This window comes from Melopsittacus undulatus, chromosome 9 (assembly GCF_012275295.1).
Source record: "Melopsittacus undulatus isolate bMelUnd1 chromosome 9, bMelUnd1.mat.Z, whole genome shotgun sequence".
Classification (NCBI taxonomy): domain Eukaryota; kingdom Metazoa; phylum Chordata; class Aves; order Psittaciformes; family Psittaculidae; genus Melopsittacus; species Melopsittacus undulatus.
The window spans coordinates 14,680,920-14,824,583 of NC_047535.1; the positions used below are offsets into that span (position 1 = coordinate 14,680,920).

The following is a 143,664-nucleotide window of genomic DNA, read 5'->3' on the forward strand; positions in this document are numbered from 1 at the left end:
GCACCACAGCAGTTCTGGGATTTTCCATATGACCATATATGCACCAGGAACTATTTCTTGCTATCAGCACCCTGCAGTATATAGAGGCATCTTGTGAAGAAAAATCATTTTACTGCCAAAAATACAGTGATCCTTCTAACATAACTGTCTGGTGCCAAATTTGCTTATCACAGATAAGCTTCATATCACACTACAGTCTGAGTAAGACCTGCACATCTGGCCCTGCAGCATTAAATTCCACACACAGTTTGAAAATACCATGTTTGATTTATCCATAGCATTTACTTTTAGTAGACAGTAGAGCTTTTCTTAGCAGCTTACAGATTATTGCAGAAAACACAGTGGTAGTAAATGGTATGAAAACTTTGAGTGCCTGTTTGTCTTAGCACAGGCTGCTTCCTCTTTACTGTCTTTACTCTGGGGATAGTTAGGTTTTATTTCACTGAAATGTTATATGCTTTACAATTGTTGGCACATGTAGTGTTCAGTTGCTTGCTGGAGGATTTCACTACCTGACATTCCAAATGTTCCAGTAGAAAGGTACAAATAGTCAAAAACCTGAAAATAAAACCTCACTGACTTTAAGTTCAGTTTGATACAGCAGAATAAAGTGATTAAGATTAAAAGGGGCAATTGTACTGAATCTAGAAAAAATACTGTAAATATTAAAAACTTATCACTGGGCCTTTATCAAGGGATGTAACACACTCTGCCATTGCACCAGAACTGGGCAACAATTGCAGTGATTTGGCAGGCAAGGAAGCACAGTTTAGGTAATTAAAGAAATAGAGCTTCCTCCTCCTGGAATTTTACATTTAGAGCTTTTACTTCAAAAAGTAAGAGTTCACAAAAAGCTTACACTACATATAGGAGCACACTGATACTGGTGAGGATGTGTTCTTAAATGTGCATATATTTAGCCCCTTTTTATAAATTTCATACAAAATGCAACACTGCAAGAATGGCTATGGCTTCATTGGCAATGTTTTCAAAGAATAGATGGCTGATTGCCAGTCATATATGGGGCAGTGAACAGGTTGTCCTGCAACAAATCTCAAAGTATACAAGAGGAAATGAAAAAGACTGATAAAAATAAAAAGATCAGTTCCAAAATAGCAAACCCCCACCAGATGCTGCTTCTGCATCTCCCTAGACTCATTACACTTGTGCACTTCAGTGGATAAAGATGTTGGTGGTAATCAGTGAGTGTTAGGGGCTTTAAAGTTGTTGCCTCTATAAACATAACACACCTGCTAGCTCACAAAGCATATGGTAACAGCTTTCAAAAATTAATCAGAAAAGGAAAGCATTGTTTTGCTAAGAATGACTTTGGCTGCCATCAGATGTATTCCAGACCAGAAAGGTGGCTTGTCCTTGATCCATAGTCATTCATATTTTGACAATGAAACATGGAATCACGTCTATTACTGTGTCATTTGCATGCAATTCATGGCAATTCTCTGGAACATTTTGTGGGTTTGGAGCAGATTCTAATGTGATGACATATCAGGCACCAACAAATAGTATCATGGTTTGAAGCCTTAAAGGAGTGTTATTTACCTGATCATTTGGTAGGATTCACAGCTCTGTTTCTCACTGTTGTTTGCAAAAGTATGACCATAATATACCTTGCCTGAAGACTTATTAAAAATACCTGTACATACTGTTTAGAACCCATTTGACAAGGCAAATGTAATTACAGGGGTGGTGTATGAAATGGACTTTATGACATAGTTACCCACACAGACAAGGTCTATCACTGTAGAGTAAGCCTGTGATGAAAACTAGTTATCCGGTATAAAGCATCTACTAATCCAAAAAAAGCTTACTGAATTCCAAAGCTTAACACTACAACAGACCAAATATTCCATATATTCTTGCCCTTCCCACTGATTTCTGCCTATGGTTTTTTTGTATGAGCAGCTAGCTAGGCTCATCCAGTCAACAGTTACTGGAACTACAGTGCCACAGTTTTGTTTTGCCTTGACCACTTTATATGGGGACACACCACAGTACTGTTAAATGAAGCTGCAGCAGTACAACTTAACCCAGAAACATCAGCGCCAGCATGGCTGAGGTATCACCCAACTCTGACGGGACTCTAAGTGCATTTATAAAGTTGCAGAATGTTAGCTCCAGGACAGCTGTTCTAATAAGCTCATCCTAACAGCAGTTAGTAGGGAAAACGATGATTTTACCTTCGGGGGGCATGATGGATATTTGCAGAGGTTACTTGTAAGAAGTTCCGTTTTCCACCCAATTGGAGAGCAAAGTGTGCCTTGCTGCTGCTGAGATGAGCCAGGACCTTGGCAGATATCATTACAGTTCACTCAGATTTGAGGTCCTAGAAAAAGAAAATTTGCCAGTACTTGTCATTTTTTCTAGCAGTTTTCCACCAGAAGGTGACAATTGTTCTGCTGTGTTCTGTATTTAACAAGCTGAGTTGAAGTCCCTCATCAATTCAGTTTAGCCATGAGCTCAGCCCTGAACTTCATTTCACTGTCACAACTACCAAAAGCTAATTGTGGCATTTATTTGGCAGCAATCTCCCTACATAGTGAAGGTACCTGTCTCATTAAGGAGGCCAGCTGCATCCCAGATTGCTTCCACTTCAGAAGCTCCAGCATTTCTGACTGGCTCTTTCAAGGAGCAGCTTGAAACCACCATGATAAAAACACAAAAGTGTACTGCCAGTTTTCCAGGGCACTTGGACATCTTAAAAAGCCTGAATACCCTAAGGCATGCAAAGCATTACAGTATCAGGAACAAACCCCCAGCCAGTTCAGTGGATGGCTGTCTGCCATGCTATTTCCATGCTTGCACATGTGTATTAAGATGTAAATTCAGAATATCACATATGCTAATGGATACTAAAGACACTTTTATTTCAGGATCTCAGCTTAAGGAGCAAATGGAATTATGCAGCATCACCAGAGAGAACAATTGCATAGCACAGGGGATCAAGGAAGACCTTCAGTGGTCTGTCAGAATGCATGCACACAAGTGAATTACAAAGGAAGAAAACCAGATGTGGTAATTCTCCTTGTCCACCTCAGCTTCAGCAGCAATAGCACAATCAGTGAACGACCTGTGACTCTTTAGCTCTGGTGAAGCATTCCAAATCTATTTTGTTATACCTTGAGCTGCTACTCAACTCTCAAGCATCAAGCAGCGTAGATGGTACAAATGCAGTGACTCCAGGGTCCATACATACGTTATTCCTGTAACTGCTGCAAAAGCATAGAGGCTGGGTTGGCAGATGGAAGGTTTGCCTTTGAGGAGAAATAGGTCAGATGATAGCTGAAAGTAAAAACAAAGAAAGAAATGCAGCTTTACTTAACCAGCAGGCTGGTACTTTGCTCAGACATACTGAAGGCACAGCTCCTTGAGAGCAATTCCCTCTACATTAGCAAAGAACATTGCCCAGCAGGCTCAAGAGTGTGGTAAAGTCTCTGACCATACAAGCTTCTGACAAGGTAGAAGCTAAGCATACTATAGTGAGAAGCAAAGAGTGGAGGGCTCAGAGTAAATCCTTTGCTTGGGACACATCTCCTAGGATTTGTGACTATTACAGGAGGGTAATTTTCTATGTGAATGCTCCCTTTCTACATGCTTTTAGTAAAGTGCTGGAGGAAAGCAGAAATACTGTTTTCATGCAGTAAGTCCATTCACAGGTACTCACTAGGATTACACTGGCTTTTTTTATCCAAGTAGATGTCCCCACAATGACCATTCTCCTGTTTGTCTCACTGAAACCATTCACCTCCTCCTCAGCTCCCACACTATTCAGAGGGAAGAATTCCAACTCCCATACAGTCATAGAATGGTTTGGAAGGGACATACAAAGCTCATATGGTTTAATTCCCCTGCAATGAGAAGGGACATCTTTAATTAGATAAGGCTGCTCAGACCCCAGTCTAACCTGATATCTGGGTCTGATATCATGCCTGACCTGACTAAGTTAAGCAACAAGCCCAGCACATTTTTCTTGGTATGACTAATAATAAGGCAACAGTGTGCTGTAAACATTTTCTTAGTATACAGAAACCATTAACCATCAATTCTTTGATGGTCCAGAAAGCTTCTTATCATCTGAGATTTTTGTATAGCATTAAGATGCACTAAATACATCTTTAAACAGAGATCACATGTATATATGAAAGTTTAGTAGTTATAGAAGATCAGAGTTTTATCTTTTTTAAAGTTAAAGACACTATAAAACCTGAAAGATTGCAGCTGTGGGTGTTTATATTAAAGGTATATTAAAGGAAATTGAGATTGTGGGTGGAGAAGGATGAGAATGTATAAGCCATCTTCCTCATGCTAGAAAGCTGTGCTTTTTAAACAGCTACTGGGAATCCTCAGTGGAAGATATGGTATAGTTGACATACCTTGAGTTTTCAGAGTAAGATAAGGCAACAGCACAAACCACTTCATCAAAATTGACTTGTGAAAGCTTGTTTTCCAAGTGCAAGTCCTTGCAGTGAGTGCTTTTCCATTTGTCTCACTGAATCCATCCTCCTACCCTAAAGAAATGAGGCAAAAATAACAGATTGTTTCTAGGAGTTATGTAGATTGCAGATAGTACAATTAGGAAATCTTAGTAGAGTTCATGTATTGGGCTGCCTCTGATGGCAGCTGCTTTAAAGACAACAAGTTATAACACATGGGCCTATTTAGTGAAAAAAGAAGGTGGCTAAAATGTTTCAGGGAGAAGGCAGTGAATCATTCCAGGCTACACTGACAGCATGCCTAAAAGGAGCAGCAGGTGACTTCCCCAAATAACCCCAGTCAGGTAGCAGCTGTGCTAGATGCACAAGTCTGGTATGTTATGCTGATAAATCAGGAATGCCTCCACCCCAGCCAATTATGTTGGACTGCTGGGAGATGAGACAAGACCAGAACTGCATCCCAGCCCAGCTGAAGCAGAGTGAACATCAATATGGAGAAAAAGCAGTATTTAGAAGATTAGCACCCTTTTTATTTCTTTCTGGGGACTTCAGCCTGTCCTACAGTGCTTGCAAATGGCACATGTAAGATCTCCTTTCCCTTTCCTTTTACATAAATCTTCCCATGGCAAGTCCCAAAACACATAATACTCTATACTCTGCTGAACCCTTCAGCTGTAAAAGATCACTTCTATTAAATTTCTCCAGTGCTCCTCTGGAGTGTCTTTATAGCTTCTTGCTATTTCTCAACAAGCTGCTTTAGCTTTCTTTTAATAATCCTGTCAAATGTTGATGATGACAAACTCTGTTCCTCTCCTGCTGCTCCCAAAAAGCCTTTTGGAGCTCTAGTTTAGAGAGCTCACATGTGTGGGCCCTGGAGTGGAAAAGGGCTGGCAATAGGCAACACACTTTCTCTTGACACAGAGAATTACCCTCTGCTAGGGCTGTAATTTATTGAGATGTATTTCACTACCAGGTTTTATGGCACAAAGTTACATCCTGCTCTTCCCACACAGCTATTCCCTCACATTGCACTTGTGAACCAGAAAGCCTTCTAAATGTTACCTAGTAGCAATAATTAAGCAGTGGTGTTTGGCAGATCCTATTGCTTAGCTTACTCTTTCATTTCCTCTTACTCAACATTATCACATTATGTTCCCTCTTCTTATGTGCTTTTCCTCTTCACAAAGCTCTTTAAACAGCTGCAAAGGGGGAGGGACCACTATGCTCACGAAAACTCCACTTTGCAGAATGCTTCTGCCAGGTCCTACTGTCGGTCTCCTTCCAGGCATTTCATACCTCCAAGATTCAGATTTGATTCTACATCTCTTTCTTTTGCATCCCCGACAACAGAGCTTGTTGCCAGCTCAAGAACAGTAATCCACCTCTTCCTGTTACTGCCATGAGGAATACGTACACCCTCTTTCTCTTTGTGGTGGGCTCCTTTTATTTTAATGGTAAGTGATCTTTTCTTTTGGATACACTTTGCAGAACAGCAATAGCTTGCGGGGCTTGGAGGTAGGACTGTGCTATAACCTCTCAGACAATTTGTAACAATCATCTCTGTAGGCTGCAGACCTTCAGAGGATGCATGAAATGGATTATTTTAGTCTTGTTTCTGGCTTGCTCAGTAACAGTAAATCCACCATGAGGGATATGGACAGACAGTAAGTTGGAGATAAAATGACAGCACAGTAAGAGATGACAATGATAATCACTAAATAATAACCCTTTAGATGCTCCCAGGATCATCTGTGATGAGAAAAGCAGGCATTGTGCTGAGAGTGAAAAAATACAGAATGAACCATAACCTGAACCATAAATAAGACAGAACTCATCCCTCTCCACTTACTGGCTTAAGTTCATATATTTTGCAAAGTTCGTACTTCCTAATGGCTTGATTAGTATGTAAATAGCATAAATTAAATATGTAACTAGATGCTAAAAAAAAAAAGAGCAAACATACATTAAGAACATTTTCTTTAGTCCACCAGGATTTCTTGCATATGTTAAAACATATGCTACAGCCAACATGAACAGCCCGACAGCAACACGAAATAGTGCTTTTACCATGGGAGCTTCTTTTCACGGAGACTCCACTGAAGTGTTCAGAGTGAAACTGGCTGAAACTGAACCAAGACAAAAATGACATCTTTCCCATACTTACCTATTCATCCCACAGTTGTTTCGGTTTTTCAGTCACTGAAAGGCAGCTTTAGAAAACATCTGCTTTGTAACAAATGAAGAGTGAAGGCCTACTTCAGATTCTTAGATTACATGTTTTTAAACTCATCAGTATTTCCTTTTTGTTTGCATTAATTGCAGCATAGAAATTAAAACAGTCTTTCAAATACAGTAAATTTACTACTACTTCCATTGGAACAATCAGTTCAATAACCACAAGAGGTTAAATGAATCTTTTTACTCAAGAGTGTGCTGAGAAGTAACAGTATCACTAAGTAATTTCAGAGAAGATAATGAGATTGTCTTATCACTGCTTCTCGCTTACTCCATACTAATTACAGATGGGAATGTGGTGTGTCACCACTATCCACAAAAGTTACTTGGGAGAAAGGGAGGAACAAGAATGACAACATATTCTACAATTTATTATTTTTAAGCAAAAGCTATTTCAACATTTATTAAAAGAACTGAAGTCAGGGAAACAGAGGAAACATGCCCCGTGTGATATGTTACAATTTAGACATGGTAACAGTGCACTTGCCTGCATTTGTCAACGTTGGTCCTTATTCTGTTCTGTGCAAATCACTCCAACATTTTGTCTTTGCACTGAAAATAAACCACACAGGATGACTAGTTATTTCATTTTATACATTTAAATTAGACCACGTAAAAGAGAAAGCTTGCAGAGGGGAGTGAATGAAGTCTGTGGTTTTGTTTGTTCTACTGTGAAATTGGGTCTTTTTAATGGTCATACTCCTGCAGAGAAAACAAACTTACTGCAGAATGAGTTCTGCAAGTTACATGGCAATTTGCTCTCCTTGTCAAGGAGCAGATGTGTAGCATGTTCAGTGAAGGTAAAACAATTTCGTTAGCTCAGGATCCATCCCAATGCATTTTCTCTATTACTGCTTTCAGTACACAAAAAATACTCCACCCCCAAAATGAGGACCACTTCATCATTCTTGTTAAAATCCTTTGTCTAAAAGCATCAGTCTCCCCTCTGCAACATTCTGGGGAAAAATACTGTTTGCAAGGGAAACTGCACTTCCGTTTCTTCTAACTCAGAGGAAGAAGAGGAATTCCAAATGCATGGCTGCTGACATCATGACGTGTGTAAAGATAAACGTGAATGCCTGGCAATTTTGTTCTCATTAGGTGCCATCGGGGAAATACGTAGATTGGTATTGGAAAGTAAAAATTACACAGGAATGACTAATTTTCACAAGTTATTTACAGAGAGATTTGCTCTAGCAACCTTTAAAGCAGTGCCCTGATGACATCTAGTGGTGTTTGATACAGGCATGAGTGAGATGAGAGATTAGCTGCTTCCATGTGTATTTCTGATGACTGTTATTTAAAGGTTGGGATGGGATAGCAATTTTATAAGGAATTATTCAGTACAGGGACCCCTTCCCTAGGATCAGATCATGTTTCTTAAAAGGATTCATTAACAAATGATTTGTTATAATTAAGTCGAGGCCTGCATAACGTTATTGAGGGACGCAGTACTTTGAGATCTGAACTGTTCTTATCAGACATACAGACCCCACAGCAGGGTCTGATTCGCAGACCAGACAACTGTGATTACTAAAACCAGGTTTTGGATAATAGGATTATTACAAATTCAGAATGATTTTTGTACAAATATTCTGCAGTCTCCTTCCTGATTTGCAAATCCCTCCATATGCTGAGATAGTTACAGAAAATACAGCATCACAGTGAAAACACATTCAACAATTCAAACAGCGTCCAGTAACCACTATATGCAACAAACCAAATGACAGTGTATTTATATTTGAATGAAAGCCATCTGCTTACGTCACTTCCACACACAACAATGCGAAAGTTTGTTAAAAATGAAACCAAACCAACACAATAAAATAACCAAGATTCTCTGTTTACCTGTCACAAGGCTTCTCACCTATCCTTTTAAACACAGAACAACTCATTCCCAGAGGGCAGCCTCATTTTCTTCACAATATCAAATGTAGCTCTACCTTGATGGCAATACACAAGAAAAAACAGAATCTGGAGCTTAGCAAGGCTCAGTGTAGTTCTAGCTTGTTAAGCCTTTGATTAGGCAGGCTTACACTTAGAATAAACATGATATAGAGTATCTCATGGTATTATGGCTTTAATAATAGCTTGCAGTGAGGTACAAATCAAGCACAAATCAAAAATCAAACCTGACAAACACATAGGACTATTTGTCCAAATTTGTTTCCCCAAATGACTTGGGAAATATTTGAGAAGCCCTTTCTGAAGAACAATGTTAGAGTTAAGTATACGGCACTAAAATTGTGGTACCAATGCCATGGCATATGCTGGTCTTAAAAGAATGACAACGAGCCTGGTGTTAATCTCAACCTTTCCCCAAAGCTGTTCTTAGATACGAAAAATCTTTTTGATGTTTTCTTCTTTGTCTCCCCACTTTCTTGCTGGATTAGAAACAAGAAGTCTGAATAGTATTTTTTTAACTTGAGTGGAATTCAGAAGTAACAAACTGCCCTTTAAGGAATGTACATCCCTGTTCACATGGAAACCAGGCACCTAGAAGTGCACACAAACTTTGTGATCCTGACCTTTTGTTGTCTGCTTTTCTCTGGATCTCTTGGATATGCTACAGCACAATAAAAACCCAGAACAAATTAATGTAGCAAAAATTCTAAACATTTTACTGTGTGAAACTGCTCCAGGGCATCATGGAACAAATATGCTGGAGGGACACTACTCTCATTTCTGCAGTGTCTACTTTTGAGTTAGGTGCTCTTTCCTATGGTAGAATCATCCTATCAATTGGATTAGAATCTGTTTTCATTAACACCTACATCCATCACTGTCAGCTGAATGACACAATACAGAATTACATACAGCAGAATCTCTCTGGGTCAGTCTCTCTGGTCAATCAATTCTTTTGGCAGGATGTTACCAGGACCTTAGTCATCCATGTTATTATGTGGTCAACAGTGGTTTAAGAAGTCCACTAGAATGGCCTTTAAAAGCACAAGCAAGAAGATGATGGACAGACTCAATTAGTTACCTCTGAAGCTGTGCTACAAGCTGTTCTGCTCCATGGAGAAGGTGCAGGCTTTTTTGTATCCTGGTGACACTGTATTTTGCAGTCACTGAACTCCAACTTCGGCCACCTAAGATCTAGTGTTTGTTCTAGTCCGTTAATCAGGGTTTGTTTCCACATAAAATAAGGCTTACATATTGCCTTAGGTTTTAAAATAAAATAATATCATCACTACTTACCAAAGAGCTCCCTATCATTAAAAATTCTTACAGCCCCTGGTGCTGATCCTCTGGTTTTCCCTACATACACCAGTCTTTCAGCTTGTACATGTGCCTGCAACTCTGTCTCCTAAGACATTAAAGAGAGAAGTCACAGCTGGACTCCCCACATTCAGATCATTGAAACATTCTTCTTCTTTTATTAAAAGGGTGGTCTGCTCCTGGTGTCTATTTCTGAACATACTCCCAAAAATATCTATCAATTTGAGCTTCACATTTTACTGTGAAAAACACCCAAAGCATTCTGATTTATCTGCTTTGATCTATGCTCTGCGAAAGACAGCCAACTTCAGCAGAACAGATACTGGTGCAAGCACCCTCTCCTTCTGTTCACACAAGCCTAGAGTCTTTAGACACATCAAAAGCCTGTCTTCATGAAATAATGAGATCTGATGCACAGAAATTCTGTTATCCTTACGTCATGTCCCTTGCTCTCCCTTCTGTAACCCTGTTATGTGCTGTTTGACAGGAAGCACCGCAGCAGATGCTGAAGAAAAGCTAATGAACCACCTACTGAGTCCTGACAGGTACAATAAGTTAATTCGACCAGCTGTCAACTCATCCCAGTTGGTATCTATAGAACTGCAAGTTTCCCTGGCACAGCTCATCAGCGTGGTAAGTTCAAATTAGGCCATGCCTTTTAATTCATCACTACCTTCACAGCTTTCTAAGTGAAAGTCACACTGGTATTACTATGTCCCTGTTACTTTCTATTTTATGTAGTACCACACAGTAGGCAGAGCCATACATGCAATGTACTGGTGTTCATTACTTCAGGATGCAGCTACAACAGGATCAATCCAAGCAATAAAAGACAGTGACTGGATCGTCCTCCAATAAAATTCCATCAGTCAAAAAATCAACATCATTCCACTGATGTCAGTGCAGCTTCAATAAAGTTACACCAGGTTAGGATCTGCCCTGGATATTGTATGCAATGCTAAACTGACTTCTGCTGCCTTCATCGGAGAAATGTGGTTGAATGGCCTGAAAAAAAGCTACAGAGACAGCTCAAAATCTCATGGCAGATCAGGCATATCAGCAAAAAGTGAAATGTAAAGAAAAAGACATATTAGTCCTGCCTGGAATAGCTTAACATGGTTAAAAAAATCCTCATGTAAGCAACTCCTCAAATTCAATGAAAATTACTTCAATGGGCCTGAAAGACATTTTCACTCACAAGGTTAGCATGTGTTTAACAGTTCTTCCAAGGTACAAATACACACCTCAATGCCAAGAGAGGTTTAGAATTAACTGCAGTGGGAACAAGATCCAGCACATAAGTGGGAATAGAATAATTTCCTGAATCAAGGCTTTCAACTCTTCTGCTCGTTCCCTGGATGAAAAAGAAGATATAGATGACTGCCTCCCTGTCAGAATTTGTGTATGGGCCAGTGATTGGACTACTGCAAACATTAAGAGACCTCTATAATTTATATTCTGAAATTCAAGAGGAAAAGAGAGCGGCACTGATGGAATATAAGGGAACCTGTACAAACAGATGAGGTAGCCTACACACGTGCGAGCTGATTTATCCAGGATATAGTGTCATGTATATCAGGTGACTCTGGGACAAGTGCTCCTTCTCTCCTGCAGAATTCCACCTGGACATATCCTGGAAATATCCTCAAAAAACCACTAAATAAATGTTATTACTGCAATAAAGTGAAACATTTTCGAGAACAACTTTTCTCTCTCTTTTTCCCTGCAGAATGAACGGGAGCAGATCATGACTACAAATGTCTGGCTGAACCAGGTAACCAAGCCCACAGATCTTGCAAACCACAAATGCGACTGCTTTCACTCCATCACAGTGATTGCTTTGTTAGTGCTGGTGTGGATACTCCCATCACTACTGTACAATTCTTCTCTTAGGAGTGGACTGATTATCGTTTGGCTTGGAAGCCCTCTGACTATGAAGGAATAAATAGGCTGAGAATACCTGCAAAACACATCTGGTTGCCAGACATTGTGCTTTACAATAAGTAAGTAAAACTTCTGTTGTTTATGCAGGCAGTGAGCAAAACTTTAAGCATGTAATAAAAAACAAGGCTCAGAACCAATGAAGTAGGTCTGATAAAATTCTAAACCTGAATTTTGTAGCTTGTAAACCATATCAAGTGTATCTGACTGAGGTACTGGCCTCAAAGGTAATTTTAGTAATATCAGGGCTCTGGTTAAAGAAATTCCAGCAGACCTGGAGCGTATCTGCAGTGTGAGCTCTTACACCACCGCAGGGTCTGTGACAGGGCTCACAACTGAGACACAGATCAGCACCAAAATAGACTATATGGAAAGCATGAATTATAAGTACAAGCACAGCCATACACTGGTCATGTTTGCAAGAAGCCAAGACACCTGGAATTCTATCGGACAACAGGTTCTGAGCTAAATGTCCCTCTCCTTTCCCCACCTTCCACTGCAGACTCGAGGATAAATCTGTTACAAAGTTCACATGTATCAGAACAAAATAAGTTCATATTCATTTATAAAACCAAATTATGTTCTGTTTTCATAAGGCATTAAAAAAGTTAGTTATAAGAATACATTATAAATCTGTCAACATTTGACCCTGTTGCCTTATAAGTACTGAGAAAAAGAGAAGCTTGTTGCTAGGCACACACTTCAGCTCTTCTTTCAGACAGACAGCTAATTGCCAACTCTGTTTTGCTTCAAGTCTCTATCAAAGCCTTGCAGTGGATGATATCAAGTCTTGGGGGGGGGGGGGGGGGAAAGTCATAACTTTTAATATACTTTCATGATACTTTGAAAACCATTGAATTCAGGAACATACAACAGTTTATGAATATATACAGATGGGAAAACCTAGGAAGTTTATATATAACTGAGTTAAGTCCTTGGAATCCTACTACTGGAAATCAGATTTGAGAAATACTTAAAACTATTGTATTAGTCACAAAATAATTCAGACAGTGGATTAGGATGTACTCTGCCAGGTCAGATTTTATTCTGGTCCATTGTGCCCCCACCCTCAGCTTCTTTCTTACTCCCCAAAGAATACCATCTAACAGATTGTAAGAATGGAAAGAAACAGTTTTAAAAGGCTTAAATGTCTGGGAACAAGGTTTTAGCCTCACTGTATTAGATTTTTACACTGGTACAAAACTTCAAATTGAAACTGTAGATAAAGGACAATCACCTCTAGCTTTCTGCTGCTGAAGCACGTGTTTCATAGGCATCAGTCAGTTCAAGAAGGTGAAAATAAAAGAAGGTGCAAAGGAAAACACAGAGAGCATCCCCATGCACCACAGCTCTGTTTTTATGTAGCCTGTGCATAGCACTGCAGAGGGCACTGAGACAGCATCAGCAGCCTAGCCCCTATCCCACAGCGAGCAAGGGGCAGCCAGCAGAACCTACACATTCTCAGCCCAGGAGTCTATGCAGTACGTTGTAGGGCGTAGTGGTAAATCTAACACATGGAGATAAAACCATGTGAGAAATAAACTATTTCATTACTAAAACCCAGCAGTTTTACTGGCAATGAACTAATGCCCCTTGTATGCTGTAGCCACTCACTTCTGCATCTGGTTGTTTTGCTGCCTAAATAAATTAGCTACAGGGGTCTCAGCTCAATGCCAGGGACCAGGGTTTGCAACATGAGGCTTTTCCAGAGCCAAATATAACTGATCTGGAGAACAGCCTGTACCAAGCCTTGTATCTTTGTAGAACTTCCCTGCTTAGAAAGAAATCAACCTTAGAACTAAAATAGCTCTATTTTCCAGGATGCCTTGTCAACAAACGTGATTCATTAGTCTTTTCAACAGCTCTCAAGGAGCACATTTCCACCCAAATAAAAGGCTGCTACTTAGCCATAGACACCTGAACTTCATTCGTTTACATTTGCCATGAGTTTGGCCTTATATTTTTGCAGGTAATATACTGTCTTTATGTTATGTGCATTTCTTTACATCTATATTTGTTTATCAAAAGGAGGCATGTGAGATGTGTCCAGTCCAGACTCTTCTTTGCAGTCTAACAAAGAGGCTAACCCATTTTTTTATAAAAGCAACTGATCAACACAGGATCAAGCCTTTGAGTTTCCTCATCTGCCAAGGCAGATAGTCACTAACCTTTGTTCCTTCCTACTGTTGCACTTTCCTTTGGCAGCCCAACTAGCTGAGCTTGAAAGATCCTACATAGCTCACTCAAGCAGATACACTGAAACACTAGATCTCAGAAACATTTATCAGCAGCTGACCACATTTCTACTCCAGGATACACCATAGATTAAACAGCACTAAATTGTTTGCCCAGAAACATTGGACAGGAGAAGATACAGACTAACTTATAATGATCTCCCTGAACTAAAAGGCCCAGCACAGAAGACTCTCCTGGTGGAGAGTTCTGCAGTTGGAGAAAATACAAAGCCAAGAACACTGTAGCTTACCTGTTCTGGTGTTGTAATAAGTAAACATTAACTGAAATGGCACAATAAATTATAAACCGTATAAGTACATTTCCTCTGCCTACACTCTCCCTGCATTTCTGACTAACACTGCTCATCCTTATTTCCTTACCCAAGCTATTCAGGAGTGTTGCTGTGTCCCAGATCAAAGGTACCTTCCATTTTAATGCTGGATGATCTCATTTTTACTCAGTCTTCACAGATGTAGCAAGCCTTAATTACGTTAACAAACATTTACAAAACACTTTGAATTTTTTAGATGGAAGAGAGATACAGGTTTATTATTTAATAATAATTTTCTAGAATAGCTTTGTAAGTATTGGACTAAATATAAATTCTGATTGGGAGAAATGCAACCTCCATCCCCATATTAAGTTACAGCTCCCTACAACATAGATTTCCAAATCAAAATATTACTAGACTTTGATTCCAAAAAAACCTGAGGCCCATGAGAATGTGTGGTTTGAACTATGTTATTCTTCTTAATGTTTTCCTATCTCCTCTCCTTTTCCTTTCCTCTTGTTTCATTAGTGCGGATGGCACTTATGAGGTTTCACTCTACACAAATGCGCTTGTAATGAATAATGGAAGCATTCGATGGTTGCCACCAGCTATTTACAAGAGTGCCTGCAAGATTGAAGTTAAGCATTTCCCATTTGATCAACAGAACTGCACCCTGAAGTTCCGGTCTTGGACATATGATCATACAGAAATTGATATGGTCCTTAAAACTTCCATGGCAAGCATGGATGACTTTACACCAAGTGGAGAGTGGGACATTGTAGCACTCCCAGGAAGAAGAACTGTCAATCCTTTGGATCCCAATTATGTTGATGTGACATATGACTTCATTATTAAAAGGAAACCTCTTTTTTATACCATTAATCTTATCATCCCCTGTGTGCTAATTACATCCTTAGCCATCCTGGTGTTCTACTTGCCTTCAGACTGTGGTGAAAAAATGACCTTATGCATATCTGTGTTGCTTGCCTTGACTGTGTTCTTGCTGCTGATCTCCAAAATTGTCCCTCCAACATCTCTAGATGTTCCACTGATTGGGAAATATCTTATGTTTACAATGGTTCTGGTGACCTTCTCAATAGTTACCAGTGTCTGTGTACTCAATGTCCACCACAGATCTCCAAGTACTCACACAATGCCCCCTTGGGTAAAGCTGGTGTTCCTTGAAAGACTCCCAGCCTATCTGTTCATGAAGCGTCCAGAAAACAACTCTGCACGGCAAAAGCTGTGCAACTGCAAAAAGACAAAAGGAGAGAAGCCAGCCGACTTCTACAAGAACTCTACCTATTTTCTGAACACAGCCTATGCCAAAAAATACGACACAAAAATCACAGAGACTCCTGACAATGTCAGCACTCATCCAGAGTTTAGGTTAAGAACAGGCACCAAATTTTCCCCTGAAGTCCAAGAAGCAATTGATGGAGTCAGTTTTATAGCAGAGCATATGAAAAGTGATGACAACGACCAGAGTGTAAGTAAAAAAGAGAGATCATCCCAGTCTTTCCAAACGTCATCTCCTGCCCTCCTCTGTAACACACTGTTCTTCAGAAAGCGTACTTGAACTCCCTAGCTATTCTCAAGTTTTAAGAGAGACTGTAGCTATAGCTTATAAGAGGAAATAATTTTTGCCATTACAAGAACTTAATGAATAGCAATTTGGTAAACCCCAATACTCTCCTGGAAAGTAACATGGCTGTTTCTACCAGGAGAGAATGGTGACTGCCCACTAAGTCATTAAATACCCTTGAAAAAGCTGTGCTGCCACACTCAAGTAGTGTTTGGCAAGAAATAAAATAATATTCAGTTCCAGGTCATAAAAAGAGTATTTTTCCCCTTTGTATTCAGTACTACCATGACTCGACCCATGGCCAGGGCCTGTTAACCAGAAACACACTACCTGCAGCTCAAGCATTTATTTACCCAACTGTGCATAGAAGGAGGATTTAGTAAAGTTGGCAAAATGCCTTTGCAAACACCCTCTCTGGGTTAGGATATCTCTCCAAATGTGGCAAAACAATGGGTAGGATCGAAATCTTAATGCCAGCTGACCTGTTACTTCTTTCATTTGAGTAAATCACTCATTACTGGCTATGAGAAGTACTTTATCCAGGATGTGTTTAAGCATTGCTGCTGCCACCCTGTTCACTTGCTCTGCTCATGTGCCAATAGCTAGCACACTAAAGCTGATACAAATACACTGTAAATAATGCTTGGGAAAACTCAGATGGTTTTGATCAGTTCTGTTTAGACAAGCTTACTTACTTTCCCAATACTTAGGAAAAATCATCCTCATACCTACTAGTGTCATCTCTCTGACCAAGATCCCAGTGAGAATCCAGGTTCCCTACTCTTGTTGTGCTCTCCCTCCCTCAGCCAAGCAGATTAAATGAAGTCTGGTTTCTGATCTTGCAGAAGTCCCTTGAGGAGCATGCTGCTGAGTAGTTAATGTTTTCTATTAACTGAAATTACTGTCAATATAAATAAAGAGGATCAGCTATTAACATTAGACATGAGCTTGTAAACATTGAAACTGAGTGAACAGAAGCAGACACCTTATGGCAGAGAAAAAGGCTTCTAATAGCTCAGAAATTCTAGCAAGAATGTGTAGCACACTAAGCTACAAAGCTTCCACCTCGTACTAAGATAATTTTCAAGGATATTTTATACATTAAAAATTAATTGAATGTTTTTCACAGGGCTCTTTGATATAACATATAAATTTCCTTGATGCTTAATTTTAATCTCTACTTTCTTCCTTAATTATCACAGTCTGGTAACAACTGTTCATGCACATTTACTGTGGTCTGATTTCAGCAGCACACAATTCCCATTACCATCAGTGGAAATCTAATATAAGACATGGGATAATTGTCAAGTATGGTAAAGTCACTGAGGTGACAATGTCCTGTGTGGAACTAGAACCAGAGAGAGAGGAAAAAATAATAATCTCTGAGATGCAATTGAAGATGGATGTATTCGTCCTTTACAATAATAGCCTGATAGTCACTTCAGTTTGAGAACAGAATCTAAGGCCATGACTTTCACAGTCAACATATGCAAGGCAAAAAGGGATTTTAATAAAAGCAACAGTATTAATATGTATTAAGACCCTTGATTAAGATGACTGCTGCTAAGAGCAGAACTCTGAAGCTAACCTTGTCTAACAGCAGTAAACACCATCTATTTTTGTCCACTGAGATTAATAGCATATGCAAACTAAAATTGAAGAAAAAAATTCCTTAACTGGATTATACTGTGGGTCCTTCAGGACTGGCTCCCACCAGGCAGCCATGCTCAGCACCTGCTGTATCTAAGACACCTAAGAAGTATTTGCAGTATTTTCATCCACTGCCTGGAATGGTGGTAGGAGAAAAATCCCTTCCTAAGCCTAAAATCACTTTATCCTCTGAACCTCGAGATTTGTTTCCATTCATTTTCAGAAATTAAAACTTGGCATTAGCAAGAGGAAGAGCAAAAGAATATGACCAATTGCTAATACCTTTAACTGGCTTTTTCTTTCAGGTCATTGAAGATTGGAAGTATGTTGCCATGGTAGTGGACAGGCTGTTCCTCTGGATATTTGTCCTTGTTTGTGTTCTGGGGACTGTTGGATTATTTCTGCAGCCACTTTTTCAAAACCACACTACTGCCATGAACCCTTAGTTGTCATTTAAAATTGTCAGTACTTACACAGATGTTTGGTCTCATTCCGCTCTCAATTCCCCTCCGTTAAACCCACAGAGATGCCAAGTGATGTGCTTTTACATCAGATTTAGAGTAGGGAAATGGAAAGCAGAAGTTGACTTACTGGGATAGGAAAAAAGAGTAAAATGAACAGAAAACTATTATTTTTTCCAATGAGTTCAGTACTTCTCATGATCTCTTGGCCTTTTTTTGTTTTGTTATTTGAAGTCTGAACATTACAGAGAAAGGCTTCTACTGTACAATATGCCATCCTGGATCACAAGCGTTTTTAGTAAGTAAGTATTTCCTATACATTGCCTCAGGAAGGACATTTTCTTTCCTCAGAATACTGCAATTTTCCTGTTACAGAGAAGATGTCGCTACGATGTTTATTTCCTTCAAATACATCAAAGCTACTTGTGTCTGATTTATAATGAGCTTTACAAATGGAACCACTGTTTAGCTGCTGGAGTATGAATTTGAAAATGGAACTGAGAAACCTACTTCTGAGGTAACCACTGTTAGGTTTCTCACATTGCCATCTCTGATCACTGACTGATAAACAGAGGCCAAATCAATTTATGATAAACAAACATGTATATACTTTGTTCAGTGATGAAATTGAAATAAAATGTAAACTTTTCATTTATAGATATTTAGTCCTCAAGTGTTACTGCAACTTTAACAGCTCATGTAACTGGAGTTCATACACACTTTTATGAAGCTAGGGCTAACAGCACAGGAAATCATCTGGAGAAGACAACTGTGGAATAAGCAGAATGAGCATAAGACCCCTGAGAACAAACAGACCTGCATGTTTTGCTAGGATTTTGTTGAGGATTTAAGTATATTCCTCAACAAATTAGCTACGACACAACACATAACACAAGTACAGTCTTTGGCAGAGGGCAGATCAAGGCCTAGACTCCCATCACAGGACAATTCCACCACACTTTGTCCTGCAGAAAGAGAAGAGGGCTCCTGGCATTTTTCAAGCTAAACCAATCTCAGCTGTTCCTCGGGTATTGTCAGAGCACAACAATTTTACTGCCAAAGATAGGTACAGCTAATGTTCAGTGAACAAACTGCTAAACCCCACTACTGCTTGTGAAGGGGATTTGAGGCTCTCCTGTTCCAGGAGAGGAATAGCTGACACCTAAACCTGTGTTCTTCCACAAGTCAGGGGGTTGGAACTAGATGAGCTTAAGGTCCTCTCCAGCCCCAACTATTCTACGATTCTATGACTCTGTAAATCACAGATGAAGACAGCTCCAACTCTATTTGCCCTTGTCAAAACCAAGCCTACATCTCTACCTAGACCGCCATCTCCAGACAGCTACAGATAACTACATAGATTTTGACATGCCAAAACAGGTACAGCAACACTTTTCCAGTTGTTGAGAGCAGCTCCAGGACCTTTGTGGATTCCTGTGTTCAGCAAAGGTCCTGGTCCTGCCCATGCACTGAACTCCCAAACATTAACTGTTCTGGACATTTCCCAAGGTGACTGGAGTGCAGCATAAAGCTTAAATGGGCTAAATCTGCTTTCCCCACCTCAAATGTCTTTTTCTCCCTCTCAAACATATGGAGCAGAGCTATTTCTCTTCAGACAACGGAAACACCAGTTGTAAGATGAGATGGGGCACAATCAGCCCCCCAAGAGCAGAGGGGTGCCTTCACTCACACAGGAAGATGCTCCCCTATATTAGGTTATATGCCAGGAGCTGATGTGGCACAGAGCATCACCAGCACACATTCACACACTGCTCCGGCTGCTTTCTCCACTCACGTGGAAGCCAGAGAAGCTGCCAGGACTGTGCAGACAACATAAAGGCGAAGCCCCTTTAAATCCCACAATAAACCTGAACAATGAATCTGAAAGAGGCAGCACAGACTTTAAATGCTTCTGCGAGCTACTACACACCTCTGCAGGGCAGCAGGGAGAGGGACTCACTCAGCCAAGCAACCAGGACCAAATTAGCCACGGACCCTACATCTACTTGACACTGGACCCATGCAGAGCAGAAATGCCTCTCTCTGCATTTTTCAGCTAGCACCAATTTTTGCTCCATCCCACTCTCGCCCTCCTACCAATCATCACTTCTCTCCCCAGTCCTTTATTCTTCTTACCCTCTCCCTTACTACCTGAATGCAACTGAAATGAGGCCTCCAATACTCCCATCTCACAGTTGGCCTTATCTTTATGAGCAGTAATGACTGATGGCGCTTGGCTCCATAACTGCAGCCTACAGCTGAATTATCCCCTGCACAGACAAAAGTTTCGGGAAGGATTTGGCAGCTCAGCTAACAGCTAACACAGAGCATGCTCAGATGGAGGCCTCAGACCTAACAAACCCAGAAAAAGCTTTCAGAAAGCACTTCATTGTCCCCCAGGAGATCCCTGCAGAATAGAGCTCCTCATCCAGGGCTCTGGTGCTTTCCATCCACTGTGCCCACTTACTCCTTTTTCCACCATAAGTAAAGCAATATGCTCTTCTCTAGTTACGTTCTTGGAAACCACCACTGTACTTTTTTTCGAGTTTCCAGAAATAATTCCATCTATAGAAAACTTCAGAATGGAAAATTTCACCCAAAGTCCTCAAATTTGGAAAGCTCTGACCTCCTAAAACTGTGCTTTCAAAACAGGAAATGCTTTTTCTGCCTAACCCTCAGCAGCTCCATTTATGTAATACCCAGCAGTGTTCCCACTTCAACTGGGCAATGAATTGCAGGGCTTTCTGATAGGGGTTTTTGGCAAAATCTCAAAAATGAAATATTTCTGAAGAAAATGAAACATTAAAAAGGTTATTTGGTGGCTAAAATGAATGAGAGAATGTCCTAATGCATCAAACAAAATAAATTCCAATATTTCCAATTTTCAGGTGGTTTACAAGAATGCTTTCCATTAAAATAAAAAAAAAGAAGAACAAAAGCGGTCATGCAAAAAGTATTTTTTCACTAGAACTGTTTTTCAGTGGCAGTGTGGAACCAGGCTTTGCTTTTCTACTTGAAGAAAAGCCTCCGTTGGCTTCCTCCCCATTCCCTACCATTACAAACCTCTTTGAGTCTGACCAAAGCTGTCTTCCATTAGAACACACAGAACTGTCACCACCACCACACACAGGTACCATCCGTGTCCAGGTGAGTTAATATGGGACTGCTTCTGCACCCTTGCAGCCACTAGAGAGAAAAGCAGTATTGGATTTTTATAAAGGGAGCATCAACACCCCAGACAAAGGTGGCAAAATACTCTTTTCCTCACCACCAGAGTGGATTAAGATTTGATCTTAACAAAGCAAAACACCTCTAAAAGTGGTGTGTTTACTAAAAAGAAGAGGCTATGCAGTGGGTTACTGCAGATCTTCTTGGGTAGATTAGCTTCCCCCTGCCCATACAAATGCTTGTACACCTTGATGCAACAGCTCTTTGCTACCTTTGCAGATCAGGTGTCTCCAAGTTATTCAGTTTAAGCACTGGCTTTTGGGAAATATGGGTTGTGATCTGTTCTGTGAAATTTTAGCTCATTTATAATTGGGACAAAAAAGAAGCAAACAAAATTGCAGTTATAATACTGATTATACATAAAAACCAAGAAGGCAGAAAGGGAAAACATCTCATCTCTATGCCCTGGAAATGCAAAAATATCTATCCACAAAGGGTTAAGCTAAAAGACCAAGCAGCCGAGTTCTCTGGATAAAAAGAAATAATAAAGAAATAAATCAAATGGACAGTAAAGGCTATTTCCTCCAAGCTAATAGAATTACAGAAATTATCATAAGAGTATGTGTCTGGGGATGGAGTGAATGATGCTCTGAGGGATAGGGCAAACAGGATAAACAAGCTCTGTGCCAAGAGCAGCTGAGCTGAACCCACTCTGGTGCTCTTTCTCCCAGTGCTACCTCTTGATGCAGTGCCAAAAGGGATCATCATTTATCCTTCCCTAACGGCAGGGAGTGAAGCACCTACTGGGTGCAGCCTCCGGTCCCACAGGGCTTCCCCCTTGTAATTTCTAAAAACAAAGGTGGAATCTCACATTTTTCTGTCCCACCTCTCCTTCCTCTTCACACAGACTGCCCAGATGTGTGCAGCCACCACTGCACGAATGAGCTTTCCGTTACCTGGTCGTTCAATGTGGGGCAAAAAAGTGACATAAAAGCTAACAAGGAAGCTGATGGGCACCTGGGGAATGAGCCCCTGTACAAATCATGACTTTACCACTGAACTTCAAACTCAACTCCCCATTCTCTCCCATCTCCTCCCCCCTGAACAATAAGGTTTTGTGGGATCAAGCTCACATTCTATGCTCTTATTCCCCTCCTAAATTTCTAATCCATCAAAATAGGATCAGTCCAAAGACAGTTATTCTCAAGAGTTTAGTCAAGCTTGATCTCCTACTCAAATCCCTGGCTCTTGACAGATCCCAGCTGCTATGTTCATTGCTCTGGGCTTAGATCCTGTCAACAGTAGTACATGCGTTTAATTACTCATGGGAGTAGGACATAATTTTTATACAGTCATGCATCTAGCACATGCACTTGCAAGATGAGACACAGGCAAGGAAAAAAACCTCAACATTAACAGCATAATTGGACATTCAGGTCCCACGATTGCAGTTCACTGCTAAATCAGGCATCCCTAATGTCAATATCCATTTCAGCACAATTCAATTATAAGGATTTTATTAATTAAACTACTCCTAGTAGACTGGCATGAGCTTCTGATAGAGAAGGATCCTGTACAGCAGCTGACTGGAAAAATCTTTAGCATTGTCAAATTACCAGGTTCATTTATGCACCAGTTTAAGAACTTCTGCCTGTTATCCTTGCCTACAATAACATCTGGTTTGCCTGCAATTTATTGGCCATTTCCAGTGATCTGACAGCCCGCGTAGGTAGAAAGGGGCAGCACAGCAAACGTAATGGGATCTCACTGCACAGAACTGCATGCAGGGTCCTGCCGGCTGCTGTTTCCAGGCATTTCACGCATCAGAGAAGCAGAGCTCGCTGTACTTTCCAAGCTCGGGCAATCCTAGCAGCTAAGCTCATCTTCAACAGTCTCTGTCGACAGGCAGTAATTCCTAACACCATGGAGAGCATGCGGGCTCTCCTGCTAACTGCTGCTGTTTGCTCTTTCTGTCAAGGTGAGTGATCCTCAATTTGTTTATTTGGGGTTGGTGAAGAGGTGGGTGAAAAGGTGAACAGATGGCTTTGGTGCAAATGATTTTGAAGAAGTGCTGGAGCTCCCTCCGAACCAATTGATACTTGTACAGAATCCCAGTACAGTCCTTTTTGCTACACAGTTTGCTGTGGTTGGTGTGGTTTGGGGTTTTATATTAATTTCTCCTTGTAGAGTAGTTAGATGGTCCCGATTCCAAATGCCAACCAGGACACACAGAGCCATTTTAACATTATAAAAAGAAAGCACCTAACATATTAAGGTGTGGTTTTGCATACTGTAGAGAAGACCACAAGAAATTGACAACATTAAACAGCTTTAAGTCCAGGCTGCAAAGAGTGCACCTTCTCTGTGCAGACCTGGAAAACACCAAACCATTGAAATGAACCAAAATAAACATAAATGCCCTTCTCTTTGATACAGTGAATGCTACATTTCATCAGAGTGCTGCAGACATGTAATAAGGCTGGTAATTTTAGACTCACTACAGTAAAGACTCATTAAGATCAACCTGTAAAATCATTTGCCTAAAAGATTTGGGAGTATTTATTCCAGGAAATATTGATCTGAGACATACAAGATACCCACAGATAATAAGGGCAAGGTTAGCAGCTAAAAAGCATAAAATACATGTGTTCATTTTTTAGTTAACAAGTTGGCTTGAATGATTTTCCTGATCTGAAAAGGAAATTGTTCTCCAGGTGAACAAGAGAAGGGGAAATGGAACAAAGAAATAAACACAAGAAAGAGCTTTCACCTGAATACAGTTTCACATAAGGGGGACCCTGTTGTCTCAGGGAGAGAGGGGCTCGTGTAAAGTAACATCTGCCTTGTGGAACACCACAAATCAGTCACCTGCAGACACTCCTGCCTCCCGTTCTTTCTCTTCTGAAAACCAACTGTCTTGCAGAATATAAACGTGCCCTTGCAAATATCTGTAGGTTTATATTTGTGTTTCAGATGAACTGCAGAATATGTTCAACAGACTTCAGTTCTGTGCCTCTGCTGAACGGGCAGTGTCATCCATAAATGACAAATTGGCTTTTTATTAGTTTGTTTTCCACTTGGAGTGCTTGAGAGTGTGTTGTCCAGGAGAGAATTTAAAAGAGAAACCCCTAAAAATGGCTTTTAAATAGTGTGCAGCTGTCAGGATGGTTATTGCCTAGCTACCTATTGCTAGAGAACAAAGGCAGTGTGAAACACGGGCTCCAAAACAGCTGAAAGACCTTGTTGGTTAAAAATTTCAGCTCACAGCTTTTCTGTTGGCCACAGGACTCCATGAACAGAGTTTTCAGTGGCAAAATGGACAACAGAAATATATTATAAATAAAAATATGAATAATAAATGGGTAATCAGCACATTTCTTTAAATGTGTTGAAAAGTCTTTGGATATGGCAGTTAATCAAATTTTAATCCCCTCCTTTTTTTCCATATTCCAAAATGCAGGCTGCTGTATCATTCTAACACGCAATCCTGGCTCAGGCTGGAAAGCAGAGTTCTCATTTCCTGGAAATCCTATTGCAAAACACCCCACAGTGGCTCACAAGTAGCCTGGTCCATCAGGTCACACTTCTCGCCTCCTCCACAGCCCTGCAGCTTTGGCAGGTCTAGGGCCCTAGGCCTTTGAGGAGAAGTGCTTTTGCATCTGCACGTCTCTAGTAACTCCCTCTAACTAGTTTGTGAACCCCACTGCAGAGATACACAGGAGAAAAACTTTGTCATAGCATTGCCTTTCATTGCTTTCCTTTTCCCAGCCTAAGCAAATGCCAACCATGACACACTCTTGCCCACTTTGGCGAGGCTTGGCCTTTCCCCAAGTACCACACGGTGCCAAGCAGTCAATACCCAGCCACGCAGGTACCAACCGCTGCTCTCCCGCTACGGCCGAGCCTCCCAACACGGGGGGCCGCAGCCAGGGGTCCGCGCACTGCCGCCGCGGTGCTGACCCCGCGGTGCCCTCCGCAGGCTGCGGCGGCTCCGAGGCCGAGCACCGGCTCTACGCGGCCCTCTTCGAGAACTACAACCAGTTTGTCCGGCCCGTCAAGAACGTCTCGGACCCCGTCATCATCCAGTTCGAGGTGTCCATGTCCCAGCTGGTGAAGGTGGTGAGTACCCGCCCCGCCGGGGCAAGGCCGCTGAAGGCGGAAGAGCCTCAGCCGACACACCTCTCCTTTCCAGGATGAAGTCAACCAGATCATGGAAACCAACCTGTGGCTGAAGCACGTAAGTACAGCTCACCGGCAGCCCCGACGGCACCAACCCGGCCAGCCGCCCGCCGTCCCCACCGCGTCCCCTCAGCGCCGCCCCGCGGCGAGAATGCCCCCGCCACGCGCTGCCTGGCGCGCTGCTGCCCCCCAGCGGCCGCCGAGCGCTGCGGGAGGCCCCGCGCCGGTCTCGCCACGCCGCCTGCCCGGGGCCTGTGCAGCCTCGGGAAGCGAGAGCAAACCAACAGCACTGACTTCACTCAGAAAGGTCTTCATGGGTTAAATAGCAATTACTGCTGCAAGCAGCTTAAAACCATCCTAATTCCTGCCTTCAGCTTAATATCCAGCTTCGCTGAACAGGGGTTTAACAAGCCCAAGTGAAGACAACTGCCACTTAATGGAGCAATGACACCTCCAGCTCTTTCTCCACATGCCACCTGGGGTACTTCACTTAGTGCTCACACCTGGGTGTGAAAACACCCCATGTTCTGACCACCTCACACATATGTGGCTTTTTGAGACCGTGGTTAGTATTAAAGTCCTACATTCTCTGGCAAAAGAGTGTCTTATTCCATCTTTCACCTTATTTCAGCTCCAGAGTAGACATTCCTGGCACACACAGCCACACATCTGGGTGATGTCTAGAGCAACAGCCCCATCCACAATCTCCATATGAATAAACACCAGACATATGTTTGATACAGAAACATCAAATCACTGTAGCATCCAAAATAAAACAACTCCAGAAGCAATATGCCAGCTCTTGGTTTGAGTCTAGCCCACTGAAACCTAACACAAACTCATTTCTTCTATAATTAGATCTGGAATGACTACAAGCTTCGGTGGAATCCAGCAGACTATGGAGGCGCTGAATTCATCCGAGTACCATCTGGCCAGATCTGGAAGCCAGATATTGTATTATATAACAAGTAAGACTCTTGCATGTGTATCTTCATAATTTGGGAAGATGAGGGGTGATGTTATGACTTCAAAATCAGCAGCAGGTTCACTGCATGAACTAAAAAGACTGGTCTGCACCCGTGCCCCCCATCACCCCATTGCTGTGCTCACTTCTGTGCTATCCACATCAGCACCGCTGGGCAGGAGACAGCTTCTCACCTGGAGCTGCAGGCTGCATGCCAGAGCAACCTTTCCTTTCCCCCTTCACAACCACACACTTTTATTATTATTTTATTGCTGTCTACAGAGGAGCTGACAAGAAATTCCCTTAGACTGGAGAGTTCTTGTCTGGGCGTCAGACCTTCAGCCAAAAACCCCTGCAAATTCTAGCTTTTAAGCTCACAATTTGACAGTTTTACAATAACAGTATTGAAGTACAAAGGCCACAGGTGAAGTTTACTTTGGATGTCAGTTTCTGAAACCTTGAGAAGCCAGACCATAACTAAATAGATCCCTCTGCTAGGTGTCATGGTTTAAGCACCACGACAGTAGGGAAGCAGTACAGGCAATGGATTTAGCTACACACATCCAAAACTGAGGTCTGTGGGACAACAAGGATAACAGTCCTTTTCTAACTATGGCCTTAAAACTTTAAATTACCTTTTTAGTTTTGCTTTCTCATATAAATGACTGAAATTGTAACACAGATCTAAGATCCACATGGTCAGGATAGCAATGTGGCACTTAAAAATACCCTCACCAAATACTCTCCTTATGCAAATATGCACCCCAACCCTAATCCCTCTTTCCATAATTACTACCTGCACTGTTCACAGAAGAGGTGGAAATAGCAGTACCGCAGCTATCCTCTGATCAGCCCTTTGCTCTGTTGTGCTTGCTCTAGAATAGAATAGAATATAATAGTTCAGTTGGAAGGGGTCTGCAAGGATTATCTAATGGTCTGTCATTTGCAATCTTCTATCTGCAGTTTTGCATATTGATGGCACTGAGCCATGTTATTTATACAGCTATTTAACTATGCAAATTGGTGACAGCCACTGACTCAGTCCTGCACATGGAATCCAGTTCCATGTCAAAGTGTACTTACTGGCTTTCCCAAAACAGATTAAAGAGTTAGTGCATATGATATGAATGTATGAAACTACTAGAGTAGTCACATTCTAATTGTTGTTTTTATTTGCTTCACAGTGCAGTTGGGGATTTCCAGGTTGATGACAAGACAAAGGCCCTATTAAAATACACAGGTGATGTGACCTGGATCCCTCCAGCTATATTTAAAAGCTCATGTAAAATAGATGTAACCTACTTCCCATTTGACTATCAGAATTGCACCATGAAGTTTGGTTCCTGGTCTTACGATAAAGCCAAAATTGACTTAGTTTTGATTGGCTCTACAATGAACCTGAAAGATTACTGGGAGAGTGGAGAATGGGCTATTATTAAAGCTCCTGGCTATAAACATGACATCAAATACAACTGCTGTGAAGAGATATATCCAGACATCACATATTCTCTTTACATTAGGCGTTTACCATTATTCTACACTATCAATATGATTATTCCATGCCTGCTGATTTCTTTTCTGACTGTGTTAGTTTTCTACTTGCCTTCAGACTGCGGTGAGAAGGTGACACTCTGCATATCAGTCCTTCTGTCTTTAACAGTGTTCCTTCTTGTTATCACAGAAACCATACCTTCTACTTCCCTGGTAATCCCACTTATTGGGGAATACCTCCTTTTCACCATGATATTTGTAACTCTATCTATTGTCATTACGGTCTTTGTACTTAACGTGCACTACAGGACACCCAAGACACACACAATGCCCGTGTGGGTGAGAACCATTTTTTTGGACTTACTTCCCAGGATCATGTTTATGACAAGGCCTGCCAATGATGATGACAATAATCAGAAGCCAAAACCATTTTTCACTTCTGAGTTTTCAAACTTAAATTGCTTCAACAGTTCCGAAACCAAATGCTGCAAAGATGGCTTTGTATGTCAAGACATGGCATGCAGCTGTTGTCAGTACCAGCGAATGAAGTTCTCTGATTTCAGTGGCAATCTCACAAGAAGTTCAAGCTCTGAGTCTGTAGATCCTCTGTTTCCATTTTCAGTTCTGTCACCAGAAATGAGAGATGCTATTGAAAGTGTTAAATATATTGCAGAAAATATGAAAATGCAGAATGAAGCAAAGGAGGTAAGAAAACATTTTACTGTTACTCAAACTGCAGACACCATTTGCCATTGTGTGTTTTGTAAGAAAGAGATCTCAAACCCCCCCACAATACATGCACCCCGAAGGAAAAAAAAGGACACCACAAAACATTATTTTATACACCTACCCACGCTGTATGACAAACATGCAGTTTTGAACGTAAATCACTCTTGGGAGCAGCTCTGTGGCACAACATTCTCTTTATTGACAACACACATACTGAGCAAGTCATGTCAAGGTAAACACCACACTTGAGTATCTATCCTATAAGACTTGGGGTGAGGATTTTCTAAGTTACAATCTTAAGAGTGAAATTTGCTGACTGTGGTCTTTAGAAAGTTACATTCTCCCTTCCAGAGCCTACCAGCAATAACAAAGAACTTAAGAATGAATGTCCTTTAAGGTGACTTATTGTGCTGCTGCTGCAGAGGAAGGTGCTGTAGCTAAATGAGACAACTGCTGCAAGACAGGGACCATGATCTCTCGTAAAACTGCATCTAAAGGCAATGAAAACAAAGTTTTATTTCTATCATGCTCCACTAATATATTAAGAGCAGTAGCCACATCACCACAGTGGTCACTCAATTTCAATCTTACGGGCTATGACATTTAAAATTAGAATAAAGTTGCTTTATTTATGCCAAAATCAGAACTTTAGAGTAAGTGGGCATAAAAAAGATGGGGCTGGTTTAGTTGAGCTTTTTTAAAGTGTGCCTTAGCAAACAAGTTCTAAGTTAAAAAGCACAACATTTCAAAAAACAATAAATGTTTTATTCATATATAAGCCTTCCTGAAGAAAAATGAAGTTGAAATTGTAGTTTCAAGAGTAACTCCAATTATCATATAACTTAGTTACTATGAGTATACAACATTTGTCATATTCTAGTGTCCATCCTGTTACAATGCCCACTGTAAAAAAGAAAAAAAGAGAAATCCGGGTTTTGGAAACTTGGTTGCCTCCCTACATGGGAGGTAAAGAGATGGATTTTACATCATGCATGATAACAATCAAATTTCAGCACTACAACTAATTATATACCTGTTAACCTTTGTCTTTTTATCATCAAAGTCCAGTAGAAGCAGACTCAGAGTTTTCTGGGCAACCTAAGAATGTAAAGTTTTTGCTTTCATTTTTGGCATACAGAGAGAAGTCCATCTTATGAAGTCCAGTGTCTTAGCAAATGACTTTCTGTACATGAAGAAGTAGCTTTTGGCTTTGCCACAAATAGCACATCCAAATAAACCTTCTTCAAGATTAGTTAATTTGTCAATGAAAATAGATATATGCAAGTTGTGCTTATATGAAAGACATCTACAAGGGAAAAAACACGTGTTTCCTTCCTAAGATGGTAGCAACTGCTGATACAAGTTATTGATCTAATAAACATGCCTATTGTTATTCCATTTGTTTTTCAGATTCAGGATGACTGGAAATACGTTGCCATGGTAATTGATCGTATTTTTCTGTGGGTTTTCATCCTGGTATGTATTCTAGGAACAGCAGGATTGTTTTTACAACCTTTGATGGCTGGAGATGAAATGTAAAGATTAAATAGAGCGTTGTGACATCAAATAAAACTTTCGCTGACCAACTCTGCACCCCCACCACAGCACCCGATGTCTCTTCTGTGTTGCAGAATAAGGATGTCTCTTGGCCTCAACTTTACTTGACCAAGAAGGCTTTGTTAAAAACGTGAAAACACAAAAAAAGAAAATATTTTAAACCTTTGGTAAGACAGCTAATCTCAAAATAATACAAGCTATGCTTGACAGCTGCTTCTTGCAATAACTGGAAAAGATGTAGGCAGCACACCAAACTTCATAGGAATGGTTTAAGAAGAGGATTGATAAAGAAACTGAAAATTACTTGGATATTTTAAAGTCAAGACAGGTTGAAGGCTACTGGATTTGTTTCCATAAGTTGGGTGCCAAGTGTCTCCAGAGTATGACAGGATCTTCTGGAATTAAGTTCAGACTGAATTCAATGAGTGCCCTCATGAGGACAAAACGTTTTAGGAGGCATGCATACCAAACTGATAGAATGCAGACATTGCCACCTGGTGTATAACCTGAATCAGTGGGAGGAAAGAACCAAGGGCAGGTTTATTACAAAAGGAAAACAAATAGGTAAATCATAGATGGTAGTAATAAAACAGCCAGAATGTAAAGTCTGTGCATTTGTGTATTTCAGTGTATGAGAAAGCTGCCTGAAAAAACAAGCTGCTCAAACCTAATAATGTTTAAAACTGTGTACAGGACACACACTAAGACGCAGTGTGCAGGTTATGCAAAGGATCAAAATGTTTTGATAGGATAGTTTGGATGCAGAAGCATCTTTCTATAGTGAAGTGTTCTATGACAAGGGAAAGAGGGAGCTGCACAATAGTCCTGTAAAGCATGCAAAAATTGCTTCTTAGGCATACTTTGGTTTTAAAATCAGTAACTGCAGATAATTTAAGAGCATGAATAAAGAATGCAACCAAATACTGAAACAAGAAAATGTTTTGTAAGTATATGAACTATTGTCACTGTATCAAGCTGGAAACTTTTTGGAAATACAGTGTATCAAGTGGTGTAACATAGATGAAAATAAAGAGAATCAAACAGTTGAAAATTGTGCATTTTTTTCTTTTTTCATTTATTTTGACCAAGTAACAAAAGCCTGTATAAGACAGCACATTTCAACACATTCAGAAACAAGTTACATAAGGAAAGGTCCATGCTTCTGAGTCTATTAGAAGTATTTTGTTTCAGGCACACCTGATAAGCTGAAGACCCTAAGAATTCTAGTGTCACCTATCTTAGCTGTATATATCATGATCAGATTGTAGAAGCGACTAAAAGAAATTAACGCACTTGTAAAACTAGTTACTAGTATGAAGACTGGGACTCCTTCAGTAATTGAAACTCAAGGAGGACTATAAAAAGTAATTTAGCATTTGAGGAGGAAAGAAGATACCCAACATATTTCTGCAACTTCCACGCAGAGAAAGCCACTGATGCATTGTTTAATCTTCGTAATCCTGAGAAAGTTAAAATTATATTAATGGATTAAATCAGATAACTTTTGCAAAATCATGTTTGAAATTAATAATGATGGGAATAGAGGAAATACAGATATCCAATGCTAGATGTAATTGTATAACTGAAGAGGAAGGAGGGCCTCGCTTTATAATCAGAATTAATTATAAACTAGCATATTTAAGGCCTGTGAGCCTTTAAAAGCTACACAAACCGAAGAATGTCCTACATGTGAAAACCATTTGAAATAAGTATTCAATAATCTATAAGTTATGATATAAGTAATCAGTATTGTGATCAGTACAGTGCCAAATGGCACTATTCTTAAAGAGATGGGGGGAAATACTTATGCATTTTCCATATTCATAACTTACATTATCCAAGATAGCACAATTTACATTAAATTTCTAATCTAAATATGTTAATATTAATGTAGAAATCTAAGCAAAAATAAAAACCTCCCAAGACTTGCTCCAGCTTGGCATTACTGCACTAGCCCTGCAGGATGCAACACTATGAAATGCACTGACAAAAATTTGGTGGAGGAGAACCCCCATCAATTTTAGTGTCTCTTCCAGAAATAAAGCTTTTAAGAAAGGTGGCATCATAATACATTTAAAATCAGTATTTAAAGAATGTATCTTATTGGATTAAAAGTTACAAGTTAGTTTTCAGCACTTTCAGAAAAAAGCATGGAAAGGTGCAAGATCTCATTGTTTAGAGTTATATGTGGTTCTATAATGGAGAGAATCGATTAAAAGCTAAATTTCTAAGTCCAGTTTAACAACTGTGTGAAATATCAATCATTTCAATTTGGTTACACAGCATAGTAGTCTTCAACCCATTTCCTTCAGAAGGGCATTCCCCATATTCCTTCTAATTGTGCTTAAAAACTTAATTCTGAGAAACACACAAAGGCAGGAAATTACTAACCTGTTTTCAACTAACATGTTATATCAAATCCTTCATCAAGAATAAATACATCTGAATGTTCTGGTCCATTAGAATACCTGTGCAACTTGGGAACTCATTTAATTGTGTCTGTCTTCTTCTCCATAACTGACAGAAAGATATCAATATACCTGTATACTGCAGACATTTTAACGAAGTTTACTATATTAAATGTTTGTGTTAGTATAATAAAATTAAACAGGATTGAAATTTAGCTGCAGAGTCCCTTGAATTTATACAGGCAAAACATAACCAGATTGCTACTTTTACTGATATGTTGGATATATAGGAATTTTTATTGGTATTATTATTATTTTGAATTTACTTTGTATAAACCTCATACTTTTATAACACATTCAAGAGAGCCCCTAAAAATTCCCTTTTGTGTACTATAGGAAATTGAAATAAGTAACTCTACTGTGTTAATATCTGCAAGTGTTAAATATTCAATATAACAATTCCTACAATAATTTAACAATTGGACTCTAGCAATCATCACTAAAACATTCTAAATTCTTCTCCTTGCAGGAGGTGTCTGTGTATGTTTTTCTGACATATCATACATGCAAGGGCTTCAGAAGATCCTTCTAATTCTGACTTGATTTAAAGAAAACTTAGTAGACTGGCAATAAGCAAGTTGACTTCTATGTGTCCTAGGGATGCCATGCTTTAAAATAAACATAATTTTCTGGGTTTGGATTTTTGTTACTCTATCAGAAACATGCCTACAAAGAACATACGTGGAAATAGAGCTGCTGCAAAACTCCTGAGCCATATTAGCAGGACACAGATCCAAAACTATTTTATGCATTTGTACTGCCTATATTTGTAGGTACTATTATACTTGCCCATTTATGAATAACAGGAATAAATAACACAAGTGATCCAACTATTGAAACCAAAAGAAAAGTCCATAAGAACATTTGATCAAGCACCTGAGCAATAAATTTCCAGTCTTCAACAACCTAAAAAACAAAGAACATGAGAGCTGGGTCAGTATGTGCAAGAAAAAGATACAGTACCAAACCCTGCAATTCTTAATCACATTTTTCCAATCATGTTCATTGGTAACACGTTAGTAACTTTTTATAACAACTCTATGAGCTAGAACATGACCAAACTTCCATCTGTGCAAATGAGTAAGCTATACAGACCATCTCTAGATTTTAAAGCAGAAACTGACCCTGACAAGCACTGAACATTCTCAGTTACAGAGAGATGAAACCAGTATGCAATTTGCTAGCATACTGCAGGATTTAGGATTCATGCCACAGCTTCATCATAAAGCAGAATTGCCAGGCAGAAGCTAGAAGCAAAAGTTGTATAAAAATAAATAACCAACCAAACAAAATACATACATGCACACACACACAAAACACACCTCCCAAACTTTCTGTACTCACTGTACTCTCAGTTGTATTATTCATACCCATACACAGTTTTGCAAGTACAGCAGATATAACTGTGCAAGCAAATTACAACCCTACCAAACAATTGTATTTGACTTGAACTGGAGCTGTCCACATTTCCTAAGACTTCTGCTTCCTAAGAAGCAAGGCTACAATAGCACTAGATATGCAGTTTTTATTAACAAATTTTTCAATTAAGCCCTGAATTCTCTGGAGCCCAAATAATAAATTACAAGTGTATCCCCAATTAGCTCCATATTAATTTTTGAGGTTTAGATTCACAACATTACACCTTAAAAAATAAAACTCCGCCTCTCTTGTCACTCACAAATACTGTGAGTTCAGTAAGAAAAAGGAAACCCACTCTTACTTTACATTAAATTATGTATTTAATATCAAACTATTCTATTTGTGTTGTTTATACAATGCAGGGGTATTAAATTCTGTTTTAGCAGTACAGTAGATAGACTTATTCAAAATCTAGGCTGAATACCTTGTGATAGTGTCAGAATTGAGTCCTGAGAAGGTACATTAGAGGAGTTAGCTTATTCCTAGGCTAGCATGTAAGAACTGGCAGCCAGCAACTTTTGAAGACTGTCATTTCTATATAGATTGAAAGAATCTTCAGAAACAGATAGCATTATCATGAGACCACACAACAAATGTCTCTATTTCTAGACAAGCCTGAAAACAGCATTTGTCTCTGATGTACCAACAGTGCTAGTTTAAAAAACTCAGTATGAAAACAGATTTATAATGCTCTTACCCAAATGGTGTAAACATCCATTAAGGAGAGGTCAGAGTGCAAATATACAGTCTGAAAAAAAGTCTTTGACATCTTTTGATTTAACGTAGAGACAAATAATAAGGCTAGAAGAGAACACTCAAGAATTCATCTAGTCCATGATCTCAGCACAAAATGACCAAAACCCGAAAGAACCCAAGGACTGTATTGTATCTATATGAATTCTCAGTATTATACCACACTTGTACTTTTTGTACTTCCACACTTGCACTGTGTGGAAATAATTACACAACTTCCAGCAAAATACAAACACTGGGAATCCCATAGCACACATTTAATATGCAACTTCATAGTAAACCATTACTTGCTTTTCTAATTTCCAGTTTTAAAAATCTGAGTAATGTGACTAAAACACCCACCTCACGAACTTCATTTTCCTTCATAACATGCCTTCTAATATAGCGGATAGAATCTAGAGCTGCTTCCAAGGTGTTCCTAGATGGTTCTGATCCATTCATATTTCCTGTTTCCTCCTTCTGAGGAAAGTATCTATCCACGTGACTTCTCATGCAAAGCAGCTTGGGAAGTCTGTGAAGAAATATCTTGCGAACCCAAGGTGCCATAGCGTTGTGTGTAGATGAAGAGCGATGATGGATATTGATAGCAAATACAGTTATCACAATGGACAGTGTCACAAATATCATTGTAAACACCAAGTATTCTCCTATAAGTGGAATAACTTTGGAAGATGATGGAATAATCTCTTCAATAACAAGAAGAAACACAGTTAAAGATACCAGTACTGAAGTGCAAAGTGAAATTTTTTCACCCTCATTTGAAGGAAGATAGAAGACAAGGACAGTCAGAAATGAAAGGCCAATACAAGGAATAATGAGAAACAATGTGTAAAAAAGTGGCAAACGTCTAATTATGAATGAATATGTAACAAAAGGATACCAGCAGCATCCATCAGTCCTATTTCCTTTGCTCCCTGTTGCAGTCACTATTTCCCATTCTCCGTTATCAAAAAAGTCTCTTTTGTCAACGTCATAATCTTCAAGAATTAGATCAACCTGTGAACCATCATAAGTCCAGGAGCCAAACTTCATAGAGCAGTTCTGGAGGTCGAAGGGGAAGAAGGTTACATCAATAGTACAAGAACTTTTGTAGTTTGCTGGTGGAGTCCAAGCAATGGTGCCATCATATTTCACCACAGTTTTTGTAGATGTTCCCTCAAAACGTCCATCTGCACTGAAAGAAGAGAGATAGATGCATGCAATTAGTGTGGGAAGGGTGTATGGGGTGTGTTTTTAAATAAGAAAATATGTTTTGTTATTGTCATTTCAGCTGTTTATCCCTCCTCCCTCTCCCTAGCCAGCATTCTGTATGTGTACATAGTTCACAAACAACCAGCTTCAGGAGAGTGAAAAATGTTTTCAAGTCATGAAAAGATCTGTACAACTTTCTGGGGTCCCAAAGACTTATGAAAGGATTGTAAAAATCCTAATCTCTAATAGCATGACCAAACTCTGGTCTCCACTGGGAATACAGCACAAAGACTTTTCAATTTGGCCAAATGATAATTGTTGAACAACAAAAAGTTCCCAGAACAGGTAAAATAACATGTGTGCCACCTCCAACTTGAATTTACAACCACACAATCACTGCAACAGCTTTATCTCCTGCCTCGCCAGTCAAAAAATATAAAAGCACTGTATATGCACCAGAGTTGAGCAGAAAGGTAATTCACAAGTTACTGTTTCTAAAACTCTGTTAAGCCTCAAAGAAAAAAAAATTAATCCAAACCCTTATAGCTGAGTGTACTTCATTCTAAATCCATCTTAAATATGACTTAAAACAGCAGGAATTAGTTGCTTCCCTCCCATCACTCTACACTATTAGTTTGTACCCAGCAGGACATGGCTTTTCAATTAAAGAAAGAGTTTGCATGAAGAAATAGAAATAAATTTTTCAGACAGACTAGAAATTCCATACAGAAGCAAAGCAAAACATTTAACATTTAACATGACAACCAAATCCATTTGCAGAGGCAAATTCTCCCACACATTCTTAGCTCTACTGAATACTTAGCTCTACCCTTATCTACCCAATGAACCTCCTGGAAGCAGCTTGGACAGTAAAGTTAGAAGTAAATGTATTTTATATGAAAAGATTAAAATCCTACTTGTCATACAACACGATATCTGGAATCCAAATAGAATCTGATGGGACACGAATAGATGTTATTCCAGCATAGTCTTCAGGATTCCACCTTAATCTTACATCTATCCATTCCTGTGGGTATAAGAGACATAACAATTATTATTCTTGTAAAGCTGGTTTAAGCAGGGCAGGAAGGGATGAAGATACATACAAATACAATTAAAACCAGATCAAACTGGCTTCTAAAATTTGCATAGCACAGTGAATTTGCTGAACAGCTATTCACTTCATCCACTATTTGTTTTCTGTTGCAAGAGCCACTTGACAGTATTTCTGTACCAAAGTTAGGACATTAAAATCTTTTTTTTAAGACATGTATACATATATAAGAGCTATTATAATGCATAGACAATTAAATGTTGTCTATACAATATTTATAGACATATATTCTGAATGAATACCAGTGACTTCGGAAGCTGATCGGTAGTAACTTAAATATTTTCCTCACAAAAAAAAAATCACGCTGCAGCTCTCACATGGCAGTTGCTCCTATTTCTACCAGCAACACTGAAAATAACCCCATTAAAAGCATAGTGGTACTTTGGAAATTTTATATTTGAATTAAAAGCTCAAGAGGAAAAATTCACATTTCTAAGAATTTACCATCGCATAGAATTTTAAATACATATTTAGGTCAGTTCTTGTCTTATTTGGACTGATTCAATTGCAATACATTCTGCAGAAACTCTTAAGAGGGCACAATGGACTTTCATTGACATGTTGCCATCTCATACTTCCTGAGTAGTCTCAAAGCTTTCCTGAAAAGAAAAACTTGTCCTGAAATTACACTTACTTGTAAAGAAGGGAACAGGAAGCAACAGGGAGGAAAAAATCCCAAAGAATAGCCCAACAAAAGTAATTCAGGAAGCTAGTAAGTATAATCAGGGTGTGCAAACATTCTTCTAAGTGAAATCAAGAATGATTTGTGAGCAGCATTTCCCAGGTTAAAGTGGCCATTTAGTTTATCACTGGATTCTGACTAGTATAAAACCTGAGGCCTTTTCCTGCCTACACACTTAAAAGGAAAAAGTAGTTCTATATAGCAAACATATAAAACTTTGAAAGTGAAATACTTCAGTGATGTTTATCTGATCATCTCAAATACCCCATTAGAGAAAGATATATAAAAGACTACACAAACTCATCCTTTTTTAATAAAGAAAAGAAAGAAAACTTATGTACTGAAGCAGTAACTTTCATGGTTGGATATACACACCTTGGAATATTAAATAGCCATGCGATGCTGTACCAGATTTCTTCACATTGTGATTTTTTTTATATGTATCTTTTACTGTTTGGTTGGGTTTATACGAGTTTTCTAACAAATAATCCTTTAAAGCATTTCTAGGGACTTATTTCTAAAGTAACTATGTAAAATAAAAATTCACACAACAGATAAGGCTTTACAAATATACAATGAATTAGAAAAGTTTCTTCCAACTTTTGACTTAAAATTATGAAGCTTCATGATTTTCCATCGCTATTTGACACATACCTGCTTCAACCAGACATTTGTTGTCATCAATTGATTTTTCTCGTCCTATAAAAATAAAGCATATTTGATATCAAAAATCTGCACAGTACATTCATAGTAACTAGTGCTAGTTCACAGAGGTCTGTAACTTCAGACGCAAGCCACACTTCTAAAAGCATTCCAGTCACTAGTATTATGACATTTGATTATTCAATTGTTAAGAATGAGATATTTCCCCTTCTGTGTCTCTTTCCTTCCTTCTATTTTTTCCTTTGAGTGTATTTTATGCAGTCTTCCTGGTTTTCTATGAAACATAAAGGAACAGCCACCATGTGGAAGAAAAACTCCTCTTACACTTATAAGTGTATAATATTTGCACAAAATATTCTGAAGTGGAAAAAATAATCTGGTTGATCTCTTCTCCATCACAGGCTACATGTGATATATATCACATGTATATCAATATCTACATCCAAGAGATAGTCTTCCTTATTACAGAAGTGACACATTTGAAGGCTTAAAGGCTTTTTGCTGCTTAAAGGGGAGAGGGGGGAGGAAAAACCAAGCAGTGTTTGCAAGTGTTCCTGAATTTTACAGACATTAGACTGATAAAGTTTAAAATTACGAGGTTTTCCCATTGAATAAATAAATTAAAACACAATTCAATCCCTAGGCTTAAGAATTTCACTGACATTCTCCCCATCCAAAAAAAATCAAACCACTAAACCTAAGAGCCATTTGCCTTCCCAGCCTCTGCCACTGCTTCTTTGTGCCCCCATCTACAATGCATTTTTTCTTATGCTGAAAATAATTCTAGAAGTTTCATGTATTGTGTTTAAGCTAAAATATGCACGGTTACTTCATATGACATTATCTTCCAGAATTTTAAGAATTAGGAGAACAAACAAGCAATCAAAACTCCCAAATAATATGCTAGACATACCACATCTACTAGCTGAGAGATCGCAAGGCCGAACTTGATTTTTATAGTGTCATTCAAGCGTTCCACTGGACGAACCCATCTTTGATAGTCTTCAAATAAATGTTTAAACAAACGATCTTCACTTTTAGCAATAAAAGAAGGTTCAGATATACCTATATAAAAAATAGGAATTAATTAACACTGCCTTAAATGAAGAGTATGTATCCGTATTCCTGTGTCCAAAGACCTACAGCTATGTTTATGCAGTTAAATTTCTCATTCTAGCCCCCTTCCTCTGGAAGCATGACAAAGGTGTTGGAAGTAGAATTTTATAGAATTATAGATACAAATCTATATTATATATAGGTTTTTATATATATAATACATACATATAGGTTTTATTAGCATCTTCGTACCATTATCTCTTAAAACCATTATCTCTTAATCAAGAACATGAAGATAATTTTGGTAATAATAAAGGCAAAATGCACTTAGATAATTTACCTGGTGCCATACAACTATGGAACTACTCTAAAATGGAAAGCTTATCTATGAGGGACTGAAGTTCTATCATTGTAGAACAAGGTGGTACCTTTCAAAACCTATTCATACTCTACAGGTCTCTAGCATACTGTTTAACTCTCACTCCAGTTTGAAACATCAGTCTCTTAACGTTTTGTACATTATTTCTTCTAAGTTTGGTCACATCTATGATGTATAAGCTTTGTAGCAGTTGCAGACCACTTCTCCCTGCACTGTTTGGTATCTTAAAATACACGTGCCAACCCACATACCAGTTTATCCTCTACCTATTCTAATGTTATATTGATTGTAAGGCACCTTTCTAGTTAAGTAAATATATACATTCAGTTAATTCTTTTTCATTGTCCTCAAGGAGTCATTTCAATGCCTGGAGACTGCTGATGGAATGGTAAAAAATCTTTGCACAGATTACGAAGAAGTGAAAATAAAGGTCTTCTTTTGTCTCCTGCAGGAATGGAATACAGGGCAGAGCTTTGGGGGGTGGAAGGGAAATGTACAAACTGCAGGCAGAGATCAGCCCAGAGGCAAGTTGTCCTAAAGCACCCCAGTCAAGCAACCACTGGCCTTTATCTTGGAAATACACAAAAAATGAGGGTTTTACCAATGTGGTCTCACTGAAGTGCATCAGTAGATATTCTGCTACCACCCAAAAAAGGCAAAGTTTAAGAGAAACCCTGGGAAAAAATGAATATATATACCCTAATATATAATCCTAAATAACAAAAGAAGGGCAAACTTGGGGAAGATATGGAGGGAGGGGAGGCAAAAAAGGAAAAACAGGTCTAGCTGAGTAACCTAAACAGCTTTCAAAGGCAGTGTGAAAGATCTGAAGGAGGCCACTGCCTCAAGGAGCAGCACAAGCAGCACATATTTGGCTTTTTGAAGGGCAAAGCTCCAAAAGGGTCTCCAATTCCCAGACAGGAGTCAGAGCAACCACCAGAAGACATGAACATTTTCTCTGGACAAAGATATTTACTACTCACCAATGAGATTTAAACTGACTGAAAATACTCCTGAGAAAAGACCTAACAATTATTAGTCAGTCTTGGGAACAAAGTAAACCAAAGAAAGATACTCACAACCATCTCTTTTTAATGCAGATTTAAAATACTATGCCATTATATAAACGTCTGGCATGATCTCTCTAGAAACAATGTGCTCACTAACAGCATCCATCTAAAAAAAGATGTATCAGAAGCAGAAAAGCACTGGAGAATGTCATAAACAGATTAAAACCAGGGACAGTCATCCATACAAGGAGAGATTTAAAAGATTAACATTATTTTGTTTGGAAAGGAGGTGAATTTAGTGAACATAACAGAAGTAGATAAAGTACTAAAAAATATATGCAGAAAAAATCCTGCTCATAAAATAAGGTAAAGGAAACAAGAGCATCAATTAAAGGCAGTCTGAACAATTTCTATTTGGAGTTGTACCATTAACATTCAGCAAATCCGAGATTATTAGATATTGCAGAGGACTAAAATTTCAGAGTTGCCTGGGATTACTAAACTGTCAGTTATACCAGGGAGCATCATCATTGCATAGGGTACCAGTGCGTGTTTCAACAGAGCCTTCAAAATCCACCTCTGAATTGGATCAGCAGTTTGCTGGCTTGCATTTGGTACAGAGGCTTGGCTAACACCATTTAACCCATTAATTTAAATGGACCTACTCCTGTGTGACTCCAGTCACTGGAGCCCAGACAACTGAGACGGGCAGCTGAAGTCTTAAGTTCCCTCCCATTCTTCAAAGTGCTTTTGTGACAGCAGCCACTTTCTGCTGTGCTGGAAAAGGCTGCACTCAGATCATTTGGGCAGAACGTCCAAAGTTCTGCAAAGTCCAATTACAGGAGAATTCTCTGCCTTCTGCACTGCAGGTTTGGGGAAGTTACTGTTAGTTATTTTAAATGCTAACTGGATTTTCTCTGAAATTTTATATTAGGAACAAAAGCAAAATGTAGCTTCAGGAACAGAATCAGCAAAGTGGGAGCAACAGGACACCTTTTCCCTCCGAATATTACCATACTGCTACTGAATGGTTGTTGTTGCAGGCCAAATCAACATTTGGGTTTTAAGGTAGTTCACCCTTCTGTTTCAAAACACAAATCTACCTGTTTACAGTGCAGTTCATTCATTCACAAACCTAATGTTATTCAAGATGTATTATTTGTACATGCTCTACAATTTAATATCTTTCCATTTCGAGATTCTTGACATGTGGGTTGTGTAACAGCAGAGAACTAATGAGCATCTTGCATTGTACAATTGAACACACCTTAGATGGATACATGAAAATACACAGGACATAAGAATTACTGACAAAATGGAACCAGCAACAAAATGTTACACACACATACATTACCTTCACAGTTATTAGGTTAAAATATGTTTATTTTTATTGATACCTTAGATTCAGTATATCCTTACTAGACAAGGAATCTTTCTTACCTCTAACTATACATAGATTTGCTAAGTCCTATTTCTTACAGACATCCAAAACAATGTTTCCTGAAGACACAACTTAATTTCTCTTTTTCTATATCCCTATTTCCTGAATTATGGATGGTTTTGTGAATATTTCAGCCTAATGTTTCATGAATACTCAATTTTTGTATTAGCATTAATTACATTTCCCTTTTACGGTTACAATCTCAGCTGAGTTTTTTGTGCAATCTGAGCATGACTCTGCAGCTGGGTATTCTCTCACCACTAATTGACCTTGAAGCAATGCAGAGGCAAAGTTGCACTTTCACCAGTCCTGTGTTCCTGTAAGATGACCTTCTGTACAGAAATACAGCACCTTCAGGGTAGATGCTATTTCCAGATTAAGCTTCTCTTAAAACACAGAATCTTCCTAGTTACGCTGAATGGGGATACGTTCCTTTACCACTTTCAGATACTTAAGGGAGGCGTTTCAAATATTTCATGCTTGCACCTACAGTATACTCACTGATTAACAATACAGTTAAACTGTTTTGTTTTTCTTTTTTTTTCTATCACAGAAATAGCCACACATTTCCATATTTCGAATTTATTTTGTGATTTAATAAGCTGGGGCATAGTTGTCTATAACAGGCAGCTTCTACAGAGGAATGCCCCATGAGGAGGCTGCAGTAACCATACATTAAGAGTTGACAAAACCAAAATCAATAACCACCCCTACATTTCCATATTTTATTCAATAGGACCACTCAGTTCACTTGTTACACAGACCATGTATGTTTGATTTCACTTGTCTGTGTGTCTGTGCGCTTTTAAGATTTTAATATTGGGGTATCAGTCCCAGTAAAAAAATGAAGAACTGGTGGCAAGCACAAAAAGGAACAGAAGAGGTAAAATGCAGCTAGTGCCTAAAGGCTGCAAACTAGCTATGGTGGTTGGAGGAAAGTAGAAAGTGGTTAGAACCTATTACTAGCAAGATTAGCAAACAAGTAACCTGGAGTACAAATCTCATACTAAATCAGAAGGCAAGAGGAAGCACTCCTCCCTCCTACTACCTCACTGTACTGAATAAAATTTAGATCTGTAGCAATTCTATGCATGCCTGTATTTGTGTGGCTTTGTTTCTGTTGAGGTCAGGTAACTTCTCTAGTCTAAATCAAGGGTAGCTGTCTGTATCATTCAGTGATAAATTCTAACAATATTTACTTTATAACTGACACCTGAAACTCTTCTCTGCTCACTCCTTCTCAGCATGATTCCATCAGCAGCAAAAACCCCTCAATCACATATGAAAACGCTGGATGGCAGAATTTTTAATTCTGAAAAAGGAGACAAACATTTATGCACAAAGCACACCAGTGCTTCACATCCTTTCAACTTTGAACTAGTTAGAACACACTTCTGACAAATATTAAGTAGAAATTCTAACGAAACACCTGATCTCAGACAAAACTGTATTTTAAAATTCAAATCTAATGTTTTCCCCTGAAATATTTAATAAAAGTATTTTGGAAGAGCTATTTAGAAAAGAGAAGGAAGCATTACATGAGTTTCAGATGCATGACAAAACATGAACATGTCTATTCCTTTGGTTAACATCCTCAAGTAGAGGTTCCAGCATTGCTGCTAATGGCAGGCTTTTCTGAATGCTTCAGTTAAATTACAGAAGTGTTATTCTTCTGTAAAATCCATCTTTTTACATTGTTTCTTACTGTACCAATTATGGGAAGAAATTTATTAGGATCTTCATGCAATTTAGCAGCAGTATTCTTTTTATTTAATTGTCAGTGGAATATTTAGTGTTACAGCTGTGCCTACATCTTTTCATGTAATTTTGTTTGGGTTTCTTTTTAATGAGGGTACATCATAGTTTATGTTTCTCAAAATAAACTTCCTTTGAACACTATATTACTCTGCACTTCCTTGTATAAAGTGTCTAAGATCCACATTGGCATTGCAGGTGTATCACTGGTCCTTCGACTTTAAATAGTTTGCTCAAAGCATTTTCTAATTGCTATAATTGAGTGTAGCTGATTTCAGGTTTTCTTTGGATCACTTCTGCCTGCATTTTTAAGAGAGATCACGGGAGCAGGGAAATGGTCACTTTTAGAAGCCAAATGTCCTAATGTTAAGATGTAGACTCAGAAGTAACATATTTTTCTAATGGAGACTGACAATCATATAGCTGTGTAACGAAAGGGAACACTATAAGGACAATAAGCATAAAAAATATCCATACTTTGTAGTTAACATTCGATTTTTTAACAGTGTGCTACCGTAACATATAGACTGTTGTCCACACATCTAACTATGACAAACTACAATACAACTAACAGCTTGCCTACAAACTAGGAAGGTTAATGGATGTATACAGTACACCTGCCTGTAGTACACACTATTTTATTTGTTCAGATGATGCTGTGACTTATTTTTTTTAAACTAAGACATTTTACTTAATTTATAACAACAGAAGCACTTTAAAGCCCAGGAGCACAATGGTAATTGTTTAAACCTGACTCTCAAAATGTTCAGTGGTCATTTTGAGAGAAAAGTTTTCCACCTTTTCTACAAACTTGTCCGACAGTGAACATCGGAGCTTTTCCTCCCTTCAGTTTATAGCTGTTCCCCTCAAAATCTATTGACATCACAGTATTTTGGTAGCTGGTGACAATTCTAACTACAAGTCACCTTTATATTGCAGCAGACAGGAAAAAGAACAAGATCATGCTGAGTATTAACAACACAGACCTCTCTGTCTGAGCCTCCCTTCACATTTTAAAGAATCTCTCACAACTACTTCATTAAGCAGAAAAGATATGTAGTATATTAAATTAAGTATAGAATAGAAGTTCTATTTCTGTACTGATTCCCCGCTGCCTTTAAAAGGATGGTGAGTCATGCTTTCTACTTCTCCCTCTATGCTTTAGCAATTGCCAAGAATTCAATCACTAAGAGTCAAGCATTTGGTTAACAGTAATCATTTACAAACATCAAAATCACCTTTACTAGAATGTCTGTAAGTCTAAGCAGGATTACAAACTCTGTTCAATTTACTGAACAAGAGTCAGAAAACCCAGCTATTAAATTCTGTACTTCCTAGACTAGTACCTTTTCTCCCCTGTTTAGATGTAAGGCCAAAGCCCACCTCTACACCTACAAGCAGGAAAAGGTGGCTATTCTTGACCATTTCATGGGTGGTTTTTCTGCAAATCTGTTTGCTGTGTTTAGTTCAGAGCCTGTCTTGTGATTTCTAAAGTTGAGAGTACAAAAGTGACAACCTTGTATTTCTACCACCGATGCCTGGCAGCTGCTAGCTGCTTCAGGGACTTTGAGGATTGTTCCATGGCTTTCAAGTTACTGGGAGGATTTCTGCATTCTCTCTTACCCAGCACATCAGTCTACTGCCAACCAGTAGCAAAATCAAATGGTATACTGTGGACATGAACCTATCAAGGATAGGTTCTTGTGATACTGCTTAGCACTTACCAATACAGAGGTACAAGAACTGCACATTGAAAGCAGGGATGTTTCTTACACTCAAATTTAAAAGATCAAAATTTCTGTCTTGATAATATCAAAGAATTAACTATCAATTATTAACTATTCCCTAATAGCTGAACATCGAGGGATAATTATGGCCCATAATTAATGCATTTACAAGTTTGATTAATAATGGCATAATATACCATGTAGTTTGTATCTAATCAAGTAATAGTTATTACCGGTTATGGTGTTAAGATCTAACTGGAGCACAAACCATTCTTTTTCAAATACATGTGCTATGGAGTCTACTGTAAACCACACTGCATGCCAAACAGCTTCTTGAACTCTACACTGAGGCTATTGCCACCAGCAGTATCTTGACTAACAGCCACCTACAGCACTAACATTACAGGTCAGTGGCATGGCACAGTGTTTCCTCCTCAGTTCATCAACACTAATATATGTTCCGCTCAGCTTTGAGCAGACAGAACTGTAATCCCTCCCACTGCCCAACAGCCAGAACTTGTGAAAAGGCTGCCTCACTTCAGGATGTCTCAGGATAAAAATCTTGCTCACTCTGAAACCAGGCGGACTTTTATTGTAACAGATCCAGGATTTTGCCATCTCTCTTTAGACCACTTTTAAGCATTGCATCATTTTCACTGACTGTTGACCAGTCAATAGGTCCTGAAGACGGACTATGAAGACTTCATTGAGGTATGCTGAATGCAAGCAGCAAAAAGCATGCTGACAAGTGTGGATAGCACAAAGAGTAAAAGGAAGAACAAGCATGTAGATTCTTAAAATTAGAACCATTGATTCATACTGATTTAGACAGGACGCATCATCGAAGTAAACACAAATCCACAATTTATGTAATTAAGACTTTTAAACAAATAAGCTTCAGGCTTTGGGCTTCTCCCAGGTTGCCAGCACAGTCCTGGGTGCTGCAGATGTTGTTCATTTGGCAGTAACTTCTGCCACAGAAGCATTTTGCTTGTGCAGTTCAATTCCAGTCTTGGATACACTGGAACATACAATCCTATGGCTAACAGAAATAAGATACCCTGTTCAGGAATCAGATACTTCGCTCAAAACCAGATGCAGAGTAGGAGATATCAGAATATACACTATCATACAAAAATCAGGTTTCACCATTCTGAAAAGTGGGAAACTATGTGAGTACTTCCATCTGCAGCTCCTTCTACAAAATGAGCACAGGCATTTCTCCACAAATCAATGCTCCCATTTCTCTTACTGAGAATCTCTAAAGAAAGCCCAAAATACTTTAAAAGGAAAATCACAAGAAAGCCATACAAGAGGGAAGGTTTGCAGCTTCCTGTTTGCTAGGGAGAAGGATCCAACCTGTTAAACTGAGTGGAGAAAGCTTGGGTGTATGAACTCTCAAGAAAACACTAGCACGGGTCTGCAGCATGGCACAGCAGTACAGTATAGGTGTACACAATACAGGTGCTGCTTCAACCAATTTAATTTGTGCATTTAAGTCTCGCCTATTAGATTAAGAGCAAAGAACAAAATTTACAATTTGTTTGTATTTTAAATGAGCATGAATTCTGTCTGGTCAAATCAAAGTTACCCAGGATAAAGGATTAGTTCACCTTTGGACTACTAACTGAAAGAAAAACCAAATTCATTTACAAGTACTCTTAAAGTATCAAAACCAAAGTCATGTCCATAAATCACTTTTACTCATTAAAATAATTACTGTACCACATGCAAAGCCATACCTCTAAAATAATGGTAACCATATGTACATGATACTCTGATCTAGGTTATTATTTCCATTTGCCCTTTATTTTAATAATAGAAAGTTACAACATTTTGCCTCTTCTTAACAGCAGATTTCATTTGATTTTAGACCAAGCACAATGTGAAAAGAAAATCTGATCTTATGACCAGTTCTCAACGAAATCGAAACTGTTGACTAGTGCCAAAAGGCAAAATTTGGCTTAATCTGACTGCAGTTAACTCTAAACAGTCATACATACATCATACAATGTAATCATCTCCTACAGGAATACCTTCTCTCATGATGAGGAACACTACTTCTCCAAACACCGAGACAAAGAATAATTTCTTAAACCACATTTAAAAAAAAACAGGCTGCAGTTCCGTATGTTGAATTAAAACCAAGAAATCGATACAATTTGCTTTCTATAAACCGTACTTACAATCTTTTTTTCCGGTTTTGAGTTAATATTAAACAGGTCGATTTTATTTTTCATTCATTTCCTTTCTGCTTGTGAGCACTGCAGTTATGACTTCGAGACATTCTGCAGAACTCTTCACAGAAGTACCCGTAAGTTATGCAAAAGCAATGCTTTAAAGTAACTATTTCTAAATAGTTCTTTGAAAGAGCATCGATTTTGCTCCTTTAATCTTGGTGTAATTTTATAAGCACTTCAGCCTCATGTGCTACTTTACATCCTTCAGCTGAAAGCAGCGTCCTGAGGGATGAGGGGACCGGCTCTTCTGAAGTTAAAGAAACAATGCATAAGCAAATTAAAACCAATTCTGTTATAAATCATTCAGAGGAACATTGTGCAGCCAGATCCATAGGCGACACTGCAATCATTAACATACATTGTGTAAATTTACCCCCCACCAGCTGCTAACACAAGAGCATGCACCACAAACCTACAACTGCCCCTGGCCCGAGCAGGGGGGCAGGGCAGACACTGACGGCTACGGCACCTCCAAAGCGTTATATACTCGTTTAGGAAGCGTTAACACCCAGCCGATGTCGGACCCGCGAAGCCGCCCCGCGGGACCACGGCCTCTGCAGGTCACGTCAGTGTTTGTGAACGCTGATCGTACCTCAGCACCCCTCGTGCAGCGCCACAACCCCGCTTCACCGACCGCCGGCCCCAGCACCGGCCTCGCCTCATCCTCCTCCGGCCAAAAGTTGCCCGGGCGGTGCTCGGCTGCCTCAGCCACGGCAGCGCTCTCCCCGCACGAAGAGCCCGCCACGTTCCCCTCATGGAGGGCGCCCACAGCGCTGCAGACCCAGGACTTGCGCAGGCGGGGAGGCGGCGGCGGCTCGGCAGACCCCCTGGCTCCCGCGGGCTTACACGGACCCGGGACTCAAGAGGTCCCCGCCGGCGACGTCCCGGCTCCCCACTAGAGCAGCCGCTCTCTCCTCCCTCCTCCCTCGCAGCCCCATCCCGGTCCCCCTCTGCCCTTCACCCGCCTGGGGCCGCCCCCCCCGCTGCTCTTCACCCGCCTGGTGCCGCCCTGAGGCGCCTTACCCGCATGAGGGGCGCGAGCGGCAGGGCCGGCTCCCGGCTGGCCGAGAAAGGGCGCGAAGAAGCAGGTGAGGAGGAGCAGGGGGCGGCCGCAGCGCAGCCGGGCCCCGCACTCGGCCATGGCTGGGGCACAGCCCCCCCTGCTTCCCAGTCCCCGCGCCGAGGACCGGGCGCAGCGGTGGGGGCAGCCGTTCCCCCGGTACAGCGCTGGCCACGCCCCGCCGCGGAGCCGTGAAGGGGGGGGCGGTGGCTTCGGCAAGGCCCCGCGGTCCCTGCCCTCGGTCCCGCAGAGTGCGTGTGGGGACGGCCCCGCTGCGGGGGGGAAGCGGCCCCTGCGGGGCAGGTACCGGCGTGTGGAGCCGCAGCAGTGCCCGGGGCGCCCCGCCCCGTCGGTGCCACCCTTACGCACGCGGCTCCTCCCGCAGGTGCGGCTCGGTAGGTGCGGAGCGGGTCTGCCGTGCCCCAGCGAACCGCGGCGGCAGCGATGTCCCAGCGGGGACGACAGCGGTAAATCCACCGGGGTCAGCCGCTGCCCCCTTTGAACCGTGGGTGGGGAGGGTATCACTGCGGGTGACGTTGAGCGAGGAGAAAAACACTGCACCGAGTAACTTCAAACTTCCATGCCCCAAAAAACACTCTGTAGTTGGGTTTTTAAACCAGAATGGTTTGGAACTTTTAATCAAAAATAGATGAGCTGATGCAAGCTAAAAAGTACCTAGGATAGTTCAATTTCTATGTACGTTATTAATACATATCATATAATGAACGTTCTGTACACAACCCCCACCTTTTTATTTCTCTCTCAGCAAAACAAAACACTGTTACAAAAGACAGCTTTAAATCCACCAACTGTGCAATGCAGTGATTTTTCCCCCCCCAAATCATTCCAACAGAAACACTCAGTGAATGTGCTGCCACAGAGAACAGCAGCATCTGCCATTAATGAATTCATCACATTTAAGGGACAGTTTAAGACTTTTACAGAGATAACATCTGTGGAAAGAAGGGCTAAATGGGTTTGCACGGTGTCAATCAGCTGCTACGTGCAGTGATAAATACCAGATTCCTCAGAAATAAAATGGACCCTGTTCAGCTCAAATAATTCTAGCAACTTTGAATTTTCTTACCATGAACATTACCCAAAGCAGTAATTTCAGTAAGAGCATTGTCAACTATCAGAATGCCTTGATATCAAGTGTTCATTATATAGAAAAACAGTGCATCTGTTTGTGTAAATCATGAATCATGACCAAAACAGAGCACTTCAGCATTTAATCCCTTTATTCATTTTAAACACATGGTGCTCTGTGTTATCTTACCCTGCATCACATTTAGGATGTGAATGTCTGTGCAGTCTGCCCAAGGCCTCCAAAAAAAGGCTGCTTACACAGTGATTTCTTCCAGCACACTTCCAGTGACATGCTGTATTGATTTGAATGCTTTGCAGTAAATATGGTCATTTTCTATATTGAGAATCCTTTTGTATCCTGCACGTCCTCCACATTCGAAGTATGGATGTGTTAAAAGGCTGAAGTGGGACTGAAATGCTCTGTATATATGCAGTGTCAACTGAAAATTATGGAATATATCAAAATCTACTTCAGCCCAAAGCATTGAACAAACCCCGTTTTATCCCTTTGTGTTACAGTGAAGTTGTGATGTTGCACATCTGAAACTGCAGATCCACAGCTTTTGATGACAACTGGTCCACCACTGCACTGCACCTGAGGTAAGGTTATCACCTCCAAATCTGTACTTCTGTTAGCAGCCGATGTGCATTGCAGTAGATGCATTTTAGAGCCATCATGTCTGGTTAATAGCATTAAATGTAGTTGCCACTAGAATATGCAGGGCACAGCAAACTGGTTTTATTACATAACTATGAATTTGTTTACAGCTGGGTACTAGCTGGGCAAAACAGATGCTGTAATCCTGTAAAAGGATTAAACTGTCTGGGTTACATGCCCAACATTGTGCTAAATATTTGATGTAGCATCATCTGGCACTTATTATGTGGTATTATTATTGATAGAAAACAGCGGTTATAAATAAGAAGCTATTTTTCTTGCATCTTTGAACTTGGTTGGAGCAAAACATTCACAGTAACAGCAGCATGTTAAGCTTAATATTTATCATTAAGTGAAAGCCTAAACAATTACCTGAGTAATGCCTGCTGTCCTTCCTGAGGAGGGTCCTTCTCAGCAGGAGTTGACATTTGAAGGTCCCCACTAATGTATGTTCTGAGAACCTGCAGCCAATTGGCTGATGGCAGATTTTCCTGTGCGCTGAGGAGTACTTGAACTGGAAAGCCAAATGTCAGATTAATCACAGATAAAAATAGCAAGCTGCTCACTTCTCTTCGCAAAAACCAGGAATACTCTGATTTGGTTTTTGTGTGTGAAGCTGAGTTTTGTCCAGATTAATGCCAGGAGTTATGTAACCCATGAAGGGGACTCTCAGATCAAGTTATTTTAGTGGATTTTCATACTTTAATAGAAAGAACTGCAATTAAAACTTGAAAATGAGGACAGCTTTTACTACAGAAAATCGGTAATGGGAAATATTCTTTAAAGAAACTGGGATGTCCTAGAACCTCAGCTAGTCTTAAGCTACATCATTTCTCTCATGTATGAAGTACCTGAGCACATTCACTTCTTAGACTCAGATGTCATTAGTTATGTTATCTGTGTATCACATACGGTCCTGTGGCTTCTAAAACCATTAATTTGAATATCTTGTAATCATTAATACATTCATTCTCCCAACACAGTGGAGAAGCATTGTCCCTAATTTTAAGATTCTGAACAGAACGAATACAGAATTGCCTCGGGAATCTATTACAAAACAGAAGCAGCCAGCAAACTGAACATAAGAAGCACTTTGTTGATCATCTTATTTTGAGTGCTGATGAGTAAAAGTATTAGGATGAATAGGGACACATACCTAAAAGAATATTCTGCCTATGCACAACATAGTTAAGTGAGAGAAGAAGCAGTCTTGGAAGTTAATGTGCCTTTATTTGAACAGGATACAATCATCTAGAAAACAAGCTAACTCTTTATCTAAGCAAGAAACAGCACAGGTATTACTGGAGAAGCAGTAGTTCCATTATCTCTTAAACTCCTTAGGATAACAAAACACATTACAGTTTATTAGGACACTCTATTAATGAATACTTGCCCTAGCAAGCTCTGTCATGCACTCAAATGAGATATAAGCTATCCAATCTTTAAGTATACTAACATCCTATTATGCAAACAGTTTCAATTAAGTACTTGTACCTAATGTGAAAAATCTGCCGCCTTCCACAGCACCACATGAAGTTCTGGTGTTAAGCTAACACTTAATCCACATCAATAGCTAGTTAGTTGAAATACTTGTGTAATACATTCTAAAGTCTACTTAAATATCACATGCACAAAAAAAAATCTATACAAAGAACAGGAAGATCATTTTTCTGTTCTTTACTACGTATCCCCAAACCACTCCCAGTAAAGGCACAAAGCCAGAACCACACAAGAGGCCTCTGCAGGCAACTGCTGCTCTATTTCTAGGAAAAACAGGGTAAGAATATCTCCAGAAGACTCCTATCAATAAAATATCCCCAGTATCTGCTTAATGTGCTAGGTTCACATGCAGAAAAGAATGAGAACTTAAATTTAGTGTAGAAGAACTCTGCTGTACATCTTGGCTACAAGTGCCAACTAGAGTCACTTGCCTATTCCAAGGCAGTACAGAGGTTCATCTCACAGTCAGCTGTTAATGGCACTGAGATGGCATTTCTTAAATTAAATAGGTAATTATTGTTCAAAGATTATACTGAAAGTATTTGACAGTACTTTTACTTTGGATAAACAAAACCTTTAGATAAATAGGTCTTTTAAAATGTAGTGTAACTACACAACTTACCACAATGCTTCAATAATGGACTACAGATCAGAAACTTATCCCCACTTGATTATTACAGTATCTCTTTTATCAGCAAATGAAGCAGTGTTCGGCAATGAAATGCTATCGGCAATTCTTTAAATAAAAGATGCAAATATATTTGTTATCCCCTTGTTGTTGTAAACAGAAGCATTTAAGAAAAAATGTTATAATAAATCTATATCCTAATCTATCTAATATTCTACTAGCATACTAAACAAACCGCTTTGTGTGATTTATATACATTAATGAATCCAGACTCAATGCTGGAGTCTACCACGTTTTGTTTCAAGTAATCCTCGAGAAGTTTGATAAAACTCCATTTTCACTGCTGCTTTTAGGGCATATTCAGGTGCTTGTATAACCATTATCAGTGCTCTAGAAACCTGCAAAAGATGATTATTTTGATGATATGGCATTCATGGTATCAAAAAATAAAATTGAGCACTGAACTTTCTACATAAAAATTGAACTTGAGGTATCAACACTTAAAAATTGAGATTAAATCTTACCCATTGCATGTTGTCTGCAACTGTTCAGTACTTGTTACATGAATATCATTCCTGTTTTGTTATTTGGAAGATCTACTGTTGCACAAGGTACAAGTAAAAAGCTTTTATTAGCTATAAAATTTGAATACTGTCAAACTCCTGTCTTCACTACAAAAGACTAAAGCAATTGGCTTGCACTGGGACTTAGAAAATGAAGCATCAGGTCCTGCAGACTGCATAGAACACACCTCACTCTATACCATGCTCTGTCCAGAGGTTGCCGAAGTGAGTGCAGTCCGTCTATGTGAGCTGCAGCACAGATGCCTCAAGTCAAATTCCTTTCCTCTGTTCTCAACAGTGAATCTTACAGTAATGAGCTCAAAAATGCATTTTGTTGAGACTAAAGGCAATTTCTGGCCATGTTAACAAAGTACATTTTATCAGTCAAAAGTGTCTGTGATGGGTAAAACTGTCTGGACTCACACCATTTATTCAAATGGTCATACTAAATCCTGTGAACTCTGGATAACCTTTAGGGTAAAACAAAATGCTACTGATAAAGGCAACCCAGGACAGCATGGGCTGGGGCACCAGTGTCACAGTTTGAAATGCGGCAGACAAGTCCTCTCATTGAAGCATGTCACTTGAACAAGCTTTTCAATTTGCTTTTGGTAACTGCAAGGGTGCAAAATGATTTTCAGTAACTTTCATCTTTTCAGAACTACAACAGACTGTTCTTAATCTGAAAATCATTACTTTGCATTTAGTATAGAATAAAAATGATTCTGAATTAATCCACAAATACTTTGATTTCTCAAGTGGTTAACTTGTTAGTTTTCTAGTGTTGATGTCAGAGAAGGGAACCTAGTTCTCTGGGGAAACATCAGCAATACTAAACTAAACATACAACACAATTTCCTTTCAGGATAAAGTTTGAAAGAGACAACATGGTCTAAAATCATGCACTGTTATTCACCTACTGTATTTTGACAACATAATTTCACATTCCCACGTGGCCTTTGTAAAAAGTCTGGCTACTGTGTCTGAATATACCTAGCGTTATATCAGTAATTTCTTAGCAAACACATGCACTCATGAAAGCTAGTGAGTTACTGAACACATTTGCTACAGGGCATGTTTCAAACACGTCTCCTTTGCGAGACCATCAGTTTGACATAGCCTGTTGTAGAACAAAACAGACCAAAATGAAAGCTTGGCATGCCAGCACACTTTAATTCTGTATTTGTGAAGTGTTTTTTCAAACTTAGGAGCCCTTTTCACTACTTTAAAAGAAAACCCACACATACACACAAAATTCTAACAATTCTATCACCATATTAGTTCTTTACCAACTACCTACTAGCATATACCTTGGTTTAATGGTTTAAAGTTATCAAAACCCTTAAGATTGTGCATATACCAGGCATTACTTCAGAAATAAAGACACCCATCACTATTCTTCTTTAATTTTATTCCACAATAAAAAATAGAAGATGAAAGAAATAAGAGTGTTCCAAGAATTAAAGCAACTATTGGTCAACGTAAGGAGCATGAAACTAATTATCTGAATGATGATTAAGGACCTGGTTCACCAAAAGCATTCTGGGCTCTCTACAGCGTATTTGTAGGCTTCTACCAGCAGCAATACAGAATACCTTTTACTGAAGCAGGTCCTTTATTATCTACAGAACACTTAATTTCATATTCTATTTCTCCTTCTCTTTTTGTTCTTTTTCCTTCTTTTCACGTTCAGCTTTTGCTTCCTCCTCCTCATGTTGTTTTATCAACTGTTCCACCTCCTTTTGCTTCAGAACCCTTATTAATGTCTTTCCGTTCTCTCTTGTCAGTGTTGCAATTTCAACTGAAACATATGGAACAGACAGAGGTGTTAAGTTTTGTCCTTCAGACAGAGCAGTCATCAGGAGGGTAAGATTTGTGGTTACAACTGACAGTGAAGCAGAAGGTTCTTCTCCTGCCTCTACAAAGCAGCCTGACTGGCAAGCCAGGTTAAGGCTGAGAGTTGCTGCATCTCCTAAAAGCATTTTTCACATGACAACCAAGAATTCAATCAAGCACATCAGGCCTCTATGTGTTCACTCTGTTTTTTTGTTTTTAAGCAAATGGCGTTAGCCCATATTAGCAAACTGCTTACCTTTCTCTGCAGAGAGTTTGCTAACATCCATGGTTTTGTTTAGAACCTTAATGGCTAATGCCAGGGCAGTCTTTAAGGTCATTTCTCCTTCTTTGTAGTCTTGCTTCAGCATTGACACAGCTGCCTATAAATGTCACAGAAATCAGAACAATATCTTTAAGTTATCAACCAACAGTTACTTTTTACCAGGCAGTATCAATACATGAGTGTTTCTACAGTTACCTATTTCTGCTCTGTGTTAGTTATCAGCAACTCAGTTTAATTAGCAGAGTGCAATTTGCTTTTTGCTTGATTTTTGAGAGGAAAACCAAAAAACCCAGAACAAAACTTACAGCACTGTTATTCCCAATGCACGTAGCCTTCCATCCTCCATAATTTCCACTCGGATCACTTTGATACAGCTGAAATCCATAATGCTTATCCCAGCCAATATAGAGCAATGAAACACCAAAAGGACGTTTTCCTGTTGAAACGAAGGCTGTTAGCAATCTAAATTTAGTCACCAGATTGGTCACGAGTAACAATTATTTTCTTGGATTTCTTTTTCAAACCTATTCCTTTGAACTAGGATTTAACAGCACTTCTGCTGCTCGAGATAAGCACACCAGCATTTCCTTCTCAGTCATGGGCTGGGGGCAGGCAGCACAGGTTTATTCATTTAACCCTAAGAACAGCTCATTTCTGTCTCCACAAATTGTAATTTATCATCCCAGAACTTTAAATAAAGACTTCATATCTAAAGCATGCAGCTTAGCTGTTAAAGCTTGTAACTTAACAGGGTCAAAAGCAAGCTACATAAAAAGGTCATCCTTTCACACTACATATATGTAAAAATACCAGAATCACCACTTGACCTACTGGGGAACTGTACTTAAGACATTATTTTCTAACACACTGCTTGATTCACAGAAATGGTCTTTTTTTAAGTGTTACACTATTGCTACCCCTACACCTGGTCTTACTTGAGATTCATTGTGCCATTATTCCAGATAGGCCCAAAATACTGGAAGGTTACACAACAAACAATTCTCTGCTGGTCTTCAGAAGGCACTTACTAAGCCCAAGGGCACTCAAAGCACACTGTGCAGTGAGCTGGAATCCCAGCCATCATTTCTCACTCACTAAAAAGTAGCACCTTCAGCAGCGGAACGGGAACTGTGGCCATCCACTCGCCTCTGAAACCTGGCTATTGTTTTTTTCTTGGTGTAACTCATGAAAGAAGTATTTAGCAGAACTGCCCTGAGATTCAGATGCTTCAGATCACATAAGAGAAACATTCCATAGACATTTAAAAGCACAAAGGTTCATCAGACTTCACCTCCAAACTGTGTGTAAGCCTGCTTGATATCACACAGGGCTGTGACAAGTTGTTCACAGGGAATGGGCTCTTGATACTGCAACAAGTACCTAACATGAAAGAGAAAAAGTCAGTTTTCAGAGCTTGTTTTGCTGACAGTATCCTGTATGGCATGTAACAAGAAACAAGTTCCTAAGTTAGAGCCTCTCTGATCTGGCTGTTTCATTTCAAACAATCTAATTCTGCTCTACTAAACACATGTTCATTTAGATTTAATATGCAAACAGAGTATCTGCCAGCACAGGCAATTTAAACCATGTTAAGTATTATCAGACCTACCTCTGAGCAATCAGTCTCAGTTCATTTGTTAGAACGTTGGCATCTGAAGTGATTCCAGCGACACTGCAAGCCATATCCCTGCAATCAAAGCATATAAATTAACTGACTTCCTGTCAATCTCCAGCAAATGCTCACATCTTCATACAGCAGTTCAAGCAGAACACCTGCTGTTGGGCTTCTCTGATCTAAACTACAGAGCTAACACAGAAAACACATTCATCAGCTCCTGCATTTAGGGTACACCAGAAATATCACATAACCACTTCAGAAGAGCAGAGGTGGGCAGCAAAAAGCAAGCGGGTCAGTATGTTAGACATAGAGTTGTGAGAAGAGGCTCGTGCCAAAGGTGGTTAAGTCCCAAGTATCTTTACAAGAGCCATTAGCTACACACAAGTGCGTGTCAGGAGTCCCCTGACTCAGCACTCTGCAATGCCAAGGGAGCCAGAGAGATGGGAGAGACCTTCAGCAGAGACTGCTGCTGACACATGGTGTTTCTGCAGCTGAAGCTTGATCTTGATTTGATCTTAAGAAAAATAAGCTCTTCACATCCTTGTTTCATTAGCTTTTAATTTAAGACCCCTTCTGCCCAATCTGAAATTCACTATGCAGAAAGGATGCAAGCAAAGTAATCCAGGTTATTTTGAACAAGTGCTTTTTCCAGAAGATGGCAGGGCTAGCCTAGGGGACTATTCCAGTGTGCCCCCCTTGAAAATCAGTGTTTCCCACAGCTCTAGCTGCTTTCAAGATCAACATAGAATGGGAGACTGACAGAATGAAAAGCTCTTTGTGTGATGCATGCCTTCTGTTGAGGATGGAGCTCCACCCCCCTTACAGGGGAGCATAATCCTGAACACTCTTTGTTCTGACACTGCAAATTTACCTTCCAGAGAGCTAAAAAGGAAGCCATAACAGGGAGACGTATCATCTCTGCTACAATTATGGCAAAGAAACCTACATCATGTTTAACCCAGTTACCTTGTTCTCTTTGGATCACAAAAGAGAAAACAAAGACTTCAGGAGGATGCCGAGCTGCAACAGCATGGGGATTCTGGTGTGTGTTCTTTATTCTGTCCCTCCCGTGGTATTTTGTCAAACTGACAGTTCTCAGCTTCCTTAGCTGCTACAACAATATCACCTTGTATGGGATAACAACAAACAGGCTGTTCCACCTAGAACATTCTTCTAGAGGTTAAAAAACTAAAGGCAACACTTCTATTCTAGAACTACAGCAGTGAACAATGACAAGAGTCACACATGCCTGAAACACTGCACAAGAAGAACAGTCACACTTCAAATCAAACAAAGCCAGGGTCAATGCTAAAACAGCCGAGTAGCAGCACTGCTCTGATACTGGTAACGTCACTGCACAGCCCATCACCAGCTCAACTTACTCGTTCAGCTTATATATTTTCTCAGAGAAGAACACTTCATCAAGAAGCTTGTGAATGTTACGTCTCTCTGCTGCAAGCAGAACACCATCATTTGCCAGAATTCCCAAGCAAGTGCCTGCGTGTCCAATGGCTTCCATTGCATATTCAACCTGGTACAAGCGACCTAGGAAAGGATTTCAATGAGTGACATGAAACGGAACACTGAATGGGACCAAGTACGTAAAGTGACTTCAGTTTGCAAGAGTCTGACAAATACTCATTGCACGACCTGGTCTGTCTTCTCCAGTCTATCACCAGTTAATAGTGACTTAAGTGGTTGAAAAGGAGAACAAGTCAGAGAGATAAAATCCACAAATCTGGTAAGGTAATACAGGGCATCACTAATGTGGGAAGCAGAACTCTGCTGCAGTAGAGCGAAAATGTATTGTCAAGAATGAAAACACTTGACACTAGACATTTCAAGTCCATCCCATCTAAACAACAGGAAAGTACGAGCTGTAGGGACTTGTTTCAGCATGTACAAAGAGTAACAAGGGGAGGTGTGATCAAACCAGCAGAACACTGTGTGTTCTGGGGTGTACAGCAACAAACTCCACCACAGTCCAACAAAAGATGGATGGTGAAGATTGCTCAAGTTATCTCAAAAGTGGGGCAGGTGGCATCACTCACTGATGGGGCACAGTGCTGATGAACTGGAGTGAGTCTGGGGGGCTGCCACTTTAGACCCTCCATGTTCTTACTTCTAGCAAGTAAGTATGATTTCATAAGCCACATATAGCTGGAAACACGCTGCAATCAAGCACTGCACAAGCTGTTTGTTACTTAGCTTTGAGAAGTTGGACAGAACAGAGTGGGGTTAAAAAGTACCTTCAGGAGAAAATATGGTGGTTCGGGAGTCATATCTTCGAGACTGCAAAAAGAACAGCACGTTACATGTCAGCGTTCTCTCCCCACGGTCAGCAAGGCGCATCAAAGCAGTCCCCGGCTGCCTCCACCCAGGCCCCGCAGTGAGGCACCGCCAGCACCCACCCGCCCCGCCCCGCCGCAGGCCGAGCCGTGATTCTGTGCGCCCCGCAGGCCAGCCAAGCCCCGGGAGCAGAGCCCTGCCGCGGCTGCCACTCACCATCGTGCCGGAGCCGCGCTGCGAGCGCCGGGGACGCGGGCCTGCAAGAGAGCACAGCGCTCGTCAAGCACGGCCACAGTGCAGAGTCATCCTGACCGCGCCGCGGGCCGCGCTGCCTCCTGCGGCAGCAGGGCCGCGCCTCGCCAGCGCTTCCCACCTTCCTTTCCCCCCTCCTCCCCTCACTCACTCGCGGCGGGCCGGAGCGGGCCGCTCGGCCAAGGGGGTCAGGCGACTCCGGTGCGACCGGGAACAACCGGGCACCCACCACCACCGCTGCGTCGGAAATGGCCGCCGCGCCTGCGCCGTGCGCCGGAGCTGGGCAGGGCCTACGGCGCCCTTCCCTCACGCTCCTCTGGGCGGGGCTGGCGAGAGTGCCCGTGCGCTCCGGCCGCAGCAGCCGTAGCGCCCCCTAGCGGGAGGGCGGCGCGGGAACACAGCGAGCGCGGGAACAGCTCCGGCGCCCGCAGCGCCGCCTTTATTGCCCGAGCCGGGTGTCCCCGTGCCGGGTGTCCCCGTGCCGGGGCTCCGCGGTCACCCCGGCCCCGCCGCCGGTCTCGGCCGGTGCGCGGTGCCCGTACGCTGCGGCAGTCTCAAACCACGTCTTCTCGACAGCTTCTTGGCCCACCTCGAACATGCTCATGAGGTGCCTCCAGCCGGTCCTGGCGGTGACCATGAGGTACTCCCTGTTGTCGGGGTACAGCAGCGCCGTGTGCGCGGCTATGACAAGGGACTGCGCGAACCTCCCGCTCACCAGCAGGAAGAGGGCGCCGCGCTCCGCCGCGGTGAGCGGAAGGACGCTCTCGAAGCCCGCCAGGACGTGCCCCCCGACGCGCAGAGGGTCCGAGCTCTCGATCATCAGGTACATGATCGCTATGGCCACTTCGAATACGTAATACCCGTAACTCATGTCGCTGAAATCCAGGATGCCCGACACCCTGTACTGAGGAGGGTGCTCCAGCGAACAGGGCTCTACTAGAATATTGTGGTCATTCAGATCACCATGATTGATACCTAAACAGGGAAGAAAGCGAAACCATATTTAATTATTATAAAACAGCAGAATTTATTCCCCCTCCAACCCTCATTTCTAAGTGAAACAGCTTTGAAGAGACGCACAGAAATTCAGACTAACACTTCAGCCACAACACTGAAGTTGTGACAACACCGACTCCAGTGTCCTCCAGCACCAATACTGCCCTTCCTGGACACTTCATCCCACTAACAGGTGAACAGACAGAAAATGAGGAAGGAACGTGATAAAAGCTTCTTCTGCTCTAGTACCACCTGTGACAAGGCTACATGTGCTCCAAACACAGAATAGCAGTTTTCACATTAACAAACTGCCAAATCATCAACATCAATGGGAGTCAAATTGCAGAAGTATGATTAAATGGTTATTTGGGCCTCTCTGGAACTCCAAGTGTTCTCATTAAGCTGATATAGCAGCATGAATATCATCACCTGAACAAGAAGTAAACTCATCAGAAACAGAAAGAAATGAACCGGCCTTTGGACAGCACATTGCTCCCTGCTGATCCTGTGCTGTGTTTGCCCTGCACAGTATGTGCATGTGTCTAACTAGGGATGAAGGATGCTTCTTTTTCACTTTTGCTTTTCGCCCTCCCAGACCCAAACACCTGTAAGAAAAGTGTCTCGCTTCAACACAACTACAATGAGAATGCAGTACTCACAGGCTCGGAAACTGCTGAGCTTGGGTACCACTTTCCCTTTGAACTGCTCAATGACTTGTTCCACAAGTTCACGGTATTTGTTCTGGCCCAAGGCATAAATGTACTGATCCAGCAGAGGAACATTTGCCAGGTTCCAGATGAACTGACCTCGATGCAGACTTTTTACCGATGGATGATGGAATTTCTATGGAAAAAGCACAAGGTAGAATAGGCCATAAGTAAAAATCTTGGGTTTATGTTCAAAGGTCTCGATTCAAGTCCCCTATTAACTTTTAACAGGTTTCTGATGAGACCCACTAAAAAGCACCTTGACTTTGACCACTGCTTCATGACAAGTAAAAGTATAACCTAAAGAAGGAGTAAGGGAAGCATCTTAATATCTACATACAACCCGAATGGGTTTTCTCCTATTTTTGAGGTACAAGGATTGTCTTAAGTCACTCATTATTAATTTAACACTGATACTTTCTGTAGCCTGACATTATGCAGTGACTGAGAGACTTTGCCAAGTCCCACACTGGCAGAGCGTGGACCACACAGCCTGCAGGGAACAGGCACACTCTGCATGCATTTAAACATGGCAGCTTCTAAGGACAAGCTTTAGGATCATCAGGTACATGAAGAAATACTGAGGAAGGGAGTGCTTTATGGAGATGCTGGACAGAACTTTATTGTTAAGAACATCTCCCTTGGTGCATCCAGGCAGCCTAAGTATTTTAAACAAGTAAGATCTTTAACCTCTTGCTCACTAGCAATGAAAAAGGTGGTTTGGAAAGTGACATTCAGGGAAGAAACCTTTCTTTCCCACTGTGCTTATCCTTTAATCCTCTAATGCTTGTCAAGGCAGTTTTAGGGCCAGATTCTACCAGTGCATAGGGCAAATAACAACCAGAAAACAAGAGTAGCTGGCTTCCTCCTAAATAGAAGCCTATGCTTGCAATTAAGGCTCTTTAAGATAGCTAAATGATAGCCAAAACTAGAACTGTGTGAAAAAGTAAGGCACATGATCAAGCATAAACCAGAAATCACTATACAGGATCCCTGCAGCTGTATGAAGCACCACACTGGTAGAAGAGCAGCCACTGTGGTCTTCCCAGCACAAATCAGACATTCCAGAAAGCTTCCCTTGGGTTACCAGGGTTGTGAAGGGTAAGACAAAGTCAGAAGCCCTTGTTACTGTAAAGCCACAGGCAGTCATTTCACAGACACAAACTTCTCTCCATTTAGAGGCTATGAGGCATATCCAAGGCAAGGGGGACACCAGCAGAGGAAGTGGTGGAATCTGTGCTGTGCACAAAACAATGCATGGCTCATGGCTGGGCCAGCAAGTTGGCCAAGTCAGCTAACTGGGTAGAAAAGACAGGCTGTATTTTCTGATATGTCATCAGAAAACTTAATGCCTTAAGTGTTCTTGTTAGTGTCAATGATATTGTGAAGTTTTGGCAGTGATGATTGGAGTTTTCCTTCTTTTGAATGGAAAACCTTGGAGGGTGATAATCCATTTGTTCAGGGTATCAAGAGCCTTTCCCATCAAAATTTGCTTTCTCATTAACTATTTCTTCCTTGGCAGGACAAGTCACAGGCATCTTCTGAGACTGGCTGGTTTATAAGAACTGTTTTAATCGCATTATAAGAGCATGCCCAGAGCGTTAAGACAGCAATAGTACATTATCCTTCCCAACTGGAAATTGCTCCTGTAATTTCAGAGTGTGGTTAGTAAAGCTGGCAGTTCACATTTCATAATTGCCTGGAGCTGGCAGCCAGAACATGAGAAGGAAAGGTTAATGAAAGGCCATAAATAATGAAAGAGTTCTTTTATGTATCAAACTTAATTACTGGCTGATTTATCAGCTTCATTATCCTGTATAATTACAGAGTAAAGAAAGAACTCACTTTGCATTAAGATTATTTGACTGGGAGTGGGGTAAATGAGATGAGTGTCACAGATCTCTGTTCACTGGCACTTGGAGGGAAGGAACCAACTGCTCCTGGTGTTAAATGGTCACAATTCTACTGACCAGGAGGACAGCAAGCCAAAGCAAATTCAAAGCGACAGACCAGGCAGCTGTGCCTGATGTGCACTATACAGAAATGCTTCATGTGCTTCTAGTTTGAGAACCCCAGGGTTCACTCTCTTCCATTTGCCAGGTTTGCAACACCAAACAGGGGAGTTTTGCAGAAAACGAGAAACCCTTCTCGCCCTGCTCACAGCACAAAGCTGCATTGCAAGAGGAGCACCAATACCCTGTCATAAGCACCACATGGTCATGTTACTTGGGGAAATGATTTGGGCTTACAGACTGGCACCTAAAAGGTGAATTAAGCTGACACCTGCATTCAACTTGACCTTTGCAAAGGAGGAAGGCAGACAGCAAGCACAAGAAGAAATAGAGAGGAGAAGTTCATTGAGCAATTGTGAAGCTGCAGGGATGACAACCCACCTCTGCGAGAGCTGTATCCAGGCTGGCAGCAAGCTTACCAATCTCATAGAACACCTGAGGGGTTGTGGCAACCTTTGCTACTGGCGTGCCTGGCAGGTAAGTCAGCAACCTGATAAGGTACTTCTTGTTCCCAGGGCCACCATCTAACAAGGGAAGAGAGACACTGCCAGTCACTTTGATACACACTATTGAGTATTCGTTAATGCAAGAGGCAAAAAGAGTTTATCCCAGTGTAGAAGTCATCAGGGATAGCTAATGAAACAGATGTCATTCAAAGACCTGATTTACCAGAATGCTGTAGGATGATGTGCAGACCTTAGTGCATTTGCCATCTGCACTGGACTTGGATTCTTTGTGCTAGGGGTTGACTGCATACAGCAGGTTCCCTCCAGTGCCAGTGCCCCCCTCTTACACAGCTGTGCAGCAGAACAGGGAGCCCCGGGACTCCTGGCTTTTGTAGGGAAGTTACAGTCAAAGCAGAAGCAGAATGTCAATGCAGTATTACTTCCAAGCACTGTTAGAACAGTTTTTCACCCCATAGATGGTCTGGAACTGTGTTTTACCCCATTCTGTAGGGAAATCATTTGTAACATCACTTAGCCAGTAAGGGTTTTTTCCTTCTCTTGTGCTCCGAACAGGTCAGATCAATGCTTTCTCCATTACACTGAGGTTGTTTCCCAAGTGTTTTTGTGGTTAATTATTATCTCTTTGAGTTGCACTCCTTCTGGCAGTGTAAGTTTGGACTGTTATGGCTGGACATACAGATCACCTGGCACATAACTCCTAGTATTTAAAAGTAGGCCTAGAGTTTCACTTTAGCACATGCATGGCATCCCATACAGCAAGCTCCTGCCAAGCTCAGGGTGGCAGTAGGGCAGTAAAGGTGCTCACAATCGCTCACCTGACTCCAGAGACATGATGTCATCACCTTTTGTAAGATAAGGAGTAGCTGAAGGAAAACCTTTGGCGCTGAGAAACATCATGGCCTGGGTCTGCACTTCAATGAGGTCTGGCTTCTGGCTGTCCTCCGAGTTGGTGATTTTGAGGACGTATTCATCAGCATCTCCATCAGCACCTTCGCTTCTCAGGACACGTACATGGAAGTTCTGATCGTCATAGCTGGGGAGCGGCCTGACCCAAGACACCTTCAACCCGAACACCCTGTCCACCAATGCAGCCACTTCTCCTTCACCAAAGGCTGGTTTGGTGAACGCCTGCGGGTAGCAGTCATTTCCAGAGGACATCGTGTCTCTAGAAGGAAAAGAGAAGCTGGACGATCTTATCCTTGTTCTGACACCAGAAGCAGCAATCACTGCAACAAAGCACATTCAGGGACGGGAGAAAAGCCTCCTGCATTTATTAATCAAGCAAAGAGCACCCACTAAGCCAAGCTGGGTTCCTTACATGGCAGGTTCTTGCCAGCTGCTTACTCTGTACCCCCCCCACGAAACCCTTCCATAGGGATGCACTCAGTATGTTCAGACCAGGGAGATGTAAGGAGCTCATTAACCAGGAGAGTTTCTACCCCAGCTAATTTGCAGCCGCAGCCTACCCTGGCACGCTGCAACCCAGGGACGGTTTCCCGAGAGCCAGAGCTGCCGAATCCCTGCCCGGAGCTCCTGGATTCGCACCCGCAGGAGACAAGCACCGTTCAGTACCCTCACAGCAGACCGGCTCCTCCCGCCCCCCCGCCCGCGGCCTGCACAACGAACCCAGGGCCGCTCGCTCGGGCTCTGCCGCTCCTGCTCTGCCGCCTGCGCGGGTGCTGAGCGCCGAACCTCCGCCCCGGCAGCGACCCTTGGACAGCGCGGGAGCCGCCGCAACCTCTGCCCTGCCGGGGAGCCCCGGGGCCTGCGCGGCCCCCCCGCCCGCAGCTCCCCTCTCGGCCGAGCCGCCTCACGCGGACGGGCCCATGGCCCCAAGGCCTCCCCCTGCCGGCTCCGCCGGGCCTGGCCCTGGCCAGCGGGAAGCGGCAGAGGAACCGGACACCCTTCGTAGCGGTTTGGTTCCAGCCAGCGCGAGAGGGAACGAGCAGCTCCCGGTGAGGAGCGAGCTCCCGCTGCCACAGACCCAGTGGTGATCCCGTTTAAATCCCTCCATCAGAGGAGGGGTCAAGCCCCAAGCCCGGTTCTCGGGCTGGCCTTTAGCCTGTACCACAGTCCTCACTGGGAACACCGGCCCAGGCCTGGAGAGCTTTACATCTCTTTACATTAACTGTCAAGATGGATACACAAATCTCTACCTTTTTAAATAACTGCATATTTCATAAATCTTCTGCAATAACTGAGATCCTGCTAGGACAGAGTGAGGAATCTGAGGGGAAAAAGGGAAAATCTTGGCTTTAAATAAACCAGCTATTAAGAATGCTCTGTGCCACAATTTCAACAATACTTGTAATAATAAGGATATTCAATTGAAAACATTATTTTATCCAATAGAGAATTTAGAAAAGGGAAACAAACAAAGTTGCTTGGTTTCTTGTTCCCAGTGTCACAGCACACCTCTGAAGGTGCCTGACCAACCAATATACTTCACCACTTCACTCACCCCTCACCCCCAGAAATCACATCCGTGTGTCTCAGGAATAAAGGAGCTCCAGTAAATATTAGGGCCACTTCTCCCCATTCATGAGGCTGGCTGATGGTTTGCCTTACTGGAACAAAACGGACAGAGCAGGAAAACATTCTTGCTGTTATGTACTTGATACGTAGCAGTTTACAGAACGAACTGAATACACTCCTGCTGCCTGTGAGCAAACCGTGGGTGCATGTTGCAGGCTGGTACCTGCCTAGCCTTGCCGCCTTTGCCATCCGGGCAGTAGTGCCAAGATTCCATACCTACAGGCTTCCGTGCTTTGGTGTTCTGGTGGGAAGCTCACTGCCCTTGCAAGGCAACAACACCCAGGACTGAGGCTGGACTTTGGCTCCTCACCCTTATCTGTAAGAAAGATCAGACTTGAATAATTGAGCATCTCACGTGCTAAAAAGGAGTCTTCAGAGGCATGCCCAGACCACTTGTCATAGCAGTGAGCTCTATGTGCTGTAACCATAATCCTGGTCAGCAGCTGGCTTTAACATAGGATCTCATCTCAAGTCTAGATAGACATTTTCCTGAAGAACAAATAGGTTAATAAGAAAAGCACCTGATATAGTGATAATAGACTGGTACCTGCGACTCAGCCAACCTAGGAAACATCTTCCTACAGCAACTAAACACGCTTTGGAAGCCTGTAAGACACTCCTCAAGGAGAAAACACAACACCATTGTACTCTTTTCCTTACCCACCCCACCCTTTCACACCACTTTAAGTACATTTCATACCACGAAATCAAACCAGATGGTAACATACAAGAAGTGTGATACAATTTTCTTTATTAAAAATAATTTACAGCATCAGTAACATTTTATGCACAATTGTCATCAACTGAACTTAAGATATATTTATACAATACTTACTGAACTTAAAACACTGTTCTGTTGGCTTTAAACAGCAGACACTGATTTGCAGTTGCTTAAATATGATTGCTTAAATATGCTTAATATATATAGTTTCATGTCCTTATACTTAGGTGTAAAATGTATAAACATCAATGCTCTCCCAAAGCTTCATTGTTTGGGAGGGGCATGGAGGGAGGAGGGGCACAAGGAGAGAAGACATTTAGAAAAGTGGGAAGTTTCTTCCCCAAACCAAAATGGAGAGAAGCCACGGTTAAATACATCCAACACACCAGTCATATCCTCAGAAAGGGACATTTCCTCCTATGCTGCCAGATACCATAGAGGTCTAATCCAGCACTGGGGTTTTTGTGTGTGATCACAGCACTGCTCTGACTGTACCATACCCTGCCACTGCCAAAAAGCAGGCATCACTCCTGACTAGCTAAAGCTCACAGGTCCTAGTAGTGTGTCCAAAGTTAAACATCTCCCCTTGGCTACAGAGCTGATGGACAACACTCACGGGAGAGGGGACAGGCACAGCACAAGTGTTACCTTTATATGGCAGATGGGCACCTGCAAGGGGCTGCTCCTCACAGCACCCACCATGCTTCAGGTGTGCAGGTCTGATGGGTGGGAGGCAGAGTGCATGCCTGGCAAAGGTGCCACTCACTTGGGCATACGTAGGGCTGGACCCCCTGCAGCAACCACAGCAGGAGCCTGAGGCTCAACAGCAGCTGTGCCAAAGCACAGCTCCAACGGGCTCCTCCACTGATTTTAAGACAGAGGAGTGCAGCAGAATTAAAATAGTTGCTATGGTTATGAACCCCATAGTGTCTTTTGAGAGATGGCTAACTTTATGTATAGTGACATCTCATGAAATTACACTAAAACACACAATACTGCTTTACCTCTACAGGGCTGCATCACTGCCTCCTCCTGAAGCAAGAGCATGTCAGTGCACTAGAGAAGGCAGGGGCTGTGTTCCATTCCAGCAACAGCCACCACACGAGTTTTCAATGGCTTGTCATAGTTTTATTTATCATCTGCATGAAGCATCATTTTGTGCCAGCAATAAATTCCTATCTGCTCCCCAGTAACAAACACAGATTTTCTTGAACTGAATCATACCTTTGAGCTGGGGAAAAGAATAGTGTTAGCCATTGTTGTGCAAGAAATAGTATCTGCTCAATAACTCTGGATAAAATTAGCATGTGTACCACACAACAGAAACTCACTCAACATCCATTTGAACACAGTATTAAAAAATGCATTGTTTCATCATCCGTATCAATGGTAGGAGTCACTGGAATGTCTTTATCTGGACTAAAAGAAAACCACAGCAAAACTAGTGAAATACAGAAACGAACTACACAGAACTTCAAACTTCAGGGAGCTTTGTCCAATAAAGTAAAAAAGGCGTATCACAGTTCTGCCAGTGAAGTCAAAGTAATTTGTCATTTGAACTGCCATAAAACAATGTCTTGTGACCATACAGTTATGCCAGGGTCAGGTTTAAGGAATGTCAGAAACACACTATTTAAAGATTTGAATGGTGCATCTACTACCTTTATGTCTGGTTATAAACTGGAAGCAGAGGTAGTAAAGCTAATACAGTCCTCTTGGAAGTTCTGATATTTAAGACCATGCTCATCAAGAACAACAGATCTTAAAAGCAAAACCTTGACACTTTCTAATCAAGTTACTGCAGCTTTGTCCTTCAAAAGAAATTAATCTTTATGTAAACCCTAAGTGGTGGCATGAAGCTTTTCCAGATATAGGAACACAGAAACATGGAAGACTCACTTGGGCAGATTAGAAGTTGTCAATACTTAGATAAGTGGTAAAACAAGCACTTGCAAGGACACTGTGCATCTTCTGTCAGTAGTCAATATGGAACAGGGCTTTTATCATCAGCGTGCTGACCATTATGTTTATGGAAGCTGCAATGGCACAAGAGCCAGCTTTGTTCAGTGGTCTAGAATTTTAGCAGGGAAACTTGATGCTTGTCTGGAAGAGCTGTAAACTAACAGCAGATGATGAAGCAGAATGGCTGCCTCAACTATAACTTATTAGACATGGGTCATATTTAAAGCACAAGAATTTAAATAGTCCTAATGTTTTAAAACATCTTTAAAAGCTAAAATACTATGGGGGGGAGAGGGGTGTCTTTGTCTAATGATATTGAAGACAGCACAGTAACAACTGGTGTCACAAAGGACAAACTGCATCACTTTAAGGAACTGGTACAAGCTTCAATCGGACACTGCAGCTTCCCAAAGGCCAGGGTGCTACACTTAACTGGTGTGAGCAAAGTAACCGTGAGCATGTTTCTGAATGCAGAGATGTTTGCCATACTTCTAGGCACACAATATTTCATAGCATGAGCAGTTTTACATCTGGGTTCAGATGAAATATAATCCCATACTAAAGGTAAGGAAGTCCTGATCTGCAATACAGGATACCACAGGCCTTGTGCACTGCTTTTTTGCACGCCCATAACCTATAGAGCAAGTTCAAAACTGAGGGTCTGTTTTAAGTTCTGGATGCAAAAATAAATAACGACAATAAAGTGATGTGTGGCCTTTACCATTCCATACCATCTGCTACCCTACAACCAACACACAGCAGTACAGAGTTACAGGTGCAAGAACTGAGCAGAAACAACTGCACAAAGTCTCCTGACATAATAACCTTCAGCACGATCAGGTTCAGATTTTGCATCGTTTATTTACAAAATGGTCTGATAAAACATCCCCTCCATACTTACAGCTCTCTGCCACAACACACATGTTGATTTTAGCAATGTTTAATAGCACCATTAGAATATTATTTAAAATCAGGAAGGATCATGTTGCAGTAACAATGATTCACAATCTTTTACATCCATGGACGAAGTAACTTTGAGCACACTAGAACTGTCTGCAGTTCCACAGTACAGATTCCTGGGTTCACACAAGGCATTTTCAGCATTACCAGTTATGCAAGGTACCCATATCAGTCAGTCAGTCTACTACAAGAATCTCCGAGCCACAAAGTTTAGACTTCCACCATACTTGTATATAGTTATCTCCATGTCGTTTTCAAACAAGGCAACCACGCTGAACACTTTTCCAGTGCTTGTCTTCAAAAGAAAAGGAAAAAAAGAGAGACCAATTAAGAGTTTTGCTTTCAATTCCCTTGGCTCATTTCTCAATTCATTCTGACCCCACATTTTGATGAACACAAGCAAATTCACCCCGCCTATCTGCCACTGCAGAGCTGGGACACTGCTGGGAACAGAATGAAAGCCCATTTTACTCCATAGTGCAGATCCAGCTGGGAGCATGCTACATACCTGCTGTTGACAAAGGGAAAGCCATTTCCCTAAGATGGTACAAAGCATGTTACTATGGGCATAGTACATGTTACTACAGCTCTTCTTACACAGAATGAAAAACTGAGGCCTCTCTCAAATAGTCACACCCATGTCTTGAAAAGGGCACTAATGAGACACATGACTCAATTCAACCTTAACAGGGTTTGGTAAACAAGGCCCCAAAGAACAATCAATCATTTCACATTGCAATACTTTAGAAAGCTTCAATAACCACAGCAAACCACTATAAGCTTGCTTACAAAGAGAATTAGGTTTTGGTTTTTTATCCTGCTTTCCATCATCAGGATTAACTTCTTTCTGTGCTTTCAATTGTCAGTACATTCAAAAGAGAAATAGAAGAAATACTGCCAACATACCTTAATATCCAAAGTCATTCCAGGTGACAGCTCTGAAGGGAACAATATAGAAAACTGCTCTCTGCCAGTGAGACCCAAAGTACTTGGATTTTCCCCAGGAAGAAACTGAAGCGGAGCTATGCCAATCCCAATCAGCTGGCTTTTATGAACCTTTTCATAGCTTTCAGCCAGGACGGCTTTAACACCCTGCAAAAAAATGAAGTTATTTTGTATTTCAGTACAGTAGTCAGCAAAATGCAGAAGTAAGTTTCAAATACACATTATGTCCAACATCTTGCAATTCAAACTGAATAGTAAAGCAGTGCTTTGCAGGAGTCCTGTACATAAGTAAGTTGGTAACACTTTTCAGCTGTACAGCTACATGAAAGCAAATGAACAGAACAGACCCACAAAGCATGAGATGGAGTTCTACAAAAGACTGCGACCATGCTGTGGTTAGCAGGTGGGGGGGGTCCCAGGCAAGACGCAGCTGCTTCCATTACTCCACACAAATAATCTGAGTACTACTGGAATCAGTCTCCAACAGCCGGATATGTATACCCCATGGAGACCAAAGACAGGTCAACACTGGATAAAGAAATAGTTTATCTCCAAGTCTGGAGTCTAAGACAGGAAGTTACTCAGTAAATTCACATTTAGTGATTATCTTCTATGAGGGTTCCAGCAAAGACATTACTGAGAAGTCTTAAAATGTGATCTTATTTTCAAGATTGAGGACAATTTCTGAACACATTTATGCCCAAAACTAAACAATGTATGTTTAGATATTTCCAGGTAACACAAAGACATTCCCCAAAGCCAAACAAACCAGCAGTACCAGTAAAAAAGGCCCTTTTGCAGCCCAGTCTCTTGAGCTACCCAGTCCATACTTCTTTCCTGCTAGAATAATTACAGGGATGCCTTCTTTCTGGTAGAGCTCTGCTGCTTCAAACACATCAAGCTGTGGAGTAAAAGCAAGTGAAACAGTGTGAGTGAGCTGTAAACCTGCTGCACATGTTCAGAGTCACACTGTAAACAAACATATCTTTACCGTTTGTCCTGATGGGAAGTGAACTGTTTTGGGAGCTGGCTTTCCTATGAACTTATTCAGAAGCTTAATATTTGCAAAGGTACCTCTTGTCATCACAGCATCATTACCTCTTCGAGCTCCATAAGAGTTGAATTCACGAGGTGTGAGTCTAGAATAATAATAACATTTAAAAGGGAATCAACTGAATGTGATCTGTTTTACAATGATATTGTGATTTTTACAATAATTATTGTAGCATCTCCAAGTTTTCAATGCAAGACATAAAGAACTATTTGTCCAACAAATGCAATTATAATAAATCATAAACCAAATGTGTAAACCATTGCTACATTATCCATGAAGAAAACTGTAATTTTATATTAATTTATGACATTTTTATGGAATGTTACAAGCAAGATGGTACAAACTACATGAAAATTATGGGGGGACTGATCTAAGAAACAAGCCTGTTTACTAGTCCTCTTAGCTCTACCAGCATATTTATTAACAAGCATTGTACCAAAATGAGAGCTTTACTCCCAAATCAAATGACCATCCTGGGATTACAGGCCCATTAAGTCTTCCTCTGTTTCTCATAATACTGCTCATTCAGACTGAATGCAGTAGTTATGGAGGAGTCCATACCCCAGGCTATTATTTTGTCATGCTTCACTGATACTGCAATAATTACACACCTTTGCAATATATTGCAACAATATAATTCCCAAACCATTCAGCAGCGGCTCAGCACCATGTTGTTTTCTGTGTCTTTGGGAATTTCAGTGGAATTCCTGCTGCAGGATGCTCACTGATGCAGAGGTGAGTTACAGCACCAGTCACATTCATTTAGAAAACCTGGCTTCACTCTTTTTAAAACTTACAGACACCAGCAACAGTTACTATTTTGCTTATCCATGTATAATCTCCACTTTATGCAGTCAGCTAATGGTGCTGATCAATTATTTGGCATGGAAAGCAGTGCTCTGACATAATTAGAGCTGTTAATGAGAAGTTCTTACCCTTTGTTGGTCAGATACTTCGCAGCAGCACTACTCCGTGCAATGCTTCCAGCAGGGGATATGTGATCTGTAGTTACCGAATCTCCCAGATAGAGCAAGACATGGGCATTTTCAACCGGTTGTGGTGAAACTGGTTCTTTGGCCTGCAAAGAGAGGGGCCAGGCAGGGAGAGAAGAAAAGGATAGACAGACAACAATTAAAATGTAAGAAACATTTTTCTTACAAGATCTTTACATGCATAAGCCATATCTGCAATATATGAAGACACTGATGTACAGGCTCTGCTTGTTCCAGAGATCCAAGCAGTATTTAAAGACTGAGAAATTTTAACAATAACCAGATTAGTCACTCTAACAGTGAAGCTTTACTGGAATAACTATTCTGATACTGAAGTGTAATGCACATCATCTGGCAGATAGATCCAATGTACTTACAAGTTTATCAAAAAAGGAAGGACACCTGATGTAAGTAGATTTTAAATCCCAGGGAAACAGAGTTGACTCAGGTGCTTCCAGCAGGTTCCATCGTTTGTTTCCTTTCTACAAAAAAGTAACCAAAAAGAACAGAGAAACTGGTTTATAATTTTTATGTTCTGAAACCAAAGACTTGCTGGTGGGTTTCTTTCTACCCTATACTGCAAGTTAACCTCAGTGAATATTACTTAAGAATCAGTATTTAATACAAGTACCCATCTCAGTTAAGTCCTCCTTTACAGTTAAGGGAAAAAACTGACACACCAATTTGATTCAGCTGGAAGATACTACAAAGCTACATGAAATGCAGTTTAAGTTATGGAGAACAAAAGACCATTCTTGCCTCCATTTTCTCTTTCAACTCCTTAAACATGGCTGATATCACACACTCTTCCTCCACAGCATGAAGTTCTTTTCGGGTGGGCCAAATATCTCGTAAGTAAATGTTTTCACCATTGAAGCCAGTGCCTATGGAAGATTTAACAGAACATAACTGCATAGAATATTAGACTTCATATTTCTATCAGAATACAGGTATGTCTATATTCAGGTATTCAGATACGGTACCAGATATGTGAAGAATTTCATCAGTTAAGTGGATGCTTTGCTTTAGCTATGAGCAACACCAAACACGAGTGTGTTTTCTCTTCATGCCAAAATGTACGTGAAAGAACCTCTTCTGCATATGCATTAGATGCAGAAGCCTCTTCTACACATGCATTAGATGCAGAAATAGCAGATGCATGGAAATACTTACCCAAAGGCTCAGTTTCAAAGTCTATTCTAACTGTGCCTGCAATAGCATAAGCAACTACTAGCGGTGGAGAAGCAAGGTAGTTGGCACGGACACAGTCACAGAGACGCCCTTCAAAGTTCTTTGTTCCAGACAACACTCCGCAGGCAATTATATCCCCCTGAAAGGTAAAACCACATAGGTTGGTTTTCCACAGGACTTCGCAGTACTTCAACAGCTTATGCTATTTTTTGTTGACTATGTCAGATGTGCTTTTACCATTCCACTTCAACTATTTATTCTAACACTTCAATTGAAAGGCATTTTGCTCTCCCACCACCCTTCCTCCTTCCCCTCCTTTTCCCTCTTGACCCTCGGATGTGTTCTCCAGTCACTTCACTGAATTCCTCCCCTGCCTTTATGCAGATGTGCTAAATTGTCATGTAAAGCCCAAACCAACAATAAAGTATATTTTGCACTCAGTGAGAACTGCATTTCTGTACTCATCAAGCCTTAGACCTTTACCTGCTTGATTGCATTCCTGATGGCTTCTGGTAAGGGGGCAGTGTTTCCTACACATGTTGAACACCCATAACCAACAACCTCAAACCTATGTTGGAAAAGAACAATCAAGTAATACATTAAATATTACAAGCAGTTTGTTAGCAAAGCAGCTTTTCTTTCATTAGCCATCATTACAAAGATTTTTTTCTCTGACAATTAAGACCTTTTAGAACATGAGCAGCAGACACCATATCTCACTGATGCAAGCAGGAGAGTACAAGGCAACATTTTTGCAATCAATCAAGTCAGATAAAACAATCTCAAGATATTGTTCCATAAGTAATAGCAAAGCAAAGGCAGTAACAATGCTCACAGAACAGGACTGGGCACCATTACAGAATTATGCACGTATTCTAGTTACTGCTACAAAGCTATCAAAACTAGGCCAAGCAACCCACAACAGAAGCACTGTTAAGATTAATATAGATTGTCCCAATAAATCTACATTCAGGTTCCACTTTTAACATACATCAACAAGTGGATCCTTCTCCTGTAAGACAATTACAATTAAGTAGATACAGCTGAAAAACAGGGCTCAGAGAAGGTAGAGATCTACACAGTCATTTGTAAGGTGGGAATCAAATACAACTTTAAGCCTGCACGTAGTTAAAATGACAACCTAGTAAGTTCAGAATTAGCCACCCAAATGAACAACCATCATAGTTATCAGCCTGTATAAGCCCCATGTGTGCTATTGTCCTGAAGTGACAAATGGAGTGGGAGTCACAACTTACCCAAGCTTACTGAGGTATGGCAATACTCCACTTGAACTGAGGTAATGTGTAACCATTCCACTGCCTGGTGATAAACTTGTTCTTATGTAGGGCTTAACCACTAGGCCAGCTTCAACAGCTTTTTTGGCCAGAAGTCCTACAGAAAAAGAGCGGCTTATATTAGTATATCCCTTAAAAGAACATCTTTATGATGCTACCTGAAATTAAGCATACACCGCCAGAGGATTAGTAAACCTTCAGTTTATTATTCAAGCAACTACGTGCCTGAAAAAGTTTAACTTGTAACAATGATTCAGGTTTTTGTTCCCATTCCTATAATGTCAATGCCCATTTTCTTTCCTGCAAGAAAAACATCTCTTTCCTATGTTCTAGTTGGCAATGTTAAATCCATTTATTAATTCTTCTGATACAGGCCACACAGCCTCAAAGGGAAGCTTGCCTTGGCCCAGAGGGCCTCAGAATAAGCAAGCAGGGTCTGACAGAGGAGTAGCTGCTCTGGGACAATCTGCAGAGGTATGGCACATACTCCTTAACTTCTGACTACAGCACAGACCAACTGCTCAGCAACTCTTGCATCAATTACTCATCCATCTGAAGGCAGCCCTGACACTGGTGACCTGCTGAAATACTACCCAACATAAGTATTTTGTCATTACTATCATCAACACTGGTTTACATCATAAATTCTGAGATTCTATTATTGAAAAGTAACTTTCATTATATAACCTCCAGAATATACAACAAGCTTAAAGCTAAAAGTTTAGTGGCAAGTCATTACAAAGAATCTGCACAATTAAAGGTAAAGGCTGTGTAATCAGAGAGGCACCATTAGGATCCAAGCAGTCACTAATTAAACGTACCTGCAGCAAGCATGACAGATGGATTACAATTGTTTGTACAGCTGATCACTGCAGCAATGACAATGCAGCCATGAGATAGCTTGTATTCATTTCCTTCATACTGAACAGGTACAATGTCATTCTGTTTCTCAACTGCAATCTGGAAGCCTTTAACACCAGACTAGATGAAAAAACACACACATTAGCAGTTACTACAGCACAAGAATTATGATATTACAGTAAGATCAAGCAGCTCCTCACTTTAAGATAACACTGTCCTACTAGGAACCACCTGAAGAGATTTTAAAAGCCACCCTCAGTTCATGCCCCTCTCCATACAGACAGTGGTCTTATACTTCTTTATCCTTCTTATCCTTCATAACTGCTTTAGCTTCACAACAATTGCAAACAAATGCCAGTCAAAGCATGGCTGATCTCACACATTCCTTGCTAACCAGGAAAGAACAATCCCTGACAAGTACATGTCTGCTACACAACACTTGTTTCTGAATTAGAGGAATACCTAAGAGTTTTATTGGAAGAGGATGATAACTAAAAGTAGACTAGGTCAATAACATTGCACACCCTCAGCTCTTCAGCACACAAAGTCCTTTTCCACCTCAACCACACTGATCTGTGATCCGTTACCATTTCTCTCCCTAGCACAACTGACCATTCTGTTATACATCTCCTTACAAGACAGAAGTGCTCAAACCAACAGAAAGTATTTTTACAGTGTTTAACAGTATATGCTTCTAATACTGCTGTCAGTTCTCAAGTTCATGATAAACACTAAAAATGAAGAGGCTTTCCTGTGTTAGCTGCATTCTTGGCTATATATGCATATCCCTAACCAAAAACACCACCTTCAGAATAAATATATTTCCTCGGGGAAGTCAAGTTGAGAGGAAAAATAATTTGCTAAGTTAAGAACCCAGAAGACCAATTAGCTACAGATCATGTCAACCTTTAGGCATCACCTTTAAGCTATGATGACTTCTCTTTTCTTATGGTAATTCTTTTGGAATACAAGTAAAATAAAGCCATATAAAAAACTCTAGAAATGAGTAAATGTTTCCCAAGCTTATGCTATTTTTGCTATTAACCACATGGCAGAGGGGTTGGAACTGGATGATCTTAAGATCCTTTCCAACCCAAACCTTTTTATGATTTCATTTATCACTTAAAGTTTTATCCTCCTTAGCGATCTAAACAGTGAAATTAAGGATTTTTCTAAATTCATGTTCCTGACAATCACACCTATGATTTACCAGCTACTATTCTCAGGACACTTGTCAAGCTAAAGAATATTATTGGATATGCTGTTTATCTACTCATCAGGACAGCTCAGCTGGTATGCAAAGAATAGAGTAACAAGTATCATTCACGTAGGTCATAGGAAGTACCTTTTAAAGAATACATCAGTTGTACAAACCTTTTCATTTAAGCAGGCTTGAAAGTCATTTTTCATGTTATTAACAGCCACTCTGTCTTGGGACCTCTTGGGGCCACTGACATATGGAATTACAGAACTTAAACTTATTTGCACTACCTAAAAAATATAACAAAGAGAAAACATACATCAATTCCAGCCCAACAGCACAGGGAATGAGAGAACACCTAGGACTTCTTTTATTTTAAATTTGAGTGTTCTGAGACATGAAAACTCTGGGCTCCCCTTTTAAAGCCCACCCACTGTAAAGGGCTACCCTACTTTCCCCAAAATGTTTCAACACTACCCCTAACTTCTCTACCTCATCACTGTTAGTTGCCATAAATTGTATTGTGCTTTCCTCCTTTCTCCCACCAGCTCTATGTCCTGCAACATACTTTGCTTCTCAAAATTGTGACTATTATAAACACAGCTTTTATTAAAGCAATAAAAATTACAGGAGCAGACAAATTTGAGAACCACATACGAAACCAAGTCATTTCCAGCATACCTGGGAATACTCAGGTTCTCCGGAAGAACTCTCATCACTCCTAAACAACTTCACAGCTTTAAGATACGCTTCCATGACCTCTAGCTTGGCCTTGTCAAAACCTTGAGAAGGTTATTTCAAACATGAGAAAAGTCACATTACAAAACATAAAATAAACCAACCAACCAATTCTCAGAAAATCGGACTTCAAGCGTATATCATCCCAAGTACTGTTTTCCAAGGACACCACTTCCACACCCACTCACAAAGCCCAGGAGCTAGTCAAGAATTGCACAATTAGCTTAACTTTCCTTCTTATAGCAGGGACCAAAATATGCTGCTCCAACTCCAGCCGTTGTAGCTCTAAGTTTACAGATTTGTCCCTGATGTTCGTAAAGCTTTTCTCCATTAAGATTTATTTGCTGAATACAGGTCATGTGTTTAGTTAGCAATAAGCAGTATGAGTGGCTAGCGTTAGAAAAGGATGCATCTGTGCTGCCCTGAGCAGACAAAATGTGTTTGCTGTGCAATCAAAAATGTGTCACTCCTATTTCCAAGTGACAGATTTCAGTTTCAGAAAAGCTCACTAATGTGAACGAGTTTTTTTTTTTTTGACATCTCTTACCCTGCAGCTTTCTTGCTTTGCAGTAGTTTGGTAAGGAATTGACACCCTTCCAGTTTAGTTTGGCAGGTCAGAGAAATAATGCTCTCAAAAGAGGGAAAGAAAAAGAATGTGGAAAAATGTGGCAATATGTTATGATTGGGTTTTTTTCCACTTAGTTGTCATAACCATTTTCGATCGTGATTTTGCAGGGACTCTCAGGTGGTTAAGGGACTCATTTCATAGTGAGAAGACTTCTATTCTATACACTTTCCGAAATATAAATGAGAATTTTCTTCCTATATATATAGCATATATTGTAATGAAAATTTCCTTTTGTTTTAAAGGCTTACATATGCTTTTCAGAACGAAGACTCCGGATGTTGAAAAATGACATGGTGTTAGTAAACTGGGTGTTAGATAAATGAACCAGCCACAAACCTCAAGCACAGCCAGCTCTGCCCAGGCCAGTCATGTACATACAAAAACTACAGCCCCACTTCAATACATGGGATACACAGACAAAATAAGCCACACAAGAAAACATCTGCACTGATAAAGCAAGTACATAACTCAGACTCAAATGCCATCGGCTAAGTGTGCCACAGAACTAGCCAGCAGTAAATATGTGTGACACAAGATCTGTGGTAGGTATTAGATGCCTGAGATTCTACTGAGTAAGAGTTAAGCCAAGTATATCCCATGACACAGCCCGCTATTGTACAGCAAGTTTTTAGACACCAAATCCACGTCAGAACTCTGCAGAAAACCCTGTTTAAGAACTAAAACCTTTCAAGCAAAAAAACGCATTGCCACATATTTGAAAAAATTAATCACTGCCTTAAGATCACCTTACCTGTATGCTTTAAGTGCTTCAGTGTCACATTATCAACAGGGAAAAAGCTCAGAATAGCACCATATTCAGAACACATATTTGCTATTGTGGTTCGGTCTGCTACAGAGAGCTGGGAAACTCCACTCCCAAAAAACTCCACAAATTTTCCAGCAACATCAGCTTGCTTAAGATGCTGTTTAAGAGAGGACACAACAATATTTGTTACAGAAAGAGCTACAGTGCAAGCAATGTTTGTTGCAGCAACTTGCAACTAGCTAGTCATGAACATTTAAAACTAAATGGTGAACTTTCAGGCTCAGTCTCCAACCCAAGCCCCATTAATATACAGGGTTCTAAACATCTACCCCACACCTCCATCTGAAAACAAGTTCTGCAGATTTCCTAGTGGAGAGCAGATACACTCTTCCTCAGGCATCATGTCAGCAAGGAGAATGGAGTTTTCAAAGCATTTACAGCTCTTCAGTGCTTTGATGCTCTTCACCTACCAGAACACCAGCAGCCTGCACCACCCTGGTAAAACCCCATCTTCACAAAACAGGTTCTGGAGTTGTACCAGCTCACAGTCACAGACAGGACTTGTGTCTTCCAGGGACATTTTGGAATGAAAAGGGTATCCAAGGAAAGTTTTTAAGCTACAGAAGAAGCCCACATGCTGCCAGCAGGAGAAAAAGGGAAAACAGGGCTTCTCTTCCCTGTCCCTACCCTGCACATGTACTTTTTTCTTAATATATTCTTTAGTGAAAGAGGGCCTGTAAATAAGCCATTATAGAGGGGGGGAAAAAAACTCCCAACCCCTAAAAACACTACTATGGAGGACTAGTAAATAAAAATGGTTGGGGATTATTTGTATCTCTTTGTACTGCCATAATTAAAGATATACTAAAAAATACCTCCAGCATTTAATTCATTCTCAGACACCACTGGCAGAATTGGCAACAAGGTTTGCTTTGTTTGAAATGGCATCAAACTCTTACCTTTGTAATGCTCACAACAATATCTATGGATGTAGCAAGCGGGCTGGCTGTGCCTGTCAGTTCACACCCAACAACCTCGGGCAAAGTGAGAGTAAGAGGCATCCCCAGCATCACTGCTTCTGTTTCAATGCCCCCAACACCTGGAAGGGGTATATGGGTTACTTAACTAATGAAAAGCAGAAAGACACTAAGTATGTTGAGGTCTTAAAACTCTAATAAACATCTTTCTATTAATACTAAAGGCTTGTGACAATAAACACTGCTGCTTCTCTGAGTCAAGTGCATCATTCCATCTGCAACCAAGCTACAGCAAGAAATGCACAAGTTCTAGTCAATGCTTATACATTAAAAATAAAACCAAGCAAGACTACTGCTGAAGTCAGACTTCACACTCAACCAGAGAATATATCTAAAATTAACTTTTCAAGGGAAACCTTCATACAGAATTCATTCTGCATGTACTAACAATACTTACTTATCAATTGGGTTTTGGCTACTTTCTCTTTAAATTTTCAAAGATCAGTTTTTAATGGCAAAAATTTTAGCTGGGATTACTTTTAGACAACAAGCATTCTGAACAATAAGTCAAGACAGAGTTTGTTATGCTGGAGATAGAGACATCCAGTAGGAAGAACACTCTCTCAGTAATGCATTAGGACACTTCAGAAGGCTACCAAGTTGCTCTTAGCATACTTACCCCAGCTCAAGATACCCAAGCCATTTACCATGGTTGTATGAGAATCTGTGCCAACCACGCTATCGGGATATAAGAAATCTTTAACTTCAAAAACAACTCTGGACAAATATTCCAAGTTAACTTGGTGTGCCATTCCAGTCTCAGGTGGGATTATGGAAACACTCTTGAAAACCTTGGAACTCCACTGTAGTTTTTCCAAATTACAGGGGGAAAAAAAAAAAGGAATTCCATTATTCCAAATGTATATTCGATTCTTACAACATAACTAAAAAGACAAAACTAATACACAAGAACGCAGTACTTGCTATTTATGCAAGTGCCTTCTGCTCATTTGTCAGAGGTACATGGTCCCCTGGGACTTGGAACATTCTCAATCACCTAAAGCAAGCATTCTTTTCCTGCTGAAGACTAAATCAATAATTCATACCTACCTTTCAAAAGCTGGGCTGCATAAATCTCTTACCATCCAGTTCACACAATTGATCACCAGACCCGCTAAGACCAGTATTTCAAGAGAACATAAGCACTTGTATTTGTAGCAGGATTTAGTTTAGGTTTTACATTCCTGGATGAGACTAAAGATGCAAGCTAGAAAAGCACCTTGAACTCAGGAGCTAGATTTAAAAAAGCTAACATGGAAACTTAGAACAAGATTCAGTGTGGCAGTTTCCATCTTTAGTAATGGAAAAGAAACCTTCCAGTCTACCCATATGAAAGGTCATTTCACTGGGCACCTAAACCATGTGAAACCAGAGGATGAGGATCAAATGCTCATGTTGCAGACCCCTGGCTAGCAACAAAGAAGCTAATGTTCATCATACCAGATATGCACCAAAAGCAAGTTTACTGGCACTGCTGCCCCCTCAGAGAGCAGCAATGTCTCAACATGGCCTCTGCTCAACATCTCCAACCCCAGTAAGATTTGTAACAGAAGTACAGGTGGGACCTAAGGCATGGAGCTCATGAAAAAGCATTAAAAGATTAATGCTTCATAAACACCTACTTTGTCCACTTCATTAACACTGCCAAGAGCCAAAACAGTGTAAAACTCTTTCAAGTCAGAATTATGAAAGATTATTTCTTCTTTAAGAGACACCTTGCTTTAGAGCTGCTGCTGCATAATGGTTTTTAGATTCCAAGTCACAAGCCATGTTACCAGCCAATCTTCTGTTCCTTACTAAATTCAGATTTCAACAGCTGACATTTCCAAATTACCACATTTATCATCTAAATATGAACACTGGTAGACAAATGAAACAAGCTCTTCAGACAACCACAACACAATACAAAGCCCACAGGTACAGACATACCTTAAAAAACTGAAGCCTCTCTCTGTTTCTGCCAAATTCCATCTCTTGGTTTTTCAATACTGTCTCAGGCCTAGGAAGGTATAAAATTTACAAGCACTGTCATAATTTATTTCAAATTACAGACAAACAAGGTGTTGGTTTTGCTTGTTTGATGAAAGACTTATATAAGCCTGCAGCACAATTTGAAGTCATTTATTAGAACAAAGAGAATTCCTTCCTTGCAGCAAGCTTTCTCTGAACAGTGAAGAATAACTGATTTCATTTGTACTGTCCTTGAGAACATGGTTACTCTGGGTATAGTTTGCTTAAAGTATCTGATCTCAAAAATACTCTTAAGAGATCTATATCAAGCACACACTTCAACGCACAGAAGCGTTTCTGGTTTTCCCTGATCAGAAGACTTAGAGGTTGTAAATTCAAAATTCAGTAAAGAACCAAGATTGTCACTAGTTCATGTAAAAACACACTGTGCTCAGTACTGGCCCTTCAGCAACTGAGCAGAGCATCAGGGCAATTGTAACTATCCTCTATTCACATATTTTTCACCTCCACATCAGTTTTTTCTTCACAAGTAGTCATCAGTACAGTCTCACAAAATGTGAGTCTTTTCTTCATATTATTTACTACAATACCGATACTCATTATAAAGGAGCAATCCACAATTTAAGAGGAATAACCTCTGTTTGAAGAGGGTGGACAAGGAAGGAAATTCACTTGCTTTGTGCTAGAAAGAAAACACTCAATTTTGCAAAGGTGTATTTTACATCATGCCCCTTCCTTCCCTCTCTGCAGGGACAGAAGGTTAGTGGCTATCCTGCTTTGCAAAGCCCTGAGGGACACTCATCAATCACACTGCAGCTTAATTAATACCACTGCTGCTCTGCTGCCAGAATCATCAATATTGCTGAAGAGATTCTAATACTGCCTTCCCACACCTGTATTGAGCAAGAGTATTTGTATATCTATAAAACCAAGACAATCAGCATCCTATCACTGTGGGATACAGATTGGATCAGTTTTTAAATGCAACACCTGTCCAGTGCCACAAGATAGGGATCCCAGCAGGCCAGCAGACTAAAGAGGTGCAGCTGAAAGAGGATGATGACATGTAATTGTCACAGATGGAATTGTAAATAATGACCTGTTAATAATATTGGAAACCTGAAGAAGGCAGATAGATGAAGTTCGCCTGGAGCATTACATACAGGCAGGATACTCACTGAATTTCACCTCAAGGGCAGATGGACTGTGGAAGCTGGGGGATGATGCACAGGCTAGTTCTAGGTCTTAGGTCTTCTTTAACAGCCAGAGGCTTTTGAAAAGTTCTCATAGAACAAGTTAAAAATTACTTTTAGAAATAAATCAATGCTTATTCATTGATGTTTACTTTGTAAGAGCCAGAGGATTGTCCCAACGCTTTGTTGGCCCTATAAAGAAACAAGGGAAGGCTCCAAATTCAATTTACAAATCACAGCCATGAGCCACAGAGCTGGCCATCTGCACCATGTTTAGTAAAGCCCTTCTTGCAAAACACAAAAGATAATGACTGTAGACTAACTCAAATCTGCTACATCAGACCTGCTTCTAGATGTTCAAACCTATCTATGGCACATGTGGAGAGAGTACAGGAAGGTGTTAAGAAGCCAATCCCATCTCTGAACTGTCACAGGTAATGGTTACCACCACAGAAGGGTACAAATAATTACAAGGAAGGTTTCGTACTCAGGCACGGGCTGGAGATGGAAGGGACACAGGATCGGCGTGTTCTCGATCTGTGCAGAAAACTGTCCCGGGCTGCGAGCAGCCTCCCCAGAGCCACAGGGCCCCCTGCAGCCGGCCTGACCCCTACAGGTCGCCCTCCGCGGCTGCACCTTCAGCGGGGACAGCTTCGCCATTGGCTTCTGCGCATCGCCACCTCCAGGGTTCGGAGCGTTCTGGATTGCACTGCAACAGCAAACACAAGAACAGTCCAGACTTCAGGAATTTTCCTCCTTTTCCTTCGTTTCTTTTCCTTTGTCTTTTGCAAAGCCTCACAACACAACATATTATCTGACAAAGCTGTTATTTTACAGCAACCCTGTTGCAAAGTTAACTACATGGGATAAGCTCAGTTAAATAACAGTTCGGTAATAAGTAAGTGAACAGAACTGGATTGTCTGAAAGATTAACACCAGATTAACTCCTTCACAGCAGACCAGAGATCTTTGCAAGCAGGGTTTTAACCTTTTAAGGTAGGTATAGTCTGAACATGTTTCTTTATAAGACAGTGCTGTACATGCTCTGTTAAATCCACAGAGGAATGACTGCAAACAAAGCTTTCTCAAGGAAGGAAAAGGAACTTCATAATTTAATTATTTTTTACACAAATTCCCAAAAGCTCAGATAAATTTCATACACCATTCAAGTCAGAAGATAGGAAAGTTGTTGGGGTTTAACAACTCAAGTCCGTAGAGCATGCTACCCTCTCTTTGTACAATATTCAGTCTTTGCATAAGAGCAAAGAAAGCTTGTTGTGAAACATTAATGACTTTTTACATTTCAATAGTCCCCAATTCAAGGATTCAGAATTAAAGCTTCTGCTTTAGTATCAAGAAAAAGATACTTAATTATCCAACTGCAGGATATTTACATGGCCTTGTCTAAATCCTAGCCTAGTCTGCCAGCCTCCCCTGATCAACAGGACATGAAAGCCACATAAAAGCAGTACAAACTATCCTGTAAGCAAAGGGTTTCTTATCACAGGCCAGCAGCTGCCAAGATCCTGCATGCCTTCCAACACAGAAACTACAGAGGCCGGATTTATCATTGCAAAGCAGCATGTTGAGACCTTCTGCCAGCACTTAGTCCTTCTGAGAATTTTAGGCAAGCCTAATTGCAATCGAATCAGCTGTCCCTCCAGACACAAGGGTGGACAGAGCACACAACAAAGACAACACATAGGCAACGCAACGAGCTGTAGCTGCTTGCTCTTCACTTCTCCAATACTGACCAAACTGAAATCCTCTATGTTTGGAAAGTCTACACAAACTACTCGGCACATCCATGTCCACTCTGCCACAGGCTTTTTCCTACTTAACTTTTAGAATTCCCAAATAGTTTGAGCAATTTATACAATTCTGCATGAGTCTGAAAGGCTCCACAATGGAGGAAAGCTGCATTATCTACTTAGTGTTTGCTTCAGCACTGGGCAGAACTCAAAGTTTTTCCTCTTCTGCAGTATCATGCTTCCAGCAAAAGGCAGCCCAGTGCTGTTTTCATCATATTACTGCCTGTTAGAACAATGAAAACCATGTTTCCAGTCCTGATACTTTTCCAGACTCCTACAATTACACTTCTCTCTCTGCAACTATCTGCAGCCTTTTTTAATCTGTGGTAAAATGCAGGCCCATAAGAAAAGTTAAATTAGTCTTAAGCTATGGGCTGAAATGACAGCCTTTCAGTATGTCCTACAGGATTATAAGCCATTCTCTGGAGCTGTGACAAGGCAGTCACAAGGCACAAGGATTTAACATTAACAGTAAAAACAGGGTAAAGCAAAATGACAAACTACTTCTGCCTCATTCTCTTCAGACATATTTTCTGGAAACCACAACAGAACCAGTTATTTTAGCCCAGAACCCAGGTTGTCAAACAGCTTCAGCCCCAAGTTGTCACTTTGCTCTCCTTCAGGAGTGTTACTTCATCCATTTTTATCCAGCCCTCTTTCAGACACCATCAGGTGTAGTATCAAGGATCCGCACAGGACATAGGATTTGATATGATAGTACCAAGACCAGAGTGACTCTGTACTTCAGTACCCCACAAACACATATAGATCACCCCAAAAAATTAGCTATGTTACCATTTGCTGAAATCAATCTGCAGAGAGTGGTCAACAGTGAGATCAGTTGGGCAGGCAGGATTGACTTTCGCAGGATCTCCTCCAGCATTTCTCACAGCTTCCCTCATGGCAGCAAAATCCACCATTGCTGGAATTCCACTTAAGAGATGGAAAAACCAAATAGTATAACAACATGGGACATCAACTCACTAAAACACACCAGCTTTTTTCCACTCCCAGTTCTAGATCTACCCAATCTCTACTGCAATAATAAACCCCTACTACTCGAAATACTAAGGAACTTGAAACATTTAAGAGTTTGTACTTGTTCACAAAAAAACAACAGCAGGTTTGAATATAACATACCCAACAAGAGCACAGGAATACCTCAGAGGATTACACCCCTCTCTTGTCTTGCTATGCTTCTGAAGTGTGACGGTACGTTAACACAGAACTGATTTTTAGATATTTACTACCTTTTCAATAGAACCTTGCTATGCAAACAATGAGCATGTGGTACATTTAACACCCTCCTTACAAAGCCATTTATGATGCTCATCGTACTGGACATAAATACTCTTGCTCCTGCCAAATAAAGTGTACCTGAAGTAGAAAACTGAGGACAATGTTTATATACCACAGTACTATATAAATGTTCCTGACTTTGCTTGCTAAGCAGAGGTTACCTAATTTTTAGCAATACCACAGTTCCTTTTTTAATTATCTCACTTCTTGATAAATATATGAGGAGTCAGCAATCCAGCTTAAATTTAATATTTACAAATTGCTGAAGGACTGCCCTTTCAGCTATGCCATACCCAAATCACCAAGAAACTTAATATTCTAAGAGACTTCTTTAAAATCTATGTATTATTCATGGATCCAACTGAATTACATACACTTGTGGAATAAGCAATATTTAATCTGCAGTTATCTCATTTATTTTGGAGAACTGTCAGCCATCTGGCTGCAGCCAAAATGTCACCACTTCAATTTGTGTTTTGGCTCTTATCCTACACAGTGCTCCTTGTAGGCCAACAGCTTCAGCCTTGCCAACCTGAGCTGAAACCAGGATACCCTGTGGAACTCCTACACTTACATCACATGGCATTAGCATGAGAAGCCTACTGGGTAACAGAGGCAGGGCACAGGTTTCTACTGATGCTTCAGTGCTATTTATTTTTAAGCCAAGGAATTGTATGTACAACCCAGTGAGGCTGCAGGGATTGTGTCAGTGGTTCCAGCATGCACACTCTTACGTAAAGTCTTGAAGAACAACTCTGGCGGGACAGAAGGGCACTTCAACATTATTCTGTTTTGTCTTCCAGTCCAAGATGTTCATAGCATCTGTTTCTTTCACTAAGAAGCCATCACAGTTACGTACACTGGATTCAAACAGCACTCGTATGGAATAAGGCAGAGTATCTAGGGCAAAGCAAAGGAGCTCTGTTAGTGCAACACATTCAGCATCAGGAGTTCTTTAAAAATTACAATCCCAGTGTTCTAAAGGATTCCACTTTGCTAGGGACTGGAAGGATGAGAGCTCCAGGAGCCTGCTCTTCCAGTTGCCTTGGGGTTTGATCTTCATTGCACAATATGGAACATACGTTGTACAAACTGAGTTATCATATGGGATTGGAATGGAAGATACCAATGGCTTGACCACACTGCGTTAAGGCAGTGACATTTAAGAAGGTATGCTATGCTGGCAGGAGAAGGATGAAAGGAATCTAGAGCTGGGACTACTGATCAGAGGGGGAGGGAAAGCAACAACATTTAAGATTATTAAAAAATAATTTTTCAATTATGTATTTCACCTTTTTGTTACTTGAGATAAAGCCAAAAGCATCCAATGACAGATTATGTTTTAAAATAAACAGTGATACTAAGACCAGAAACTATTCTGCCACATGCCCTAAAATTAAACCCATTTCTTAAAATATATAGAATGACATTTAACCAAATACAATTTTTGTTACTGATCTGGATTAAGGTATTGACTAGAAACAGCTTTCTGCACAAAAAATATTAGGGAATTGGAAATGAGAATCATAGAAGTGGGAGGAGAAAAAAGCAGCAGTGTTACTACTCACTACAAACAACAGTAAAAAGAAATAGTAATTTCTCCCCAAATCTCATTATTTTCCACAGCACCGTGCAAGCAGACAAATGACTGAGAACAGTGAGAAATACTAAAAACTAGTGGTAAGAGGTTGAAACAATTCAGTTCAGGCTTTAGCAAGAAAGTTAAGATTTGGTGGTCTCAACCTAACCCACAGGTTTGACTGCAAACTGTTAATACAGGATTTATTGACCTTGTTCTCTTTGGGTCTCTTTCTCAGCTATTACCCATTGTTGTCTCATTAGACAAATCACTCAAAACAATGTAAGAATGTTATCAAAACCACATCTAATCAGCTCTAATGCCACCACTCACTGGATTTAAAAACGGAGTTACCAAGAGAAAATTATTCTGCCTTTTCTTGGATTATAAATAATATGCAATGCATCCATAGCATGATAAACCCAAGTGTCCAAAGAGCTGCTTACCAGCCAGAAGCTATGGAGAAGCAACTACCTCTCTCCATTAGGCACTAGCAAGCTCACGTCTGCAATGTTGTGCCTAGTTTTGGGCCTCTCTGGATGTAGATCTCAAGTAACCAGATCATATCCAGTGAACGGTCTTCTGGGACTGCAGTACCTGACAGTGGAGCAGCTGGGAGACCTAGGTTTGCTCACCCAGAGAGAAAGCTGTAGTGCGCTAACTGTAGTCACCCACAGCCCAACAGGAACTGCAGAGAAAGAGAGGCCTGACCTGATATCTCAGAAGTACAAAGTGAAAGGACAAAACTAAAGTCAGAAGGTGCAGGAAGAGACACTGTGACTGGACACAAGCAAAAAAGAAGTTCACAGACAAGGTGGTTAGGCACAGGATCAGGAAAGGGAGTTGAATCTCCATCCATGCAGATTTACAGAGCTCAGTTGAGAAAGGCTCTTCAAGTTCACTCAAGTCCCAGCAAGCAGTCGGACTAGCTCTACAGATGCCCCCTCTGCCCTAAAACATTCTGAATTTGTTCTAGCTACCATTTTCCCTGTATCTGAATACTATTTTCAAGACTAGAAAATCAGATGCTCCCTATTAAACAGGCAAGTAAATCAAATACCTTTTACATTCGGAATCTGATTAATTTAAACAGGCTCTTATTGTCAGATTATAGTCAGAAACCTCAAGGCAAAGGACAAAGAGGTAAAACCCTGAATTATTATTCCAGCAACAAATGCAATGAGCAATTCCAGATGCTGAATTTGCCATCAGTGCTCTCCCACAGTTTCTATGTTTTATTTAACATCTTGCTAATAGTAGTTAATATGAGGCTTCCAACTTCTGCACACAAGTTTCTATTGGAAGGCAAAGACACTCTCCACCTATTCTATTTAGATTCCTTAAGCTCCTTCTCCAAACCTCTTCAGGAATATCTGCTGCTGCTCCAAGCTGTATGGCATGCTTCCACACCAAGTTCCATCTTCTCTATACATTTCCACTCCTGTCTCAAGGTTTTTCAAAAAGCTGCTCTAGAACAGACTGGTCCTGTTACCACCACACTACTGCTTCTTCCTGGGCAAAGCTACATGCACGATTATTGGAAAGATAAACTTCGTTTCTGCAAGTAGTAAAACTGTGCAAGAACACGTTGCTGTCTCACAGAAGTTCCAACACAAGTTCTCCTCAAACAACAGAGAAGAACATACTGCTGTCAAATACAAATTTCAAGTGTAATTTTTTAATTAAGAAACATATCACAAATTCTGTGAACATAGGAGAGTAATTCAGACCTTACAAAACTGAAACCCAAATAACTTTAATATATACCTCAGTAAGTACTTCAGGAGTTTAACATGAAGGCAAAGGGAGAGAATAATGAAAGTATGTTCTGATTATCTGTAAGGAGTAAGGCTGTTCCAGCTGACACTGAGGTGTCTCAATCTACAGTTGTCCCCATTACACAAGAACATACTCTATTTTTCAACAGGGACCCAGACACACAGACACAAAGTCTTTTTGGCACGTCGCGCTCTATGTTGTTATGTATTAATGACACACTGAGATGAAGCAACTGTATAAACACCACAAAATCTCATCTTTTCTGCAGCAACTGCACTAGAAGCTATGTTCAAGTAAACACACAGTTACCCATTACCTGAAATTGCTGGTGAGGTGAAACCAAGCAATAGTACAAAATGATGGCGAAAACTGTATTTAGTTCTTAAGTACTGTCTCTTCATTTTTTCCAAAAGACAAATAATTCTGGAGACTGCTGACAACTCCAGCAGCACCTGTACATTCTCCCTTGCTGAGAAAAGGCTATAAATATTGCCCCCTACCAAATTCCTGAAGCAGCAGGACCAGAAAATGAGCACCTTTCAGATACACCCATTAACAATTCACATAATGGTGGCATCATCTCCTACCATTTCACAGCAGTATGTGGTGCATGTTTACTGCTGGGACCATCCCAGCTACAAAGAGCCAGAAAGCATCATTACCATATTTGTCGCCTCCGAGCTTTGAGACATTGTAGAACTTCTTCTGTGGATAGTTTTCTAATGCTTCAATTACGGGCTGGTAAGGGCTTCCTGAGGGGGAAACAAGAAAGTTACAGCCATAAAAGAATGAAAGGTTGATGACTGGTAGAGGACTCATAACAACAGCTTTTTATCCTAGATGTTATCAAAAAATAATGTGCCTCTAAGGCTGCAAGGGAAATGGAACATGGAAAGGTATCTAAATGGACTGAAACACCTAATGATATAGATGGGTGACTAAGATGAAATGTAAAAGTATCTGTAATACCAGGTACACACAGGTCATGCAGGTAATCAACACAGTCACACGCCTGAATACATTTGACCTTTATTGTCTTAGTTTACCATCTCCAAAACAGGATAAATGCACCTCACCAACAGAGATAAGAGGTACAGGTTTTAATACAGTAGGAAACACCGGGCAGCAAGCACCAGGCTAATGACAAGCTAACGAGAGACAAAAATAAACCTCATAACAGTTACTAGGTGGAGATAATAAATTACTTCTTAAGAGGAGCTGTTCACAAAAAGAACGCTTTAATTCAGTTGCTGGCAAGCTAAAGGGGAAGTGCCAATGACAGACTCCCTCAGGCCTAAAGAGCTTCATACAGTAAAAATTTAAGAGAATAAGCCATAGACTACAAACAGTGGGGAAAATGGTGTTGGCTCTGATACCACCGAGCAAAGCCAGCAAACGCTGGTTCTGCCGAACAACACTTGCCCTTTGTTTGCTTTGATCTTGAAGCACTACAGTTACACTTCCATCCCAAAGCCAGCGCTCCATCACCGGCAGCTGACAGACAACTGCGTCATCCACACAACGACCCCGGTTCAGTGGGTACCGGTGAAGCCTCACCCCACGAGCCGGCACTGCGGGGATGCCACCCCTCGCCCGCCACAGCGTTCGCAGCGGAGGGAACCGAAAGAGAGACAAAAAGAACCGCTGGGAATAACGGGAGGCCCGGCGGGACTGGCGCAAAGGCGCGGTCAGGCGCTCCGCGCAGCCCAAGCCGGGCCCGCCGCCGAGAACAAAGCGGCTGGAACAGCGGGGGCAGCGGATGCCCGGAACAGCGCGGGGGGAACCCGCCATGGGCCCGACAGCGCTCCCGCACAAAGGGCCGCCGCACAACGGCGGCGTGCGGACGGAGGAGAAACGGAGAGAACAGCGCGCCGGGGATGTGAACCGCCTCGGGCCGCCGCGGCCGTGTTCGGGGTAGACCGGGCCGGGCCGGGCCGGGCCGGCCCCGCTCCACCGCCAGCTGATGCAGAGGAGGCGAGGTGGCCACCCAGGCTGCGGGGGTCGCGCCGGGTCGGGTAGCGGTGTACACCGGGGACAGTGACCGCGCCACAGTGTACTCCGGCCGTGCTCCCACTGACCTGGCCTGACAGGGTCCATCGCTGGCGACCATATTAGCGCTGCGGGGCGGGCGGCGGGGGCCGGGGGGAGCGGACCCGGGCGGGGTGGCCCCAACTCTCGCGAGACTGCTCTCGTAGCCCCACCTCCTCGGGCGCCGGGCCTAGTCTTGCGATATGCTAGGACTGTTCCGCCCACACCACCTCCGCTCGCGATACCCTCCATGCCTCAGCGGAGTAAAGCAGGCGAGATCTCGCGAGGCTTGGCGGAATGGGCGGAAGTGGCCAAGTGAGGGAAGCCGTCTGCTCTCGCGACACTTGTGAGGCCGATAATGAACGCAGCGGGGGGTGGAGCTGCCCTCTGGGGTAGTGCTTCGAGCCGCTGCGTGAGCATGGCCGCGAGCATCGCCTATTGGCCGCGCCCGGCGGCGTGAGCCCACACGTGACGTGGCTGCGGGCTGTGCCCGTGCCCGTGCCCGTGCCCGTGCCCGAGCGGTGGCAGGGTGCCGGGTGGGTTCGGCACCGCTGCCGTGCGAGGCTTGCGGTGAAGTGTTGCAACGCGTTCTAACGGTTTTCACGAGGCACCGTTAGGCCAAACCCCACAGCAGTGTTGACCGGAGAGCCCCGCAGTCGCGCTCCAGAGCCCATGTTACTGTGTGCTTGGCTACAGCTCGTCACATTCCTGCCTTCCGCTGCTGCGGTGGCCACGGCGGGCGGAAACCAGCACACACCAATATCCCCGGGCAGAGATGTCCCTTGTGAGCTGGCCCTGCTGTGGAGCCATGCGGGAGCCAGGGGAAGATACCGTGTTGGTATTCAACTGCGTGTAACCCGGCAGGGTTACCTGTGCTCTGGCACCCAGCTGTGGTCTTAGTCCATGATGCTAGATTTCATATTTTCCTTCTTTTGCTTTCAAGTGATGATGTTGTTTCACAACGGGAGGATGTAATTTTAACTGTTGTCTTGATCTGCAGTGGGTGGTGGCAGTGTGTGAGGTCACACTTGCAGTGGTCACCACGTCAAGGAATACAAGTTTCTCCAGGCTATAAGACATAGATAATATCTAGGGCTTAGACACTAATAGAGCCAGAATCATCACCAAGCTCATTACCAAGATTACCAAAAAGATGTCTGTGACTCAGCCCCTAATTACCCCATTTTCCCTTTTGCCTGCATCTGTCTTGACCTAAACTGCCACTGCCTTCCTGAGCTGTGACAGGATGACTTTACACACTGATTGCAAAAGTTTTACTCAAAACTACATGAGCAAACATAGCTCTGGCATCTGTTTACCTGCTCTAGATCACAATGATGTCAGGCATGCCCTTCAGAAGTGCAGGTGGAAAGAACTGGTAAGTGGGAAGGAAGGTGGTGGTGTGACCAAGTTATACCTAGAGGAGCTCCTGAGTTCATCTGTATGCAACATGTTCAGGATACACAAAGCTGGCTGCTCCTTTGAACAGATTATTTCCATGCAGCACCTTATTTACAGCTCTTACCTGGCTGGACCAATGCAGTCAAGGGCAATTTTCCCCCTTATTCCTCAGCATGTGGCTGCCTCACATGTGCTCGCCACACGTTTGCTCCCAGAGGACTTTGTAGGAGCTCCTGGGGTCAATGCTGGGAGGTTGCTGACAGCAGAGGAACCGTTGGCAGACAGATGATGGCAGCTTTGTCTCTTGACAGGTTCAGATAAGACACTTATCCGGGGACGTGCTGCACCAGCACTGACCCGCTTGTTCTCCTTTGTGAAAGACGCCTCTGGTCCCACAGTGCTGAGTCCATGGGATGCCAGTGACAAAATGACTCCTAGTTATCCTGCACTGTGGGCTGAATCTGACTGTAGTAGGGTGGATACAGCCACAGAAAGGAATCTGAGCAAGTGTGGAGTATTTCCTGTTCACATGCTAAATCCTTTAGCACCAAATGTTTATGGGTTTGTGCCCTTCTTACATATCAGATAGATTTTTGGAAAACGAATCCCACATATATTGGTTTTAACACAATGTTTGGCTTTCAGTAGTGATTTATGCTGAAAATTTTCTTTCTTTTTGCTTAGTAACACCTGGGCTACTCAACTGTTCTGCATACTTCTTTTGTGTGTGTGTGATTCTTTTGGAACCATAGAGTCCTTTAAGGTGGTGTGTAAGTCAAGGGAGAATGGTGGTGTTGCAGTTTCCAGAATGTTTTCTCCATTTCCAAGCTGGCATCCAACATTCTGAAATAAGTCAAATTCAAGGGAGAGCTTATCCAGAAGAGAAACGGGGATGGGTATTGCTGTTTTGTAATTAGAGCTGACAGAAGCAGGCTAAATGGGAGTGTCTTGGTGAAGAAGAGGATGTGAATGGAATGAATTACTTTGTTCTGCTTCTGCAAAAGACAGTCATTCCATTGAGAGAATTTCAGTATTGTTGTTCTCCATATTTCAGCCTTCAGAGAAAGCAGTTTTGCTATGGAAACGCTGGGGTAAACAGTGCTCTCAGGTCCGTGTTCCATGGTGGTATCATACAAAAGAGAGACCATATCAAACCAGAGAAATGTAAGTCGCTTTTCTAGTTGTGCCTTTCTTTGTCTCCCTCCCTTTTTCTCTAAAGACAATAGCAGGAACAACCAGGCAGCACCCACACCATAGCTGGTTCAACAGTTTGAAGTTCAGGTCTTTGAATCAAATAAATTCTGATCCTGACTACAACAAATTTCCCTATGACTGGTGCATTTAGAGCTCGAATGCAGTAAATCTTACCTAGTTCTTCTAAGGTAGTGAGAGATCTGCAGAGGAAGAGAGTAAAAAGTTCCATACCTAGCTATACATGAAAGAAATAACACAGGAACTGAGGTTTCTCCACATCAGTGAGTTTAGGAGAGAAAAACTTGGGAAACCTCTGTAGAATGTTTATTTCAGCAATTCAGGTTAGTCCCATCAGTTAGGTCTAAGATCTGCAAGTGAATCTACACAGGTGGGTAAGGCACAGTAACCTATGCACGAAATATAGAATCATAAGAATAGTTAGGGTTGGAAAGGACCTCAAGATCATCTAGTTCCAACATCCCTGCCATGGGCAGGGACACCTCACACTAAACCATATCACCCAAGGCTTCATCCAACCTGGTCTTGAACACTGACAGGGATGGAGCATTCACTACCTCCCTGGGCAACCCATTCCAGTACCTCACCACCCTAACAGTAAAGAATTTCTTCCTTATATCCAGTCTAAACCTCTGCTGTTTAAGTTTCAACCCATTACCCCTTGTCCTATCACTACAGTCCCTAATGAATAGTCCCTCCCCAGCAACCCTGTAGGCCCCCTTCAGATACTGGAAGGCTGCTATGAGGTCTCCATGCAGCCTTCTCTTCTCCAGGCTGAACAGCCCCAACTTTCTCAGCCTGTCTTCATATGGGAGGTGCTCCAGTCCCCTGATCATCCTCGTGGCCTCCTCTGGACTTGTTCTAACAGTTCCATGTCCTTTTTATGTTGAGGACACCAGAACTGAACACAATATTCCAGGTGAGCTCTCACGAGAGCAGAGTAGAGGGGCAGGATCACCTCCTTTGACTTGCTGGTCACGCTCCTTTTGATGCAGCCCAGGATACAGTTGGCTTTCTGGGCTGTGAGTGCACACTGCTGGCTCATGTTCATTTTCTCATTGACTAACACCCCCAAGTCCTTCTCCGCAGGACTACCCTGAATTTCCTTTTTGCCCAACCTGTAGCTATGCCTGGGATTGCTCCGACCCAGGTGTAGGACCTTGCACTTGTCATGGTTAAACTTCATGAGGTTGGCATCAGCCCACCTCACAAGTGTGTCAAGGTCCCTCTGAATGGCATTCCTTCCCTCTAGCGTATCAACAGAACCACACAGCTTGGTGTCATCGGCAAACTTGCTGAGGGCACACTCAATCCCACTGTCCGTGTCAGCGACAAAGATATTAAACAAGACCAGTCCCAACACCCATCCCTGAGGGACACCACTCATTACTGGTCTCCAGCCGGACATTGAACTGTTGACCATAATACTATGAGTGTGACCATCCAGCCAGTTCTTATCCACCGAGTGGTCCACCTATCAAATTGATGACACTCCAATTTAGAGACAAGGATGTCATGTGGGACAGTGTCGAATGCTTTGCACAAGTCCAGGTAGATGACATCAACTGCTCCACCCCTGTCCATCACTTTTGTAGCCCCATCATAGAAGGCCACCAAATTGGTCAGGCAGGATTTCCCCCTAGTAAAGCCATGCTGGCTGTCACCAAGCACCTTGTTGTTTTTCATGTGCTCTAGCATGCCTTCCAAGAGAATCTGCTCCCAGATTTTGCCAGGCACAGAGGTGAGACTGACTGGTCTGTAATTCCCTGGGTCATCCATTTTCCCCTTTTTGAAAATGGGGGGTTATATTTCCCTTTTTCCAGTCATCAGGAATATGTCAAAGTTGGAGCTAGTTGGGGCAGCCAATAAAAGATCACAAAGACATATTGACATTGGCATATTTTCAGTAACAAACTGGGGAAATTTATCAAGTTCATGTTGGACAATTCATAAGACAAAGATGAAGTAGTGGCATTCCTGTGTCTTGTGCCACAGCAGAAAAGCCACAGGAACTGAGTGAGCTGTATACTAAGAACATGGCAGGTTGGATGTTCCTGTAAGAACATGACTGAATATTTAGTTTTGATAATGGTTTGAGATACAATCTTTGCTTTTGTAATGGATTTTCTTTTTGTAATACAGCATCACCATGTAATCTTCAAGAATATGAATTTAAGCTTCACTTCTGATTGTGTATTGCCTATAATTGCTGCACAAAATCACTAATGTAAATACAAGCAGATTAATAACTGCCAGAGGAGAAAGCATTTATTCCTAACACTGCATGGCAGTGAGTCTGTGCTGCGATGAGCCAGTGTCACAAAAGACTGAAGGTTCCTTACCTGTGCTCAGGCTCCTCTAGGAAATAACACTCCCTAGATTTCTCACCCCTGGGGTACCCATTACCTCAGTTTATTACCTGATTCTCTGGTAGGAAACCAAGTTGCCATGATAAGTTTCTCCTCTAAAATTCTGGCACTCAGGAAGTCAAAAGTTTTCTCAATCTCATACAAGAGGTGCTGTTCAGAGAGCAGTACACAAATCTACAGCACTCTAAAAGTACCTGCAAGCATTCAGCAGTCTCAGTAAATCAGAGGATAATGCTGTCTTGTAAATACCTAGAGATAGCACGTGAACTATTCTAAAGTACAGGTAAGGCAAAAGGAGAGCTTCATGGAAGCTGCTTTTCAAAGCTTATTTCTTGTCTGAGTATATTTTACTTCTCCAGATAAAGAACAGATGTGTTTAAGATTTTTGCCTGTGAGAGAAGTGCTGGTATACAGGTTGCTGCACAGATTGTGTTTGTAAAAACAATATTGCTGTGAATAGCTTATGAATACCAAAAGAGAAATTCTGTAGGGTAAAGATGCTTGCTGCCAAATAGATAATAAAATAATAAAAGAATAGAATGGTGAACTTTTACTGTTCTGAAAACAGGCACCTATTTTCAGGTTGCAATGCCGTTGGCCCTCCTGTATCATTAAGGAGCTTGAAACTTTGCCTTTCCTAGTTACTCAGCAGAGTCTAAGTGTATGCAAAGTCTATTCCCAGAGAGGCTGGGGAGAATGAGACCTATTTTGTGCTGCTGGCAGGTTAACTGGATTCTGAGTGGTGAGCATGAGGTCTCCATTTCAGGAAGTACAACAAGCAACTGGGGAGCCTCAGGCTACACTGTCCGGCGCTTAGGGCAGTCTGTGAAACATCAGGCTTAACAGCCATAGAGATGACATCTGGTTTGGTTCAGGCTGTGGTTGTTACTGACATGCTTGCTTTAAATGGATGGCATCTGTTGCCTTCTTTCCTAAACACTGCTGGAAACTGAGGGGGGAGGCACAGTTCAGATTTCATACCACAGGATTTCTTGCAAGCCCAGACACTGTTGGCCAAGCTTTCACCCTTAAACCTCTGGGAACAAGTGGTTTCCCTCTCAGGAAGGTAGAGCTTACCTGCCATCTGCTCACACATGTTCTGGGGAGCCAAATTGCTCTCCTCACTGCAGGAGAATGCTTAATTTGGCAAGTACCACTATGTGCATTTCTCACATCTGGAGGGAAGAAAGTGAGGAGGGCTGAGTGCTGGGCACCACTGTTTGGGCACATTCCAGCTGCAGAGAGCTCGGAGCTCCATCCCTTCAGAGAAGGATGGCAGAAGGGAATACATTCCATACATCCACAAGAAAAAAAATTGAGGATATATTGAAATAGTTGGCAAAAAGGAATACAAGGTTACACCCTTCAGCACCAGGCACTGCAATTCCTAGTGGGCAGGGGAAATAAAGCTCTTTTTAGCTGCTGATTGCTATTAAATGCTTCTAATATGATGACAGCTCATCCACACCTGACAATCTTCGGTCACCCATGGAAAGCTCCACAGCAGGACAAGCCACTTCCTGTGGTTTGTTTCCTGGTGAGTTGGGACCTGGCTCACAGGAAGTTCTGCTTTCAGCTCAGTCCTGGTATTTCATTACCTGCTCTGTGACTGAAAGGACAGAGAGAGATGTTGGGGGTGTGTCCCGGACTTCTGAATATATTGCACTAAATGAGGCTTTCAGCAAGATAAAATGCAGCTTCATGCTAACATCCACACAAACCCATCCTTCCTAGAAACTGGAAACAGTCTGAGCTAAGAACACCGTGTCATCTGTCTTAGAATATGTTCCTCAGTCAGGACTAGGTAACAGTCCTGCAGACTTGTGTATTTCAGAGAGCCCATACTGGGGAAGATGTCAGCTGTGTGGGCAGACAGCTCCAGTCTTTCTGTCTAACTACTGTCAAACACACTTGCTGAAGGTGGGAAATCCTCAATTCTACAGGGAGACACCTTCAGTCTAAGAGAGATGCCTGAGCCAGCCAGTCTCCCCCTCACAGCTACTGCAGCTTGTAGGAGGCTGGAGCGAGCGGCTCCTGCAGATGGCATCTGCATCCTAGGGATGGAGTGAAGTCTAGGCTAGAGCACAGCAAGAGTCTTGCTGGATACAGTGCATTGGAGGGCAATCAAAGGAGCTTGGACAAACTCTGAATCCTACTTCTGTCACTCTGCTGTTGAGCCTCCCACCAGCATGGCCCATCTGCAGCTATTTAGCAGAAGAGGAGCTGCACCATCCTGCTGTCCTGGCTTCTTCAGAACAACCACTCTCAACTATTGTCTTTCAAATGTATACCCTCTGTTGCTCACTTCCAAGTGCAGTTAGAGGCCTGAGTCTTCCAGCCCCAGTTCATCCCTGCATTGCTATCAAAGGCTTCTGCACCCCATCAGAGGCAGAGAAGTGGAAACCAGCATCTCCAGACTTGCAGCCTCACTTGTTTGCCTGTGCAATTTCATTTACTTACAAGTAACTCCACACCATGCTCAGTTTTATGCTGAGGGTTGTTGCTGGGATCTGCAGAGAGGATGCAGGGATGGAGACTGCTAGGCCTGAAGTAAACACACAGGAGTATAGGAAGAGTAAGGGCAAGTCTCTGAACTAAGCTGAGCAGCATGGTGCAGCTTCCAGAAGAAGGACACCACCAGCAGGAAGTGGCATTGGCTGGAAGCATTTTTAAAGCCAGTTGGGGAGCAGCTGTGCTGATTTTAATCCAACTGGACTGAAGTGTCTCCAAAAGAGCCATAAAGTCTTTTGATACCTACCGCCCAGGCAATAAAACGTTAATCTTGGCTGAAAGTCTTTGTTCTCTTAGTAGCAGTATTTTTCTGTTTAGAAGTAATGTGCTGCTGCCTCCAGTCAGAGGCCCTGCTGTAACATGGAGTGTGGATGTGTAACAGACTGCTCCTGCTGCAAGAGCTATAGCATCTGAGCAATGACACATGACTGGGGAAGCCCATCAGGAGCACTGGCACAGCCCGTGTGCCACCACACCACTGTTCTTTGTGTCAGAGACCCCTTGACACAGGCAGGTTTCTGAGGAGGAATAATACAGTGGCTCTGGGGATTTTCACATATGTGAAAGTCCAAAACAGCTACCAGGGCAAGTTTAGAAAGGAGCAGGCTGAGGTTTCAAGGCCAGGTGTGAGAGAGATTCTCAAAAGCATATGAGGTGATAGTAGAGGAGAGGCATTGAAGGGCTACAAGATCATTTCTAAACCATCCCAGTGAAGTCAGTAGTCAGTCTCCCTCTGGGAGGTCACAGGTTCCCATGATATTTTTATGGTCTCCTTGGATAACAGATTAAACCTTATTAATACAGGCTGCCAGCTGTACTTTCAGCACTCATCTGTAAGTGCAGTTATCCCAGTGGTGTGCGTGCCCCTGACACTTTCAGCCTTATTCTCAACAGACCTTAGTGAAAACTTCATATATTTCTGTACACAGAAAAGGGCTACGCTCCTCCTCAGGGCTCATGAGCACTCAGGCAGTGCCTGCTTTATCATCCAGCAATCCTGGGATGAGTTGGACAGACATGAACCAGGCTTTCTACTGCCCCGTCTGTTTTGTCCCATCCTTGAATCTTCTCAGTTCCTTCTCTAGAACTTCCAGCTCAAAACATGGTCTTTCTATTCTGTGTAATTTAATTCATGACCCAGTTTATCTTACAAATGCCGCATTCTCAGATAGAATGAGGTGTAATGTGATAAGGTGAATATTATCTTGGTTTAGATGTACGTATAGGTTAGATTTCTTTCTCTCTCTCTGATCTTTTCATCATTTCCAGGGATCAGAATCTCCAGGCTGCCAAAAAGCTCCTGGAGATAAGTGGCATCTTCCATATCTGTGCTGAAGTTCAGAGCATCATTTAGAACAGGATGAAGAACTTTGAACTAGCTTTTGATAGTTTGTCTCTTGTAATATCATTGAGTGCCAAAATGTCTGGGATATTTTCCATAAGTGGCTGCTTTTTCAGTACAAATCCTGTGCTAAACCTACTGATTTTTCCTGACTGTCTGATGTTTCTTGACAAAAAGAACTGTAATTCTGAAAACATCCAGACTCTTTTCCACTTAATGCTGTTTGCTGAGATATCTCAATTTGGAGAGGGCACTAGAGAGGCTACTTGTACTTATTTGCAAGTAAAGGTAGCAAGGCCACTTCCATTATTCAGCATATACTGGTCATGTTGTTGTGATCTCAGCAATGATTTCCTGCTTCAGACTTTTTTTGTACACATCACTTTGAGATTTTAAATAACTTTTCACCCTTCTAGCTTTTTTCTCTTTCTGCTTCCTACTGCATTAATAGTCTCCATTAGACTATTATCTTTGTTGCCATCAAGCTAAAGCTGAAGTGTATTCTGGGCATAGCTTGTTTCCATTATTATCTTTATTTTGAAGGAATCATTTGTCTTCATTATCTGCAGCTGCATCCTGAAGCATTTTGAAAAGGTACATGCCATATTTCCCTCTTATGAGAGCCTCCCCCCTCCTCCTGCATGTTAAAATGAAAGAGTTTCCGCTCCACTGCTGGCGTGACAGCACAGAGAGCGTCTCACAGATGGACTGACTCTCAAAGAGGCAGGAACCTTAAAATCCAGCAGATTCCAGTCTAAACCCCACTCTTGCCCTACTGCATTATGAATCAGTGTACTCTGACGTCGCTACTTTCCCTCTGCATACTTCATCTTTTTAATTTCCCCTGTAGCTCTGCCTGCAGCTGGCAAAGTAATCACTGCCTGAACAATGCACCTTGAAATATTTGTTAATGCTGAATGAGTCTAGCTGGATTTTCTGTTTCCCATCAACTGCTGGGCATCTTAATCTGTGTCAGTGTTAGGTCTGTGGTATTGAGCTCAAAGAACAATTATTGTGTTCAGGGGAAGGAAGTGATGCAGTGCAAAAAAGCGTAGTATGAGCTAGCTGTGAGAATGAGTGTTTGGTGTACTTGTAGTGTGAGGGGAAGCAGAGATTTGTAGCAATAGCACAGGTAAGGCAGTTAGGAGGTCATAGTGTGGACTTGCATAAATGTACAGTTCAGTTTCTTCCCACTACAATGTCTACATGGGTACAGACCTCTGTTCCCATGGAATATTTAACCTTGCAGACATCTGGCTCGGACTTAGACAGCTGTTGAACATAGGTAATTTCAGCTTCACTCCTTCTGCCTTCAGTCAATCCCTCCCATAGCCTTTGTTGCTGTGACCTAGATTGTGAGCAAATGCTTTCTGATGGCATTTCAAAGGAAACTAATCTTGCACTCAGAGTGAAACATGACTGGATTCATCTGTGCTCCATACTCTGTGCATGAGTAAGTTTATTTCTGCCTCTGTCCTTGAGCAGCAAAACCTTCATGACCTGTGCTTACATACGCACAGAGTCACCTGCAAGGCACAACCTATGGAAAGAAGACTTACAGGGCTCTCCTTTCTCCAAAAGCAAAGCTGCTCCTGGTCACAGGGACTTGCAATTTATGGTTTATAAATACTGTGCCAAGTTTTTCACTACTGTAATGCAGAAAGGAAAATAAAAGCCTTAACGACTGCAAAAACATGTCGTAAGACTGGTAATGACGCATGCCCCTGTAACACTGTGCTAACCAGATTCCCTATCCAATTGTGCTGCCTGTGTGGAGTAACACACAGTCAATAATACACCATGTGGAGAGCAAGACACCGGTATTAGTGTTTTCGTTGGAGTGAGACGTCCTCACTGCCTCTTGAGCTCTGGGATCAATAATGAGATAGAGCACAAGAGAAATGCAGGTAAGAAAGCCAGCTGCTCAAAGAACCCTTTTAAGTTGATGTATATACTGTTGGATTTCTGCATGAAAATGGTGACATTAAAATGGCCATTAGAGAATGATGTATCAGTATTAGCACTGCTGAATGTGCAGCTTCTATACATCATGTGAGGTAAGTTTTTCTATTTCTCCAAACTATACTGCCCATTCCCTTCCTGTTAAAGGTGCTGAAGCACCTGCTGTTGCAAACCATAAACCTGCCCTTGCTGTTTCCACACAGACATTGCAATTGTCCTGCTCATGTGTTATTAAAGACTTACTATTGCAAAGGGATAACCTGATTTAAGCCTTGCTGGCACCATCACATTTACACAAGCATAAGAGCTTCATAAAAAGCTCAAGAGAAAATGCTGTATATATGGACTTAAAACATGCACTATCATACTCCCAGGTATGGAATAGTTTGAGTGTGCATCTCTCTGATGCTTCCTTTCATAGACTAAGAGCATCCTCCACACAACAGAATGAATAACACAACTCCCTTTCTAGTCCTTTCCCAGGACAACAGTGGGATTAGTCCTGCATGTATGTACCCCTTTGCTCCAGTGGAGTTCCCCATGCTCCCCACTGAAGCCAACACACGGATGCAGAGGGGAATTAAATCAGCTGCAATAATTCCTGGCACTGAAGACCAGGGCTGATGGGCTCCCTTCCAGGGACATCTGGTCATTAACCCTCGAAGAATAAGGGCTTTTGGGTCCTTTCAGTCAGGACAATGGTCTCTCTGCTAGGAAACACTAACTTCATGCAGCAGAGGCTTAATCACACCTTTTGGGACTTTAAAAGCTGGTAACTATTGATTGAGGCAAGGGTGGTGAAGTGAGGTCACAGCTGCCTTCATCTTTCATATGGGGTCCATGGAGACCACACGTAGTAGTAGCATGTAGAGTTCCCTATTGATTCAAGTGGCTTGGCAATTAAAAAGCCCTGTGTTCATCCTTCCAGTCATTTAGCCTTCACCAGATGAAACTAAGTGGCCTCAGCCAGCTATCATGGCAGCCCAAACCAAGCTGGATGCATTCAGCTGTGACTCCAGATGAAAGCTGAGCACAGCTTCATTTCATACAAGTGAGGGTTGTGCTGAGACCCCCCTCCCCCACCTATGGCAGATGGGGCAGTGCTTCCCAGGTCCAGACTGAGCCAAGAACCCAGTGAAGTGAAAATGGTGTGGCTCTGGAGGAAGGCCTTGCTGTGGAGGTAGCTGAGAGGGGAGGCACTGAAGCAAGGCTGTGTGAATGATTTATTCCCTGTGCTGCTCTAATCCTCCTCCTGTCCCTGCAGCTCACCACTGAAAATAAGAGATGACAACCTCGCTGCAGATGGTTTGAACCCTGTGGGTAAAATGAGTGTCTTTCTGTTCTCAGGACTATTGCATCCCAGCATTTACAGAGACTGAAGCTTGTGAGGTCCTCAAACTTTCCTTGTACAGCACCTAGCACAGAAGGTCTAGGACAGCAGTGGAACTCAGTCCTCCTGTGCACCCCAGTAATATAAATGGTGAATAACTAAGACAAAGGCACAGTCTCAGCCCACAGGCAGATCGAGGGCTTAAAGCATGCGTGAACTTCCCAGCAGGAAAATGGATATGTCTTTTCATAATTCACTTTGTTACCCAAATGAAATAAAAGGCCATTTCATTTTCATAGCCACAGTTTTATAAGTCAAGTCAAAAGTGCCCAGTTTATCATGCAAACAAATGGTATGACAGCCTAATAATGCATTCAAGCTACAAAGATTTCCAGAAACAATAGAGGACTCTACCACATTTTATGGAGAATACAACATATGCTGCAGGCTTCCTGCATGCTGAATGCCTTCTGGCTATTCTTGCAACACTAAGCATGAGAAGACAGTAGTTATTATACCAATATAAGACAAATTATGCCCTTAAAGTCATGTATATGAAGGGCACTTTTGCTGTTTCTACAGTCAGAAATGCAGCTGGCACTTAATAGATGAACCTTAGAAGAAATTCCTTATGCCCACACCAGTAGTTTCCTTCAATAGCCTCACACCCAGATCTCCCAGTGCAGAAGTGTGTATGTGCATGAACAACACATGCTAAGCAGCCTTTGAGCAAGTAACCATACTGCTTTCAAGAGAGCAGAGTTCAACATAGCCATTGCAGAACTGAGGCCTTTACTAGGTGAAGTGAAAGACCTATGTAAGACACCCTTAAATATAAGGACACTCTCACGTCTCTTTTCAAGGGATGAAATTGTGTCCTGCAAAAACATCTTCAATTTTAGTAAATCATGGCGACAATCCCTGACCATCCACCTTCCTGTCATTTCCTGTATGCCTGTGCTTCATTCCTAGACTCACCCAGAAAGGCTCATCCCGATTCTGGCCAAGCAGGGGCAGAGGAGAATCAAGAGCATCTTCCTTGATCAAAGGCAAGTTGTTTTGCTCTGCTGATTTGCACTGGCTCTGTGTATAGCATTGTCTACCCAGTCACTCCATGACGTCTCACATCTGTGTGAGACATAGATCTTCTTACATTTGATTTCCATGGATAACCTTCCAAAGCCAGATAGTTCTTTCCATCTTCTGTGCAGCAGTACTGAACTCTGGACAGGGCAGAGACTCAGCAGACGACACTGGGAGCATATGCCCAGACTACAGAGAGAAAAACTGATTTTATAAAGCACCTTTACATGTAATTATGGTAGTAAAATCCTTGCAAGGCAATAATGCAGTCTTGTAAGAATGAGCTAAAAATTGCTGCCCAGGTTGCAGGGTAACAGAATAATCCCACACCTCCCAGGACCAGGCAGGTGAGAGGGAGAATCATGTCATTCCCAGCCAGTGAACACTGGGATGTTTGTTGGTTCTCATCTTTTCCTTGAGACTGATCTCATCTGTTTATGACCAGCTTATGTGAACTCTACTCTTTACCAGATGCACATTAGTGTGTTGCCATCAGATTCTTACGCTCTACTCAACACAAACAGCGGCCATCCCCAACCACCCCCGTGAGCCATTGCCTGCTTCTTCTTCCAGTCACCCAGCTGTGATGGCTGCTTCTGTGAGAGGGACTCTGGAACTGTGTCACTGTGGAATCAGCTCCAAAAGCTTATTTAACCCCTGTCTTCCCTACAGAGACGTGTTAAAATCCATATCCACATATCTTCTTGTCAAGATACAATTTTTTTCTCCTCAGTTTCCTTCTGCATTTGCTTTGTGTTACTAGATGATAAAATCTGGGTAAGGGGCACCCTGATTATTGCAGCATCCAAATGACAGGCTTCAGGCAAAATGATAATTATTTATTCAAAAGTATTCATCAAATTAACATATCCTGAATAAATTCAAGCTTAATTTAACAGGCCACTGCTCTTATTGCAAACATTCAGCGCATGCAAATGTTTAAACTCAGTAGAGAGCAAGAAGGAGAAAAAATGATTGCTACTGCTGAACCCATGACACTTACTTTTTCACAAGTTATCAGGATCAAAAATAGATGTAACCACCATTTGCCCTAACAAGACCAGTCAAGCAGTTTGGGGAGCTATACAGCAGCTTGTTCAGATGCATGGAAGTTAAAAAGTGCACAAAGCTCTTCCCAGGCTGTTAACTATTGCAGAGTATTCAAACTCTTCTGTAAGTTCTATTTCTCAGCCAAAATCCAGAAGAAAATAAAATGGTAGAAAAAAAGTTATAAATTCCCTCTCTCCTCTTCCTTTCCTTGGAACAGATTCAGGGCTTTATTCTGAGATCCATCTATAGTTCTAAGTATTATACTTGACATGTTTTACACTTTTAGCTACAGTTCACAGTGTTCCCCACTGACATAACACACAGAATACTATCAGTAGTGGGAGGGGAAGGAGCTGTGTAAGTTTTGTATGGAAAATCTTGTGCACCACAGCATCAATTCCAAAAAGCTTTGGGAAAACAAAGGAATGGCACATTCCATAGCTCTGCTCAGCCTACCTGCCGGAGGGCACAGTCTGTCACTAAAACTGTGTCAGCTGTACACCTCTCATTGTATTGTAGCCTGGTTTCCCACAGTTGGAGTGAGGTCTTTCAGTCATGTCACCTCTCTCTCAGTCAGACAGAAGTTAATAACTTTTGAACAAAACTGGCCACTTGCTGATACACTGAAAGGCAAAAGAGCACTGTGTTCACCTTAACTATGGCTACTAGAGCTACGTGAACACGAGGTACTCTGCTGTGAGGGCTGTTTCACACACAGGCAAACACACACTACACCTTTCTTGACTCTTTCTTCCCTGTCTTGAAAATGTAGTTTTCTGTCCATCCTGCCTGGGACCCTGGCTGTGGGATCAGGACAAACACTACAAGATGCCCCCATCCCAAGTCCTGGAGTATCTACTTAGATATTTTTCCAGCAGGATGAAATGTCAGAGGTAAAGCAGTGACTTAATTAATTCTCCTGTTACTTAAACAATAGCAAGGAAGAAGACTGTCCCTGAAAATGGTCCTTGTACAGCAGTCTGACTGTTCCCATAGCTGCCCTATGACCTGCCGTGAAGATTCTCTTTTTGCTCTGACAAAGCCACCAACTGCAACACTTCTGTATAACCTAGATGGAACAGTACAGTTCCTTACTGTTTGTCCTTTGTGTTCATCACAAAATACTGGTATCAAGTTCATTAAAAGAACTAGGAAATAAATCACATTTGTGAGAATATGATGCCAGTCAGGTCCAGATGATTGCAATTTACTTCTCTAAAATACTTCTGATTAAAACACATTGCTTTAAAGGAACTTAAAGTGACATGTCTTAAGATGAACCTAGACTTCAAACTCTGTAATAACTGCAATATGTTCTGTGTCTGGCCTTGCTACAGGCTGCATCAGCTCAGTGTTAAAAACTCCTGCAAAAAGAGTTATTAGGTGCTTTCTTCAGACAGAGACTTCTCACTGCAGTCATTGCAGATGTTGTGGCACACTCTAAGGAGGATCATATGCAAATTAATACAATTATTTAGATGTTCCAGATTCACTCATCATTATGGCACAGTGTCAGTTCCACATAAACTTCCACATATGGAACATTTCGGAAACCTCCCAGCTGCGGCAAGAGAAATGGAAAGAAATAGCTTCAGCAATCAGCAACCTCTCAATAGCATCAGAATCTCAGCATTGACATGGACAATAGGTGAGTGCTCAGGTCTCTCTGAGTAACACTGATAACACTGCTTCCCATCAAGATTGTTTTAAAACATGGATCTTCCTCCAGAGATGCTGAGATAGACTCCGATCTTGTGGGTGTGTTTTCTGGGTTTGTGTCAAAGGGCAGAATAGAAGCTAAACACAAAAGGATAGCAAACTTTCTATTTTTCTCACAGTGGGTAGAATCCCTAAATCCTTGGCCATCAGAACTGTATGTGTGTGTGACACTGCCTGCCTCAGCCCAACCTGAGATGCCAAAAATTCCCAATGCACTTAAAGAGGTGACAGAGTCTCTTTGATGGGGGGAAAAAGTCCTAATGTTTTCTGTGCATGTGAAACACAAAGATGAGGAAATTGGAGTGAAAAGGACACCAGCACATAGAGGTGTTTTCAGTGCATGGTCTAGAGGCAGACTATGTCTTTTGGCCTGCTACAGGGATATGCAGGCTTACAGGGGTGTCTTAGTAATCAAGTACTGGCAGAAGGAGGATTTTGCACTGACCCACTGTAGCTATTCTTATCTTCAGTTTCTGTAAGAGCACTTGATTTCCAGTTGCACCTTTATCTTCCAACAGTGGCAGATGCTCACACATGAAAGCCTCAGCCCTTTGAAAACTTTCTGTGAACTCATCAGACCTCTGATGAAATCAGTACACAAACCTCTTGTGAAGATTAACATTGAGACACATACCTACAGGCTTTAAGAAATCTGAAGTTCAGTCTGTGACCTTGACTGTCACCTCCTTTATGCTTGAGCAACTGAACTGCCTCTCCCAGCAAGCAGCTGGTTTGTGCAGGAGACAGCAGTATCTAGTAGAAGACTCCCTGGTTGCAATATGTGACCATACAGCAAATTATATTAGCAAATTGGACTCAAACTTGTAAAACAGATCAGTTGCCATGTTCCTCTTTGTTTTGGGAAAATGGCATCAAAACTGAGTGCCTGCCACAGGTCATGTCAGCAGAGCATCACTGGCAAGCCCTCAGGTAGAAAGAGAATGAGAGAGAGAAGACACAATCCCCATGTTCAGAACTTCATTCTGATTTAGCAGAGTGCAGCAGAGTCAAACAAAAGTGAGTTAAATCTCAAGAATTCTGTTGTTTTCTTCTGATTGAAACTGGCCTCATGTTCTGGGAGGCAGTGTGGGAAATGTTGGAAATTAAGAAATAAGCAGGAAGTGCTATGACATTCCCTTGTGCAGAGAAGGGCAATGGAGCTGGTGCAGGGCCTGGTGCACAAGTGTGATGGGAAATGGCTGAGGGACCTCTGGAGAAGAGAAGGCTCAGGGGGGACCTTATTGCTCCCTACAACTGCCTGACAGGAGGATGGAGCCAGAAGGGGGCTAGGCTCTGCTCTCAAGGAATAACTGATAGAACAAAAGGGAACAGCCTCAAGCTGTGTCAGAGAAGGTTTAGACTGGATGTTAGGGAAAATGTCTTCCCCAAAAGCATGCTCAGGCACTGGAACAGGCTGCTGAGGGCAGTGGTGAAGTCACCATCCCTGGAAGCATTCAAAACCCGTGTAGACAAAGCCCTTGATGACATGGTTTAGTGGTGAACTTGGCAGTCCCAGAGTAGAAGTTGGACTTGATGATCTTAAAGCTCTTTCCCAACCAAATTAATTCTATGATTCCATCTATTCCCACCTATTTCTCTGTTATTCATAACAGTATTTTTTTCCACCACGCTCCATCTGTAATATCAAAGAGAACATCTTAGGTTGCTCCACTTCTGACATGGCAGTATTCAGACAGCAAATATTTTAACAGGATTCCAAGACTGGATTTTGCAGCCATGTGGGATTTGGAGCTTCCTGCCAGCAGAAATAGATCTCTTTGCACTCAGAGTGCAAAAAGTGAGCACTTGAGCTAAAGCAGCACCATCTCTCCAGGATATACAGGGTGCAGCAGGACAGCTCTGTTCCCAAACAATAGAAGCTGGTGGTACAGACATGGGTGAACTGACCAATTCAATGCAATATCACATTTCTGTCTGAGATTGTTTGGGGTCTTTTTCATATTTTGGGTTTCCTGCAGTGGATTATTTTGAATGCAGCTCGACTGCCTGTTCTCTTTACTGGTTGGAATGTTTATTTTTCCTGGAGAGAAGAAAAACAATAAGTGTTCTATGAAAGCAGCATAAGAACAAAGTATGGCAAATCAAAGAAGAATCCTGACATGAACTGTTCTTGCCATAGGGCAGAAACTATGGCTGCTCTATCCTGGTTTTCCACTAGTGGGGAAGTTCTGTCTTAGTGAAATGTTACACATGTGCCAAGTTGTTGCAGATATCCGTATAACCCTTTCTTAGGTATAACCCTTAGTTAGTTATCAGTGTGGTCAATGCAGTGCACAGCAGGGTCCGAAGCCTGCAGGCACACAGGCTGGGAGTTGCCTCCTGGTGAAGCAGCAAAGTGCTGGTTAGAACACAGCAGCATGAGAAGAAGGAAGTTTCTGGTTGCTCAGTGATACACATAACTGTGAGCTAGGCTCTGTCCCTGGCTCCACTGCTTGTTCCATCACAGGCCTGATTAAAAGAGCTAGTGATGGAGTGAGCATCTCTTTGGTTTGAATCTGGAAGGCAATATCCGTAAAATCCCTGGGGCCCTTTTCAGATATCTACGAACTATCAAGTAACCAACAAACTATTTATGGAACCCTTAGGTGCTCCATTGTCCTGGCACCTTTGCCTATAAAAGTCCCTCCCTCCTACGTGCAGACAGTGGTTGCCTGAAGCTTTCAGGATCGTCAACTGAGCAACTCTTTAGCACTCAGACATTGTGAGACCAAGTCTTTGTGGATGCCAGCTACAGTAACTCTACTCTGCTTCCATCACCTCATCTGGGGAGGGGTTAATTCATGACTTCTTACGCAAAAGTGAATAAAACTGTCTCCGTTGGTCATTGGCATTGTCCAATTTCCATGTTCCCAAAGGAGCTTAATGTCAGCAAATAAAAGAAAGGCAGGAGATAACTGCGAGGCTTTTGGCCAGTAAAATCACTCCACATCCTTGTGTGCCTAGATTTGAAGAGCTTTTAAATCCAGAAGGACTCACAAAATCCAATTTGGCCTTTGCACTGTTTCAACAATGAGCCCTAAAACTGACACCCTGGACCAATTTTAGTCTCTGTTCTTACGAATTTATCCATGCACCAATAACTCTAATGCAAGTCTATGAAAGTCAATCAAGTGGAGAAGCTTCCACACTGAAATTACTAAAGAAAGGAACTTTTGTCATGCCAGACTGCAAATGAAGCTTTGGGGAGCAGTTTAAATCCTGGAAGAAGAAAGTTCTCAGGTATGCAGGGGAGCTCATATCTCAAGAGCCTGGTTTTAATCATAACCCTACAACCCAGTTGCACAACTCATGCTTTACTACTGGGATAATAGTTGCCAACTGGATGAAAAACCTGACTTGGTATTTTCCAGTTGATGGGAAAGCTTTGTGAAGGATATTTGCTTGAACAGCACAACAGCTTAACATGAGTCTCCCTAGAAATGACTGAAATCACTGTTTCCATGAAATGCACTTGCTTGCTCTAGACAACATGAGGTTCATACCAATACCTTGCTGAATCCTCACAAACCATGAATCAGGGCTGCTTTAGACATGGGTAGAAAAGGTAAGTGCTATGAGCAGTATTTTTCTGGAATGGCAGAGCAGCCCTGCTATCTACTGGCTTTGGCTCTCCTACTTGCTTCATCTGCTTGTACCAGACCCCACATCCACCACCCCACATCTTCTAGTGTTGGTGGGCTCCTGCTGCTGTAGGATATGGTATTTGTCCATCACAATGCTATTTACTTTTTAGCCTTGATGTGGCAAGAGTTTTATCTAGATCACTTAGGTGCTTTTAGCTAGCTCAGCCTGGCACTTTTTATGGAGTCCCTTTGGCACAGCTGAATGCACAAGCAAGTCCAGATACTCCTGAAATGGAATTTGTTTGGAAGAAAACACCCAACTGTTTTAATTTGAATCCTTAAAGATGAAGGAAAATAAAGGTAGATCACTGTCATTCTCCCTCAAGTTTCATTCTTACCAGGGGTTAGCGTCAGCTGCATCCAAACCACAATGAACTAATCTCAGCCCATGCTTCAGTGGCAGCTAATGTGCAGTGTATTTAATTGGTACCAACTGTATTTAATTGGAACCAAAGTCTTGGAAACAGGGTCTGGCATAAGGTCAGAGTGTGGAAAGAAAATGTCCCCCCTTTCAGCTGCAATCTTATATCTTGAATGTTGATGGCAGAGGAATAAAGTGTGGCCTCTCAGAGGAGATAGGAAACGGTGCATATGCCTCTTCTGTTGTGCTGCTGTAGCTCACACTGCTACAGAGCAGGTGACTGGTTTCTCTGTAGCAGTTGGACAATGCTATGGAAGGGAACTCCTTTACACAGCTAAGTGAGGGATGAAGAGACAAATCTGTTTCCTATGGATGGCTCAAGATGATCAAGATCTGGACCTATTTTCCATTCTGAATATTGAGCACAGCCCCGTGAACAGTGCATATACTCTGCTAACACTGAACCACTTCTAAATCTGCTATGACTGGGTGGCATGAAGCAGATAAATTATCACTGCAAAGCAGGAAGTTGATCAGATAAGCTTGGATATTGCAATGAAATAAGTAGTGCACCTAATCTCCATCTCCAGGTATGTCCAAGGCTGAGAAGGGAAGAGTCTCTGGCTCATTAGAGGAATGTTTGCTCAGCTTGAATCTAATACTTGATAGTGCTGTGGCCAGAACTCTGAGCCAGAATATATACATTAAATGTGGTGTTATTTTGATACTTGAACTATGGCCCTGGTTTGTGAAATATTTAGTTGTTCATACTGAGTCATCAAAAGTGAGAGCTGTAACCCTCCTTAAGGGGAGTGAAGCCATCAGAAGCTTTCTCTCTCAGGTGAGGAAGTAAGAGAAGAGCAGCTTTCATCAGCTTTATCTTTTTATGGCCCAAGCAAGTAAAGTCTGTCAGATTCTGCTGGCTCTCTGATCAGGCCTGAGGTGCTTGGGTGTGATGACAATAAGTATGAGTCGTGATCATGCTGTTTTTTGTTCTGTAGATGCAGCTGGGTCTTCTACTCGGATGAGTGTCTCAACAGGGGAAGTCTGAGCATTCTTCAGAGACAGCAGGAAAGAGGGTAAATATCTCTCCTGGTCTGGTTCTGCTAATCACAGTCCCAGCAACCACACAATATAGGAATTGTTCCTCAACAACAAGAACAGAGAGAAGGAAAGAAGCAGAGCTCTGGGTTTGAGAGAGCAGCCAGCAGCTCTGCCAAAGGCCTTGCAGTTCACTTCTCTCCTGTGCTTTGTGTTGCCCTAGGAGGTGTTCCCTGATGGCATAGTGCTAGCCAGCAGCAGTGAAACCCCACACTACTTTCAACAGAGGGTAAAAAGTGTTTCAGTCATAACCAAAGCACTGCTGGATTCTCTGTTAAAAACACCCCAAGACACCTGTGAGTTAAGTCCAATAAGTTTAATAATTGATGAAACTGTATCAACTGAGAACTACAAAATACAAAGCAGACACAAAAATGATGGCATGAAAGTGGGAAGGAATAGTGTCTGCGATGGAAAATGAAAGCAAAATACACATAACAGAGGATATGGATTCAGATATAACACACAAGGTCACATACAACACTGCATTAGTAACAGGACACACAGATACTCATTATACTGGGGATTTTCACAGTTCTCCACTTCATCCCAGATGACAAGTAAATCGATGGGTTTACTCTCTTACATAAATTCGTGTGCACACAACATCATCAGCACCAAAGGTCTGGAAAAGAAATATAAAACAATCAGAAGAGATGGAACCCACAAACATTCAACACAATTTGGGAATGTGATTTTTACAACAGTAGTTCAACAGCAGAAATACATTTTCTTATGTCTTTTGACAGATGAGAGTAAAGAAATGAATCATTTTGGAAGAGGAATGCAATGTAAGTGACCTTTTTTCCCAAGGCACGATGAATTTTGTCAGAATGATGAGACAGAAATTCCCTTTTACTATAGTTTCTTGGCATGCATTTATAAATAAACATGAGAAAAGAATGTACCATTGCAGCACTTTGAACTGGAAATGCCAAGGGTGGAATGTTCAAAAGTTATTCCTTGATTTTTGCAGGTATAAATCAGAGTAGTTCAAATGAAGTCAGTGGAGCGATGCTGAAGAGCAGAAGAATGTATACCTACAACCTGTTCGCATCACACTACTGCAAGATGTGGACACAATCTGCTAGAATAGCAAAACCCTCTCTCCCAAGCCACAGTGTGGGCAGTGGTAGTCACAGGATACTCTGACCTTAACCAGTGAATTTGTTAACTGTGATGAAGGTCTGAAATGAGAGCATATAATGGAGAGAAATCTAATGGAGATCAAGTTAAGTTCATTTCACATGACTAAACGTCTATGAGATCTCCAAATGTTTGATCACCACATATCTGAAAGTCACAGACTTACTGCAGACTATGTCCCATTATCATCCTGTTTCTTACACCAGATTCAGTACCTCAGAGTACCTCTATTTTCCACATACTGAGAGTTGGTATTACATGATGCTATACCATTGACTGAAGCAGTTTCAGACATGCATTGGAAAGCCTGTGGGTTCTAAATCACTCTGTAGTTTAGCATTTAAAAGGCAGTTCTACCACAGCAATATTGAAGTACAAATTAGCAGGACATTCGGGCAGGACAGTGATTGGGGCAGCTGTCTGAGAAAGCCATCTGAACGCCAAAGTGTCTGTATGTAATTTCAGGTCTGGCAGGCTAAAATCTAAGCAAGCAATTAAACATGAAGGAAATAATGGGTGCAAGAGTGAGGAAATACTGACTGCAAAGTCCTTCCTGCTTAGCTACACTGACAGGCAGCCCTGGGTTCAGCACTGAGAAGTTGTGAGGTGGGATGTTTGGCTGTAATAACTGCCAAGGTCTCACTGAAAAATATAATTAAGACCTACCCCAGTGTGCTATGAAAATTCAGCTGGACTTTATTTGTTTTAATGCTTTCTACACCTGGTTTGGCCAACATCTCTTTGAAAGGACTTGGCTTTAAAACTGACTCTGGCTTTATTGAGAAGAAAAGTCTGCTAGTATTTTTGAGATTTAATGTCTATAAATAGCACATCAGATCTATCAATACACACATTTTTAGCTTATACATGAAAATGTCTGAAAATTAACATGAAAGAATGCAGATAGGTCCCTATTGCCCGCAGCTCCAGCTGCCATTACCTTTACTATGGCTTTCTTCAACCTTTCCAAAACGAAACACAAAGGTGAAATGATTTCAGCACAAGCTTTGCCAGAGAAAGCAAGTCAGAGTCAAGAGAAGCCAGGGCCTGAGGTTGTCTGTGGAGACTAGGTCACTGTGATGGTGATTGTCTTTCTGTCTTCCTATGGTACATTCAGGTGCTGTTAAGCACAGTGAAGTTTGGGTCCCCTGCTACTGTTTCAACATAAATAGTAGTAAACCAGGTTTTGTGTTCTGTTCCTCAAGAGCTGGCCCAGCCTCAGGCTGACAGTTGGAGCTGCACAGCTTTGCAGCCACATCTTGTGGTGTGAGTGGGTGCCACATCGGCCAGTTCTAATGAGAAAGGCTGCAGCAGGTTTGCCAAAACTCCTGGAACCTCCCTAGTAAATTTGTATCTACTCTTTTGGGAAATTAAGAGATAGACTCCTTCCCCCTAAACCTGTGCAACAGCAGTTATCCTCACAACAGGTAAGCAGCTGTGTTGAGAAGGAACAGTGCAGGGAAGAGTAGACTGCAACAGATGTGATCCATACTGCAAGCCTGTCTAGGGTGCCACCCTACGATTGAGTATCCAGTTCTGAAACCACACTCCTGGGAAGAGCTTGCTCCTAAGATATTCATGTAGCCTGACTGGCAGCTTCCTTTCAAGACCCACAGGAGGGAGTGTGAAAACAAAGGTAAGAATTTGTGGAGGAAGAGAAGAGAAACAGTAACTTCCTGGGAGAGCTCAGTAGTGTGGATACACCCAGAGAGCACTGCAGAGGCGGCGAGTGCACTGTACGTACACACAGACTGACTGTTGTGCACTCAGAGTCACAGTGTGACATGCTTGTGACAAAGTGCAATGGCTGTTTGTTTTGTACTCCCGACATCCAGCTCCAGCTGGACTTTGGATCTTTGAAAATCTCAGGCAAAAGACTGCACTCAAATTGCTCTGCCAGGATAAAAACTAACTGTGAAAAACATGGACATAGCTGGGGAACCTCAAAACCATACTAGTCTTAATCAGTTGCTATACACAAGAATTGTCATTCTCTACAGCACAACAGCTTCACAGTCTGGGAAACCACTATGATTTCACACAATTGTATGTTTAAATCTAGAATGTAAAGAGAGAAAGTCCATGCAAAGCCCAATTACAATTACACTGGAGTACCATGTAGCCACTGGGCACTTCTCAAACAGCCAAACATCCTTTCCTTGAAGACCCAGCTTTGGTTATGTGGCCTCTGACCTGCTTCAGGAATAAGCTGCATATTTTAGCACTTAGATTTTGTACCTTAAACCCATTCAGATAATTAGCAACCTAATTCCGTACTGAAGCACATAAATAAATGGCTTTGTACATTGTGTAAATGTGGACTTACATGAAAGGTTTTCCCTATCTTATTGCAATTTACTAGCACTGTTGATAAAACTCCACTAAATGTTTCTAAACAAAGCAAAGAGGAATGTGTCCAAACTTGTTGCATTCCTTTTTTTGTGGTTACACACAGAAGTTTCTAACATACAGCTGGGACCAAGCTGAGGTGGAAGATCCAAATCAAAAGGTTGCTACTGCTCTATCCTTCACATTTAAATCCTCGTATTCAATGGTAAGATGTAGCAGTGTCTTTAAGTAGACATTACGTGTCTATGGTTCTAATTCTAGATTGGAAAGAAGTGATAGTTCGTATCAAAAAAAGCACACATTAAAGATTTCCATGACCCAAAGGAGTAGAACTTCATAATAAAAAAGGAGTGAACAATCCTGGCTATGCGGTTGTGAAGTTTTACTGAAGCAACTCAAAAGAGAGTGCAGCACCACCAAACTGCAGTTAAAGTCTAATGAGAATATGAAGGATTTTCAATCACCACCTTCTCGTCAGTTTGCAAAGGTCCCACTGACATTGCAAAATGCTACAAGGCTTCTATCTAAATCTAAAATAGGATTTTATATGTGCAATGACTGCAAATTACAGAATTGTTGTCTTCACTCGGCTTGTCATAATCTGTAGCTTAGCGTCCAAAAGCACCCTGCAAACAAAGCCCTGCAAAGGGGGATAATCCAATACATCGACCTCACTCCGTTCACTCAAAACCTGATGACCACTGACATCAGTAGAGATTAAGAGAGAATTACAGGGCAGTAATATATTACTCTATGAGTAAATCTGCTTTTTGAAGGCCTTCTTTATAAACACTTGATGAGGAGCCTTTGTGGTAAGTGGAACACACAGTATAATTACAAAGAGTGTCATGCAACTAATCACCTGCAAAAGATCACTTCTGTCAGTGTATGCAAGAATCCTGTTATCTGCTCGTGACTGACCAACCTACAGGGGCAACTTGCAAAAGGAAGACAGAATACATCAGCAGACAAATAGAGAAGAGAAGCTATTACTTTAATGCTCAGAAAAGGCTTTGTCCATGGAAAAGTCCAGGTCCTCAGAGTCACACAGCAAATGAATGACAGAAGTAAGTATATGAGACAATGGTATCTCCTGTAGTAAAACCAGTACCCAGCAAACATTTAAGCTGCATGCAGGATCAGATGCATCCAAGATGCAACGGGCTTTGGCTTCTTTTTCTCCTTATATGCTTGGGATGTGACCCAGACCAGGCTGTACCCACAAGCAGGGGCTGCAGATCCCTAAGCCCGCTTATAAATCTGCTCATGGAAAACAGTAAATTAAAGCATTAGGTCCATGCAACACATATATATATGCATTATTACAGGCTTCCAAACTTTAATCAAGGCTGCTTTAACAAGGTTCAGCAACAAAACCCCCCCTCATAATGACCTGAGTATGAGTGGACCCTCCTTTTGATAACTGATTTTATTTTAAGATCACTCTCTGACAACTATAGAAGAGTTAAACACTTAGGTAGTTAACACTGTGCAGTACAAGGCTTAGGCACATCACAAATCTCAGCACTTGGCTGCTAAGTGTCTTTCCAAATTCACATTGACCCTTCTCACCTACTATGTTTAATTTCTGAAGCCAGCAATATCATTTAAAAGATGTTCACTCACTCATCTAAGCTCCACAGTTCACCAGTTTTAATCAACTACAGCATGATTTTTCTGGGGAGGGAATGAAGAATAGAAACCATGCTTGAACCCCCCTAATGTTCTGATCTTTGACCCTTGCTATAATTGATTCTGAGAACCCCTGTGTGATATGTGAACTGTGTAAAATGTGGTCTGAGGCTGTTTTTAAAGCTTCACTTCAGTAATTACCCACTTTAAAATGTTTGTGTGTTATAGATTAAAGTAAAATCTATAGAAGCATGAGCAGCCATGAAAGCAGCAATGCAGATAAAGTTTGAATAGAACTGTTTCTCATTTGAATAGCTAACATTTGGAAGCAACATCCTTTAACTTTGTAAAGAGCAGACCTTTTGTTCTTCTGACTTACACAAGTGATTGATAGTTCATTAATGTCCCTGACAAAAACAGACAGTAACAGCAAAAACCTTATAAAAGGTAAGAAAAAGCCTATTAAGAACAGACTTATTCCCAGGTCTTAAGTTTCAGACAAGAAAAGGTAATATATATTTTTGTGTTACACTCTGATCAAATGCTAATCCAAGTAGAGTTTATGAATGTGGAGTTGTAAATACAGATACCCTGACTCTCTGTATGTATTATAGTCTTGAAGTACAACACAATTTAAAGATACAGTCAAGACAAGCAGATGTGGACTTTGGCGGGGCTCTATCCTTTTCACCCTCCCTTGCTTGCATATTCCATGTCATTTTTTTATCTACATTGTCCAGTACTTCTAAGAATGCAGCACTGAAATCCCAGCAAATACATCAGAGATCAGAATAACCAGCACTGATGAGAGGAGTTGCAGTGTTCTAACACATTCACAGCACCTTTTCTATAAAGCAGAACTAAACTCAACTGGTACCTGAAGGTAAAGAAAAACTTCACGAACTAAATAGTTTATTCCTAGCATCTGTGTACCAGAGGACATGAAGTGACAGAGAAGACCATCATACTGTTCCAAGGGAGTTTATTTGAAGAACATAAAGGATTCTTCTGCCAGGATGCAAGAAAGATGGATAATTATACAGTAATATGGTTTCTATTTTAGCTCTGTGGTAGTCATGACAATTCAACACTGATTTTTTATTTGTTCATTTATTATATGTGATAGTCAATGCATTTTATTTAACATGCTGTGCTGGGACAAAAATGTATCCCTCCACTAGGAAAATGTCATAATCAAATGGACCCCCTAAGCAATGCAGCATATTAGATCAAAATGATGTGGCAAAGCTCCAACATTTATGCAGCCAGTATTAGCAGAGTAACACTCATTCCTTACCCCCTGCCTGTTGCCTCAAGCCTTTTTCTAATTCCTGCCTCAGTCTAACACATTTCAGATTCCTTCCTGCAACTTTTTCCAGATGGGGTATGCGTTTTCTTGATTTCTTCTGCAAATAGCTAAGAAGGAGACCCAAGACTTATTTAAAGATTTCTTTGGCTAGAGAAACAGGAGCAGAGACTGTGAGAATAAGCGTCAGCCTTACAGAATTCCTAACCAGATGCTACATCCCAGGCTCTGCCCCATGCAGACAGCTTCCCAGCTGCAGACATCTAGTTCACAAGAATATGGTTTCCTCTGCTTACTTAAGGTGTTCTGCCAGAATGGAAATCGGGGAAGCTTACCAAAGCACATCAGAAAGAGTAAAGGAACAGAAACTACTTCTTAGGTAAGGAGGAAGATTTTAGAAACGTGAAGATAAGAACTACTAAGCAGTTGAAGTGATATGGGCAGCAAACCTGAATGAAAATGAATTTCCGGTCCTGAAGAACCCTAACAAAGCTGGGAGGATGGACGAAGAAAAAAGGAAGACAAACAAAGTTCTCCTCTCCTCACTGTGATCTCAGTTCTGAAGATGTAAGTAGCGTTTTGCAGACTCAGATCCAAGGAAAACTTCCAAGGGTAAGATAAAATAGTTGACGATATATCTTTCTTCATTGTAGTGATGAAAAACACAAACACAGTTGAGAGGCAAGAGATCAAAAGGGTGTCCTCACTAAGAGCTCCTATTCCCTGTTAAGAGTAGAGGAACATACCTCAGCCAATCCCTACAGGTAGTTTAGCTTTTAAAGCCCAAATAATGGTCAAATGCCATCAGGGGTTAAAAATCTTTGGCCTGATGACCAGTAACTTAATATTTGATAAAGCAAAGGAATCCATTATGCTCCAAAAAAAGAGGTAGGAGAATGGAACTGCATATTATATTGAATAATAAAATACACACAGAATGATCTGGATCACTTGGAAGCAACCACTATGTTTTCATAATGCAACCAGTGAACATAGTCCCAACTTGCTGAAGAGGGGAAGGGGAGTCAGAAACCAGGAACATTACTGGGGATCATAATCAGCTGAGTGAGAGTTTCCAAAAAAGAGTTAATACAGTGTTTGCATATAAATCAGAATAATTTTAGATGGGAGTAGAGAGATGAAGTCACCACTCCATGAGGTGCTAATGGATTGCCAGCCAACCAGTACATGTGGTGCTGGTGTTCAGAGTTTAGAAAGGAAACTGATAAACTGGAGAGGGTTATAAAAGGCCTTTATATTGAAGGGCTCAATGTCTTCCAATGGTTTTTAAAACAAAAAGGTTCTTTCAAGGTGGCCGGATCAGTGCTGTTAAGAGAAGTATTTGCAATAACAAAATTTTGTCATATAATTTAGGTTCTTTTATACACAACATGTAATGACTGGAAATTGAATCTAGACATTTACAGATTATAAATAATGTGTATATTTTAGTGGCAAGGAAATTAACCAGTAAAACAACTTAGCAGAAGTTGTGACTGAGTTCCTACAAATAGAAATATTTCAACAAGAAGGAAGTGTTTCCTAATTTATATCTAGTTTCGAAAATAATTACTTCAGAAAAGCTCAACAGACTGTATTTAAGAAAACAGGTTAGATGGCTTTATAATCACTCTGGTTTCTTAAACAACCTCTTTCTTCTTCCCCAACAGCTTAAGTTCACATTGCTGATTGCAGGAGGCAATTGTGTTCTGACTGGCTTCCTTGCTCTGCTTGGAGCAGTTCACTTTGCTGAACAGCACCCTCATTAGTTTGTTGCTTAAACAGTAAACTGCAGAAACATTGTTAGAAAGCTGGAAAAAGAAAAGTTGAGAATATATTTTGTCCACTGCATTATATATAAAGATCTGAAGCAGAGATCAAAGAACCTGACTTCCTAAAGCTTTTGGGTAATATAAAGAATTCCAGTGGCTGACTCAAAAGAAATTATCCAGAACTGGAGTGTTCACTCAGTAGAAACCAGTGTGATTTCACTAACAGCATGCCCCTCCTCATGAGGGCTGGGTGAACAGTTCCAAGATGTCTGGAATAATATGAACACCTTAAAAGCTTTTTGTTTATAGTTGGTTAGGTTTGGGTCTGGGTTTGTTTCAGATGCAATCTTTAAAACAGAGCTCCGACTGCTTTAGAGAAACACTGGGGAGACTGTCTTTTAAAGTGCAAAGTTTAGTAACTGTGATATAAACCCTCCCTGCTTTGATGTTTTCTTACCCATCACTCCAGCAGCCTCTCTTCCATGCCCAAACTGACGAGGCGTAACAGTCTAATCGACCATTTATTCAGAATTCACTCATAAGGACATGTGCAATAAAGTGATTCTGAACTCAAGCTGAATTGTGCTACTTGTAACTCAGAGAAACTGTTTTTATCCACTCCTGATATTTTTTCATTTATGAAGAGTGACTGCTGAGGAAAGATTCAGGGAAGAGAGCTCAACTTTTAGAGCAATAAGAATGATATAAATAAATAAAGTGCACGATTCATTGCATAAGGGGGAGGCAGTTGCAGAGGTGCTGCTCAGCACGCCTACAGTAACCCTGCTGCGATATGGAAGGTCACACAGGAGTGAGAGGATGTTGACTGACAGCAAATGTATATTTTAAGAAACTCTTACAGGCGATTCTGAACTGGATTCAGAGGTGATCAAAGAGCTGGTGAAGGTGGCAAAGATTAGGGAGGAATTATATGTTCTTCATAAGCAGAATGAAAATAGAGCATGCGAACAACATGCCACATCTTTCCTGATATACACCTGTGACTGTGAATAAGAAGCAACATATTATACACATGCCTAAAAGAGACGGTTCTCCAGAAATGAGATCAAATGCCTTGATCTCACTTTCACCACAGAAAATCTGCAATAAATCAAGCAAATCCTTTGATGGCATTGTGAATCTGCAGAGCAGAAGTGGCCCACTTGTGATTATTCAACCAGTGAAAGTACGGCAAAAGCCAGAACAGTAAAATAGGAGTGAGAACCTGCATTTATCTTCATTTGTTCTTAAGAAAAACATTTAAAAAGAAAGGAAAAAAGTGATGTATGAAAGTGGTGTAGAGGAAGATGAAAATGGTAATTTTGCAGATGGATTTAAGTAAGGAAAAATGGGAAGTCACACTACATGGTAACAAAAAGCTGTTAATATGGTGCATGTGTTGGGTGGGTTCAAGGGTCTTACCAAAATCAGCTCATCATTAGCTAATTCTCGAGTCCAGTATGTTTTGGGGCCATCTCCCTCAATAAGAGTTTGTTTGCAATAGATCTTGTTTTCATTCTCCCAAGTGGCCAAACTCTGCAGGCAAGAAAACCATTAGGAATAACATTAATTATATTCCCCAGCAACATGAGGCAGAGAGACAGCAGTGAGCAGTAGTGAGAATAATTGGGATAGTAAAAGAGCAACCCATAGGTAACAGCAAAGGGCAAAAGAGGTCAGTGGAAAAGTGATGAAATCAAAATTAAGGTGTGACGGGGCATTTTGGAAAGAGGTCTGTGTTAGTAACAAAGTAATCGTAAATGTCTCTTTTCAGTGCAAATCTGCATTTGTTTCCAAATTAAAAAGCCAGTTTTCATAAAATGCTTGATGTTGAAAAGCATCATTTAGAAACATGTGATAACATTGTGTCTACATTCCCAAGCATCTTTGTACACATGTGGTTAGATCTGACATGGTATTTATCACTACAGGGTCCCCTTAGCATAAAAGCATAAACAATCACATGTATCATGTTGTGGTCATAAATGATACAGCATTTATCACTTACACTCATTCATGCTGCACAGCTCTGTGCCACGGTAACTGTGTATTAACCACTAAGTCTCCTGACCAACTAGAATAAATCACAACTAAATTATAGAAACTTGGTTAGAATTCTAGTGTTCGGGACATTACTTTTTTTAAGGTTGTGGGTCTGGAGACTGAAATATCCTTGATAATTTTTCAAAGCATTTCAATAACAACTATGAAACCACTGAGAAAATAAATAAAGAACCCCAAAAGAAGCCAACATAGAAAATAAAATACAGGATTTTGTTTAGGTTTCCCAAACAGGCAAGCCCTGACTCTATTGCTTTTCATTCTAGCACTGAACTATTATTCTACAGTGCAATGGAACAGCTGTGCAGAAGGATGCCCCATAATGAATGTGCAAGCAATCCCTTTATAACTGGCACATGGGAGACATTCATCAGTCTGTGATCATATACATACACATGCATATACATGTGTGTGTGTCCTTATGTATGCATTAATTCAAGTTAACACTTCCCAGACTTTCCAAGGGAAACAAACTTTACTTTGATTTAAAACTAGCTGTTTACTTTATAAATATATTAGCAAAACAATGGCTTTTTAAGCCAACAGGACACCTCAAGTGGCAGCTACATGAGCCTTGTGCAGTACAACTCCATCCCGCTTGGTCTTTGTATGAATAATGGATCAAGTTAGTTGGCAGAACAAAACCCTCCACCCCATAAAGTGTGTCAAAATCTATCACCCGTCAGCAGTTTTGCCAGATATTGCAAATTACATTCTGAAGTATGATTTTATGATCTGTCAGTTTCTGCTCTGTGGGCCCATCTTGGTGAGATACACACAGCACTACAACTTATTCCTCATAGTGGACTATAAATAATTTCACAACACATGGAAAAAATTTACTACTTCACAAAACACATTTCTTTCAGATTTTTCCAACTTTCATAGCTTGCAGCTGTAATTATTGTTTTTCCATCTGCAGCAATAAATTATTCTCTAGAAAGTGGGTCACATTTATTGTATATGCGTTATTCATGGAGACACTAAAATACTGCTTTTGTCGAACAAGATAAATTAATGAAGCCAGCAACATTTCCTGAACAAACTGTTAAACACACAAGAACTCATCATAGAGACCAAGTGGATGTTCTAAACATTCACTGACTCCCTATTGCGCCTCAGACACTAAGTTCTGCATTTTTAGAAGTGCAAATGGTCTCAGAAGCTGGCCCAAGAATTAGCAGAGATTGTATTTTGGAAAGTAGAACATTTAACCATCATAGGCTACTTTTAAAACTGTATTCTCCTTTGGGAGTACATTCCAATACTCATTATTCATACTTCTTTTCCGTACTTTTAAGTGTGAGAGTAAAGTGCCTGAGGAAAAGAAAATGAGCCTGGGATAACTTTTTTTACAAGACAACTATGATCACAGCCCAGCTCTCCAGTACTCCAGGTCCCATGTATCGAGACTAGCGAGAAGCTGATGTTGGATGCTGCCAAGTTGAAGTCCCCTCCACGACCTAGAGGTGGTTACAAAGGAGAGGAGCAGGGGCTCAGAGAATTAATCCCAAAACCCTCCAGTGAACACCTTCTAATACACTTCTCCATGAGGAGATGGAAACAGTATCTATATGGTGTTTCTGCTGGTATAACACTAGCTGAAAGTCTGTCTTACACTGTTAGAGACTTACATGATCAGCAATCCGCAGACATTTAAGTTTTGGAAAGGTAATGAAAGAGAATTTCAGCCCCAGACTAGTAAACAGCGTGCAGTCTTGCTTGTGAGCTTAGTTTGGGACAAAAGTTATGCCAGGTTTGTGCACTAAATCCTGACCCTTGAGGTCTTTCTTTCTCCACCATTCCCCATGCTCCTGTCAGGGACAGAAGCTGGGGAGAGCTTTAACTGCAACTGAAGTCTTCAGCGGAGAGGGAAGAAAAAAGAGCTGGACAAAACCCTGCCAGCCAAGGAGAAGCAAGTACTCAAACTCTGCCTTTCGGACCTACCATGCCCTGTTGCCTTCAAGTTTCAGTTTTAACCTGCAAGAGGGAAAATGTTGGACAAGAGGCAAGAGGAGCTTTGATCACTAAGCGCCCCCAAAGAGTGTTTCTGTAAATGGGGTGGTGGGGAGCGATGCCACTGGGCGGGAACACTGGCAGCAGAAGTGTTTATCCCGCCTAAAAAGAACTTGGTCACATACATACGCACACACATCCCAGCACTCCTCCTACCCTGCACTTTCGTCCATCCACCGTCTCCTCCTCAAAGCTCTCCCCGATTTTGAAGTTGATCTCGGTGGTGCGGACAGTGGTGGAAGTTTTGATGTAGAACTGGTCCCCATCCTGGCGGATCTCCACGTGGGGTTTGGAGGCGGCAGCCACCGCCACCTTCCTGAGCATGGCATTGACACCTGGGCGAAGCGGGGAGGAAGCAGAGTTTGAAGCCGCCAGCCGTGCCCTGCGCTGAGCTCGCCTAGCACCACGCAGAAGCACCGCACGTAGCCCCACGACACAGCTCCCTCCACGCACCCGCCGCGGTGGGAAGCTGCACGGGCGGCAAACGCGGGGTCTGCAAGGATCCCCACGGCAGGATCCCCGGGGCAGGACCGCCGGCGCTCGCCGGTGAGGCTCCGACCTCCCCGGGCAGCGCTGGCCGTGCTCTCCCGCCCGCGGTGGGCTCACGGAGCTCTCTCGGGTGCCCGGCCTCGCAGGCAGCGGGCACCGGAGCGCAGCCCCGGCTGCAGCCCCCTCCCCGTGATCCCCTCCCACTGCCCAGCGCCGGGCTGCAGCGCCTCACCCAGCGCCTTGAGGAGCTCGTCGAAATTCTCGCTGCTCCTCATCTTCCAAGTGCCGGCGAAGTTGGGCATGGCGGGGCGGGCGCTGCGGGCGGCGGGAGTGCGGCTCTGCTGCTACTGCTGCTCGCTCTGCCGCTCGGGCACCTTGTGAGCGGGGCGGACCGCGGCGGAGGCGAGGAGATGGGGTCACACCCACCAGGCCCCCACCCCTTCCCTCGGGGCCAGCGGCATAGCCGGCCCCCTCACGCCCGCCCAGACATGGCCCTGCCGGCTGTCCGTCCACCCACCCATCCATCCACCTGCCCGTCCATCCATCCATCCGTTTTCATCTGTCCATCCATCCATCCATCTATCCATCCATCCATCTATCCATCCATCCATCCTTTCTTTTTTCCTTCCTTCCTTCCAGTCCTCACAGCCTGCCAGCTTCCTCCTGGAGTTCCCCAGGAAGGAGAGCCTGGTAGTCACTTGTCCCTCATCTGGTGTGGACATTGAGAACTTGATGAAAGACCCCAGAGGCAGGCAGGGAAGAGAGAGGGCAATCCAAACAAGAACAGCCTTTCCAGGCTCATGCTGGGTTGATCCCCTTCACAGGAGGGCCAATGCATAGTCCTACATTCCACACTGGCCCTGAGCTCCCCAGGCACACAAGCCTCCCAGCCTGGCAGGTCTGCTCCAGTGTTGCTAACCTGGAAGACCTGGAGCCCTTTCCAGGGTAGGAGATGGTTGTAAGGAATCTGTCACTGCCCCCTGATGCAAGCCTGCCCCTTCAAGAAGGGTGATAGACATAGACAATGTCTGCGTTGTTCCCCAGTCACAGCCACACACTCCTTGCTGCTCTGTGGTAGTTTGGGCACCTGGAGGTTATAGCTGTGGAATTGGAGGATGTTCCTAATGCATGAGAAAGAACAGTGCCCATGGTGGAGAAGCACATCGACCTATTTCACACTTATTTACATTAACACTGGTGTCCTAAAGATTTGAGTGCTGCCCTGTGCCTCTCCGACTTTCCAGACCATTCCCATTTCCATGACCAATCCCTCAGCTTCAGGTCAAAGATGCCAGATTAAAGCTCCTTATTGTTCCTTATTGGTTTATCCACACGATTAAGGGCAACAGAATTTGATGGGTTAAGGCATATGGAGTTTTTCTGCTGCTGTTGTGCGTAAGAAAATACTCAGAACATTAGAGGCTGTGATTTCCCACTCAGAAAACCTTTGCTGAGCCAGCTTCATGGTACATTCACAGCTACTCTTCACTTGTTAGACTCACTCTGTAAAATTAACAAGTTGGTTACTTGAGATATGTATAAAATGTGTTCACTCCTGGAAAATATACAAGTCTGAGAGTTACTTTAGCCATATGTTAGGCAAGATTCTCCAGTTCCTATATAGTGAAATTTGCCCTTACTACTTATTCCAGGAAGAATTTTACCTGAGTAAGAGTCATAGAGCAGAACCAAATATTTGTCTTTTCCTACAGGTATTTTCCCCTCATCTTTCAGGATACCCTTGAGACCTGGCATGGTTCTGTACCTGAAATATTTTGATGGGCATGTACTTTTTTTTCTCTGAAATAACAACTTCAGTGAGGAATATTTGTTTTCAGTAACAGGGTTTCCTTGAAAAGCAAACCAAACCAAATGCAGAAAACAGCATGAAGCATTTTTCACTTCCTAGCAAAGGAAAAAAAGGATTAATCCCCATCTGAAATACTTTGTTTAAAGATTTCCAATGGCCTCAAAAAAACTCCAAAACCAACAAACAAACAACAAACAAACAAATAAAACCCAAACCCACAAATAATTTCCCTATTGCAGGTAGATTCAAGTCTTACAAAGAAAAGGCTGCAGGTCCTAGAAACCCAATCTGTGTATTACTACGAAACAGGGAAGAAAAATCCTGCTCAGTACCTCAGTTTCAGGTTCCCAGTTGCTCAGCTGAAAACATAATACCATCATTCAGGCTTGCTTCCAGAATTCTGCAGAATATATGTATACATGGAGGTTAGGGGAAGTTATCTGGCTCACTCTTTTCAGGACAAAGTCCTTAGCTACTTGTGATAATAAGTGTGTGTAGCATAAACAAGGTAGGGACCACCTACCAGTACCTGAGAAAACAAATTGGCCCAGAATATTTTAAGGGTGGACAATTTATTCTTTAAAGAACCACTGAAGCTCTGTAACTGTTCCTTTGTTTGCTGCACCACAGGTACAAACAAGAACTATTCCAGTAGATGTTAGCTGTGAGAGTCTAAGATATGTCCATTGCTTTCTAGGTATTGGACTGTGGCCATTGACCTATTTCATGAAGACCTGGAGAGAACCCTCAGAATACCCTGCAGCTACAGGGAACAATACTGCAATAGTAGTACATGGAGCTGTTAATCTTAAATACATAGATATCACATTACATTTTAATTTATATGACAATCTTATCTAAATACCAAGAGTTACAGATTCACATATACAGTACATTTCCTAAAACAAAACTTCAGATACACTCTAAGGTATCTAAACTGGCTCTGTCTGGCAATGTGTACCTATTCACACCTTATTCAGAGGGAGAGGCAGTTTCACTCAACCACTGCATACTGTGGACTCAACAACTGTTTGGAATTAGACCTCAAAGCTCAACCACAGAAGGAATTGTCTTTCCCTGAGGCTGAGGGGGCACTGCTGCTGACACAGGCTGGAGACCGGCATCTTCCCTCTCACCAGCAGCTCTCCATGTATATACACAGTAGCTGAAGTGATCACCAATAACTATCCCTCCCTTGCCCTTTGAGTTACATTTTTCTTTGTATCCTTTCTACATGCTTCTTCCGTTTCATTTTAAATAATTTATGTTTTCCCTCTCTATCTCAAAAATACACCCTCACATTTCTAATAATAATCAGAATGATATAAAATGATATAAAATAAAAAATAATAAGGATATAAAAGTTAGTAACAGCTGAGTTTCTATTTTACAAACTGTGACCATATCAGTTTGCTCAATGCTACTGGATCCATTTGCATGCTGAACTTTTTGGAGGAAAGGGAAGGAAAAGATAAGGAAGAAAATATGGAAAGAAGCTGAAAGAAAAGGAAGACAGAGGTAGGGTGTAAGACCCATAAATAATATAGCACTGTTATAAGAAAAAGAAACTAGAAGGGGACAGAATGTGAATTAGGATCAGTTTACTGCATGTCATGCAACTGAAGGACAGAAATGGTACCACTGCAGCAGATCTCTAGTGTAATAAAGTGAAGGTAGCTCCACTGAGATCAGAACATGATAGAGATTTATATCAGCTGAGAGTATTGCCCATGGACTTTAACCCTCTTCACAGATCCTTATCCTAGCACAGCAGCAATAGATGTTTATCAGGTCATGCTGAAATAACCCAGACTAAAAGGCAGTTTTACTTTTCTTTCAGTCTCCTCCTGCATGTAATTTCCCCATTAATGTTATGGAAAACAGTTTGATTTTCAAAACATCCCCCTCAGCATTTATTTTATTTACCTGAATCCCCTAAGGCTGATCCTTCCCTGCAGATGGACCTAATTAATCTTTCCAACTGTGCCCCTAAGACAAAAGAAAGTAATATATGTACAGATGGGACTGGGGCACTCCATCATCCATCCAAGTAAGTGACCAGTAATGTGACCAAAACTATCCCCTTGAGGTTATGGACTGACCACTGGGAAGTCACATGAGGCTCAGTGTAAACAATAGATTTTATTTACTAAGGTGGTACCTAGAAAAAAAAGCTTGGTTTAAGGAAGAATATAATAAATTATTTCTGACATTAATAAATTATACAACTGGAAAGCAAATTACCATTGTAAATTTATCTGCCAAATGATTTTACAGTGGGCCTCCAGCATGACAATAGGTGAAATGTAATACAAATGTATGCAGAGTACACAGCATTTCTGCATGTTGCGTTGTACCTTCTACTGCATTCTCATCAAGCTGAAAGAATACCCACTATTCCCAAGCTAAAACACTAGAGGGATATACAGTCCCAAGTTATCCTGTTGTTTTTTGAGACCTGACTAATAGGAAACTAAATGAATACTTACACTGGTGAAAGCAGACAGCAAAGTGTTTGTCAATTTTATGTTCATTAAAAGCAATTAAATATTATCATTTAATCCCTTTCCTATAATGTTCCCTTTCAAGGTGAACTAACTGATCCCTGTTCTCTGCCACAGTCAGGCTTTAAGCTGGCCACCTGCTTTCCTGAACGGCTACAAGAATACAATAAAATGGGAGATTGTTTTCTTAACCAAAGTGAAATTTGCTGCTTTTACTTGGAAAACAAAGGGAGTTTGATTGTGTTTTCACTTGGGCATTAATTCTGCAGACTGCTGAGCAATTTGATCCTGATCCAGCTATGCGCAGTGGCAATGCTGGTAACATAATGACTAGGAACTGCCTTTTAGAGATGCTCAAGGGTACATTTTCCTGGGCCAGTACCAGAATAAACCCACAAATATTAGCAGAGAGGAAAATCAAGATCACTCAGTCTCAGACTAATATTCTGTCTGTAATATAAATTATTTTAAATGACTGCTTTGTAAAACCACTTGCAAACTCCTGAATAGTTGTGCAGAAGGGTCAGACTGAATAACCAGTACCCAATATAGATTTTAAGTAGCTGAACCTTTTAGTGTACATGCACAGAATTTGAGCATTGACTGAGAATGATAGGAACATAAGTGACATTACCTTCTGGCTAAACTGCCCAGCCATCACCAGCTGCCTTGAACACTTCTGTCTCCCAAAAGTCAGATTCTGCATGCATGTGGCTTGCCAGCTTAAAGGGAGTTATCAGTCCCAAAGCCCCTTTGGTTCAGATAAAGCAACAGGGCAGAATGTAACAGTTTTGAAGACACATTAACAATCTGCAAGCTTAAAATACAGTCTTGTATGGATAGGGAAAAAAATCTGTTGATGTGATTAAACAGAGCTTTATGGTTTTTGGGGTAGAATAATGTACTTCAGAAAAAAAAAAGAATGTATTGAATTTCAGACTCCATTACAGTTGAGAATGGCCTGGGAGTGAAAGTCATCCTCTGCGAAAAGCCTTACACAGTTTTGATGGATTCTGTGATTCTGTCAGTCAAGAATGGCTCTCTTTCCCCAGTTTGTCCTTTACTGAAGGAAGCTTAATGAAATAGTGTATTCAGAGTGATGCAACTGATTCTGGAGATGCTTCCCTTCAGCCCAATTCCTTTGCTTCAGCCAAGATAATGCAAAGCTCTTTAAGCAGTAAAATCATTTGCACTTGCTCAGAAGCAACTTAAGGCAAAGACTAGGCTAGGAAACCAGAGGATCTGAGGCAGGCACTTCCTGGGCTCCTGGGGCTGGGACACACTGGTCTACGTAGATCTCTAGGAAATAAAATTAAACTATCTCTGATCTAAATAAGCTTTCACAGCTATGTCTAACAGTCAGGAATGAAGTTACTGTTCTCCTACCAGAGGCTTTTAAATAAATAACTCATATTATGTATTTAGTAGATGTCTCCAAATGTGCATTTGAATCAGGCAAGGGGTAGTGGTGTTGAAGAAGCAGCTTTTAAAACCCAGCCTTTCCTTTGAGCTATGCCTGGTAGTGTCCCTTTGTGGTCACAACAAACTGAACTAAAAATGTGGGAGCAGTGCTCTGTGTGTTACCTAGCCTTGTCTTAATACTGGAAGTTGTGACAGTGCTGAAGTTTCACTGTGATATTGGAAACACTCCCTGTAACCACTAAAGCAGAAAAGTTGTTTGTTTTTCATGAAGGGGTTATCATGGTGTCAGAAATCAGTGCTGTTCACAGAAGCTTCAGGGAACTCTGCAAGTCTCATTTGCTTGAACAAAAGGCATTAATAAAGCCATAGCTGTCAATATAAAAGTAATCAAACTGTGTCAGCTCTTCTCTGAAGACAGCACAGGTCTATTAAAATTTACTTCCTCAGGCAGATGGACTTCCTGATGCATGGCCTTTGGAGACTCTTAGAGTATCTTCGTCTCCAGGGATAGAGGACTGTTATTTTTTCCAAATGTCTAGAAGAAGAATGAGTGAATTCAAAGGAATATATTCTCATTTAGGTCTGGAATTAAATCCCAACAGGGCCATGTCCTGAAGCTATAAAGGCCAAGCCATTTGCACAGTCCTAGGTTTTACTCTGGTGCCCTGACCTTTGTGTATATGCTAAATTCAAAAGCTTTCCACTACATCTGGCAGACAAAAAGAAGATGAAGAAAATTAATTTTCTCTTTCCTAACACAACAGAATATTTAGCATTCCACATAAATTAGAACCAGGAAATAGGGATCCCATCCACTAATTAAATATAAAATTCCAAATGTTTTTGAAAACTTTTTCATCAGCCTATTTCAAAACAATAATAAGACAAAGGGTTTGGAGTTATTCCTTACCAATAAAAGCAACCACAATTTGACTAGTTCCACTAAAGATATGACATTTATACTGCTAGAAGATGAGGTCTAGGAATATGCAAACCGTAGGTGTTCTAACTCACTCAATCCTTCTCCCATCTTTGTTTTGTCCTGCAAAACTTTGCTCAGAAAATGACCTTGAGTACAACTGCTCCTTCCATTGTTAACCTTCTGACCTTCTAAACTAACATCCTTTGCTCTTTCTAATTTAGAAGGTTTCTGGGCCTTATTAACTAAACAGGCCAAGTGACCGTTCCCAACAGAAACCAGAGTCTCTGACAAGGGGGTTATTGTTTTCCAGGCTTCCTCCCTAGTACTAGATCTGCAGATTTCAGACTGAAAAGCAATAATGCAGACATTCTTTGTCTAAATATTATCTGGAAAGCATCAAGATAACTCAAGCCACTTCCTCATCAATTAAGATCAGAGGGGTCATCTCAAGGGACCTAGGTGATTATGAACATGATTTTCAAACAAGGATACTGAAATATGTACAAACTATATCATGAGGTATCCATGTAAAAGAACTCCAGTCTTTAGAATTAACAATAATCTGAACTCCTGCTGATGTCAGTAAAAGGAGAGGGTAATCAGCACCCCTATGAATCGCAGTATTTTTACCTATGTGCCTCACTCAATGCTCTGATGAAGAGCTGAAAGCAATCAAACTGGGAAAGTATGAACACAATTCTCCAGAGAAGAAGTTGTATTTAGGCTTCTCAATTTATAGTTTAGGATACACGATTTTCAAAAGTGCTTATGAGCAAAGTACCTATTTCTGAAACTTCCGTTTTCTTTAGGTCAGACATGAAAAGCCTGATGTTCTGAATGGCTTCACAGGTTCAGGGACCTTCATAGACCCCTGGAAAAGCAGAAAATCTGGCCCAGATACAGGGACATACCACCTGGGGCTTCAGTCCCTTAGCAACAGCTGACACAATTTTACATTCATGCAACCCCTCAGTACAAATAAGACACTTTCTACAGAATTTGTCTCGTTTTTCTCAAGAGCCCCTTCCTCATTCAAAATCTAAGAAACCCACTTCTGTCTCAGAATCAATTTGAAGTCCATTTTAAAGATAATGGCAGCAGCTGGAGTACTAAGGAGGCCGCAGGTTCTCCCTCCAGCACCACCTAGTGTAGGGCACGCTTCATGTCACTGCGCCCACATGTAACTCGTCCATCTGCATCCCAGATGCATTCGGCCTTAAGCAGTTTCCTTTGAGCATCTTCCATCAATAATGTTAACAGGAAAAACATGGGAGAAGGACAGGATATTATGTTGAGTAGTTTAAAGATATCAACTCTCAAAGTAAGTAGGTGAAATGCTACAACTGCATTTCAGGAAGGTATTTACATAAAAGCTGGCATACAAACAACAGAACTATGACTATATGGGCACATTATTAAAGGGAATAACTACACTCAAAACTTGATTGTGCTGATGTAATCTCTCTGCTTTTCAGAACAAAGTTGACAGAAGGGGCCACAGTGAGGCTGTGGGGATATTTAAACTTTTATTTTACTGTAATACTGGTTTAATTTGCAAAGAGCATCAACATCTTTCCATTTCAGAAATAGGAACAGCCATCCCAAACCACAGATTGTAGAGCGAAAAGCTAAACACTTCCTTTTGACCATTAACTGTTGTGGGTCACTGAATAAAGAGCACGCTCCTCATCTGAACTCAATTTCTGCTACCAGAGTGTCAGAGAGCTCTGGCTTTCCAACCATACAAGAGAAAAAAAGAGGGAAAAAGCACAAAAAAGAATGGCATTGTTTGTTTATCATTGAGAGTGCTTGTGTCTGGGGAGATAGTTTATAAAAGTAGAAATGTCATTATGTGCACATTTTAAGAGCAATACCAAATCTATGTCTACACCCAAAAGAAACATTCAATAGCTCCATAGAAACAGCCAGACCTAAATCATAAAAGGGCCTATGAACACAGACATCACTAAGATTTTTCAACTATGCACTGTTTTTTACTACTGCCTTCAAAGACCCTCCCAAGACTAAAGTCCCTGTTATGCCAGATGCTGTAGATGTAATTCTGTCTACATTTGTTCATTCATAAATAATTGTGAATGATATATTCTTGGTACAAATGAAACAGTGTATGTATCTGGGACCCAGGATGTTGAATCTCTGCTAAAATGAAAGCTACAAACCTAAGCAGAATTTCTAAAGAGAAATGGAGCCCATATGTCAGAGAGATAATTGCAGATTATCACAGCTGGAAATGAAGAAACTGTAGTATATTGATTAATTTTTATTTTGCTTAATGGGCTATGACAGAAAGCCACTAAGCTGAATGCATCTTCCTTTACGGAACAGGAGGGGTTTTACCAAGATAATACCACTGACTTTGAATGGACTCTCTCTAATGTTTTTCTGAAATTCTGCATCTATTGCCAGAGTAGTAGTAATGAAAAGACTTAGACTAACCTTCTTAGAAAGAGAGAGAGAGTTTAGTAATGGAGGCTACTATCCTGAACAAAGAGATGTTCCACTATCAGAAGCAAGATTACTGGAAAAACTGCCTATGATATAAAACAAAAGGGAAAGATTGGTAAATATCAAGACAACTAAACTGTAATCAGGAGCTTCTTGTGCTCCAGGAATGTGAATTTGCTAAGGACTCGATACACTATGGATTTCAACAAACTGTGGCATAGGTAGAGCACAGGTGTGGTATAGGTGGCATAATCCTTAGGCAGCCAGCCTGTGGCATACCAAATACCTCTGCTTCCAGGTGCCACATATGGAATCTGTACCTGCAATGCAAGAAACTGAGGGGTAGGAACATTGATCAGTGAAGGGAACTAAGAACTGTAGAGGATTCAGCACTTCTTTTCAGTCATCAGGCAATGGTGATCTCCTGGCAAGGCACACAAGGACAGATTGTGACAGCAGTTGCAATTAACCCTGTCCACTGTGATTTGTATGAGAGGTTTGCTCTTGGTCTTCTCAAGCGACACCAGTGAACCTCTCTGCAAAGGAACAACACCTTACTTATCATTTTGAGATATCCCAGTTCCAGAAACAATATTTGCCTTTGGGAAATGGGCAGAGCATGATGGACTGAATAATGAAACATTTACATGAACTCATTAGAACAACTACAGACACAAAAATAAAAAAGGTTCCCCACCTCTTTGAAGGTAAACAGCATAAAACCTCCTCCTGACTTTCTGCTGTTAAATCAGACCTGCATTCTGATGACTTATTTCTTGCTTCAGAAAGACACTGCCTGTAGCTGTGGTCAGATAGAATATATTTTCACAATAATCTCTAATGCACATCCCATGGTTTTTAGTCTAATGACTGTGACAGCGTAGTCTGCTGCTGGCTAAAGGTTTCAAATTCTGTTTTATCTGACAGATCTAAAGGCCTGGTTGTACCATACTCACATGCAGTGAGTGGTATGACACTGACTATATATAGTATGCTGCACTAGTCTCTTTAGGTAGGAAGAAACCCCAAAAATAGATGTAATGTGTTACTGGCTCAAGCTACTACCTCCTGCATCTGAAACAATTCACCTTGCCAGTTCAGCTGGCACTTATTTCAGTTCCCAACCTAGAGAAAGGCTGGGCAAGAAAAGAAGTGAAGAGTTAACCAGTCGTACTGTAGGAGGTAACAAGTTTGTGCAGCCAGCTCTCAAATGTCATTCCTTTCTCTGGATGCGATGACATTAATTGCATCTGACAAGAAAAGTAGGTGGGCCACCATGCTAAATACAGAACAGACTCACAGTGACAATGAACAGTGACATGGGCAGAAAGGATAGGTGATGCACTGAAAAGACAAACAGATAGCTGACTACCTATATGGGACTTCAATTGAAGCAGTACAGGTGGTTTGCTTCCTAAAGCAAGAACTAAAAGCTCTCTGTACCTCGCAAGATCTGTAACTTGATTTACAGATCCTTAGCTCTTCCCAATAATCCACTAGGAAGGTGGACAAAAAAATCCGTACCAGTCTTCCAATTTCAACTGAGTATCAAAAGTGGAACTCAAGTAGTATATAAGGCCATTTAGAGCTCATACAGCACTAAGTGCATGACAATCCTGACTTACATCTAGAAGACTGTTTACTGCTGTGTGTCACAGCCCAACAGCAGCACATCAACACTCCAGTTTCAGAATAGATGAAAACCTTTCGTTTCCCAGCCCTGGGCACTAAAAGCAATAGAAAAGAGGAGGTCAATTGTTCATGGCATTACTGCTTGTTGCGGAGCAGCTCTGCTAGATTGACTCTTTGTGATCTCTAGACAGAGTGTAATGTTGTAGCAGATGAGAATATTAGGATAGCACTGTGTGCATGTGTAGAAAGATGATGGGAGTATTAGCAACATTTGCTTTACAAGCCATGAGGCGTACAAGCCAACACGTTGGAACACTTTTTAAGTTCTTGGCATCTTCCCCAGGCCAATTGTTTCACTTGTGGGACAAAAAGAAATAATTGATATTTGGAATGTTATCAGATGAACATAAAGAAAAATCACTTCCCTTAGGCTGCCACTTAAAACATTGGTACTGTAAGAAACTAATGCTTTAAATCTATCTAAATATTATGTTTACATCAAACTGATATAATTTAAGGTGTCACAAGCTAAGAAAACAAACCACATCTGTGATTTTCCTACAAATTAGAGAAAAAATAATCCTCTGAGATTTCTTTCCATTCCTTTACTCTGTGAAATGTAGGCTCCAGAAAATTCCAGTGTTTTCTTCAAAGTCCCTCTGGAGCCAGCCCTGCCCTGTAAATTTCGTTTCAGTTTGGAGATAGGAGGGAAGCCTAGTGAATCTCAACCAGGACTATCCAAAGTCACTATAGTCATCCGTAATCAAGCAGTAGCAGGGTCATGGCATTTAATTGTCCCACATCCCCTTTAATATCTTTAGAAATAAAAAGCATAGGGAGAGGGATTTTAAAAAATTAAGAGCAAAGCAGGATAACTCCATACTTCAGTTTGAAACTCACTGCTTTTAACTGATTGGATTTTCTGCCAGCTGTATCTCACCAGGGTGCATATTTACAGCAACAGCAGGAATGCAAACCCACCCTTTTAAGCAAGGTGCCGGAATTGGAATTTAAGAAGGCAAAGAAATTTGGAAATCAAGTTTTAAAAATTCTTGTTGTATCTCCATCCCCACAGGAAAGCACATTGACAGAATAAGCCTCTGAGTCACTCAATAACAGAAAATACAGAAGAGGTTTTTGCACTTGCAGGCTTCAAAGGGAATCCCTGTGGTATAAAGTACTACTGGCAATGTGTCAGAAACCCAGACTTCCACTGCAGATGCTAATATGGTCTGCTGCTGCCTTAGGAAATCATTCTTTCTCTACCAGTTGGATCAGTTCTATGAAGATTAACTCCTACCAGAATGGATGTCACGGTATTGATATTAAAGAACTTCACCTGCCAAACCCGAAACTAATGTCTTTCGTATACTCATGCTTTTGTAGGCGGCACCTCCTCACCATTTCTCTCTAGTACATAGAACTGTGCAGTCCTGCAGTTAGAATAAAAGTACTTTATCTATGAGACTGATTTCAATTTTAAGTCAGCTTTTATAAAAAGGCAGTGTTTTATCTGGAACATTATGAAAAGCGAGCAATTTGCTGTCACTTTCATTAAATGCATATCACTGATAGAGAGTATTTTCCCACTGACTTAGAAAGGTTCTCTTAAATGAATGAACTCGATGCAGCTGAAAATGGGGAAATATACTCAAAGGGAAGAGACAAAGAAAAGCAGCTAACTATTTATTTGTGCTACTCTCAGAGTTTAAGATGTACTTTTTGCATCATAGAGCCTACATAAACCATTGTTTTTCACCCTACACCATTTTAAAAATAAACTTTAGTATTCTCCAGGTTTTCAGTTATTACCTATTCCAGAGTAGTGAGCACCAACTTTCTGATAAATCCTAATGCACACAGAAACAGACCTTTACCCACTATACAAGTAACTAAACCAAACAGAGATATACTATTCTTCATTGTGGCAATGCATTTCAATTGGTGTTCTAGGAAAGTCTAAATCTTGGACTAAATGAACTGTTTTGCTCAGTTAATCTGTTAAATCCAGTGACTTCTCAATGACTCATGCATTATTTCCCATGGTGACAAGAGCTACTTCTAGTTTATTTAATGATATTTAATTAATTCTCCATTAATGCTCTTTCTTAAACAGTTTCATCATTAGTAAGAATGACTCCTACTGACTGCAAAGAGGTTAGCCCTGGGCACAAGGAGATCAAAGATTAATAAATCTGCTTATTGGTTCAGCAGTGCCATGTCAGATCTATCTATATCTGTCTTTGAAAGCTTTCTAAGCTGGCTAATGGTGCAGTATGATAATTAATATTGTATGAGTTTAATGATGCTAATTTTTCACAGTTTTCTTACCCCAGCTATTACAAAACATGAGCTGATGGATGTTACAAGCCAGGGCATTCATGCACAGGCATCCATTCACTTCATTTGTAATGCATGTTAACATGATGACACATGTGTTCATGTTGCTTTGCTATTTCAGAGGATACTGATTTTTGAAATCGATTCAGTGACTTCATCTGGAGATTCTTTAATTCAGAGCAGATTTTCCTACCCTTACTCTGAATGAGTTCTTTGCAATCTCTCCAATATGCCCATTGAAACCAAAGCGGATATTCCAGGAGTAATAATACACTGTTGCATGTGGAAAAAGGAAGCAGATTCTAGCCCACAACTATTGTTATGATTACTGAAGAATCTATTACACTGAGTGATAGAGGATAAAAGTGCCAGAGTTCATAACTATGAATGGTCCTGAGAGCAAAGACAAGCAAAATAAAGATAAGAGAACAAGGGAGTGTATGCTGGTGAGTCAGAATCATAGAATCATCGAATAGTTAGGGTTGGAAAGGACCTTAAGATCATCCAGTTCCAACCCCCCTGCCGTGGTTATAGCAAAATCATTCTGGATAGAGCAATCCAAATCATCAAGAAAAGAATACTACTGGCAGAGACTCAAACCCCAGAATGAAAGTTTAGCTCTGTGGCTGTCATTATCATAGAGATATTACAGAGAATGACTCTACAAGCTTCAGAGACAGACATAACACCAGAAAAGAGGAAAGTCAAATGTGAAGTCCAAGTCTGAGAAACAGACCTGCGAAACAGACTGTATAACTATGTTTTCCTCAGTGACTGGGAAAGACAAAGAAATGGACTGAAGGCAGAAAGGAGACAAGGTAAAGGGAAGATAATGAGCTCCTTTTGGCTAGGTTTAATTTCAGCTGGTTGTGACACCTTAGTGAAAAAAGGCATACTTAGGAGATATGAGTACAGTGATTCCAGTTTAAATTACAGGAGAAAATGACATTACTCAGAGAAACTGTAAAATGAGCGAGAAAGAAAAGGGATTTACTTCAACAAATATACTTTAATAATTATATGCTGTTACTAATTTTACACTTATTTTATGAGGTCAGTTCTACCTGCAATTACAACTGAATGGCTACAGCTCCACACAGAATGTATTTCTTTTGAAATAGTGGGGAGCCAGAAACATCAAAGGAACATTCACCTCTACATAGAGATGGGGATCTCCAGAAGAAATCTACAATCACCTACTAGAAAAGGGTCCTTGGATTCATTCTGAGTCTTCAAGTTTGTTCTTCCTTCTCTATTTCAGCTATATGTTTAGAGACTGATATACTGCAATACTCTTTGTCTTGTGGTGCAAACTTTATTTGCAGTCTACATTAATCTTTCATCACACAAAGGGTGCAAAAGGATGCCAGCTCTACATTCCTGGACCTCTGGTATCAGTGCTTTTAACTATTACAATTTTGAAAGAAAATATGCACCTAACCCACAGGTATTATGCCTACAGCATTCATTTATCTGAGCATGTGTACTTGTAGTGGAATTCATTGCAATGATATTAAAATTCTGAATATTTTCACCTTGAGATAAACATGTCTCTGATCAGAATTAAGTCTTAGTGTATGGCTTGGAACATAGGTCATGTATTTTGGTTTCATCAGAGATGAAAATAAAACAGAGCTGCTCCAAAAAGGAAAGGTTATAGCTGTTCTTGCGAGGAGTTTGGCATGACATCAGAAGAATCTGTTGTTTTGATGGGATTGCATTAACTTTGCATTGAGCTAACTCAAGGATTTCTTCTTTTTTAGGTAGTTACATAAAAGAGGACGAGGGGAAGAAGGAAAATGAAAAGAGGTTAACCATGATCCTCAGCCACTGTGATTGCTGCAGCATCAGTTCATGGAGAGTAAGCTGCAGCAATATCATGTGTAGCAGAGAGCACACATTCCACCATTCCCTCCAGCCTTTCTCTCTCCCCCACTGAATAACAAGTTCTGGTTCCCTGGAGCCCAGTAGCTGCCCATACTGCCCAGCTTGTCTCCTCTTGCCTTAGCAAAGTGGTCTGTGTGTCTTGCACTAGCCAGACTTCGCCACAGAGGAGCTAGCCTGGGGCTCTTTCTTCTTGCACAGTGTATTAGCCTGAGGAAGTTCAGAGCAGCCTGAGAGCATTTCCCCGCTTATCTTCCCCTTTGCTTAGGGACTGCCTCACAGATCTGTTTTACCAATCCAAACACAGTCCAATTAGGTTGTCAGCAGTTTGCTGGAAAGTCGGTCAATGAAGCGCTTGGAAGGGCCTGAGACTGTTTTCCAAGAGATTTAATTCCTTCAAGGGCAGGGCCTTTCTTTGCTGCCCTACACCTCCCTCTTGAAAGCACTGGAACATTTGGGGAACTGTCACATTGGATTTTATTACCATGCTTTAATGCAAGGAGACTGGAAAGTGACCTAATTCATACAAAACAAAACAAACCAGACCAGCAACAACAAAAAGAACTTGTGCAGACACCAATGCAAAGATGGCAAAGTGAAAGGGATTGGTTTTACTCAGCAAGCTATTTTCTTTAAGGAGCTAGACAATGTAAAATCCTCACAGACAAACTCTGTTAACAATTGAATTTTGTCCACTTGCTATTGGAGGAAATCTAGCTCTCAGATTCAAGGTGTTTATCACCGAAGACAATCAAAAACCTTTCTGCTTGTATTCAGTCTTTGTGAGGTAAATATGTCCGCTGAAACCCATGACTTACAGTCTGCACCTCTTTAAATCAGCACCTTATCAGCAGTTGATATAGCATATTCTATTACCATATGTAATGGAGCCAGGAACTTCCCATTCCTGGAAAAGAAGTTGCTCTTGCTTTGATCTGCACAAGAGAGGTGAATACACACACAATGTAACTGGCCATGCCTGACACTGCACTGAGGATGAACAGCCAGCCAGGTTTACTGCTCTTCCACTTACAGGAGGAAGATTACTAGATCCCACCTATCTAGGACTTAAGGCTCCAAAGTCCAACAGATTCCAGCTCACATTACTGAGTCTCCTTTAGCTTTTGAGTATTACTCTCCCAGCAAAGGCCTTCTCCTGGGCTTTGCTCCGAAGCAGAAACCTGGCACAAGAAGCAGTATATGGAAACAGGAGATGACTGGTCCTTCGTACTTACACTGGAGATCTGTGATTTGTATTTTCTTCACATTGTAAATTATTCCAATTCTAAACACGTGCTGGAAAAGCTGCTTTTCAAAATCTAAAACTGCTGCAGAAGATCATGTGCCAATATTTAGACCACCCAGCCATGAAGCTGAATTGCCCCTTCTCTCTTCTGATGTTTGATAGAGCACCTTTAATATTGAAAAGTTGCTCTTCTCACAGAGGGCCCCCAAACCCACACACATTTTATCAAAATGCATGGAAACTCTACTGGGAGCATCCCCAGTGCAGGAACTGAAGAATCTGGGCAAAACATCAGCCTAAAATATCTCCTTAAAATTGATTCGTCAGGATTTCAGCAACAATCTTCTCTGAGGAGATGGAAGAGGGCTTCTATTACCCTCATCTCTTGTCATTAAGGCTCATAACCAACAGAACACTTGAACATCATGTTTCAAAATACTTCAATGCTAAAACACTTAGTGTATGCTTTAACACTCTTGCTGCATTAGGACATAAGCACATTTGTATGTACTTTTGTTCTATGTCTGATTTAGAAAACTGGAGTCCTAGATGATGAATATCCATACTAAATTTATTATCTCCTCACGCCATGCTTCTCTTCATGTTAGTAACACATCACTAAGCACAGGTAGATGAAACCAGTCCAACAGTCATCTCAGTATCAGTCAGGAATTTTTTTCATATATGGAACACCCATTGCTGGAACAATGTCAGATGTGAATGAAGTACTTCTGATGGGAACTCACAATAGCAGGAAAGAGTGTACAGCCTGTTATAATGAGGTATTTATGTAACTGATTCCACAGACACTTGCACATGTGCTCAGGATCTAGTAAAATCTAGGAGACACACTCTTGCTGTGCAGAAATAGTATGTTGGATCTCCACTGTAAAATCGGCTTTTACAGCCAGCAATTGACACACTGATTGAACAAACTTACATGGTTTGATTCAAGCATCTCATCCAGAGCTAGCTGAATGTAATATTTCATGATGTGCCATGCTTAGTCCTCCTCCCACTGACTTCCATGGGAGCCAGAGC

The 143,664-nt window shown here is 41.4% G+C and overlaps 7 protein-coding genes and 1 long non-coding RNA gene across 11 annotated transcripts; 2 read left to right on the forward strand and 6 right to left on the reverse strand.

Moving 5' to 3' along the window:
• Positions 1-3,182: 3,182 nt before the first annotated feature.
• Positions 3,183-4,502, reverse strand: LOC115945966 (uncharacterized). The gene is made up of 3 exons (XR_004080135.2): positions 4,392-4,502; positions 3,683-3,866; positions 3,183-3,300 (listed from the first exon to the last, which is right to left on the reverse strand). It is a non-coding gene; the product is annotated as an uncharacterized lncRNA (long non-coding RNA).
• A 1,206-nt stretch (positions 4,503-5,708) lies between these two features.
• CHRNB4 (cholinergic receptor nicotinic beta 4 subunit) lies at positions 5,709-18,200 on the forward strand. Its single transcript, XM_005145715.3, has 6 exons — positions 5,709-5,905; positions 10,396-10,541; positions 11,638-11,682; positions 11,802-11,911; positions 14,884-15,844; positions 17,896-18,200. The coding sequence occupies exons 1-6, from the start codon at positions 5,851-5,853 to the stop codon at positions 18,034-18,036; spliced, it is 1,458 nt and encodes a 485-aa protein (XP_005145772.1). The 5' UTR covers positions 5,709-5,850; the 3' UTR covers positions 18,037-18,200.
• A 4,942-nt stretch (positions 18,201-23,142) lies between these two features.
• On the forward strand, positions 23,143-30,989 carry CHRNA3 (cholinergic receptor nicotinic alpha 3 subunit). The gene is made up of 6 exons (XM_005145714.2): positions 23,143-23,197; positions 25,199-25,338; positions 25,412-25,456; positions 26,257-26,366; positions 27,547-28,558; positions 29,993-30,989. Exons 1-6 carry the CDS (start codon positions 23,143-23,145, stop codon positions 30,119-30,121), a joined length of 1,491 nt encoding a protein of 496 aa, XP_005145771.1. The 3' UTR covers positions 30,122-30,989.
• Positions 30,990-31,237: 248 nt separating this feature from the next.
• CHRNA5 (cholinergic receptor nicotinic alpha 5 subunit) lies at positions 31,238-49,178 on the reverse strand. The gene is made up of 6 exons (XM_034066043.1): positions 49,061-49,178; positions 39,343-39,494; positions 38,421-38,465; positions 36,888-36,997; positions 35,122-35,953; positions 31,238-33,513 (listed from the first exon to the last, which is right to left on the reverse strand). Exons 1-6 carry the CDS (start codon positions 49,176-49,178, stop codon positions 33,352-33,354), a joined length of 1,419 nt encoding a protein of 472 aa, XP_033921934.1. The 3' UTR covers positions 31,238-33,351.
• A 2,876-nt stretch (positions 49,179-52,054) lies between these two features.
• Positions 52,055-60,095, reverse strand: PSMA4 (proteasome 20S subunit alpha 4). Its single transcript, XM_005145713.3, has 9 exons — positions 59,965-60,095; positions 59,778-59,818; positions 59,522-59,564; positions 58,655-58,817; positions 57,264-57,341; positions 56,946-57,034; positions 55,960-56,090; positions 55,628-55,751; positions 52,055-55,336 (listed from the first exon to the last, which is right to left on the reverse strand). Exons 2-9 carry the CDS (start codon positions 59,778-59,780, stop codon positions 55,182-55,184), a joined length of 786 nt encoding a protein of 261 aa, XP_005145770.1. The 5' UTR covers positions 59,781-59,818; positions 59,965-60,095; the 3' UTR covers positions 52,055-55,181.
• A 129-nt stretch (positions 60,096-60,224) lies between these two features.
• HYKK (hydroxylysine kinase) lies at positions 60,225-65,816 on the reverse strand. Of its 4 annotated transcripts, none has more exons than XM_034066208.1 (5): positions 65,622-65,816; positions 64,811-65,160; positions 63,910-64,052; positions 61,469-61,652; positions 60,225-60,788 (listed from the first exon to the last, which is right to left on the reverse strand). In XM_034066208.1, exons 2-5 carry the CDS (start codon positions 65,151-65,153, stop codon positions 60,253-60,255), a joined length of 1,206 nt encoding a protein of 401 aa, XP_033922099.1. In that variant the 5' UTR covers positions 65,154-65,160; positions 65,622-65,816; the 3' UTR covers positions 60,225-60,252. The 4 variants fall into 4 exon arrangements, with proteins under 4 accessions (XP_033922099.1, XP_005145812.2, XP_033922100.1 ...); XM_005145755.3 differs by having other exon boundaries at positions 64,811-65,221; XM_034066209.1 differs by lacking the exon at positions 65,622-65,816 and adding an exon at positions 65,462-65,488.
• Positions 65,817-68,362: 2,546 nt separating this feature from the next.
• On the reverse strand, positions 68,363-92,674 carry IREB2 (iron responsive element binding protein 2). Its single transcript, XM_005145712.3, has 22 exons — positions 92,592-92,674; positions 91,176-91,265; positions 87,890-88,055; positions 86,652-86,789; positions 84,533-84,754; positions 82,811-82,880; positions 81,501-81,684; positions 80,804-80,943; positions 79,830-80,001; positions 78,394-78,494; positions 77,886-78,002; positions 76,472-76,631; positions 75,612-75,747; positions 74,839-74,923; positions 74,338-74,494; positions 73,924-74,048; positions 73,542-73,646; positions 73,108-73,250; positions 72,110-72,257; positions 71,897-72,019; positions 71,080-71,265; positions 68,363-70,468 (listed from the first exon to the last, which is right to left on the reverse strand). The coding sequence occupies exons 1-22, from the start codon at positions 92,608-92,610 to the stop codon at positions 70,358-70,360; spliced, it is 2,898 nt and encodes a 965-aa protein (XP_005145769.1). The 5' UTR covers positions 92,611-92,674; the 3' UTR covers positions 68,363-70,357.
• A 21,247-nt stretch (positions 92,675-113,921) lies between these two features.
• Positions 113,922-126,854, reverse strand: CRABP1 (cellular retinoic acid binding protein 1). The gene is made up of 4 exons (XM_005145710.2): positions 126,630-126,854; positions 126,065-126,243; positions 123,254-123,367; positions 113,922-114,251 (listed from the first exon to the last, which is right to left on the reverse strand). The coding sequence occupies exons 1-4, from the start codon at positions 126,697-126,699 to the stop codon at positions 114,201-114,203; spliced, it is 414 nt and encodes a 137-aa protein (XP_005145767.1). The 5' UTR covers positions 126,700-126,854; the 3' UTR covers positions 113,922-114,200.
• Positions 126,855-143,664: the final 16,810 nt, after the last annotated feature.

Excerpts from the sequence above, each read along its gene's own strand:
- CHRNB4 (XM_005145715.3), top strand. The coding sequence starts at position 5,851 with ATGAGGAATACGTACACCCTCTTTCTCTTTGTGGTGGGCTCCTTTTAT. Across the intron at positions 5,906-10,395 it reads GGGCTCCTTTTATTTTAATG|GAAGCACCGCAGCAGATGCT; the intron begins GTAAGTGATCTT and ends GCTGTTTGACAG. Across the intron at positions 11,912-14,883 it reads GACATTGTGCTTTACAATAA|TGCGGATGGCACTTATGAGG; the intron begins GTAAGTAAAACT and ends TTGTTTCATTAG.
- CHRNA3 (XM_005145714.2), top strand. The coding sequence starts at position 23,143 with ATGGAGAGCATGCGGGCTCTCCTGCTAACTGCTGCTGTTTGCTCTTTC. Across the intron at positions 23,198-25,198 it reads TGTTTGCTCTTTCTGTCAAG|GCTGCGGCGGCTCCGAGGCC; the intron begins GTGAGTGATCCT and ends TGCCCTCCGCAG. Across the intron at positions 25,339-25,411 it reads TGTCCCAGCTGGTGAAGGTG|GATGAAGTCAACCAGATCAT; the intron begins GTGAGTACCCGC and ends TCTCCTTTCCAG.
- CHRNA5 (XM_034066043.1), bottom strand. The coding sequence starts at position 49,178 with ATGGCCGAGTGCGGGGCCCGGCTGCGCTGCGGCCGCCCCCTGCTCCTC. Across the intron at positions 35,954-36,887 it reads GATATCGTGTTGTATGACAA|TGCAGATGGACGTTTTGAGG; the intron begins GTAGGATTTTAA and ends CTCTTCTTTCAG. Across the intron at positions 33,514-35,121 it reads AGGAAAATGAAGTTCGTGAG|GTTGTTGAAGACTGGAAATT; the intron begins GTGGGTGTTTTA and ends TTTGTTTTTTAG.
- PSMA4 (XM_005145713.3), bottom strand. Across the intron at positions 58,818-59,521 it reads CACCATATTTTCTCCTGAAG|GTCGCTTGTACCAGGTTGAA; the intron begins GTACTTTTTAAC and ends ATCCTTTCCTAG. Across the intron at positions 55,752-55,959 it reads GCATTGGGAATAACAGTGCT|GCAGCTGTGTCAATGCTGAA; the intron begins GTAAGTTTTGTT and ends TGACATTTATAG.
- HYKK (XM_034066207.1), bottom strand. The coding sequence starts at position 65,237 with ATGTGCTTTGTTGCAGTGATTGCTGCTTCTGGTGTCAGAACAAGGATA. Across the intron at positions 61,653-63,909 it reads TGGATACAGCTCTCGCAGAG|AAATTCCATCATCCATCGGT; the intron begins GTGGGTTGTCAT and ends CTTTTTCCATAG. Across the intron at positions 60,789-61,468 it reads GCTCAGCAGTTTCCGAGCCT|GTATCAATCATGGTGATCTG; the intron begins GTGAGTACTGCA and ends TTCCCTGTTTAG.
- IREB2 (XM_005145712.3), bottom strand. Across the intron at positions 74,049-74,337 it reads CTTTGAAACTGAGCCTTTGG|GCACTGGCTTCAATGGTGAA; the intron begins GTAAGTATTTCC and ends AATCTTCCATAG. Across the intron at positions 73,251-73,541 it reads CTTCCTTTTTTGATAAACTT|GCCAAAGAACCAGTTTCACC; the intron begins GTAAGTACATTG and ends CTCTCTTTGCAG.
- CRABP1 (XM_005145710.2), bottom strand. The coding sequence starts at position 126,699 with ATGCCCAACTTCGCCGGCACTTGGAAGATGAGGAGCAGCGAGAATTTC. Across the intron at positions 126,244-126,629 it reads CGAGCTCCTCAAGGCGCTGG|GTGTCAATGCCATGCTCAGG; the intron begins GTGAGGCGCTGC and ends CGCTTCGCCCAG. Across the intron at positions 123,368-126,064 it reads TGGATGGACGAAAGTGCAGG|AGTTTGGCCACTTGGGAGAA; the intron begins GTAGGAGGAGTG and ends TCTTGCCTGCAG.